The sequence below is a fragment of the Nannobrachium achirus genome (assembly GCF_963921795.1).
Source record: "Nannobrachium achirus genome assembly, chromosome: 4".
NCBI lineage: Eukaryota > Metazoa > Chordata > Actinopteri > Myctophiformes > Myctophidae > Nannobrachium > Nannobrachium achirus.
Window position 1 is genome coordinate 22,517,339 of NC_137813.1, and position 121,896 is coordinate 22,639,234.

Consider the following 121,896-nt stretch of genomic DNA (forward strand, 5'->3'; position numbering starts at 1 on the left):
GGGTAGGTTCGGTACCAAAGGTCTGGCCATCACTTTTGTGTCCGACGAGACCGACGCCAAGACATTGAACGATGTGCAGGACCGGTTTGAGGTCAACGTGGCTGAACTTCCAGAGGAGATCGACATCTCCACCTACAGTAAGTAGACTTTCCCATAAATGTCTGCTGTCTCCAGATTTGTGGTTAAAGTTGAAGAAGTAAACCTTTAATCACCTTAATCCTGGCTTCCCTATTTTGGGCATGTCAATGACTAGAAATGACCCTTTTTTTAACTGTAAATCCGATTTAAATGTTTCACGCAGTCCCTGTTTGTAAGACATGGCAGACATGTTGGCATTGTGATATTTGCATCATGTTGGCACAAATGTGATATTTGTATCAGAGGTTTGAAGTTGCTTCACTGGTTTTGAAGTTGCTTCACATCACAATAATATGGCCCATGTTCTTGGAGTATCCTATGACAGCTAATCGTTAGTGCTACATACTGCGAGTCGCTACATACTGCGAGTCCTAAAAGGCCAGTGGGATTATGTCGGCTCACAATCGCACTCTCCAAATAATGAGAGCTGATGTTATGACTCATTGAGAGAGACTGGCAACCAAGCAATTGTTAGTGCAGTGTAACCGGAGAGGCCCGGGGCAAATCCAGTGTCCTTATGCATATAACCTGCTGGTGAAAAGTCTGAATGCTCAGCTGTTGCTCATCATGGATGCGGTGATCTCTATGAATGCTGGACTCATGTCTTCTATATTCCTCCTTCTCTCTCTTTCCTTTTTAGTTGAGCAGTCCAGATGAGTAGTCGGTCCAGGGAAAAGACTTCTCCTTCTTGTGAATCTCTTGGTGTCTTCTTGTACTTGGAAGGAAAATCCTCTTAACTGTTCAAGGCTCCTGCTTGTCGATTATGTTCACCAAACCTTTTTATTTTAATGTTGTTGGTTTTTTTGTGGGGGGAAGGGGTTGTCGAGTTTTAATTTCTCATTACCGTGACTTATTTTTTTGGTCTGAAATTAAACCTTTTTATAAAATGGCAGTTAACTGTTGTGGTCTGTGATGCTATGCTTTTCTTGATTTTTAATTGTCATAATCTCAATTAGAGCTTTAGAAAATCCAGAGAAACTGTAGTTTTTGGAAAACACTTCCACTGTTTTTTTTAGCCTCTTCACGTGTGCGGTCAAAACATGTTCAGACTAGCTCATTGGCGTAAGATCTTTTTATTTTTATTTATAATTGTTTATCACTGCACAGTTTTGTTTTTATATTTCTGATGATAAAACTTTGAAATAATGACTCCTGTAAAAAGTATATTTTGGCTTACAAGGCAGCTCTGTGGTTGGGACACTCAAATTGTCGAATCCCTCCAGCGAATTGTCGTTAAAAGGACTTCTGATCATGAACCACTTGAACCCTAGCATTCCTATTCTTGGAAGTGGAACATTTGTCTGAAATGGCAGGTCTACCAGCTCATAATGCGTTGTGAGCTTGTAGATCAGATGTTTTCAGCAAAGAATGTGTGGAGTGGGGAAAGCGGACCAAGTTCAAAGCCTACCTTGTTCAACCAACTAATTATTGTTTTACTGATAAAGTGGGTTTGAGTGGTTCAATTGAACTTTTGTCTACTGCCAACTGTGTAATCGCCCAATTCTCAGTTTGTATCTCATAGGACACGATCTGCTTCAGATTTTTAAAATAAAACCAGAAAAAAGTGTCTTCTTTAATTGTATTGTCTGTTTTATGAGGCAGGAAGAGTGGTTCCGAAAGTGGGGTCCGGGGGACAAAATCTGTTTAAACCTATATGCATCGGCTATTGTATTGCAACCCATTGTAAGTTTGTATATACTTTCAAAAAAAAAATAAAGTGCATACTTTTGAAACAGTTTAACACATCTTTTATGGTGGCCCTGACACACAACTTTCTCAAAGGGGGTCCATGGTCAAATAACTTGGGTCTTCAGAGGCACTATACTGCTCAAAAGACCCTGTATGCCATTGGAATAGTAGTTGAATATTTGAAAAAACATGTCTAAGTAAAATCAAATATCCTGAGCACATCAACAGTGTGGTCGCTGTTGTGAATTTTAAAGGTGTGATAGAAATATATTCCCCTTACTGTATGTACTACCGGTAATTACCCAAGACCAATAGTAGGAACAAACCAAATTCTTTTATTCAAAATATCAGCATGATGTCTACTACCTAAAAATCTAATTTAGAACAAGACGACAACCAAACCGGGTGTTTTTTTCATGTAGTTTTGTAAAAAAAAAGAAAAAAAAAAAAGTAAATGAAACACTTGTTATTGGAAATGTGTGTACAATTAAACTTTATATACGGTCACTAACATGACTTCAATATGGCAGTAAAAGCTCACAAAGTGTGGGACCCCGGCCTTGCTCAGTGCTAGTTATACATGTACATGGACTAGATCAGCTTTTTACTCAGTAAATGGAATGACCCTTATACAGCAGATAGAAATCTAAACACAATAACAAGGCATATCTGTACATAGCTGCTCTAATGTCCTGGTACAAAACTACAGACCTACTTAAACATTTTAAACCACAGCATCTACATAGGCAAATAGGAAATGGTGACATTGATAGCTTTTGTCAAAACAATGTTTTTTCTACTTTGACATTCCCAAGCAGCTAAGAGTTTTTTGTTTACTATGAAAACATTGTAGAAATTGTAAAATCAGTGATTTTTCTTTTCTTCATTTAATTTATAATGGCAAAACTTTGAAACAAAATGGCACAAGGACAATTGTTTTAGCTGAAATGTAAATTACTAATACTTAAAAAAAATAGTCTATACAAGAGAGAATCATTTTTGAGAAGACCTTTCTCTCCATTTTGGGATTAGATCATGAATAAAGGCTGTTATAAGGTGCATGCGAAGCCCAGGTCCCAGTAAAGAATCTGTTTGGGCTCTTGAGTCATACAGTAAGGGGTTTACTTTAGGTTACACCAGTTATAGAAAAACAAAGAATTCCTCTCCTTCCAACTGTTCTTCTGGTGCTTATGAGGCTCTATAACGGGCCACTGTTATGTGTCCTTAGGCAGGGGGCCATCAGTGACCCCTACCCATGACCCCGTCTTTAGTAGCATCATAAAGCCCTCCTCAGTCCTTTTTCAAAATGTCGTTGACATCACAGGCACCGAACGGCGTTCAGATACAGATGCCACACAAACATGAAGTGACATGAGTATGCGTTTTGTTTCCTTAAAGTTAGCGTGCTTCAGTTGCTGTTAGATTACAGGCCAGATTGGGCACTGGAATGGTCTCAAAACCCGCTAGGCACAAATTACATGTTTACTTCAGAAGACGCACTTTCTCAAATTTTATTTTTATAACAAACCAAACAGAGGGTGGCTGATTTCGTCTCACTACCCCTCAGAGTCAGGATTGTAATTTGCTCGGAATTAGACCCCGTTGACTCCTCGGCGCCACAATCCACGGCTTGTTCCTCTGGTGCTTGCTAAATGTCTCACTTTTTGGTGGAGGGCGGTAGGCCAGACAGAGGATGAATCCAGCTGTGTAAACGGCCCACGACATTTCACCCACTAATGGATACGATGCCTCCACCTGGACAGGTTCAAATCTGTCCCTTATACTAACCCCCCCACCCCACCCCTCCAAAAATAAAAGAAAGAAAAAAGAAATCGTGGTCATTATCATCCATCATTAGATGTGATTTTCTGGCTACAACTGACCTCTGACGTGACCGGGGAAAGGTCAAGCTCCTAGGTCTGTGGGAGTTAGTCTCTCTGCCCTCCCGTTGTTGACAGCTCTCAGCTGTTTTGCTCCTCCTTTCGGCCCTTCCAGCCATGCCGCGACTGCTCCAAACATAGCAGCAATTCCCCATCCATCTCCCCCTTTCCTGGTTGGCATCTTGTCTGTCTCAACAATAAATACCATGGAATAAATACCATAAAAACATACATGCTTCCGCCACCTTGGTTACATCTGAGAAATCCCCTTCCGGCTTCAGAGCTCACCGTTCCCAGTCTCATCTGTAAAGTTCTTTCCCACAAGTCTGCGTTAGTTGGTCAATGTCCAATGTGCTAGACCTGACAGATTTCAGGCCTACCTCGTGTCTTAACTCTTTCCAATTGCCATCAGAACCAGGTTATGTCCACTAGTCAGACCTATCGCTCGATGACTGCAACATGACACTACATCAGCATTATAGCCAAGAAAAGTAATCCTAGGTGTGAGTGTGTGTATGTGTGTGTCCACTCTCTGGCTCCATCGTTCCTCACAGTGTGGGTTCATTCTCAGAGTTCAGGAGCATGCAGTGCACGACAGCAACATAGCGGGTTGGAACCGTGTTGATCTAAAATAAAAACACCAGCACTGCACTCTGTCAGTGCAAGAAATTAGCAGTTGTCAACACTAAAGTCAGATGCTTCTCTGTGTCCAGAATGTCCAGCAGCATCCGATTCAATATGTTCTGCTTCTTCCTGTTTGCACCTATGAAAAGATCACCAGGAGGGACAGTGATTCATGCTCCTCACTTACTTCTACTCATAGATACACTATTCTATAAGGAGGGAGGGGGTGGGCCTGGGGAAGGGTGGTTAATGTCTTTGGGATCGTGTGGGGGAGTGACGTGGATCAGGGGTTGGGGAGGAGGCGTCTAGTCGATGAACTTGTGTGTGTCACCGTAGAGCCACCGCTGCGGAGGCATGACCGCCTCGTTCAGGTGGCTGCACTCGTCGCTGCACTTGCAGGACTGGATGAACATGACAGACTTCTCAAACCGCTCTCCGTCAGCGCAGCCGAAGGTCACTGTGGCGGTTCGTGTGCGGCGGGGCGAGCAGCAGCGGCCGTCCCTGCACACGCCGCAGTAGTTGGGCCTGTAGAGGCGAGTGCTTCTGCAGCCAGCATAGGACAAGCGGTGGGGCTCGGGCGCCTTGTGGGTTCGGGAGCACTTCCTCCCTTTCTGTGGTGAAAGAAAAGAGAGAGGGTGAAATCACAGGATAATAGAACTCCTAACTGGTTCAGTACCATTAGGAGAAGGCGCGCTCTCTGCTGGAGTCTTGTGGAGAGGTCTGTAGTTTCTTTGGGTGCAGATTCTAGTAGAATTCAGAATGAAGGGAATATCCGCACTCTCTTGAATGATGACTTTTTAAAATTATTTATTTATTTAAGCATGCACAGCAGCAGCAGTCTATTTAGAGAAACGGACGCGTTTCGGCCTACTGGCCTTCCTCAGCGTTTCAAACTATCATGAGTCAGTCAGAACTGACTTATATAGCCAAGCAATAGGTTGTACAGCTGCATCTCATCAAGGGGAATTAATTACCCACATTTCATACATATTCATAGATACAAAGAGTCTATAATAAAACATATTTCAAAAATATACAATGACATATATAGTTTCCACAATCAGTGCAGTCAAATATTTCATTTTACAAAAAACTTTCATTTTACAAAAAACAATTCAATAATAATTCTTCGTTCATTCCCTTAGGAAACTCTGTATTCAGAGCATGGATCCAATAAGCTTCCCTTTGGAGTAATAACTTGTCCCTGTCTCCACCTCTTCTTGGGGAGTTAACAAGTTCAATACCTTGAAATCTCAAAGTGCAAATATCAATGATATTTGCACTTTGAGATTTCAAGGTATTGAACTTGTTAACAAGTTATTACTCCAAAGGGAAGCTTATTGGATCCATGCTCTGAATACAGAGTTTCCTAAGGGAATGAACGAATAATTATTATTGAATTGTTTTTTGTAAAATGAAAGTTTTTTGTAAAATGAAATATTTGACTGCACTGATTGTGGAAACTATATATGTCATTGTATATTTTTGAAATATGTTTTATTATAGACTCTTTGTATCTATGAATATGTATGAAATGTGGGTAATTAATTCCCCTTGATGAGATGCAGCTGTACAACCTATTGCTTGGCTATATAAGTCAGTTCTGACTGACTCATGATAGTTTGAAACGCTGAGGAAGGCCAGTAGGCCGAAACGCGTCCGTTTCTCTAAATAGACTGCTGCTGCTGTGCATGCTTAAATAAATAAATAATTTTAAAAAGTCATCATTCAAGAGAGTGCGGATATTCCCTTCATTCTGAAATCACAGGATGAAATCACCTTTCTAGTGAATGTTTGGTATAGGACCTATGCTAACCTCTTTTCATAAGAAAAGTGATCTATACTATAGGCAACGGAAGCGCAGCGGCAGCACAAACACAAAGGGTGAGAGATTAAAGTAGGACAACACGCCTTTCCAATGAAAGAGACTGAAACAGTATTCTATGGATTCAGGAAGGAAGACTGCAAGCCACCACTCGTCCACAAAACATGGCTTACTAAGAGCTAAGGATGGGACGATATGAACATTTCATATATCATTGATTGTGACAAAAGAAATCGTGATTTACGATATCTTGATAATCAAAATCTATTATCCTGGGGATATGCAGCTCGGCAAATAAAAGGTGAATTGATCCCAGTGCATGAAGGAGGACGATATCACGATAAATTAAATCTCCACAATATGATTATCGTGAGTGTTTATCACGATATTTTCCCATCCCTACTAAGAGCACTGAGTCATGAAAAACACTGTTAATGTGACTCGGTGTAGAGAGAGAGAGAGAGAGAAAAAAAACTAAGTGATGCTCAGAACAACAGATGAGTGCCAACGCCAACGAGGGTTACACTTACAGGTTCTCCACATTAACACCCACAACAGCTCCACGAACACAAACACTGACACCTGATTTATACATAGTTGTGCGCCGGTGTTTCGCATCGGCACTAGCCAATCTACAAGCTCATAATAAGTCGTGCCGCTACGCATTGTGAGCTTGAAGATCGACTATTTCTGGACTGACGCACTGGCGCACGGCTAAGTGTAAATCAGGCTTGGAGCAGGTGCATAACAAGCCATCAACCCATTCCCACATGAAAGGATGATGGGGAGGTGTATGAAATGTGATCATGCAGAGGCAGCAGGGGAGTGAAGAGCACAGCTACAGTACATACACAGTAAAATTCTCAGTGTTAATTCAACTCTGAGAGTGTACAAATGGATAAATGAGCACAAGAGGATTTTACTTTGTGCATAAAGGATCCATGCCACTTCACGACTACATTGTAGGGTAGAGATTCACTAGCCTGGCGGGGCCTGACGTCATACTGCGTTCACTCACTCATTCCTTCCCCAAAGAGTGAGTGAACGCAGTATGACGTCAGGCCCCGCCAGGCTAGAGATTCACATTGAAAAAGAGAAAAGGAAAAATGAGTAGATGAGAACACAGCTTTGCCTTTAAGAATCACCTGATGGAAGGTGTTAAAGTTAACTTTAGGATCTCTGTGGTGTTATTGTGGATTGAACCCCTAATTTTAAATAGCAGCAAACAATAATAATAATAATAGCTTCTGGACAATAATACAGAAACAATGCTATGAGAAACAAAGTATCCGTTGTAAATGGACAATAGCTATCGAATAAACCCCAAAAAGATTAGTCCTTACATCAGATATTAATTAATATCTCATTATAGTACAGTCCAGTCCTGACCTAAACAGGTTAATAATTTAAATGCATTTGTTGCCTTCCTATTTTAACTTAGCCTTTTTCTTTCAACATTGCATACACATACCTATTTTGGGATATACGTGAAAATCATCTAAAATCAAGAAAATAACCAATCTACAAACTTACAACTTGAAAATCTTTGAATGTATAAAATACAAGTGCTTTGTTGGTTCAAAGGTAGACTTTCAAGACACGTGTTGTTGGCGCCCACAATTTGTCCTTCGAGTCTGTCCTTCGGAAGCTCTGTAAATGAGTTGAAAATAAAGCAGACTTCCCCCTCCCAACCCACATTTTGCCAATCCAGTCGTGGAAACAAAATGAGTCAAAGCCTAGTAGCTAACTATTTGCTTAGCGCTCTTCAATCTAAATTGAAAAATATATTTTTTTGCACCATGATACCCTTCCAGTCTAAAGAGCAGATGACAGCTTCCTGTTCTCAACTTTTATGGGGCGGAATTACACACTCTCTTGTAGCATTCGAAAATTGTGGAAGAGATAGTCTGGCTTAAAGACTAGTTCAAAGGGATCAACATGAACTTGGCACCAATTTGCAATGAAGGGAAACCCAGTCTAGAGCAACTGTGCCGACAGGCTGGTGAGAAGTATTTCATCAACACAGCAACAGAACCCTGAATAGACAGAGAGATGAAGAAAGAGCTGCATCTACGTTGGGTCACCAGGGCGGGGCAAGCTAATGAATACCATGATATTAATATCAATGTGACCTCTCTAAGGTGCATTCCCTTCCCTAATGCTATTTGGCACGATGGCTGAACAGCATAGTTGTAGGCCATTATAGATAGTGAGGTGATCTATCGGCCATAAAAACCTCAAGTCATATCAATATGTGTAACACAGACTCAAAACCATGCAGGCCCCTTTGATCAGAGATGCGTCTCTCATGTAGTGTCGCTCAGCGTTCTCACCTGTCTGAATCAGACCGTTATGGTCTGTAGTCCTAAAACCAGAAGGAAGTGACTTAGGCCGCGCTCACACATGTGCGTCACGCATCATCATCTTATCGTCTGAGAATGGCCACTGGGGGCGCCGTACTAATGCATTGTCAATGGAAGGTTGTTTGGTTTTTTGTCGTTGCCGTGTCTCTAGCTCAACCGCAGCCTGTACGCTCTTGAAGAGACACGGCAACGACAAAACACCAAACAACCTTGCATTGAGAATGCATTAGTACGGCGCCATTCTCAGACGATAAGATGATGATGCGTGACGCAGATGTCTGTACGGCGCCTTAGCAATGGGTCCCCATGTCAGACTGATTCCCAATGTTTTTACACCGTGGCTCTGTAGGAGGCTAGCCGTCTATATGAGGGAGGGTCTGTCAGTCTGTGTGTCTGTCTGGATCTAATCTCGTGAACAGCTAGAGATATCGGTGTCAGATTTCCGTGCGATTCTTTTCAATATTATTATTTAAACAATAGTTTTAATCCAAAACTCTTATGCACAATGGCGACCTTTCTCTGTTACCGAAGAGACTTTCCACAGTGTGCAAAAGATTATCTCATTGCAACGCGATGCATCGTGGACTTGTAGATCAGCTATTGTGTCGGCGTGTTTTTTGTTGCTAACTTCCCTCACCCCCCGTCTCCGTTATTTACCTTGACAGGAATGGACATGGAGCTGCAGGGACGGACGTTGCACAGACGGGTCTCCTTCACCAGCTTACACTTGGCGTTGTCATTGGTGACACGGGAGGACACGCCCATCCCACAGCTCCGTGAACACTGTGACCAGGAAGTGGTCTGAACCACGCACTGATCCCCCACCTGTTTCCACGCTGGAGAAAAACAGAGAGATGTAAAGATGAACAGGTGTGTGTGTTTGCGTGTGGTGGGGGGTAACAAGCAAATTCAACCCAAGTAAAAGAAACAGGGGACAGAGGGCCAGATGGAGAGAGAGGGAGTAAAGAGAGGCTGAAAGCGGGCGATGCAAAGTACACTGGCCTCATTCAGCCAACAGGCAACACTGACGCATAGACAGGGTGATTACAGAGAGGGGAAAGCTGGGTGACAGAGGTATGTGCTGTGTGAGAGTGCTGTGTGCTTGTGTGTGTGCGAGCGCGCCTCTGGTGTACAAGGAGGCAGTGGAAAACATACTGCATGCTAATACACACACAAACACACACACACGCACACACACAGATGCAGAGGGGAAAAGTGAAGGTGTCTCACAGTGGGGCCGTTTGTGCGTCAGGGGGGTTCAAAAACCTACAACACAAACATGACGCTTTGCCGTGTGGAGGAAACAGACGTGGCTCTAAGGCGACATGCCGGCGCCGTATCTCACCTGCCAGGTGCTTGTGACCTCGAGGCTTGTCCCACTTCCCGCCCGCCTCCACCAGCTCGTTGCCCAACGTGTCCTTGTCTCTCCTGGGCTTGTACGGGTATGGCTTGGGGTAAGCCTTGGGGTAGTGCTTGGCGTAGGTCTTGGGGTAGGGGTAGGCTGGGTAGGGCATGAAAGGGTAGGGCGGGTAGGCCGGAGGCTGGGGACGACGCTTCACGTCAGGCACCACAGTGGTACCCCTGTGGCAGTCGATGCTGAGACAACACTGGCCCGGGACCTTGACCAGCCGTGGGGCAGGGCAGGAGGGAGAGGCCAGGGGCACGTGGCTGGGGCACAGGGGCACGCAGCCCACCGCCCCGTCGATGCATGTGCACTGGTGCTTGCAGCCGGCACGGAAATCCTCGCCGTTTTGGTATATGCGTCCGCTGTACTCGCAGGAGCGGCCATCTGCCTTTGCTGTGACAAAAAGCAAAAGAAATGCAGGGATGGTTAAAACATGCAGGAATGTCACTAAAACTCACAATTGGCGAATATGTATACAGAGATTTGTGTCTAATGATTCACCAATGGAGAAATTCATGAAATGCAAAATTAGGGAGAGGAAAGATGAAAAGAGATTGAGAGAAAGAGAGAGACACTATCCAGTTTTATGGAGGAGGCCCTATTCTTAGAGCACAGAGGAATTCTGACTTGTTTACAGTGTCGTTCCACTGAAGTCCTCTCAGGGACTCCCCACACAACACCCCAACAAATACCCCCCTTTATATAGCAACACCCCCAAATAAACACGCATATAAAAATACCACTAACTGTGTGTGTATGTGCATGTGTGTACTCGGTGTGCCTCTGTAGTGTGTACACAGTGAACTACTTATATAAATCAGAGAGTTGGCTGGCTTTCAGTCCCAGCCCATGAAGGTGCTCTGTCTTTGAAACTCGGCCCAGGCCTCAGACCTCAAAGACAAACTGCACTGGCTTTGGCTTAGGGGCCCTGAACCCCCAGCCTCCCCACCCCAGAGTCACACATTCCCTCACCCAACCCTGATCTCTGCCCAGAGAAACCATGCCACCTTTCTTCGTCGTTTAGGTTTAAGTTGATTATTTCGGCATTGTTGTATACTAGGGCTGCAACTATCGATTATCTTCTTAGCCATTGTTCTATGGATAACTTTTTCGATTAATCGAATCATCAAGAACCGTGACTTTTAAATGTTTTATATATATGAGCGAATTGTTTAACCACCTGAGAATTCATTCATTCATGCTTCATTGCACAGCGGTGTCATGCGCAAATAGTAAAAGATAGCATATCAACAACCTCACAATGTCTTGTGAGTTTGTAGATGTAGATCTGCTATTTTCGCTAGTGTTCATTATTATTGTTATTATTACTATTTACTTTTAGCTTGAAATGGTATTCCAAATATTGGGAAAGATTATTAATCTATTAATCAATTATTATTATAATCAATTAAAGTATAATTGTTGTAAAACACGAGAAGTGATGCTAAATTACAGCAATGGTCCAAAAATGCTTCCAGTCAGAATTAAAACCATTCATATCAGTGTCAGCAGAGTGAAATCATAGCACAGGGGTCTTCAACGTTTTCAGGCCAAGGACCCCTTTAGAGAGATGAAGCAGGGACCCCCACAACCCATAGATACCATATAGTTTCATCGTTTGACAGCACAATCATCAGTGTATTTTGGATTCATGTCAATTTGTGTTTTCAGATATTTAACCACTTGAACCGTCAATACTTAAAAAACTTGACCTTTCACTCTGTACTTTTTTTTTTACACTCTTTTCCCCCTCCTCACCAAAGCTTTTTGCCAAAAATAGCCGATCTTCGAGCTTCAAGTTGTGAACTTGTAGATTGTCTATTTTTGGTAAAGGTTCTCAGAATATGGACACTAGGGTTCAAGTGGTTAATATAAAAAAGGTTCAAAGATTTGGAGGACCCCCTGTTGAAGACCCCTGTCATAGCAGGTAAGAGGTAACACAATTTAGGGAAGACATTGGGAGAGAGGCCTGCTTGCTTCGTTTACAATTTTCTGAGAAAAGGTCATAACAACTGATAAAAAAAAGCAAACAATACATAAGATGATATATGAGATGAAATATATATATATTTCTTAAAACATACCCCTGCAGATGCCGTGCGTGCGACCAACGTCGTTGCCATAGTTACACTCCAGGCCTTTGTGGTGGTCGCAGGGCCGTCCCTCGTGGCAGTCCTGGTTGAGCTGGCCAGCACACACCTTACAGCAGCCACAAGCGTCAGGGACCGAACTCACACCAGGAGGACAGGACGGGGGCCCCGCCGGACACTCACACACCACGGGGCAGCGGGCAGTCACCTAGAGCAGGGGCAAGAGCGCACGGAGAGGAGGAACGGAGGACTAAATTAGTGGGATGATAGTTTGATGATGCATTCTCTGGAACAAGGGTCTTCAACAGGGCGTCCTCAGAGTTACTACAGGGGGTCCTCCAAATCTTTGTGTAATAGAAACGTTTTATATTATTAACCACTTGAACCTTATTAAACTTTGACCAAAAATAGCAGATCGACTATTTTCGGTAAAGAGGTTTGGTGAAGAGGGGGAAAAGACTAATTACAATGAAAGGTCAAGTTTATTATGAATTGATTCAAGTGGTTAAATATCTGAAAACACAAATTGACATGAATCCAAAATACACTGATGATTGTGCTGTCAAACGATGAAACTATATGGAATCTATGAAAAGGTTCTGGGGGTCCCTGCTTCATCTCTATCAACTAAGGGGTCCTTGGCCTGAAAACGTTGAAGTGTGTGTGTGTGACTGTGTGTGTGTGTGTGTGTGTGTGTGTGTGTGTGTGTGTGTGTGTGTGTGTGTGTGTGTGGGGAGGGGGGGGGGTGTCTCTCCAAGGGGCCATGGCAGCTGTTTGACTTGTGTTTCACAGATCACAGAAATTCCCTAAAGTGTGTGTGGCTTGGATATTCCCTGAATGCCCAGCTCTGTCCAGACTGCCAGTGGGATGGATATCTGGGGCTCTCTGTCGCCTTCCGCTTGGCATTCGCCAGGTCATCAGGGATGAAAGAAATGTTCTGACCAGCCCCCCTTTTGTTTCTCTCATCCCCTCTCCTCCAACATGCATTCACACATCCCTTCCGCCAAAGCTTCGCCAATAACTCAATGCCTCACTAGGTATACTGTCTGTGATCACAAGAGGCTCTCTCAGCCTGCCTGTCCACAGCCGGATCACCCAAAGCGATCCCTTCCCAATCCTGACTCCGCCACTCTCCTAATTCCGGTCAGAGGGAGGAGACGGGAGGGAGGGAGGGGTAGGGATGAGAGAGGGGTTGTCCAAATTGTTTCCGCACAGCAGGGTTCTTCTATTTTCAGTCCAGAATGAATGTGTGTCCATTTTCATCTGTTTGTAGTCCTCTCTCCATGGCACGGCTCCTGGTGTGTCACCACAGAGGATTAAAAAGCCAGTGAGAGCCCGTTCTTCTGCTAGGCAATTATTGCCCAAGAATCCAGGGGAAAGATGGGCACGGCCACCTGCCTGTGTCCACTGAGCTCATTGTGTTGGATGGGTATCAGGTGGGCAGACATGGCAATGCAGTGACACAATACAGTATCAATAACATTCTATTCTTAACATAGGGAAAACCTCACATTAATAAAGAATGTATTATAACACATAGGCCTATAGACAAGATAATATAGGTCTGATTACACAGTAAACAACTAAACGTCCATTTAGATCCTTTTTTACTCCTGAAGTAAATGAACACTAAAGGTTTTACTGTGCAGTGTATAGCCTTGAGTATAATAATAAGCCAAATTATGGAGCAGGAAACAGCTTCTATTATCATGATATTTAGGTGGTACAGTTTGCGATGATGAACACATTCAGGATAGCTTCGGCGTCTGATGATTGTTTCTGTTAATTGGACATATAGGCTACTTTAAATAATACCAGTGCGCACCATTGAATTTGAAACCCCCACGTTAAAACGTGTCTTGTAACTCTTGTTCAATAACACTGACCACAGAACACAGAGAGCCTGAGGGAGATACTTCCACCATCGTAACCTGAGGACTGCCGATCAAATCCATCACAGTGGACAGCCACGGTGACCAGTCAGCACGTGAGTCCCTTATTCCAAATTTCCAATAGTGATCGTGTACTGTAGCCTACCCCACACTCCGCGGTGTGTAGCCTTATAGCCTATTAATAACAGAAAGTAACCTCATACTTACCAAGCTGACGATCGTCATGTGAAAAGCCGCAAGGAATAATAATATCCTCATGTTGTCAGCTGAAAATGTACCGACAAAAAAAGGGGAAAAAATGTGTTTAAAAATAAATAAATAAAAAATAGATAAACAGCTTCCTATATTATTATATTATAATAAGTCCACCACAACAGACACCACCAAAAAAACAACAATGGGTTTTGTCCACCTGGGTAATTCCAATCATCCTTTGGAGTCCTTTATCACCTGTACATTTTCATCGATTAAAGTTTTGAGGCTGGTTTTATATTACCCCCGTGCATTCTGTGATGGCCCCGCCCACACGGAACGCCTCCGTCCAATCGGAACGCAGGCGTGTGGCCAGGGGTGTCGCACCAAATTCTGGGTCCTGGGTACAAGGATTCACTGCGGGCCCCCCATGAATGTTCTTCATAGGGGGAGGGGGTTAACCCAATAAACCCATTTAGACTGCATGGGAACGCATTATTACACATTATTTTGTGCTTTAACTATTGAAAAATAGCAGATATACAAGCTCGGTGCTGCGCTGCGAGCTTGTAGATCTGCTATTTTTGAAAAATTGTGTCTGAATAGTGAATATATCAAATCCTTCTAAGGTTTTTTGAAAAACCTGTTTCTATGTAAGTGGTGCTCAAACCTTTTCATGTGAAGGACCCCCAAAATGATATGTATTTGGCCACGGACCCCCATCTCAAAATATTTAGTTCCATGGACCCCCCAGAAAAAATACATATATTCAAAGATTTGCACAAATTTTAACGACTTTTCAAAAATAGTAGATCTACAAGGCAAGCTCACAGCGCAGCACTCGGTGCCGCGCTGTGAGCTTGTAAATCTGCTATTTTTCCATAGCAAATAAATATGGCCCCTCCACCTTGGGCCCTAGTAGCCTAAGTTAACTCAGTACCACTTGTGACGCCCCTGGGCGGAGGAAACGCCAAAAGAGGCGGGGCTTCGGAGCTCCAAAACGGAGGGGCTGAGTTTTGGGGCGTGGCCAAAGATGAATGCAGTCATTCATAAAAAAAAAAAAACTCAGAATTACTACATTCCAAAGAGGACCTGGCTTTTTGGTGTTTATTTATTTATGTTTGAGCGAAAATAATATTATTGATGCTTTAAAGTCGTTTTCACACGCATACCTCTGTCCGACTGCTGCTTTTGTGAAAAGCAAGATAAATACACTCAGCTGCTCGCCTGTGCTACATTAATACTGGGGGCAGCCATAGAAAACAGTTTGGAATGTCCTCTCCCCCTTCTATTTAAAAAATACCACGAGACAAGAGCGAGACAGATACAGGAGTAATCTATTGGGAGACAGGGAGAGAGACTATAGTGTTTGGAGCCAGCTGAGTTCTAGCATCAAGGCATTGATGGAGTGATGGTGATATTGGAAATGTTTGTAGTAATTCACCTTCACAAATCATCACTCTCCTCTCCTCCCTCCTCACTTTCCATATCCTGTCTCTAGCCCGGTAGCCCCCAAGTCCCCTCTCACCTACTCACACATGGCCAGGTTAGGATGGCTCTGTGTGAGGCCTTCACTCACAACATCTCTCCCTCCTCTCTCTCAATCTCCCTCTCCCCCTCTCAACCCTCTCTCTCTCTCTCTCTCTCTCTCTCTGTCTCTCTGTCTCACACTCTCTCTCTCTCTCTCTCTCTCTCTCTCTCTCTCTCTCTTCTCTCTCTCTCTCTCTCTCTCTCTCTCAATTCAATTCAAAGGGCTTTATTGGCATGTGAAAACATACATTTACATTGCCAAAGCAGAAGTGTACACAATCAATCAATCAATATAATACAATCAAAATAAAATATGTACAATTGAAATTAGGGGTGGAACAGTTTTCATGTATTGAGATAACTCGATGCAGATAGTGCAGGTATATGATGTGTTCCATTTGATATCCTTCTCCTATCACAGCAGTTCACAAATCTTGCTGCTGTGTTTGCACATTGTCTTTTCCTGATTGGTCATGTTTTCAAACTCTCCTTGTGTGGTTATGATCTGTGGGAAGCTTGTGTCTCTGATGTCTTGGTACAGTGAGCAGTCTCTCTCTCTCTCTCTCTCTCTCTCTCTCTCTCTCTCTCTCTCTCTCTCTCTTCCCCATGGAGATCCATACAGACCTGTATTTACAGTCAGAGGTAGTGTGTGTGTGTGTGTGTGCGTGCGTGCGTGCGTGCATGCGTGCGTGCGTGCGTGTGTACAGTGATGGTACAGCAGAGCGGAGGTGAGAGGTGCCTGGCTAATCGTCCTTTCACCCCCGCGGACACGCACACAGGAAACCCAAAATCTACCTGAGCCCATGCAGTGCACACTGACTCGAACCGACCCACACACACCTATGTAAAAAGGGGCTAAATACACACTCCACACACACCTATACACTTCTGAGACACACCATTAAACTGTTCACACAAGTCACGCACGCACACGCAGAGGGGCGCTTGTTCTTATTTGCAGAAGGGAGTTGCAGGGGGGGGGGGTTAAATTGTTGATTTCCCCTGCAGGTTCCCTGGGATGTGTAATTAGGAGGTGGGATGCGTGGAGTGATTTGTGCTAACGAGGAGCATGCTAACCTCCACCAAAATACACACACACACACACACACGTGCACGCACGCACGCACGCACGCACGCACGCACGCACACACACACACACACACACACACACACACACACACACACACACACACACACACACACACACACACACACACACACACACACACACACACACACACACAGCACACACACACACACACAGCACACACACACACGTACATACATATACGACCCCCGTCCCCCCCTCATCCACTCCCAAATCATCCTTGGATGCTGGTGTAATCAATTTGTGGGAATGTGCACACTGCCTGTTTATGATGATACATGGGTACCTACTACCCATGCAACGAGCACACACACACACACACACACACACACACACACACACACACACACACACACACACACACACACACACACACACACACACACACACACACACACACACGCACACACACACACACACAGGGACGTGAAGAGAATGTTAGAGAGGCAGGGGCTGCAATTTCAAAAAGGGCCTTTTGTTGAAAATATTGAAAATAACAGACCTCAAAGCTCGGAGGTCGGCTATTTTCGGTACTTGATACCATACTGAAATAATCAAGTGAATACTGGAGATGTTCAGGAGAGTTTGGACAAGGCAATTCTCTTGAACGCTGCCTTTGGAAAGAGGGCATTTGCATTTCTTTAGTAAAAACTGCATTCATGGTCTGGAGAGGGCACTTTTTACAGACTGATAAAAGGGCAGGGGCTCAATCAAGCCCCCTTTGATGTCTATGCATCACACACACACACACACACACACACACACACACACACACACACACACACACACACACACACACACACACACACACACACACACCAACCATCACAGAGGCCTCCACAGAAAATGATGTATTCGCTGAACCTTCATGCTCTCTCCCACACAATCCATCTCTCTCTGACAGTAAACGGACATGATGTAACTGGCCTGTGTAAACACTCATGCACTCAGTTGTGCACGTACACATACACACATACTGTGCACACAAACACACATTAACACGCATACAGTACACACACACACACACACACACACACACACACACACACACACACACACACACACACACACACACACACACACACACACACACACACACACACATGCAGTCACACTACACTGTGTTGTTTTATTGATACTGAAGTTCCAGTGACTCATCAGAGACTGTGTCCTTTCCACTTTGGTCTCAGCCGATTCCATTCCAGACATAATAAACAAACACAGACTTTCCAATACACAATGCACCGTAGGTATGTAGTGAGTGTAGTGAGCGCACACGCACATGGATACAGTACATGCATTTCCACATGGACGCTGCTGTGTAGCTTACACACACACACACACACACACACACACACACACACACACACACACACACACACACACACACACACACACACACACACACACACACACACACACACACACACACACACACACACACACACACAGAGGCATTCATTGCATGGAGGGACAGTGAGAGCATGACCTCTGTAGTGACCTTCTGAATTGACGCCACACATGACCTCATAACGACTGAGGTGACACAAGTATGTGTGTGTGTGTGTGTGTGTGTGTGTGTGTGTGTGTGTGTGTGTGTGTGTGTGTGTGTGTGTGTGTGTGTGTGTTTTCACTGGAAAACCATCCTCCTGTCACAACCATTAGCAACTTTAACCTTGGCGTCCCTATTTTGAGCATGTCATTTTTGGCAAAAACAATATTCAAAACCTTTTCCAAAAATTGCAGCTCAACAAGCAAATGATTGGTGATTTCGCTACACTTAATTCACACCGTAGCAAAAATTCAAATGTGTCAGCCATTTTGTATAGTTCCAAGTTTAAGTGTAGCCGGTTCATAATAAACTGACAACATTTGTACTTTAGTACAGTGTGGTATAAGTGTAGCGAAATTAAAAAGTAGTGTCTGAGATTTGTACTTAGGTCCAGTTTTGCATGTAGGCTATTCATAATAAATGGCTGGCTGACACATTTGTACTTTAAAGGCTACAGGGTGGATTAAGTGTAGCTAAATTAAAATAATAATTCTCATGAGTGACATTGCGCGCTACTGCGACTTAAGCCGCACAGAACTCCACACTCTGGTGCAGGAGACCAAGGAAGGTGTTAGATGTATGCATGAACCAAAGAAATAGAAGAGAGGACAGGACAGGCCAGGGGAAGAGACTAGACAATTAAGATGGTAGGAGAGGGAAATAGAGACAGATTTGCAATAAGGCATTCTGCTTGAGTTTCCTCGCCATGAGCTCTGAAGAGTAAAACAGGATGAGTCAAGAAGACAAGAGGTGGTTTACTGTAATGGGAGCTTGGTACGTATGTGAGAATGGGTGTGTTAGTACATGCAGGGACTGAGAGAGGAGAGAAAGGCACAGGCCAGGCGTGGTGTGTTTGTTTAAGGGAGATGAGAGACCTCACCCCACCTGGCTGCAACAGAGGTGCACACACCATTGTAAAGGCTGCTCACGCACACACGTACACACGTGCACGCGCGTGTGTGTGTGTGTGTGTGCGCGCGCGTGCGTGTGTGCACAATGGTAATGGCAGAGGGCAGAGGCATAAATGGAATAGAGAGAAAGAGACAGAGAGAGCACAGCCTGTTCCAAAGAGTCCAAAGAGATTAGAGAGGGAGAGAAAGATAGTATAGAGAGAGGAAGAGAGAGACAAATAGATAGAGTAGACATAGAGAGGAAGAGTGAGAAGGCAAATGGGGCAGAGAGGAGAGAGAGAGAGAGAGAGAGAGAGAGAGAGAGAGAGAGAGAGAGAGAATTTAAGTTCCAAAGTTATTTTTAAACCAAGAACAGGAACTGCACTGTTGACTCCTCAAACACTATAGGATACAGATTGGAGAAAGTAGGCCAGGAGAGTACACACACACACACACACACACACACACACACACACACACACACACACACACACACACACGTACATACATATTCGGGCTGCAAACTTCTAGTACATATACGACCCCCGTCCCCCCCTCATCCACTCCCATATCTCTCAAGGGCCCATGCGCACACGTGCACAGGATAGCACATGTGTCAGGGTCCAAATATACTGTATGCCCCCTCTCACTTTGCACTCTGGTACTGATGCTGATACAAAAATGCTATTTTTCCATGCACAGAAATTCACACTCCCACACTCAGGCATGTGCCTGTGTATGTTGCTGCCCCTGCGTGCAAAGCTGCCGTCCAGCTGTATATTTCAAGACCATGCATAACTTGGAGACATTTGATGACACCCCCAAAAACCCTTCATTACAGATGAAACAGTCAGTTGTTCTGTCAGCCAGTTTTAATTCCGGCAACGCTTGTTTTCAAAATAGATATAGTACATACGTTTGTGTTTAGGCTAACTGACTATAATCAAGATATAGTGAACATATGGAACTGAGACGTCGTAAATGCTGCATAATTACAGGCCAGCACTTCGCTCAAACAAGTGAGGAGTCACAACATAAATACAACGTGATTTATATTTCGGAGAAGCTGGCCTGAAAATAGCCAATCTACCAGCTCAAAACGCGCTGTGATGCGATCATGCAACGCACTGTGAGCGTGCAGATCTGCCATTTTCGGCATGTAACTCCCTCACACGATGAAGTAAGAATCGAGCAGTAGATGATAGACCAGCGAGAGTACAAATGAGGAGACAGAGAGGCAGCTGTGAGGATAAGGTTTCAAACTAATTGGAATAAGTACAAGGTCATCTGCGAGTGCATCCACTGCAATCAAACTCTTGGCACTGCCCCACCTGTCCCGCCACCTGGCATACTACCAGACAGCAGGTATCTTATACTCTGTTTTATTATATACTAGTTCCCCAGGCTGTTATTATCACGTAAAGGACAAGCTGGGACAAAATGTTACACACAAAGATGGGAGGGAGTGTCTCTCTCCCCTGTGTGTGCAGAAGAACACAAGCCCTGCCATACATTTTGCTTTGTCTGTCAGGGCCTGGTGTGAAACCCTCATGTCTCATTTGTGACCCGGAGTGTTCCCTAAAGGAGGCCATCGCTGTTCTGGTGGATTCAGGATGCAGGACACAAGTGGGGGAAAGGAGGTGTTGTTATGGGGAGAGAGAGAGAAAGGTGAATACGGTCCAGGTGAATAAGGTGATCCAGCAATACGGATAACGGGTGTATTATGATCTGAGTGGCTATCAGCTGGGTGAAGCTGTAAAAGAACCTCCGCAGAGTACCAGAAAATGCTCCCCCTTTCTGATACGGCAATCCTCACAAGCTGTTATATTATGTGTGACGAGACGCAATACCCGGGGAGACCTGCGTCAGAGAGTGTCATTTCCCCTCACCCTCTACCAGGGGTCAGGTCATTCACTGACGAGACAGGCTTAGTGCCCACCTCAGCCTCTGACTGGTCCAGGTCAAAGGAATCTGGGTCACCTCCTTGTCAACAGTGCTATATCATAACTGATGCTGCCCATCCTACGAGCCACCCAGGGCTATAGGTCACACCCTCCCCTCCGGGTATCTCTCTCTCTCTCTCTCTCTCTCTCCTCACCCCTCCCCTCACCTCAGAGGTGTCACAGAGAGCGGCCTTGTTCCATCCCTCGCCCCCTCGTCCGTTGGGACCCCTCAAAAATCCCAGATATCCCTGCAATTTCCGGTGCAATGTTTATTTGGTGGGAACAGGGGTGGCGGGGGGAGATTCAGGCTGTCTTGAAAAAAAAAGAAAAGAAAAAAAGAGTCTCACTCACAAACAGTTTGGGCTGCATTGGAGGGTAAACATATGCAGGAGGGGGCTGTATGAGGCGAGCACTGACCAGAACTAAGGCGCGTGTGTTCTTGGCCTGACACGCAGATCCCACCTTAGTAGGGACACAGTGCACGGCTCTGTTCAGACCCCAACCGCCACAACCTCATAAACAACTATGCTACCCCCTCTCACCTCCACTCGCCTCAAGGGAGAGTGCCCTCTGCTGGGCTAATACGGACATCAGGAACCCAATTTTATTTGGTATGGAGAGGGAAAAAAGTAGGGGGCCTAATATAGTCCCTTTGGGGAACACAGATTGATGAAGTTAAAATGACTTACTTTGATGTTTGATTGTCCATATTGCTTGTCCGGGTTCTGAGACCATCATTCAGCATTACAAACTCTGGGAATCTGGGAGAATATTCCCCTCATAACAAGATTTGAATCAGAAATGCTGACCAGTACATAGCCACGGACTTGAGAACTGAGGGTCAACAGATCCACGGAGACTCCCTGTCCTCGTCTACCTCGTTATCTCACTTCCTCCTCAAGGGGAGAGGGCCGAGGAGCGGTACAGGCAGCGGTTGGAAGGGGGTGTTTGGGGAGGCGCTGGGTGAGGGTGGTGGGGAGTTTTCGGGCAGCAGGAGGGGCACACAGAGAAGGGAGCCAGACTGACAGATAGGAGGTAGGAAATGGGGGCGTCTGTCTCTCCTGTGGTTGGCTGCTGTGTCTGAATAACCCCCTCTGTGGCCTGCCGGTCGGCCGCCGCTGGACGCAAATAGCTGCTGGTTGCACTTGTTTGTAGACATGGGGTCCTTCTCTCTCTCTGCCATGCCCAGACTCTGCAACCATTCACAGAGAGCGTCATCGCCTCTGTGCCTCTCAGATATTATGGATAATGTATCGGAGATGTTTCCCTTAGGACCAACAGTTCTTCCCCTCCTCCTCCTCCTTTCCTGCTGCTTCTCCTTGACGGCCATTGAGTTTTCCCTGGCATCCTCTGCTGTCTGAAGTGGAGACACCACTCTCACCCATCTCCCTCTGTTTTCATCAATAACCCTTGGCGGAGGGAGAGAGAGCAGTCTTTGTTGCTGTCTGCTCTGTGTTCCGGTTGCTATTAAAGATGACACACTTGTAAGAGCCCCTGCCTTCGATGCCGCATGCCCATGTGAATCAGAGTCTACCTCGTGTTGAGTTTGCTGTGATTTTAAGGCTGATGTGCTGCCACGACGGTGTTCTGAGACTGCATCACTGCGGGCCTGAGGCCGTAGCTGTGTACCACAGAGGCTGCTTGTTGCCAATAGGTCCTCAAAGGTGTGCGTGGAGGCCAAAGCTGTGGATGGGTGCATGCTTGTGGGCAGCACTGCCATGTGCCTGTGGAGCATTGAGCGGAGGCGGCGGTGAGGGGGCAGACTGTCTGAAAGGCCCTTCGGTCCGATGCTGCGGAACAGTGGCGGGGGTCGCAGGGTGATGGAGGTTCGGGACTGTCCGACTGTCCTCCGAGCTTCGTTGTCCATCTTAACACCTTAATTGTTCTGTATGATATTGGTGGAAAGTCCTTCAGCGTTGTCCCAGTCTGGACTCACCATTTAGGGCAATGGTGAGGCCCATTCTGCTGTGGTGGTGCTGGTGAGGACGTGTGAACGACTACCACGAATAGTTCAAAGTCAGCAATGATCTATGGCAGAATAGAAACAAAGTTGATGTTGATTGATGAATGTGGACAACATTTATATTCCATCTAGCATAATATGTCCTTCTTTATCTTCCTCCGGAGACGAAGGTGGAATCATAGAAAAGATAGGAAAATGATCTATCTGTCTGTCTGTCTGTCATCCACCCACACAGAAATATGACAATGTTATCGGCCAACCACCAGCTTACTGTATTTTCCTCTTTAGTGTTGCAAAAGCATAACAATAAGATATATTAACAATAAATTAATTATATAAAACTAGAAGCAGTGCTCTTCCGAGCACAGGTCTCCACCAGGCCACACAAATCGGCCTGTTATAGCGCCACCATGAGGCTGATTTAAAAAATATGGGGCAGAGGTTCTGAATTAGCATCCAGGGAGTGTGTGTGCTCAGTTTGGCAGCGATCGGGCCAACGGCGCCGGAGATTAGCTGGTAACAACCAGGCCACACAAATCGGCCTGTTATAGCGCCACCATGAGGCTGATTTGAAAAATGTGGGGCAGAGGTTCTAGATTGGCATCCAGGGAGTGTGTGTGCTCAGTTTGGCAGCGATCGGGCCAACGGTGACTGAGATTAGCTGCTCACAAACTGCGAGGACGCACGGACGCACGCACGCACGGACGGACGGACGCACGGACGGACGGACGGACGGACAGACGGAGGGGAAAACATACTCTCCCTCAGCCTTCGGCTGGTGGAGACAATAATCTGAAATATACAGGTGGTGTAGAATCAACGAGAAAAGGGAAAACTCACAAAGATGCAGTGTTTTCTGCAGTGCTCCTCTCTGTATCATACCATGGTGGATATGATTCACACTGCTCTCACGCTCACTACACCCTGTTTTCAGCTACTTGAACAATGCCCCTTCACAAACACCTTTCTCACTGGCTGTTCATCTCTGTAGCCTACAGCACTGTTCATGTGTCAGTTCATTGGTGAGCTCCAGATAACCCCCATCTCTCCTCCAATCCAAACAAGCCCCACGCACCCCTCTCTCTCTTTCATCCTGTAGCCCTAGCTGACATGAAAAGTACCCAGTGTTTTAACTCCATCAATTATGGATGAATGGCACTCTAGAACAGTGGTTCTCAACCTGTGGGTCGGGACCCCCAAATTATTTCGGGGGTCGCCAGATGATTAACTTAATGTGCAACATAATTTTCTCACTCAACCGTAAACAAACCAACATAAAGTTTAAGTGTATATAGAATATAGAGGGTATCTGCATTTCTAAAGTGACAGTTTAAGGACTTTTTAATACCTCTAAATGACAAATTAAACATTGGCCAAATTGTCAAATATTAGAAGCAGAAATTGTGTAAATAGCCGATCTACATGCTCACACCGCCTCGTAACGCGAGGTGTTATGAGCATGTAAATCTGCTATTTTCACAATAGAATCGTGTGCCGTGTTACACACAGGGCCGTGCTTACCATACAGGCAAAATAGGCAGCCGCCTGGGGCCCCCTCACAGCCTGGGGGCCTCATGAGATTATTATTATTATTTTATTTTTTAACCAACATGGCCATCAGGGGGCCCCAGTTGAGCTCTCAACTGTGAGACAGAGAACAGTTGAAGTGAGGGTGAGGGTTAACATTAGCTCATTAGAATCTGAAAAGAGCGTGGCTCTCAAAGGTGTGACCAGAGAACAATGGTCCTGATTACCCAAGCGGTTCTTTTGTGTCTGTTCTGTGATGTCACGTACATTACTTTAACTTTAAGAAGGATCGATGCAGGGAATGGATACATTATTTCTAAAGTGTGTGTATATATTTATATTTAAAAAAAGTTTTGAGGGCCCCCATATTTATATATACATATAATATATGTGTATCAATTCCATTTCATTTTGGGGGCCCCAGATAGTTTGAAGTGGGGCCCGGGATGAGATCAATATAAAAGAAGGGTAAAAAGGGCCTTAACATGAAATGTGATGTTTAACTTGAAATACTTTCACAGGGTTTACTGGGGCTTCTTAAAGATGGCACGCATAGTTTGTATACTGTTTATTTATATTTAACATTTTGAGGGGCCCAAATATATCCATTTGGGGCCTATCAATCTCTCAAACAGAAACACCCAGGGGGCTCCATGAGTTATCGTCAAATATAAATAAACAGTAAAAAGGCCCTTAACATAGTCATGTAATGTATGTGTTTAACTTCGAATGGATATGTATAGCCTTAACCCACTGACTGTCCTGTGAGACAAACTTTGTCTTTGAAAACCACTGCAAAACATGCACTTAAAAGTTATTCTTATTCTTATTATAATTAAGTTTTTTTAAAACACTATAAGTAATAACACTGATTCAATTCATAGGTTTAATAGTGTATGAAACTTGAGCTGAAGTGTGTTATTTAACATGAAGCAACCATCCTTAGATGACATTTCTGCCACAGACATGCAGCTAATTACCACCTGAAAGAAGTTGGCCTGTCGCTGCAACAATGGGCTCTGATTATCTGAAAAGAGCTTTAATGTCACAAGTTACTTTAGTCTCCTTAAAAATATAAACAAGATTTATACTGTATATATTTATATTTAACGTTTTGAGGGCCCCCAAATTCATTTGGTGCCCCACCAGCTCTCAAACTCAAGCTCTCAATACCCTCATATATAAATAGTAAAAGGGCCCTTAACAAAAGGCTGTTAACATGGTCATGTAATGTAATGTTTAACTCAGTATTCTTATTCTTATTACTTTACCTGTCCTGTGTAAGTTGCTTCTGGTGAGAGAAGTTGAAGCTCATGCTTTATCTTCTATATGTCAAACATTGTGGCCATCCATAGCTGAGTGGTTAGTGAGCCTGCCAAGGGAACCAGATCCCTGGTTGTCACAGGTACGATTCCAGGCCAGATTAGCAATGTGTTGCAGTGTCCCTGAGTAAAACACCCAACCCCTGTTTTCTCCCTCCTCCTCTTATTATTTTCTCTGGAATTCTTTTGAAAAAGTGCTAGAGTTTATAGGCTATTAAACTTGTGTTATTTAAAAAAAATATATATATATATATATATATATATATATATATATTTTTTTTTTTTTTTTCTTCAAATAATTAAAAGCTAAAATATAGGAAACAAAACATAAGGGAGTATTTATTCGCGACCCCTAGAAATTGGTCCGCGACCCGCATATGGCTCCCGACCCAGGGGCCTCAAACTGGGGTTTGCCTGGGGCCTCCAAATCGCTAAGCACGGCCCTGGTTACACAACATGTAATGCCTCAACTCTTAGTGCTCGTCAGGGTGGGGGGCCCCCAGTTAAAATGTGATTATTGTGGGGGTTGCGGCCTGAAAAGGTTGAGAACCACTGCTCTAGAAAGACTTTTCTCATTTACCCCTGAACCTGAGCATAACTATGAGTACAATTGATTGATTGATTGATTGAAGACTTTATTAGAAGTTTGCATAGGAAAAGGTACAGTTTCATGACGGTACAGTTCACTGGTACAAGGTCTACTAAAAGGAGATCCATGAAAAGACTAAGCTTATTTCCACAGGAAACCATTTAAGTATCTCATATAACATTGAATGACAGACGAATAGAACACAGTACTATGCAGTAGATATGTAAAGAAAAGAAAATGAGAGAACAAAAAAAAGAGTCTAAACAGTAAGTAAGTATAAAGAAGGGGCAGGGGAGGGTAGGGTTGGGCTAGGTTATTTTTTGTTTTTTTTTACCAGTTGCGAACAGCTGCTGCCTGTAAGTGGTTTTTCAGGGCAATCACGATGTCATGTGAGTATTTTATTTTTATGACATTATCTAGGCACTACAGTATTTCCGAACAGCTGACTGACCCTTTCAGACAATTTGATGGATAAACAAATGAAATGATGGGAACATAAATGTAGCCTACCCTCTTCAAAATAACCTGTTCAATCATATAGTAGGCTAGTAAGTAGCCTAATATTAACCAACTTTTCTTGTGGTGCATCTATCATACATAGCATGTCGTTTATCAATAGACCAATATAAAATAAAACAACATAAAATGGACAACATTGAAATAGCCTAGGCTACTAACTTCTAAATGTGGCCACAGTGTGGCGGTAATCACTAAACACAGACGCACAGGCTGCGCGGTCCCTTTGATCTGTAATGCCGAACGGAAGTAACGAAGTGCTTTGGCGGAAGTGTTTTAGATCCCATGGCCCGGAGAAAGTGTTGCCCTGTGATTTGCTTGTTGGTTGTTTGGCAACCGCTAATCCTCTTTACTTAGGCTAATTCTAAACTACTGTAACAAAAAGAAAAAAGTCACAGCTTTTTATTTGCTCCTATTCTTTTTTCTTCAGATGAATTCCGCTAAAATGTACAATAGAGCTGCCTTATGTATAACATATTATTGGCAGATCTACAAGCTCTCAACATGAGCCTGCTTTTTTGACAAACTTGTAAAAGTTTTTATTTTTTACGTATAACATATGTTTTAATATATGTTTTAATGTAGGAGTCGAGTAGTGACCATAGAGTTATGTGACCCACACACATTTGGTCCACTGAAGAGTGTAATTCACAAAGCTAATTAATTAGACCATAATTAGACCGCTTGTTCCTCCGGACAATGGGATTGAAACATACATGTTATTGTGCAGTGAGTGGTCCGGGGGCGGACAGCAACGGCAGCAACACACTGCACGGTAAACGTTTTATTTTATTTTTACGTCTTATGTGTTATGTGTGGTGGGGAAATGTTCTACTTTTGCGTGGACCAACAGTTCTTCCAACGCTCCGTTTTGGTCATTTGTGTTTATAAAACGCCAGGAGGAGACGATAAGGAGATGAAGGGGCAAAGTCACACGGAGGTTATTCTAGGAAAAAGCAGCTTAATTTACCTTTCGCCGTACGAGTGAGTGTGTCCGCGTCGACACTTCTTTTCTTTAGTTGAAAACACGTCATTTCATTTTATCGAGCGACACACCCGCGCGACAAAGTGCGTTTAAATGTTTTAAATGCCTGCCTGCCAACTTTATGTGGTTGTGAAACACCTCTGACGTCATTTATTAAAACACCCAGTACCAGTGGTGGAAAAAGTATTCGCATAGTTAACGTATCAATACTGCAATGTAGAAATACTGTAAGTGAAAGACCGGAATTCAAATTGTACTTCAAAAAGTATGAAAGTATTGGCATCAGTAAAAGTACAACCTGTTTTTTAATAGCCTAGGTATTATTATAACCTGCAAAGTACTAGTAACTAAAAGTACAATATTTGGATCCGAGATGTAGAAGTAAAAGTATTGGATAATACTTATGAGAAGTATGGGGAATACTCCAGTAAAGTAAAAGTACCTCACGCAACATTGCATGCATGCAATGACAGCGTAGGTCGACTCGTCAATAAGCCATATTTTATACTGTAAAATTGTGAGCATGTAGGTCAGGTCTGCTCACTCTGCTGTTTTTTGAGCGCTCCTATACCTGGCTGTGCGTGTGTCTGACTGTCTGTAGCCTTTTTCCTCCGCGTTTTGCCATAGTAAAATGTGTGTACGTAGCATCATGTTTGTCTAGTGATGATGTCATATGTCGTATGTCTGTAGCCTTTTTCCTCAGCGTTTTGCCATAGCAAAACGTGTGCGTGTAGCATACCCTGTACATCCTAGACTCAAATCCTAGTCTGAAGACGTTATGCAAGCACGACCACCGCTCGCTTCACATTGGGTGTGATTGTTTATGGAACAGTTCGCCCATACTGACACTCTGACAGGGACGCCAGGTTGCAAGTGGTTTTGAGCACTGAACCTATTGTTGCTGAAGCTGTCTTTTAAACTTTTCCTACACTAGCTACCAGTGCAATCATGGGAGAAATGTAGCCTAGATCAAGTTATCATGGAGCTCAATTAGATAAATCACCAAAGAGTTCTACATTCACCCATTGTACACCCCATTTTGTACACTAGATTTTACATAAAGGTGATAACCAGGCTTGCCTTACATAACTGTCCCATCCTCAAGTTCAACTTGCCACTACAGAGCCTTTATGGCCTTGTCCCAGTTCAACGACTTTCCAAGGGCTGCACAATTAATTAGAAGTAATCTAAAAGTTCTCATTTATTAATCCTGAGGGAAATTCAGTCATCATATAGCCGCACTGCAGTGAGAATGAAAGACAGATGCAGGGAAGAGTGTAGAGAACAAGCACAGTCAGAGAAGTAGTAGTAGTTCTAGCAACAATAAAAGTAATAAAATGATAAAAGCCAGTATAAAAAAACGGTATCAAGATGGATTGGGCAAGTGTGCAAAGTGTATGGGCTGGCAATAGGTGGGCATGGCGCTGAAGGTGACATTTTCATTCAATCACCAACAAAAGCGTCATATAAATAATTTGAAGACCTAAAGGGGGTGACCTGGCCGTCAAGGATACCAGAAGAGTCGCCGGAAAGAAACTCGCCTGGGCTCATGGTTTATGCCTTTTGATTGATTGATTGATTGATTGATTGATTGATTGATTGAGGTATTTATTAGACGTTTTTGATAGGAAAAGCCAAGGTACAGTTCACTGATACAATGTCAACTAAAAGGAAACTCGGGTAAGGAAAGGCTTATTTGTTATTTTCCATTGAGATCCTTATATACCTCTGCAAACTATGCCTAAATGGTTAAACCTAACCTTATTCCTAACTTTAACCTCAGTAAAATGGTGCCAAAACCTAACCCTATTCCTAATCTTAACCTCAGAAAGATATGCGTAACGTTATTTCTAACCTTATTCTCAGTAAAAATCTGCGAGTTTCTTTCCGGCGACGCTACCAGTAACCGGCCGTCTACACTAGGTTTAGCGGGACACAAATAAATAATGTGACTAAAGGGGGCATATGGTAGTTATGCACAGTATGTACAATCTATTACCAGTAATAGTTAAGGTTATGTGTGCATGTGGTAGGAATACAGTAATTGCACAGATAATTAACTCGACTTAACAGTAGATTAACAGTGGGTTTGACAGTTATATAATCGTGAATCTTGGTTATTCATCTTGGTTATTCATTTTATTGTGTCAGCTGTTGCACTGTAACCCATATCCAGCCATTACACAATAACCAGAACATTGTACAGACTATAAGAGTAACAAAGGGCATTACAAATGTGAAATAATAATGTTCCACCAAAAGTAATCATGATTTAACTTAAGCTGATCTATAATGAGTACAATCTCACAATGCATCACATTGCGACATGCATCACATGTCGCAACATTTTTGCCTATAATGACATACCCAAAATAGGGACTGATAACAACAATATTCAATAACATTTTAATCAAACATGCAACTCTTCTAAAACCCCAACTGAATAATAAAGAACCAATACATTTTGTTCTCCTATCACACCTTCCTCTTCAGATGGCCCACAGGCTGCTTGTCCGTAGGGTTTGGACCTATACGGTGAAAGACGTCCGCTGTCTCCCAGTCCTGTCCTCTGCAAACTCAACGTTGTCTTTCTCCACGTCGCTGCAGTCGGCTGCACCCCGTCTCAACTTCCTGTCTCCCTCGCGCTCGCTACCTCGCTCCCTCCCCCACACCTTCCGTCGTGAGGTCTCCTTCAACATCCAAGACCACGAGGATTTCACAGATAGGGTCATCAACAGTGATCTACCTGTGTTAATTGACTTCCACGCCCAGTGAGTATCTGGGGGGGGGGGGCATCTGAATGAAGGAATGACTGAAAACCAATTGATTTGCTTTGGTAATGAATTAGGGATGCTCTGATATAAAACAAAACAATATATACGCCAACTCACTCGACAATGAAGCACTTTTGTAGTGGGTATTATTGCAATGTCTGACACTGTGTCTGTGACACTTTGAGAAAATAAATGTCACCTTTAATGTGAATTATAATTATTATAATTTTTGCTTGAACAAGGTGAATATGAGGCCAACTGATTGACCAAGGTATGGTGATGATAATTAAGAATAATGGCGTGATGGAATTTCATTATTTTGTCCCGGGAAAATCCTCTCTTTAAATGTATAGTTCTAGAAGGTAATATTACCTTTTGACATGGACTGGGACAGCTGACTGGTTTTCCACTCTACTTGACACCATTGAGGTTACACAAGGGCTCATGACTGACCAGACACTAAGAGTATATAGCTTTTGGATGACCTCTATTGACCCAAAACAAATCCTCAATGCCTGCAGGAGGACCTTGCGGAAAAGTGCAAGTGGAACCATTCACCATTAGCAGTTTCCATTATTTGTAGTTGTTTTTTTATTTTGTCTTAAATTTTGATTTGGAAATCCCATGCTCACTAGTACAAAAAAATGGTTCACAATGCACCCCTGCTGCACCCCTTCCATTGCAAGCCTGTTTTTGGACTTAAATTAGCTTAGTTAGTTATTATATTATTGTGACCGTAGGGAGAAAGTTTACTATGAAACCCGGCAGATCCTGTCCGTCCGAGGCTGGGTAACACCTCAATGTCTATAGCTGACCTGTTGTGAATGTGACATCACATTGTTGACTCAATGACCAAGACAGCCTGTTCTGGCAATCATATATGGAGATCCCTGATCGATTGATTTCATCAATATTAAGCCCATATTTGTCAATGCCCATATATGGACCCTCCATATGGCCAAGACAGAATTAATTTGCAAATCAAGACTGCTGACTATCACCTGAATATCCATATATGAAGATCATGACACTGACCTCATCAAACCCTGCATATCAATGCATGGAGACGACTGGATCATCACCTAGATCTACATATATGGAGCTGACCTCTACATCTGATTCACAGACGATGCCCTGTTAGGCCAACCACACTATTTGAATCCCTTTTATGCCCATCAATATTAAGCCCATATATGGGAATGCCAACACAATAGAATCCCTTTTATGCCCTTCAATATTAAGCCCATATCTGGGATGGACATATTGTGTCTAACCAGTGAGGTTGACACGACACAAGTCACATTTCAAAATGAATTGTCCTTGTCCCTTTTATTCACATATATTGAGATCCCTGTCCCGATGTCATCAATATTAAGCACTTATCTGGGAATACCTATATTTGGCAATATCCATCCATACATGGAGACGACTGGATCATCGCCTAGATCTACATAATATGGAGCTGGTCAATACCTCTACATACTGTATGTCCTCACAAACTCCATATATGGATATAGCTGACCCGTTCTGACATCACAGTGATGACTCGACCAGCTCAGCATAAGCCAGGGTATACATGCCAAAGCACCTATGTGCACGCACCCATGTGCGCCCTAGTGCATATATAGTCTCTTGTGCAGGTGAGACGTCACTTAGCAGCAGATACGTCAGTAGTACATAGTAGTTTGTGACATTGCAAGTGTGTAGCAGCTGCGGAGCACAACCACAGTCATAGACACACACAAATTATTCTGTGACAAGTGACAACCTGTTGGCTATTTCTTCTCTCCAATCAGAAAATGGTTGCTGCATTTGTAGTACTCTGCTTGCTCAACTTTAGTCCTGGTTAAACCAACCAGCATTGTTTTCGAACAGTTGGGCTTCAGTTGCATCACATTACTTGGTATGTGTACCCAGAAATTCAGATGAGCTCAATGTAAGACAACAAAGTGTCTGTGCTGCAGGTAAATAACAATCGAAATGAAAACTCTGTAGAGAATTAATAATTCATTCTTATGTATAATATTATGTGCTGCCAAAATGTTATAGAACTACTTAACTAGTCTGTATGTTTTTTGTAGTGCTCTGAAACACATTGATGAATTGATTGATTGATTGATTGAAGACCATTAGACGTTTGCATAGGAAAGGGTACATGACAGTACAGTTCAAGAAAGCTTTTGGTCTTGTTTCAATTGGGTTCCTTTTTTTAAAACTCATACAACATTAAAGCAAAACTAATGTAGCTGGATGTTATGAGAGATTTAAAGGAAGTAAAACATTGTACAGTACCACTTCATCTTCAATTATCTCAGTGATAGATAGAATTCCTCAGGGAGGCTCCATTTGACTGAGACTGGACTTTCAGGCATGTAGAGAGCAGACATGCTGGCGTTACAAATGACACGCATTATAAAGGTCAGCTGGTATCCAACCTCAAGTTAATTAGCAGCCCTTATGGAGTCAAATCAAGTCTAGCTTATTATCTGTGGATTTAACTGCACTGTATGCGTATCACAGACTTTAATTCAAGGCATTGAAGCCTTGTTTTAAATTTGTTTGTTCATATTCCTAAATTCATTTTGAAGTGAAGGTTTTAGGATGTTGTAAACATAAAACATAATAGTAATTGACTAGCATTTAACACTGAGTTCTCGTTGCTAACTTGGAATAATGTACTATTTGATATTTTGCTAGGTGGTGTGGTCCCTGTAAGATTCTTGGGCCGAGGTTAGAGAAGGCTGTTGCAAAGCAGAAAGGCCGCATCGCCATGGCAAAAGTTGACATAGATGATCACACAGACTTGGCTATCGAATATGGGGTAAGAACTTGTTTACTAATTGTGTGTTACTGTTTGTAGTCCTAAAACCAGATTTTCCTTTTCCCCTCGTATGGTTTTTCCTCATATATGGTTCTTCACTAATGCTCACTATGGGACAGTTCTATTTCTATCTTCACAATTACAATGACATTCAGCAGATGCTCTTTTCTAGTAAGTGGAGAACAATGTAGTGCTTCAAAGAAACTATTATACCAGGTAAACATCAGAATTAGTTCAAAACAAAACAAAACAAAATCATGCTGTCTAAAATAAATAACATTCTTAATATTTGCGGTCAAGCAAAACAAATCTAAGTAACAAAGATCTGATCAAAAGGGGCAGAGCTGGAGTCTGAAGAGGAAAATGGGGAGGGAGTTTGCACAGTTCTGGCTGCATGGGGGAGTTTGTTCCACAGTGTGGGAGCCAGGAGAGAGAAGAGTCTAGGACGTGTGTAGAGTTGGCCAATTAGGGAAGGTTCAAACAGACCTCCTGTATTCACTGATCATGGTGAACAGGATGGGGTGTGGTGGTGGATCTTGTCCTGCAGTTAGGTGAGACTCCTTGGTGAGTCACCGGCTTCGAATGCGGCTTCGAATGCTATGCACTGAATGAGAATTTTTCACGTGTATTCAGACTATTGAATGGTGCAGTAGCTGAGATAGTAGGGAATTTAAGGAGCCCGTTTCTACAACCGCTACATGACATGAGGCGTTGCGGTCCAAATCGTTAAGCAAACAGCTATCGGCGACGGGGTCCCACCCCTTTTATGGTTCCCATGGCGATGCGTCTATACAGCAGAAGTTTTAGGCGCACCGTTGAAAGGGAGCTTCTGGCGTAGTGCAGATGGCTGCGACGGCGGAAGGTTGATCTATCGATCGCTGATCATTTCCGGTAGCCGTCATTTGCTTAAAGTTGCTACTGACCTACCGACGGGCGCCGTAGGTTTTTGTCATCATTCAGTGTGTTGACAAAAGTCGGGGGGATGATGATTTACGATTCTGGCCCCCTGGTTTACAACTTCTAACGGCGCTGAGTCGTCTTATGCGACCTTGAGCCACGTGAGACGCCACCGAGCATTGCTTCCGTCATGGTCAATAACCATACTTTATACGGCGCACCTACTGAGCCCCGTCAGTATCTCGTAATCAATTGTGTGATTAACACGTCCGGTAGCTCAGTATCTCAGCTTGTGCACCATTAACACCTTCTAAGCCACGGGGAGCCCCTTAATGTTAAAACCGTACTATATCGCACATCCCCCCAGGGACTCTCAGCCACGTCGTACATTCCCGGACTTTGTCTTTAAAACCGGAATAAAAGCTTTTGATCCGAAAATCGGCGATCGTCTAACCTTCCCTAGTCACCACTCGTGCACTGATAGCTCATGCAGACCGTGCATGAAGCAGAGGTGACGTCAGCGCCTCTCCTTCTCCAAGGCTACTCCCAGCCATCCGTTTGCTGTCTGCACACTCGAGCTCCTACAGCAGACATGCTTGGGGCTATGCTAGCGAAACTTTTCAGTTCTGTTCTTCAGTCACACATGGACTATTTGCGGGGACATTTACGTGAAAGGATCGCGCACGCGAAACGCACGGGGACATCGACGATCGGCCAAAACCCCCATTCTATCCCAACGGAAATCGAGAAAATCATGGTGAGTTACTGGCCTGGGGAAAAAAGAAAAAGAAAAAACAGCGGCGCTGTTCAAGATGGAGGGGCTGCGGGGTCATGTTTATAAACATAATATTATGTCTCAGATCACAATACAATAATAGAAATTTCACGGCTAATCTACCAACCACCATTCTATTTCGGACCTCAAGGTGTTAAATGGTCTGAATACACGTGACGAATTCCCATTCAGTGCATTGATAGCATTCGAAAGGGGTGGTAAGGGTCTGACATACACCTCTCTATCTCAGAAGGTGGACTGTGGATGTGGATAAGCGGTGGTCATTTCATTCAAAAAAGATTTAAAACGTATTTCTTATTGACTCTGCAAATGAGTAGCACGGCTTGGTTGTGACAAGTTATGCGATAAGTACTGGGAGCTGATGGTAGGTGTTACACTCCACCTTGGCAATCCAGTCTAGCGTACTGCGAAACGGGGATAGACTCCTGCGCTCTGACCGATACTGACAATAAGCCTCTTTGCCCCACTGGAACACATATTATTTAATTCCTGAACAGTTTTGTACATGCAACATTTCTTATCAATTGCAACAATATCAAAGCGCACATCTTTGAGAGTTTCTGAAAAAAGCCAACCTGCCTCTCTCTCCAGGTGTCTGCAGTTCCCACAGTAATCGCCATGCGAGGAGGCGACGTCATCGATCAGTTTGTGGGGCTCAAAGACGATGACCAGCTGGACTCGTTTGTGGGCAAACTCATTGGACAATGAATATTTCAGACCCTCATTTTCAACCCATTTTCTCCCATGTCTGGCCTGCAGCACCAAACCTTGTGAAACAAACAGCCCACCAAAATAAACCAGCCCTGTCATTGTCACAATCCCTGCAGGTGCACAACGCTCTCACCCATCCCTGAACTCACTGCTTTCTGATCTGTACCGTTCCTCTTTCATACTGTCCCTTCTATCTCTCCTTCTCTCTATTTATCTGTAGTCTAGCGATGGGTGTGTGCCTTTGTGGGACTCCATTCCCCTTTTTTGTTAGGGTGCTGCTTTCACCTGGCAACATTTTGATCCCTTCCATTATCTGTAACGTAATGACTCCACACTTGTGAGAGCGGCTGAGTCAGTGAATTACAGTTTGCTATGATAGATTCTTTAGGGTGGACAACAGCACCACTGTACTGTACTTTATCATTATGATGTAATATGAGGGATAAGTATGGAATTGGGGGAAAATGTACAGGAAAGCTGATGTTGGTGAATGAGCTTTGTGATGTTGCAGTTCCTGATTTTGTCCACAAGAGGGTGCTCATTCTCTAGAACAGGCCGCACAGTCATTTTTACACCATTATGCCTAATAATGTGAGAGGAATGTGTCAGTCACAGTCTGTGTATGTGTGTGAGGTGACCGTGTGCGTGTGTGTGCAGCGTGCATGAGCTTCTTAACTACATCTGTCTGTTTCTGGATCCCGACTGTGAAATGTGAGTTAGGTGGGAATCAGAAATATGGTTATTGAGTTTGACATAGATTTTATTCAAAAAATATACTATGTAATATGACCAAGTGAAGTAATAAATAAAGGAGTTAAAAGATGTTCTATACTTAGGAGTGTGGTTTGGTCTGTGGCAAGGAAAGTGCTCTTATATATGTGGGTAAAAATACTTTATCCTAACCACTTTGTTTTGCCTCTAATGACAATGATGCAATGAACCTAGTATTTAAGTATTTTCCCCTATCTGCTATTCTGGTACTGAAGCCGGCAACTGCCCATAGTGGAATGTACAGTAGAAATGGGGCACGGGTGCAATGTTTGTTTAAGGGTGAGCAAGCAAAGCACAGCAAAATTATCTTACTGAAAGATGCAACTAAAAGGAGTAAGCTTTTCGGCTTATTTACACAGGAAACCTTTATGTATCTCATATAAAATTGAATGAAAGACGGATAGAACATAGTACTATGCAGTAGATATCGTCCGGGAAAAAAACGGGTGCAAAAACACACACATATATATATATTAGGGCTGGGATGCGATTAAAAATGTTAATCTAATTACAGGCTCTGTGATTAATTAATCACAATTAATCGCATTTTAATCGCAAATCGATATTTGACCTGAGAAGCATTTTTTTCAAGTAAAACACATTTTGTTGTACGAGTGAATCAACGAGTGAGTTTTTTAAATCTAAATTTGGCATCCACTGGGCCAAGCAAAGTGCTCTGATCGGCTACTTCTCCCGTTGCGTTTGTCGTCTCCTCTTGGTTGGTGCATCGCTATGATCGGTATGCCCGAAACTGAAGGTTCTGTGGTGCAAAAACTAAGTGCGATTAAAATGTGTTAATTTTTTTAATCGCGTTAATTTTCTGTAATTAATTAATCGCAATTAATCAGTTAAAGTCCCAGCCTTAATATATATATATTAATACATATAGAGAGAGATATTTACAATAGAAGGGTCAGAGGGTAAGGCTAGGCTAGGTTTATTTTTACCAGTTACGAGCGGCTGCCGCCTGTGAGTGGTTATTCTGATGTAAATTCTATGTCAAACACTACTGAACACTGGAAATGACTCTCAATCCGTCTGTCATGAGTTTCGCATGTATGCTGTTCTCTGTGTTTGAACATGAACGTTAACTCACCCTTTCACCAACCCTCTCATCAGAGTGGCGGAGTGGAAGGGGGAGGTGAAGCACGCCCACACAGCACCCTCCACTTAACGCCTCCCACCTAATTACCTCCCACCCTTCGTACCCTCAAATCAACTATCTGGCTCACCGTCTCTCCCTCTCTCTCATCTCTGTCCATCTCTCTGTCTGTCTAGCACACCTGAGCAAACATCCCCTGGCCTATAGTGTGTGTCTACCGTACCTCCCTCTCATTTGTCAAAGTCCCTGATAAAAGGAAACCTAGCCTAGCACCCTTCTCTCTGAGAGCCCTCTGGGGCACAGATAACCATCGCACTCTTGACAACTTCACCTGCTTAGGTGAAGGGGTTAAACCACCTGCTTGTTGCACCGCACCGCATGTCCCACCACGTCAGCAGTCCAGATGTTAATTCCAGTCTGTTCTGTCATCGACCTCAGCTTGCCCACTCTGACGTACCACGCTGGCAAGGGTTCAGTTCTAAACATCAAGCCTCCACTAGTCCAGGGCTGCTGTGTAAATTCATCTTTTTGAGTGGCTTGGGAAGCTATAAGCAACACATGACTCATTTGTCCTCACTTATTGTCAGTCACTCCAAGACCTCTGCCCATGCATTTCAGATGTTGTGGTATTCATAAATAACTGTTTGTCTCATTTAGATTTAGTACAGAGACAGCAAAGTGAGGGCAGAGATGGGGACGACGACATTAAACATTGGTTTGCTGAAATCAAACTTGGAGGTGGGGAGGGGGGGTGATTATGTGGTCGACGCCTTTTCCGGTCCGCTACCGGGTCAAGCCCCAGGCATAGATGACACTTTTAACTGTTGAACCGGCTAGTGATCCTTGTGCTGCTGCACCAGCATCACAAAGGCATCCAGTATTTAGTGCTCTGCCCCGGCAATATCCTCATCCTGAATGATAAGAGATGGTGGCTTTCTGTGGCACAGAATACGCGCTACTAGGAATTAGTGGGTAAGCTATTAACCACTAAAGCCTACTTCATTTTACATAGTTGGATGTAGAACATTGCTGTTTCTGAACCGCGGTACTGACAGGAGGGTGTATATTCCAACTGGTGACTGGAGGGTTGTTGATAATACTACTTCTGCTGAGACCACCAGCTCTGTTAAATTGCCCTTGAGCAAGGCACTGAACTGCCAAAATGCTTCAGTGTTCTGACCTCTTCGATGTAATGCTGTTCATAAATGACCATGTGTTGATTGACACAAAAGTGGTTCCTGTTTCCCAATTAGTACACCAAATGGGATTAGGACAGGAGATCAACCACCTGCTGCTGCACACTCTAACCTGCTACTTCTCAGTCATCACTCCCATCATCCATTCTTCTCTCGTGATTTCGACCGGCAGGAGGAAGGTTCCCAGCCCTGCCTGCCTTCCTGGATCACATCATGTTATTACAGAACCCACAGCCGACACCATCATGGCAAAGGGCCTCTTCTAGACTGCTTATTAAGCGCAATGTTAGACATGTTCCATCTACAGTTTCAGCAACCCTGGCTCTGATTAGTTCATCGCCAAATGAAAAATGCCCCCGGGGGCACACACACTCACACACACAGATGCTGGAGAATTGCTCCAGTAGCCAGCCGAGGCAGGGGTCCAACACATTTGGAATAAGCTGGGAATTCCACTGGCATTACATAATCAGGTGTGAGTAAAGGCAGAGGAGGAGTCGGCGCTGCCAGCCAGTGGCTTACATATGTAATCCTGCAGACTTATTGTGTTCTGGATGAAAGACATTCCTTTTAAGGCACATTAGATGCATAGTTCAAATGACTGGAATTACAAAGGAAGTACCGTTGTAATATTTAGACCCTTTCTCCTCCTCTCTTTATTTCCCTTTTTAGCTCTTTCTCTGACACTCTTTCTATTATCTCCTCAGTGAGTGACCGGTGTCTAGACATCAAGCCTGATGACATACTGTAGCTCTAACCCCCTTACTACTCTTTTGTGTGTGTGTTTGTGTGTGTTCATCTCTCCCCCTGTGTGACTCAGAGGTATGAGGCGAATGACGGAATCAGGCAGGGAAAGGTTCATGAGGCAGCGTTGTAACCCTACACCTCTTCCGCCAAAAACAATAGACCACACCTCCATCCTCGCTCCCGCTGTCTCTCTCTCTCACTCCACCACTCTTGTTACCATATAAGGCAAAAAAAGACAGGGGAAGCCAGTGGCTGCTGAACAAACGGGCAGAGAGTGAGAGAGAGCTGAGAGAATTCCTCTGCTGACACTCTCTTTCTCTCTCTCTTTTTCATCCATGACTTGGACTCTATAACTGTTTAATGTTTGCTGTGTGTTTGTTTGAGTGGCCTTGCCTGTGATATGCGTCCAAAATGCCATCGTCCTGTGTGTCTGTGTGAGTGAGCACTTGCATCTGTGCGTGCATGTGTACTTGTATGTTGGTGTCTGTGTGTGTCACGAGGAGACGGAGAGATAGAGAGAGAGTGAGGTTAAGTTTTGAGATGACATCCAGTTCTGGCACAGCCCTAGAGTATTCTGTGTTTATAGTAAATACATAGCTGTATTTATATTTTAAACACACACTGCCCTCAGCCTTGTTAGGTTTCCACTTTGTTCCAGACAAATACTAACCCAGCTTAGACACAGCAGCCACTTTGGATCTCTGTATCATGCCATAATATTTTACCCTGTCTCATGCGTAGTTCAGAATATTATGCTGCGTAGACTTAAAAATCAAAGTCAAATGATGGAATTACATTTATATTTGTGACAGATAGACAAATAACAGACAGACATAGAAAACCATGGGTAGCGGGGCAGTCTCTCACTTTTACTCCACGTTCCTGCTTTTTGTGAGTCAACATACCTTATCAGTCCTTCCTGTGTACTGATTACTAAGGAAAGTAGAGGAGGGAGTGAGGGATGCAAGCAGGGCAGAAGGAAGGGAGAATACGGTGCTCACAAGCTCGGCTATTCTCTCATTATTGCATATCTGGCATTCTGGAGCTGCTGCTAATTATTCAGTGTGGTTGTGGACCTGCCATTTAAGGACGAGGATGTACAAAATAGATTCCAACACAGAAAAACTCTCAATGTTGATTAACTTTAGTGTAAGCATTGATGCTTACAGCTTGCAGGTAGTTCTGAGTCAATTCTTGGCCTGTTAAACCCCATATTCTTCATTGACCGGAGTCCCCCAGGGGTCGATACTAGGCCCCCTCCTGTTTTCCTTCTACACCAAATCTCTACCAAAAATAGCTCACAACACTTTACAATACATTGTAGTAAGTTTATGGATCTGCTATTTTTCCTCAGAATAGGGACACTAGGGCTCATGTGGTTAAATGGAATGGAGTTGCGTAATAAATACTCCTAGCAGGGGGTCTTGGACATTGTTTCTGAATGATGTCGAACAAGAAATGTTGCTGACACACACACACACACACACACACACACACACACACACACACACACACACACACAACATGTTTTACTGATAGTCACTGGGCTCACTCACAGTCGAGTTTGTGTGTGCGTGTGTTTGTGTGTTTATTTCTTTCAGACGATGGCAGAGTTGGACCTATGGAAGAGTAGATCTAATGGAAGCATGGAAAACATGTTTACCATCTGAGCAAACAAATACCTACATATTTGTGCATGATTGCATGTGTGTGCAAATGAGCGCACACACACACACACACACACACACACACACACACACACACGAATTCACAAAGGCAAATTAAAACCGGTGAATGCCTTAACATACCAGCATGTTAACACGGTGTGACTGAATGGGGGCCTTTCTTTCTGAGCAGATGATATAATGACTTTGCACACCCTGAATTACAGACACACCCTGCTGCTATTACAACCGACTGAAAAGGAAAAAAAAGAGAAAGGCAGACTGGGTCATAGTGAGAGAGCGAGGGAAGCTGGGAGGGAGAGAGAAAGTGAGGTCAGGAGTGTCCATATTTGGTAATTCAGAGCGTTTCCCTGTTTTTAATCCATAGTTGCGTTCTTTACCCAGTTCAGTTCTGTTGTTTCCTGTGTCATTGCTATGAGGGGAGTGATGGCACATTGAATAACACTTAAATGTTATCGTTCTCTCCCTCCCTGTCTCTCTTTCTCTATTTTCAATCACTATAAAAAAGAAATCTCCTTTGATCTCTCAGCATCAGGGATACTAACATGGTCATGTTTGACCTTTCAATTGACCTTTTAGATGTTTCCCAGTGAGAGAGTGTGAATTGTATTGATTTTTCCATCCACATGGAATGTCCAGAGCTCTACGTGTATGTCATGCACAGATGCTAAACGTGCAGAAACTAACACAGACACATTCCATTCATACTAACACAGAGTTACCGTAAGTCACACTTCTGACAATGGTTAACATAGAATGTGAGTTTCCTATACGTGAGCAGATGTTAGACATAACAAAATGCGACCTCTTATGGTAAACCTGCAGTAGACGCGACGCCTATTAAGTTGTTTAATTTATTTGCTATTAACCAAAGTTTGCATTTGACCCATTCTAATTATGAGGACCAGTGGCCAGGCACTAAGCAGCAAACGGGAATCAGCTCCTGCTCTAATGCCAATGTCTTGCTCAAGGGCTTTGGCAGGAGTATGTCCCTAACATGCATGTCTTTTGGTGAGACAGGAAAATGTTGCGCCCAGAGGAAACCCACTTGAACATGGGGGAGAACATGCAGACTCCACACAGGAAGAAGTTCGAACCCTGGACCTTCCTGTTGTGAGGCAACAGTTATAACCACTGAGTGGTATTAATTAACATGCACAGTGGGTGCATGTTCAAGGACACTTGAATAAGGAGGAGGGGGAATTGAACCGGAAACTCAAGGCCAACCCCCTGAGCCATTACTACAGTACATTATGTGTTTTAAATGTTGTGTGGGCTTTGGTTTGTTCACATAATCACAAAAACGTCTAAATGTTACTGAACAATGATACTGTCCACGCTATCCTTTATTCTCACAATATTTTTAGCTGGAAGTAAGATAAAGATTGAAGTAATTTTTCAACTTTTTACCGTGGTAGGACTGTAAATCTTCTTTTGGACCTTTTATATAACATTTTCTTTGAGTCTCAGCTGCCGATTTGACTCGTGTAATATTGTAATATTTTGAAAATATGGACTTTTGATATTCATGAGCTGTATATGGCATAAAAATTCAAAGTATTATCAAAAAAGGTTTGGAATAATTCACTGCATGTGCAATGTATCTAGAACATATGAAAGTTTAAAAAAAGATATGAAAGTTCCAAGAAAATTTACTTTTACACAATATATTTTTTTTTAGATTGATCTGTATATATGTGTGTGTTTATTATCGTCTGCTACCTGTTTCCATGCCGGTTGTAGCATGTGTCATCAGTTCCACTGGTCGGATTGGGACCACAATCACCAACACTGAATCTCGGGGGAGAATTTGAGGTAAACAGGTTTAACCGTCTTCTTTGTAGGCTTTGGCAGACCAGAGCTCTCATTCTCGACATCAATCATCTCATCCCTCATCCCTGCTCGTCTTTTTCCACTTCTCCACAGCCAAATCTCCCCGTCCTTCTCTGCTTGGTACCACTCTACACATTTTTGAAGCAAACTTTCAAACTTTACTTGGAATTTGTTTGGTTCTGTTATCATGGTTTCGTGAACCTGGATAGGCCTATACACTCCCTCTCATACATTCTCCACCCAGGCACACAGTGTTGAGAACATTTTCTATTGTCAAAACCTTCCTCAATTTTTTAATTTCTTTACAGGGATGAATGAGTCTACATTTGATGGAGACATGAACAAAACTGTGAAATGAAGCAAGCTGATGGGTTTGAAACTAAGCCAGTGTGTGAGCCAATAACATTAATTATACTGTCACCTGCAGCGGTTCCCACGTTGTGATGTCTTGTCTGGTCATGTCATCTTGGCTTACTCGCTAGACTGAACTGGAACTTTATCCGTTTATTGTACGACCCTCTTCTTCCTCTCTCTCTTTTTTAATTTAAGGATCTTATCTGTGTGATCTAATCCTGTGATGCTCTTAACCACTTGAACCCCAGGCAGTATCCATGTTCTGGGGGGAATTTTGTCAAAAGTAGCCGATCTACAAGCTCACAACGTGTCGCAATTGCGGAATGTTGTGAGATTTTAGATTGGCTGTTTTTGGCGAAGAGATTTGGTGTGAAAAGAGAGCACCATACAGAGAGTTTAATTTATTAAAGTTATACTCATGTCGTTCATGAAGTTCATAGCAATGCAAATCCTGGTACCTCACATTTGTAACAGCTGTAACCTAAACGAAAAAACATAGCATGGATGCACCTGGGATGTATCCTCAGTGATGTAGCCCAAGCTCATCGGGGTTTCGGGTCTCGCAACATCATACCCCTCACCTGGGTGACCCAGCCGGGGTTGATCAAGTCCCGACTTACGTCCCAATAGCTACCCACGATCAGTCCCATTAGGGAAAGACAGGACCATTCACTCCACCACTCCAGAACTACTCTGCCAAGACTAGGAAAGGAAATCTGGCGCTTGGAAGGACTAGGCTCTGTGGATTTACTCCTGTCCGGGCCCCTCCTACATCTCACCATGTCCACTCCTGCTCTCACCAGGTCCAGGACATGTGCGTTGCACCAGACTTCAGCCCCAGACATTTCACTCAGGAGTGGTGGATTCTTGAGCTGCAATGGTACTGCCATAACCATAATAGTATTGAGACTTCATAATAGTACAGTTGAATGTAAAATAGAATTGAATTATTGTCAATAATGTAATACATGCCTAGACATGAGTGTGGACCTTCCTGTCTTATTGTTTTTGTGTTCTCAACTGATCCACTTCCAAAAGTATTTTTATAAGAAATAAAGTATAAACATGAATAGTATAAGTGTAAGAATGACCACATATAGGCCTATTTCTCTTCCTTAAAAAGAAATTGGGCCAAGTGTGGATGGACTCAGGCAGACATAGGCCTATTAAAAAAGGCTGATGTATTCACACCAGTAGTGTAAAAAACATCACGTATTTGTAATGAAAGTGGTAGTAATAATATTTAGCTTGGAACAATCTGTAGATTTGTGGATATTAAGTAAGCATGTAGTGCTATTGATATATGCTAGTAATAACTTATCTAAATGTTCCACAGCTACTCTTTGTTTTCAAAGCAGACAGCGACCTGACTGGTAGCCCCCATGACACATTGGGATAACCTGGATGGATGATGAAGCTTGTCCTGAAAAGGACTGGTGCTTATATGGTCATGAAAATCCTTAGCATGCACATACCTCTGTCATTAAACACAGCTTTATCTCTGCCCCCTGCCCTCCCTCCCTCCTCTCAACTATTTCAAGTTCAGGGTTCTTTTTATTCCCTCCTCCCCATGCCCAGTGGCACTCGCCCCTCCGCTGGAGCCACGCCCCCGGGGTCAAATGTAATTGGCTCAAAGTGCCTGGAACGTCATATCATTGGCCGAGACGGTCCGTGAGGGGCGGGTCCCCTTTAGGACACGGGCCACGCCCCCTCTGGACCGCACCCCGGGCCCGGGGCGGGCTAACGTTACTTCGCCGTAGGACCGTAGGACGGGGTCGCGCGTCAAACAAAAAGCATAAGAAAAGCTGAGCTGCAAGCTCACAACGCGTCGCACCCGCCCCTCACTGTGAGCTTGTAGATCGGCGCGCTACACCGTCGTACGACGGAGCAATACATGAAAAAGGCGTGAATTGACGTGAAGCAGCAGCAGCCCAGGGGGGGTGTCGCAGCAAATTCTGGGCCCTGGGTACAAGAATTCACTGTGGGCCCCCATGAATGTTCTTCATAGGGGGAACTGGGAACGCATTATTTTGAACTTTAACTATTGAAAAATAGCAGATATACAAGCTTTCGAGCTTGTAGATCTGCTATTTTTGAAAAATCGAGAAAATGTGTGCAAGTCTTTGAATATTTCAAATTCCTTTCTATTTTTTTTTTATCTATGTTTCTATGTCAGTGGTGCTCAAACTTTTTCATGTGAAGGACCCCCAAAATTATATGTATTTGGCCACGGACCCCCATCTCAAAATATTTAGTTCCAGGGACCCGCCTGAAGCAAAAGTTGAGTTGCAAATGTTCGCTTAAAAAATAGGCTACTGTCTACATACAAAGATTTGCACACATTTTCACGACACATTTTCAGATCTACAAGCTCGCACTTGTAGATCAGCTATTTTTCAATAGCTAATGGAATAAAATAATTCCAGTCCCCTCCACCAAGTTGGGCCCTAGTAACTCAGTCCCACTTTTCCCCCCATTGTGACGCCCCTGGGAAGAGGAGGAAGAGAGGGAGGGAAAAAGAAAGAAAGAAAAAAGAAGAGGGAGGAGGAGGAGGAAGCTCGCCTCGCCTCGCTGCTGTTTTAGTTTGGTGTGTGACTCTGAGCTCTAAACGAAGCCGCTAGAAAGAGTTGAGCTTGTCGTCTGGAAAAGGAGTTTGTTTGACACGGACTGACTGAGCCGCCCGGTTGTTGTTTAAACCCAGCTTCCAGAAAGCGTCCTGCAGGTAAACTTCCAAACTTTTGTATACATATACAATATACAGTGGTATTATAACAATAAATAATACACGTATTATACATAATCATCTGACCGGTGTGTGTTATTAGCAAGTGTGCTACTGCTGAGAGTGAACCAGGAAGAAAGTTACAACTTCATCACCTCATTGGGTGGGACCACCGGGTAGTGGGTACCCAGATTTAATTAGGTTTTTAGGGTCTTCTTCCTACATTTTATTGTGTTTATTTGTGAGTGACTTGCCATATATTTTGGTGTAGTATAGTATTCTGTTTGAAGAACATGCAGTTGAACGTCATGGTCACCTCAGTGTGTCACTGTTTCTGGTTCATGGTTCAATGTGGCGACAAGAAGCTAAAAGCTACACAGTCAGCCAGGAAGTGAATCGCTTGAATGAGTTGCAGGGAAAAAAAGGCCTTGTGTCTGAAGGACATACATAATGGCATGGAGCATGTGAGCACCGGTGGTTGAACTTTTCAAAAGATGTTTGACTTAAAACAAATATTTAAGTAGACTAAATCGAAGAAAGGAAAAGGTGTCTGTAAGTGAAAACTTGGGAGGCTTTGTGTGTGCAGCCAACACAACCGGCCAGGCGGCCACGGGAGATGGAATACATGTAAACGATGGGCTAGTAGGCAGTGGTGTTGTAAAGTAATTAAGTACAGACCAAGTACTGTACTTGACTAACATTTTAAGGTATTTGTACTTAACTTGGATATTTCCCAATTCCCATACTTTTACTTGTACTCCACTACAAATATTGTACTTTTACTCCAATACAATTTATATGACAACTTTAGTTACTTACTAGTTAGTTTGTAGATTTTGATCAATTGCAAATCACTTTAGCAGCCTTATATAGGTCTACATTTCGGTCGTTTGAAAATAGCAGATCTTCAAGCTCATATTGCAATGCATTGTGAACTTGTAGATGGGCTATTTTAAAAGGATTTTTATATATTGTATACATTGGGAAAACTTGTGAAATGGGACATTCTGCATAATGAGTACTTTCTACTTTTGGTACTTTCAGTATATTTTGATACCAATAATGTACTTGTAACAGAGTATTTCTACATTGCAGTATTGATAGTATACTTTTACATAACTAAAACATTTGAGTACCTTTTCCACCACTGGTAACTGGTAAGCAATAACAAAACGTTAACATTGGTTAGCGTCTCATTACGTTGCGTGTTGAACGCTTATTATAACTCTATGGTTGAACCTTTTATATATACTCTATGGGTTGAACGGACGGGTTGGTTTACGTTACAATGTTAACGTTTACGTTACAATGTGTGTGGTCAGCGGACGCTTGGCAGACAAACAAGGGAAGGGTGGTTTGCAAAGCATGACGTCACTCATTGAATGACCGACTGGCAGGCAGATATCTTCTCGGTATGACTGTTAAAAAACGATGTACGTGATTTTAATAATCGAGACGTTATTCAGTTATTGCCGGATTTGCCACTTATCTTTTTTGGTCATTCATTCAAATTCATTTAAAGATTATGCAGCAGTAGAATGCTTGGTCAATTTATTTTATTCGTTCGTTCGTTTACTCTTCTGACTCCGTTTCTCACATACTTTCACTTGTGTGAACATTATTCCTCAATCCTCAGACATCATTATGTGCGGTCACTGCGGTGCCACCATGAGTCTATTTATGTAAAGAAATCTGTCGTGCTTGTTGTCAGTAGCCTTACATTCTGTGTTTGCTCTGTGGATTTGCAATTGTTTGGGGTCGTGAGATTACAGATCGCGGTTGTGCTGTGGAGAGGGAGACTCGGGGGAATGTGCGCACGCCCTTCTGCTGTAGAACATTGTAATCTCATGGAGTCAGAGAACTTGCAGTAAATTAACTATTAACTATTTCTAAAGGCAGCCAGGGCACTGGAGTGCTCAACTCCACCAACTCTAAATTCATACACTCACAAGGGAGGCATCAAGTCTGTTTTCCGTTGTATAGTGTAGTGTTCAAGACTTCAAACAAACTGGGAAAGTAGCCCTCAGTTTTAATAATCAAAACCATGCACCTCTAGGCTCTATCCAGCTCAAACTATCTGCCAAGCAGCTATTAAATCAACCATTGTGAACTTGTCACATGGAAATTACAACTGGCATAAACATTATTATAATGACTAGGTTAAAAGCAAGCAGTCAACGCTGCAGTTACTGAAATAGAATGATCATTCAGGGTTCTTTTCTTTCAATGTATGCTTATGCTTCAAGTACTGCTTTATGGTCCAAAGAGTTTTTTTTACACATTGGTCCACTGCAGGGTGACACACCCATTCTTAGGGCAGGGTATTGGAATACTGTAGAAATTAGAAAAAGTAAGTCAGCACAGCTTTCTTTTTGCATTTCTGCCTTGTATCAAGGAGACATTTTTGGTGCAGTATGTTAGTTCAAATCAATGCAGACTGACCATGGCATGTGGTAATGCATACTAGCATCAATAAAGAGCACATATAGTGAGATGCAGTCAGGATCTCATATCCTGTTTGTGCAGGGAGCAGCCTGTGACTCAAAGCACTGGCATGGGTCCTCTGCAGGACTATATCTTAGTACTTATTGTCAGTTATTGTTCTTATTCACCCCCTGTGGAGATCGCTGCATTCCATCATTTGTGGCTCAGTGTTGTCCATAAGTTGGTTCCCTCATGGGGGTTTGTGTGGCAAGGGCCTTTCCACTCATCTTCAACTGACACCGTGGGAGTGAACAAGCCTTTGGATATTTAGGAAAGCTGTTTAAGATGAATAGGCATTGCATCTGACAGGGTAGATACATGAAGGCCACTTGCATTGGCTGCGTGATAGTCCAGTAGACTGTATTGTGCAGCTATCCCATGTTATGTCTCAAGTTCTTATTTACACATTTCTGAGCAGTATGTGGCCTTCTAACTGAATGAATATACTGGTTAACCCTTCCATTTAAAGTGTCACTGTCAACATTAAGCTAAGTAGCAGAAGATATTGAGAAGCTCAGAGAGACAAATGTGTATTATCCTGTGTCAAAATTCTCTGTGCACATGCAGTTGCCCATGCAAAGAAAGGAACTGATCATGTAAGTGCCTTTTTGTACATGAAGTGCAAAGAAAGCCACTTGGGTTGATGGTGCCAGTTTTGTTTGAGTAAACAATCCATACATTTACTAGGCTAAGCGATTCCTTGACAGTGGGCGTCAAGAGTGTCATACATGGCCCAGTTATTTCTAACCTCAAGTCAGCTGAGATTCATTCATGTGAGAGAACGCATCCCAGTTAGATCAATTGACCATGGCAGAGATGACGCCACAGTTCACTGTGGTCTAGGCTAGCCCTTCTAGGGTTGCTCATAAGCCATAACTTGGTAATCCATCCCTGCACTGCTCAGTGCAGAGCCTTTCTCTTTACCCCAGACAGGTTAGCGAGGATGTCCCATAATACATCAAAGACAAGCGGCTAAGCATGCACACATTCTTTGTGTTGAGGTTTGAGTCCTATGAATACCGCTGGGCTATCACTCAATTCTTTCACACGCTCATGTTGTAACAGCATAATGTGTTCCTCTTACTTTGAATTTCCTTTCTATTCTTGGTGTAACAAAATGTAATAAAATTGGGTCAGTAGCATTGGTAGAATTAACCAGGCCCTCGGATATTTTTGGTTTTGCCAATGAGCCTGCTGAGGACCTCCATTCCTTTTTCACCTTTTTTAAAATCTGTGTTCATTAGCTCAGCACAAGGTCTCTGCGCCCATGGCCCACCTCTCTTGCTAATATTCACTCTTTTTCTTTCGATTTACTGTCTGTCCTCACTCCCAGCCTCTGTTTGTCCCTAACCCACCCAATCCGTTCCTTCAACCTCCTTTCCTTTGGCTGTGCACACCTGTAGGCCTTAATGGTACTGAACAATACTAGGAAATGGCTGCTTTGTGACGGCACGCAAACACAACTTGTTCTCAACAGTTCACTGGAAAGACTTTAATGGATTAGGCCTTCTGTGATGACTGGCTGTGTGGGGTTAACGTATACTGGGACTGCCCCTTTGCACCATGGTTATAAATGATGAGCTCATGCTTGTTCATAGGTTTATAGGTTAACAGCCTGCCTGCCTATTGCCTAAACTAGTCTTTAAGAAGCAAGCCTGATGATGTCACTTCTCATTTCCGGTGAGGGCCTGCCTTGAACAAAGTAGGACTGGGCAGTGGGCAGTGGTCGACAATCATGAGATTAGAAAGTGTTTGTCTTCTGCTTTTAAGCACTTGTCTTGAACCCGAGTGTCCCTGTGCTAGTCATGACGAATATTCTGCAAAAATAGCAAATCTACAAGCTTAACTCATCACAACTAGGTGTGTTGTGAGCTTCTAGCTCAGACAGCACATTTTAATATTGTGTACAATGTTGATACTGATATTATAGTTTGTAAGAACTTGCCTTAGATCAGTCAATATAGCACTTGCCTTAGATCATGAGTTAGATCCCGGGCACTGTCAACTCAGCATAATGAGTAGCAGTAGCACACACTGCTTGGGTGCGGTAAGTCATGCAGTAAGTATCGTAAGCTGATGGTAGGTATTACCTCAGCAATCAATATCCCAGGGGTCTAGAACATTAAAACGGGGGTAGACTCCCGCATTCTTGGCTGATGCAGCCAATAAGCCTCTTTGAGGCAATAAGCCCTTTCCCACTGGGCGTGATAATGATAAAGATATCATTTCATTTGAAGTGGATGGCAGGGTCCACACCACAACGATAAAGCCGTCATAATTGTTGTGAACGCTGACATATCGTTATCTTTATCGCGCCGGTGGGAATGACACTTTACTTATTGATATTGAGGTATTTGGTAAAAAATATCAAAATCAGATTTTATCCGTTTGTCCGTGTTGCCCAGCCCCAGAACAAGTTCTAGAAAAAGGTTCTTCATGTTGGATCTTTTTTGATGTGCTAGTTTGATTTAGTTGGTAAATGGTATTTCTTTTCTAATATACTGGTGCCATACATTTGCCCATATTTTGTGTAACAGTTCTGCTATTTTTGCCTCTAATATCTTAGTGCAAATGATTTACAATGCAATGTGGCGTATATTGTGATTGAAGCTATGAGACTCAATGAATGATTGGAATTTCATTTCACTCTCTATGCATGTCAAAAATTAGACATTGCTCTGTGTTGGGTGTGTGTGTGACCTACACACCTGCGGTGCGACACACCTGGCTTGAGAATAAGCTGATACTTCTGGGTTATTGCACAACTCATTCAACTCAAACACTTTCGACAGTTTCTCAGTGTGAACTTTGAAACGTGCTGACAGTGTGTGCCTTTTTCTTCCCAACTCAATTTGGTTGCAGGGTGGACAGCTTGATAGAACATACTCTATGGCCCCAACTGTGACTATTGCTTGAACATATTGTATGGTAAATATATTCTTTGATGAAGATGTCAGAGTTGATTGGCTCTGTCACTCAGTTAATTTCTGTCTTCACGCAGGCAATATTTCAAGGGTGTTGCAGACAGACTACAGATGGCAGGTGATATATGACAAGAGTACAAAAGGGCACTAAATGGGGGTGGATGACTGGATGCTAGGGTTACGGAGGTGTAGTTGGTTATGATAAAGCTGCTAGTGAAAGACGGGATTTATTACTAGTTTTCCTGTCTCTTCTTCACAATATGGCTTATGTTTAGAGTCGAGTCACACAGGAAATGATCAAATGTATGTTGCAATTAATTGCATGGTCATGTTTCTATTCATCAGACAAACATTTCACTCATTTTAAATTAACACATTTTGTCAAAATCATTTTGGGTATTACGATATCAGATTATCATCATATCACTGAGTCCATTGAAAGATGATAAAACGATAACCTATCGTCCAGCCCTAACTTTCAGAAATGAATGATGTTAGCTAAACCCTTGCTGCACCAGTAGAGCAGGTCTGAAAAAAGCAAATTGAAAGTAATTGATTGCAGGCCAGAAGAGATCTTTACTCCCTTCTGCATTCTTTCACAGCTGTTATAAGGCTTATGTAACTGTGTTCTAGTGTACCGTTTGAAGGCTTCAGGGTAAAATGGGTGCGTTTTTTTCTGTCTGTGGTCTGATTTTGATACATGTAAAATAAACCAATTGTGTCCTTTGTCGTGATATGTATCGTCTAGATTCGTGCAGTGTCCCATCAGATAGCTGGATTTGAATTCATGCAAATAAGTAATCGATGACCCTGAATAAGAATGCCATCCATCTATACTGTCCAATAACAGAATTATTTTTGTACATTTTGCTGTTACTGCAGGCATCAGACTGTCAGTTCTTGTCAGAGCCTAGCTGGTACTGGTGGATGGCATTGGCCTACTTCCAGCTCGGACTGAAATTGGACACCGCTTGGGCCAGGAATGTGAAAAATAATGGAAAATGACGAGGGTCTGTCATGGTTTGTGGTTTATTTTCCAGCATAGACTTAATTTACTTCTCAGTACGCAGGGCTGCACAGCGTGCGCTCAAGAAGAAAGACGTAAGCCAATCTCTCCTCTTCACAAGAATCCACACAAGTTCCACAAATGGCAAAATAGTTTTCTCACTTTGTCATTTCCTCCTTAACTCCTTGCAGAGGGAAGGAGGAAAAAGGACGGTAGTCTGTACATAATGAACTTAAAAGATTGGATACATCCGCTGTCCCTGTCTGGCACCCAGTATGGTTCATTTAGCAATCAGACATCAAGGTGGGCAGGGGAGGATAGGAGGCAAGGACTTGTTGCGAGGGACTAAGATCCAAAGACGACACAATGCAAAGGAGACAGTGTGTGTTTGTTTGTTGGTGGATCAGACATGAACAATGGAACCCAAACAGATGAGGGTGACAGCAGTGTGAGGCGATGTCCACAGCATGTTGAGGAAAAGAGTGCATGGCGCTCAGCCCAGGGACCAGTAGAGAGCGGGGGGTCCGACCTATGTTCCCCAGGTTCTATGTTCCCCGCTCTATGTTCCCCACCTCACAGCATTAGTTTTAGTGAGGTTAGGGTTAGGGTTAGGGTTAGGTTTAGGTGGTAAGAAAGTGGGGAACATAGAACCTGGGGAACATAGGTATGGTCCCGAGAGCGGTTGCAACTGCATGAAGGAGAGGTTATTGACCATCCGGTTCTATTAATATTCCGTCAATGGGGCATGGCAACTTCAGTGACTTCAACTGACTTCACAGGTTCCCTTTAGCCAGTAGTCTCATGAGCCAGACTATCTCTTGATTTAATCTATGAATGCTTTGAGTCTGTAATTCCAGGCCATAACGAGAAGCTGTTATCTACTCTTTAAGAGTTCAGACCAGACCAGAAGGGTATTCGCCGATTTCGCCCAATCACAACGTGGTGGTTGGCACTTGGGAGCCAGCGTGTCTGTCTTGGGACTATTTTGCCAGTGGTACTGCACATGTGTAACTTTACTGTACACGGTCATGTCATTTGAAGTGGCCCCTCCCACTTTCTCAACGCCGTGAAGACTCATGGCTTTCCCAGTAACGCGGCACATCCCTGTGTGAGGAAAAGTGGGAGAGAGTTGGTGAGCTGGAATGGAATGAGAGGAAGGAAAGGGGGGGGGGGGGGGGAGGATGGATGGATGGTCAGCCTGGTTTTGTAGAACCAGACAAGGCTCCGGCCTAGCCTAGCCTGCTGTGTTCTGGAGTAGGACACAGCCTCGTTTTCCTGTCCTCTCCTCCCATTCCTCTCCACTGCATCACTTCCTGTCTTTGTAGCCACATTCTGGTCTCTGTGATGAGGTCGGTTTCTAAAAGTGGCCTTCCCTTGCTCTCTTCCTTGTGGTTATTTATTTTACCATGCCTCTTCCTCTTTCATACAGTAGCAACCCCCCCCCCCCCCCCCCCTTGCTATTTCGGAGTTGGACCATCTCTGATTCATTTTCATTCAAATTTTCTATGCTAGTTTGGGGCAACTTGCACAAAAACAAACTAAACTAAATCCAGCCATAGTTTTGTGAGGATATGTGAAATTCTTCACATGGCACTTCCTGGCACGTTCTGTGTCCTGACTCCTGAGAGCTCACGCTGTCCCTTGCAACAGACCATTAATTAATCAAAACTTTATGTAGTTTTGCATTCGATTTTCTTCGCAATAGAATGATTTTGTCATTCTGGTTAGAAATCAACCGTCTCCCATTAACGTCTGTTTACTCCAGGGATTAGCTTCAGGCCAACTGTGTCCTTCCTTCCTACGTTGCTGCTTACTCACTTACTGTAATAACTAAACACTCGTTAAGAATGACTAGGCCAGCTAATCCCATTGTGGCTGACTCCCGACAGGAAAGATAGTGTTTTCACAGCTGAAATGTGTTATGAAACGACAGGCCATCAGAGGGCCTCACCTTCGGAGAGAGGTGAGCAGAGATTGGTACAGGCTTGATTGGCGGGGAATGTGGAATGCTGCATTGGTCCTCTCCTCAGTAGAGACAACTAATGGTGCAGGAGAAGGTGGGACATGAGTGAATAAATAATACATGCTCACTCAGCTTTATCACAATGCCACGTAGGATTAGAACCATGTATTTTTGCCTGAACAGGGCAGGCACATTGGGTAGTCCAAAATGTGCTCTGGAAAACTAATGTATTCCTCCCATTCTTAAATAGAACAGTGTGTGTTAAACTAGAATGGACAGATTTTTGTATTTTTAGTCATACTCTCAGGAGAGGGAGCTGTGCAAAGTGTGTCAATGACATATCTGTGTCAAGACATACAGTACGAGTAGGAAAATGACAGAGGTCACATCACCTATGTGAACTACTGTCCTTTCACTTTGCTTTCAATCTGGCCTCTTTCTGTCTGTCCCCTGGTCAGAAAACATTCCACAACCTCTTTCAGTGAAGTCCCAATTTGTTTGCAAGCAGTTAGCTACATGTCATCTTATGAAACTTCCACCAGTTTCTCAAGGTTGTAGTTTATCATCTTGATATTTGTGACACGGCCACCCTGCTGTATAACCTTCATGGCCTCTGTCCCCCAGCATGTGGTCCTTGCCAGACACACATTGCATTTGTATACATTTGTAGAAGTTTGTTTGAGCTGCTGTTTGCATGTTGGCTTGCAACCAACTAACTTGTCTCCCTGCACTTAATATCGTTGGCAAGCCATGGTGCCCTCGGATAAGGAGAATCAGTGCCCGAGTAACGCTTGGTGTGTTTTAGCCTTTTATTCCTCTCACTACGTGTTTGTGCCAAACAAAGCATCATAGTCAGGGACCTTGGGGAGATGAAATGGTAATTATGTGCCATCAGTCTAAAAGAGACAAATAGCGCCCTAGCTAAATCTAAAGTCTAAATCTAAAGTCGACGATGGGAGCCCAACTTGATTTGGCCGATGTGGCAACCCGAAGGTCGCCGAATCAGGCACCCTAGCTAAATCATTAGAGCATGACCTGGGCTACATCTGTGCAAAATCTGGCGCTTTTAGACTGATTAGCACGAAAAAACCCTAAGGCCCCCGACTAACATAGGGTCATACAATCAAAGAGGCGACTCTTGTCCAGCCCTGCATGGAGTCAGTCGACTGACCCCAAGTGCAAGTAAAGAAGTAAAGTCAACTGAATATGGTCTACACAGCCTCCCAGCTAATAGGGTTGGTAAACGAATATTCTAATTTAGAACATTCCACGAATATGAGGAATAATGTATATTCGAATATAAACATTATTAACTAATGTTAATCAATATTTATTTGACAGGGACAATGCAATTTATCAAGTTATACAAACACATTTTCCCCATAGAAAATTACTTAAAAACAGGATACCAGCGGAAGAGAGCATATATATATATATATATATATATATATATATATATAACATTTTTGTGTATGTTTTTATAGCTTGATAAATAGTTTTTGGTAAAGTGTGTGTGTGTCGCACACACACAGATGAGCATTAGTAGTATGCTTTTATTTATGTCAGTAGTTGAATTTAATTTCTGAGGCCTACTAGCTATAATGGGTGTTACGCAAGTTGGTGTTGTGGTGGTCGATGCTTATCTATTTGAATGTCCTAATGACACACGAGTCACGTCTGATCTGACAGCTTGACGGGAACAGTGGGGGACGGGAAGAGGAAATTGAGAGACAGAGAATCCGAGAAAGATGGGAGGGAACACTGAGAGAAGAGAGACATTTGTGGAATTCCTTTGCTCGCACTCTCTCCCCGATGAAGCATGAGTATAGGAGGAATGTGGCCCTGGGAAAGGCTGGATAAACAGAGGAGAACGGGGTGGCGGATGGTGATGGGTCTCTGGAGAGACAGGGGGGTGACTGAGGGGGACAGAGAGGGGACCAGAGGGCTTAGGAGGAGGCTGCTGCAGTAGTATTGGCCTTGGGACCAACTTGAGACAGAGCCCCTGTCCTATAACAGGATGTTGTGGAGGGGTCTCTGATGGAAGTCAGCTGTACTAGAGCACTGTGACAAGAGTGTTGATGGAGCGTTGAGAGAGGTGGGGGGGTCGTGAGAAGAACTGGGACCTCCCCCACACTGTGCCCAGCTCCCAGACCGGGGTTAATGTGGCTGAACGGACAGGCCAGACGTGACCCTGTTGGAGTAGCATTAACCCCCGACAACCGCCCCCTGCCCCCCTTGGCACCGATACCATCTCTGATTCTGACTGTTACTGCATAGCCTTTAGAAACGTGGCCTTCCCTCCTGATCTCTAAACGGTGTATCATTGTTTTGAGTGCAGCATTATAGTGTGGTTGGGTGTTGTCATTTACTGTAGATATTATTGTTACATAATCCTTTCTTAACAACACTTGTCAGTACAGCATTTAAGCAAACCACATGTGAGAAGTGAGATCTATTAATTGTGAGTGAAAGAATGCACGTCAAGACATTGATGGCGCTGCGGAGTATGTTCTCTGTTTTATGTTATGGTAAAGCATGAGAACTTGGCAGCGGCAGCAGTAGCACCCCTCCAACCCCCACTGGGCTTTACAGATTGCATCGAAAAACTATTATGATGGAAGCGTGAAACTCTGCCAGCATGTAAACAAGAGCTTAATTACGGTGATATAGTGAGGGAAAGGGCCGAGTCTGACTTGTAGGGCTGTGATTTTTCTTAGTGTTTGCATGTGTGCACTGTGCAACAGCACCACATGTGCAACCATGTGTGCACTGTGCAACAGCACCACATGTGCAAACGAGACTGAAGTTGCCTGTGCTTTTAGCTTTCCTGAGGGAAGTGAAGGAGTGTTGTGGGAGGCTAATGAGCCGGGCCAGCCATGGTGGGAGCGCTGTGCTACGCCCCCGTTGTGTAGGAATGATTGTAATGATTTGAGTGGGCAGGGGGTTCAGTGAAGGCACAGCAGGTTCAGTTAATTGCCTGCAAGTCACTCTGCTCTCCCCTCTGGCTGGGTGGCTCGAAGTGGGCTTATGCAACATGTTCCTTCATCCGTTTAATACTGGTAAGACTCGTCTAGTCACCTTCTACCCTCTCCCCTGCCCTGTCACAGCCATGTTGTTCATGAGGTGTGAGGCCGTGGCGTACAGAAAACAAACAGCTTGAGCCGTGTCTAGGCTTGTACATGAAGCCGTTCACCACCACCTGGGGCAGCGGCGCACGCAGACAGAGCTGAACGGTATCAAACTGGTTGAACCAACGTTAGCAATCATGACCCCACTGCTGGGGCATGTTCGATGCAAAAGCTCTGCAGACAGCGTTTGATATTGACCATATGGTTCTGTTCTCCCTGGGGGTTTATTATGGGACGTTTTCTGTGTTGTTTTTCTTTTCTGCAGCCTAATCTGCTCAATGAGAGAACCTTTCCACCTCGTCATCTACTGCTGTTACCCTTCTGGAGACAGCGCAGGCCTCCCAGAGTCCACAATCTACCACCCCCCCTTTCAACCTGCTCATTGTCTCCTGCAACCTGACATTAGAGAAGCGCAAAATTTGTTTGAAGTCATTCCAAGCATGTAATCAACACGGTCTCCTCAAACCATGTATTTAAGACAATGCGGTTGGCACACGCCGGCCATTACCACCGATGCGAGTCTTCATCTGCGCTCTAGACTCATTCATAGTTGGTGAGTGAGATCTCACTGGCAAAAAGAGGGGGTGTGAAAAGCGGCCAGTAATTTGATTAGTGCCCACAGTGGTTTGCCAAGCAGGAACGTGGGGTCTGCTGTTTTATGTCGACCTGACCTTAACGTGGACACGCTGCCTTGTACATTCTCCAGAGCTTACATAAGAAGCCCGATCCAATGAACCAGGGCCTTTATCATACAGACTAGATAAGCCACCGCCTTCTTTACCAGATATTACTGATGTCTTACAGAGATGAAATGGAATGTGGAATTTTGATTTTAACCTGTGAGGTAAATGCATCCTTTGGAGTCTTGGCTGAGCGTGTGTCAGGAGGAGCGTGACATATCGGAGCTGTAATGGCTCAGTATCTGTGAATCCGGAGCGCGCTGGTTCGATCCCCGCCTCCTCCTGCCATTGTGTTTACTGTCGGAAGTTTGAGCAAGACGCTGAACCCCTAACTGCTCCCAACAATCAGGGTGGTGTCTTACAGGTTGTCTCCACCATTGTTTTATGAATGTCACGCAAATGCGTAAATGTGATTCACATTCTAGTGTTTATGAGAAAGGTGCTATATGCACCATTTTACCTTCTGTGCAAGGGATAAGGGAAGAGATTGGGGTGTTATTTGGCTGGGTCTTCTGACCTTAAACCCGTAAAAATCATTGACTAACCTGAATATTCTCTCCTTATTCCTTCCCCCTCTGTTTCCCTGTCTTCTACCTGCCTTTTCTACCTCCCTTTTCTGTCTCCCTCTCTTTCTTTAACACAGCAACCATGTCGGACGCAGACAAGTTCCTGTACGTGGACCGCAACATGGTCAACAATCCACTGGCACAAGCCGACTGGGCCACCAAGAAGCTGGTGTGGGTACCGTCGGATCGGCTGGGCTTCGAGGCCGGCTCGGTGAAGGAAGAGCGTGGCGACGAGTGCCTGGTGGAGCTGGCCGACTCCGGTAAGAAGGTGAAGGTGAACAAGGATGACATCCAGAAGATGAACCCACCCAAGTTCAGCAAGGTGGAGGACATGGCCGAGCTCACCTGCCTCAACGAGGCCTCCGTGCTCCACAATCTGAAGGAGAGATACTACTCTGGCCTCATCTACGTGAGTGCACAACGTTCACACTCACACACATTAAGACTGATCTACTGTCACTCGCGCACATATTAAGACTAATCTACTGTGTTATTTCTTGGTTCTGTATTCAGGACATGCAGACCATCCATTAGATTAGAGATGTGAATCTTCAGTGGCCTCGTTATTCAAGTTGATTATAACCTTTTTTCCCCTTTTGTACTATGGTGCACCTACATTTTCGATATTACTAAATGCATATGGCTACTTTAGTTAATACAAGCAGTCAGATGCATAATATTAGAAGATGCTTTAACATGTCATATAATCACTATTCTGGAATTCTGGGTGATCTTTAAACTAACACTTTGTGAGCTGGTTATTGCTTGATGTTTTATTTATTTTTATTCTTATTTGACAATGTTTGCCTATGACGTGTCCAAATTGGGGCCAGACCTACAGACCACAGTATTCCTATTCCCCTTGTACACCTCCCTAAAAGCATATTATTGTGGTGACTTTGTCCCCGGTGATGTTATCTAAGGGCCCTCTCTGTAGTTACGAAAGAGCCATTAGCTCATATCAGAGCCTAGGCCCAGTCGGTCTGTCCTGGAAAGCCTCCAAACTGCATCCCCCCCCTGCCTTCTAATCATCCCATTAAGCGCCGTTGTTTTTGTGACAACCCATTGTGTGCACATTGTCACTGCAAAGCCAGTGTGCAGTGTGTTGACTAAAGGTTTGGTAGGAAGACTAGATTTCTCTTTCCCCCTGTCTCTCTCTCTCTGTTTGGAGTTATGCTGTAAACAGGAAGCTTCAGGGAACAATGTTCTCCTGAGGGAAAGATGCTAAAGAATGTGGGAGTTGTGGGGGTTTTAGAGGACGAGGGGAGTTATGGGTCTTCAGAGCCCAGCTTCATGCCGAGATGGAAGTGAAGTGCATATGGAATGTTAATGGTGCTGTAATTGTTATTGATGCCACATAATTGATGCCGTTTACCTCGGTGTCCTGCCTGGTCTGGGAGTGATTTGCTCACCCCTTTTTTAGACAGCGCCATGACCCCGGTCATGTCAACATTGGTAACCCTCCGCCCTGGAGGGAACCACCAGACCCCTGCTCTGGCTGAGCCCCCTCTGCATTAGTGCCCTGTAGAACAGACCTCTTCTTGGCATGGAGAAAGAAACCGAGAGATCAGTGGCAGGTCAGAGCCAGGGTCCAGAGCTTCGTGGAGGGCAGCACAGGAATGCAGCGGGAGACGAGCAGAACGAAATGCGAAGGGAGGGGTGGGAGAGCTTGAAACAAAGCTGTAGGAGGAGAACAGGACAGACTGCCCACCCTGTAAAGGAAGGATTTGCAGGGGTTTAGGGAAAGGAATGGAGGAGGAATTTGATTTTAACTTACAGTAGGTCTAAAACAGGATGATGGAGAGCCGTGATATCGGTGACAAACCATGTCCATCTGCAGCGTTTCACTCGTCACTCGGTTGCAACATGCAGTGAGGAGGGGTGGCTATTAGGTCATCACTTAGGAGACATAACTCTGCTTTTTAGGAGACATGTTTGGCTGAATTCTCAGGACAGAGAGGCAGGCCAGGCACCAATATGTGAGCAATGAATCAGGATGAGTTTCTCTTCTGTTGTCCAATGTCCATACTGCTCATCATAAATGCAATGTAATTTGTCTCTCACCTACATAATTCTATACTGCAGTAGCAGAACATTTCAGTTAGATGAAACGTCCCTCATTCTGTACTTACTTTAAATACCACTTTCAATCTGCATTAAATGTTGACTAAATGTATCAAATGTGACCGTGAAATTATGGTCAATCCGACCTTCAACAATACCTTCACCTCATAATCTACTCATTCAAAAATAACTGTTCTACCAGAGGCACCAAAGATGACTCGTCAAGTGCAGCGTGATTTTTAAACACACCTATCTGTGTTGCCTGTATTGCAGACATACTCTGGCCTCTTCTGCGTGGTCATCAACCCCTACAAGAACCTGCCCATCTACTCTGAAGAGATCGTAGAGATGTACAAGGGAAAGAAGAGACACGAGATGCCTCCTCACATCTACGCCATCACTGACACATCCTACAGAAGCATGATGCAGGGTTAGTCTGCCCCCTGACGTACCTGCGACACAAATCCCACAAACAGCAGGGGGTCCTATCCTATCGGAGGAGCGACAAAGCCATCGCTCATTGAGATTTACGTTTCGTTTTGAGATCTTCTTGGATGTCTGCCCTGTTATTTCAACACTGAGTCCTGTTATGTGGTTCCCTTTAACTTCATTAACAATGAACCTATTGTAGTCAGAGTAAAACCACAGAGGCAAAAACTAATATGACTCCCCAGAGGTCTATGCTTTGTGCATAGAGATGTTTTTTGGACTCTTTTTGCTTTACAAAAAACACAAAAAATGTGACAGATTTATTTTTCCAATATGGTCTCTTATATACTGGCTGTATAGCTGTAGGGTATTGGGATGTGTTCTCATTTAAAGTGACATATTGTAACGCTTGGGCAGGCAGGTACCTTGTGCATCCTATGTTAACGATGACAGAATCATGCTCACGTTGTCCACTCAACTTGGAAACTGAACAAGGCATGCACACTGACGGCTCCATAAGGCACGCCCATACGAGGCAACAGCGGGCACTGAGCAGTGCAGTAGCCATGCTGTCGACTCAGTGCCAACTGAGTTGCATACCAATCAGTTATAATATATTTAGATTAGAAATTGACCAGTTTTGACGCTGAGTGGACAACCGCTGCATCATTGTTAACATTAGGCACAGAAGGTCAGTTCTATGTACAGTATGTAGTTTCCATCCAATGGGCTTTGGGATTGCAACCAAGACTACAGTACCAATTGTCAGCCTGGGCTGTTCATAAAAAAACACAAATAAACGGCTTACATTTCACTCTCTTCACATGCCAATGGTCAATGCTTGTGTGCAAGTTCAGACCACTTGGTCAACCCACTGTGGAGAACACGGTTCCAGAGGTTTCTTCATTTTATAGTGGGATAATAGGAATTATTACAATGTAGAGTAGAAAGCAATAAAGGGGGGGAAAAGAAAATCAAAACAAAAGCTCCATGTAACATCGTTAAGCAAATACCATGAATTTAATTATACAGAAGGCTCAACAATTGAGGTTGACTTTCATGAATTACAACTTGGGCTTTTATTTTGTCCTTGGCACCAGTGCCGTTTTACTAGTCCTTTTATATACAAGTTCTCTACTGTGTACATTTACAAAGCGTAGCACATTAGAGACACTATCTCAATGTACAGAATTCTCTGGCATTCCGTCGTACTTGCTGTGCCCACTCACTCACGTCCTGTTCTGCCATATTTGGTTCCAGAAAAGCTTTTGGAGTAGCAAAATAGGCGGACGCTAATTAGCTAGCTAGATTAGTGGCAGCAAGCACCATTTCCAGCCACAGAAAGCCGGATATTTATTTCCTGTCTGTTCCCACAGTACTTCCTGTTATACAAACCCAACTGCATGTGCTTTTGAGATAACACATGCACAGAGTACATTTTATATAAAGTTTGCCACTCTTGAATTCAATTGTAACTTCACTACTTGTATTGTAATCGTTCACCATGCCATGCTACTTTGTGACTATTGCATGAAGATTAAATCCTTGTTTATTTTCTTGTTTTTTTCATTGCAGATCGTGAAGACCAGTCCATTCTTTGCACGTGAGTCAAAAGACTACGCACCAATAATTGTAAAATACTCTGCAATAGTTCTAGCCTGATTGTACACCAAAGTTGTTAGACGTTCTCTCTATATCTCTGACAAGCTCAATTCTCTACCTCATAATGGTGTCGCAACATTATTTTTGAATAAATTCTGTTCTCTTCACAAAGTAACGGTCGGTTAATGCCAGCAAGCGACACCATAGTTCGAGTATAAAAATTAGGCATTACACTCTCCCTCTCTTTGGTGCCCTCTCTGTCTCCCTCCCTCCCTCCCTCCTCTCTATCCATCCCAGTGGGGAGTCTGGTGCCGGTAAAACAGAAAACACTAAGAAAGTCATCCAGTATCTGGCTCATGTGGCCTCCTCTCACAAGACCAAGAAAGACCAGGTTAGTCCTGCATCCATCCTCTATTCCATTGTTCCTCGCCTATGTCCTTACATAACCCTGTTTTCTTACAAAAATGTTTTTAGGTTTCAACCTGTCTTCTTCTCTTCCCATCTTCCCCTCCCTCTTTCCATCACCCCCTTTTGTTTCCCTGTTTGTTCACTCTCATGTGAGCCAAAATGTCCTGTTCTTCTCCTAAGTACACTTTGATGTGAAGAAACGCCCTTTTCCTATTCCTCTTTGTGCTGTGACTGTATTGTGTGTGTATGTATGTATATATATGTGAGAATACATCAGTGTGCCACAGGCACTTCAAACATTACATCATGGTCAATCCATCATCGCATTGATATATTCAGACTCACTGTGTCACCGTAGCCGCAGAGACACCAAAGCCTGATTTCTACTTGGTTGTGTGCCAGCGTTGCACACCGAAAATAGCTTATCTGCAAGCTCACAATGTTGTGAATCGGCTATTTTTTGTGCGACGCTAGCATGCATTATAAGTCAGGCTTAAGAGAAATGTTGATGGTCTATAGGCACAGAAACATGGGTTTGCTGTTCGAACGTTATTTTAGACTGAACACTTACCTTGCTGATAAAGATCGACTCGGACAATTTCTCCCTTTATCCTGTCGTTCTGTTACAAAAAGGCCATGTACAAATATGATGTAAATGTTTCCAATGCGTTAGTGAGCAGAGAAATCGCTCTCAAAAGGCTCTTGAAAATCTCCCACCACACTACGTAATATTACGCCTTTTGACATGTTTTGTGGATGTTGGCAGAGATTCTCAAGTACTTTTTTTTTTTTTTTGTGCGATTTCTTCACTTGACAAACATACATTCAGAAGTTTTATGGAAGAGTCTCCAACAAGTTGGTCCCATGAAAACAGCGGCTATCAGAGAGCCGTCATTGGAGCTTTAATGATGCCACATCAGCATACAATGCGTTCATTTTGTTGAGGTTGTATTTCTCTCTTCCATTAACAGAACAGCTCGACCTTCACACATGTGAGTTACCCCCCTCTATCTCTCATCTCTCTTCCATTCTTCCTTTACGTAAATGCTCCCCTTCGCTTATATAATCATCGCCCACCACCATCACCACCACCCCCGGATCCACCTCTTCCTCTACTTGTTCATCTTCTACTCCACCCGCTCCACTCCCTAAAGCCTGATTTATGCTTAGTTGCACGAAGGCTCGCAACTTGTTGAGAGCTTGTAGTTTGGCTATTTTTGGCATGCGACACCAATGTGCAACTAAGTATAAATGACGCGATATCCCCTCTCTTCTCTCCCTCGCTGCACTCTCCTCTTCCCCTGTGCTGCTGGAGCGTGCTCTGCAGTGGGTCACTTGGTACTGGAGGGTCAAGGGTCACTTAATTAATTGCCAATGGGAGGTCTGATTGAATTTATGTGTGTGTGTGTGTGTGTGTGTGTGTGTGTGTGCGCGTGTTAACTTTTTGTGAAAACTTCAGCCAGACAATACAGACAGGTGGGAGCAGGGATTTAACGCAGGGGTCTTCAACGTTTTCAGGCCAAGGACCCCTTAGTTGAGAGATGGATGAAGCAGGGACCCCCACAACCTTTTCATATATTCCATATAGTTTCATTGTTTGACAGCACAATCATCAGTGCATATAAAAAAGGAGAAAAAAAAAGATTTGGAGGACCCCCCGTTGACGACCCTTGATTTAATGGATGGAGTGGGCTTTTTAATCTGCAACCAACCCAGCCGCTAGCAGATACATTTTGGGGGGAGTATGTACAGTATGTATCTGGCTGACCTTTTCAGTTATTGTTGCTGCGTTTGTGTGCTTGTGCGGTCCCAGAAGTGTGCTTGAATGTGTTCCTATTTGCAAACCTCTTCCTCAAGTCTCACTCGAGCCTAAAAGTATGCTTCACTGTTTTTGAAGATCTGAGAACGGACATACTGAGATACTATTCAGCCTATTTGTGTTACAGTGTATTGCCCTGTGTATGGAAGCGTCCTGAAAAATACCTCCCTATGAGGGGTTACATACATATATCAAGAGTTTCTTAAGGAACATTGGCCCTGGATCCACTTATCATTACGCTCAAAAAGGGGACACACTTGCGCAATGTGCCTCAAGGGACCCGCAGCAAAGCCAAGAAGTCCATTGGCCTCTCAGAGTAACATTTTCCCCTCTCTGGTCTTGACATAGAAGGTGATAGCCATGATTTATCTTATTTTCATTCCCCAAGCTCAACATATGGGCTGCGTCCATAAATCAGGAGAGCGGCAGCTGTGGAACGCTTGCTAGCACGTCTCCCTGTTTTTATTGGAGGGATTTAAGTGATCTCCATCCAGTTGAAAAGCCCTTTCGCGTCAATGTTGTTTAACACGGCTGCATCTTTTCTCTATCTCCTGGAGCTGTAGACGGTTATGGTTGTACTTGGCTCCAAGGTGTGGATGTGTGTTGCTACAGTATGTATTGTACATGTGAAGGTGCTGCTGCAGCTGCACATTACTGAAAAAGGTTGTAAGCTGTGCTCCACAAACTCTTCCAGGACGAATAATAAAGGATGGAATGTTTATGATTCTGTCTGTTCGATTCAGATTTTATGAGGTGTGGATATATATAGAGAGAACTTTATTAGATTATTAACGAAAAGGGTGGCCGAGATGGATTTGACCATATGGCTTTTATGTCGGTATGTGCACTCGAGTTGACTGAACTGAATTAATTTGGTGGAAAAAATGACTTGACGTCATCAGCGGGTCCTAGAAGTGTGATAACTTATGCTGAAGTTCTGAGGTGTTTATGCAGAATTTGAGGTTTGTGCCATGTGGTCCATGTGGACGCGTTCAAACAGTCAGAGGCAAATGCATTGACCCCATCCACTCCTATGTAGAACGGGTACACATTATAGTGTATTATTATTTTATGCTTTAACTATTGAAAAATAGCAGATCTACAAGCTCACAGTTCGGCACCGAGTGCCGCGCTGCGAGCTTGTAGATCTGCTATTTTTGAAAAATCGTGAAAATTTGAATTTTGACCTGATTCTATAAGTGTCTTTTGAATCCTTCCAAGGTTTTTTGAAAAACCTATGTTTCTATGTCAGCAATCTGGCTAGCCATCGACAAAGAAAAGGTCCTTTTTCACATAACTGGAGCTCAGTTAGTCTGTTCTTGAGAGACTACTATGTCAGTGGTTCTCAAACCTTTTCATGTGAGCGACTTTTTCAAAAATAGCAGATCTACAAGCTCGCAGCGCGTCACTCAGTGCCGCGCTGTGAGCTTGTATATCTGCTATTTTTCACTGGTTAAAGCATTCAATAATTCTAGGCCTAAATGGGTTAAGAGAATAACCCGGAAGAGGCATTCACGATGTGATCGAAGAGACGTTATGCCTCTGCGGGGTCACAAGCTCAAGGGTTCAATAATACAGGTTCATGGTTCAGCACAGCTGTACTCTCACCCGGTAGAGACACTCACTAACCAATGGGACAGACCTAAACGCAGGAAGAACGTCACTGTGTTGACACTCACGTTAGCTGCTCAAGTGAAAGTCCAAAGGTAAGGGGTTAATGCTCCAATAGGCTGGTGCGTTGCGTATCCTGATGATCATTCGTGTGTGGACGCGCCCTGTGTGGGCTACTGGGATATTCTGCTCTGGGTCAAAGGGTGAAGGGTTAATACTTACTGATGAGTGTCTGGGTGTTTAGTGGGGTAGGGTTGGGCACTAACAAGGCGCTATGTGTGGGTCAAGGCTTGTGTGCATTGTGTGTGGTCATACCTGTATGTGTGTACACTGTATCCCTTGTCTTGCATAGCCAGACGATCCAAGATATGCTCCTACTGTACCAAATTGTAACATCTAAATTCAAGTGTATAGGAAACAACTTGTAGATTAAAACAAAACACATCAGAGACATTAGGGTGGTCTGCATTTTTTGGATTAGTTTTTATATCAGTGGGCATAGGTTTATCTGTAGCAGTTTGCTCTGCTGTTCTAGCTAATATGTACATTGAATTTCGATGTCACCCGACACCGTCAACAGTAGGCGTAGATCTCCGATTGTCTGGCTACGTGAGACTACACGGTATCCCTGCTTATGTTTATTATATTGTCCACTGCTTGCTGTTTCTCCCTTATTATAAAGTTAGGTAAGTATCACACGTATGCCATTAATATATCCTGGTATTTAAACAGAAATCACTTTGTGTAAAGAACATGCAAACCAGTGTCTCCACTGTTTATTTTCTCACAATAGAGTAATGCTGAATTAAATGAAAACCAGATGAAGGTTAAACGTTCTAACAAAGCACAACAATGAGTCACCCAGTTGTGAGTCACAGGGTCCGGCTAGATTTGAACCCTTTGTAGAGAAAAAATGTTTAAAAGAAAAATCCTGTAACCGAACAGTGGTTTTCACTTCTTATTTTTATTTATTTATTTTTACAATGAACGACTCATGGAAAAGGTGGTTTAAGTCTAATCTTATTGCTTTTGCTGGGTTATTCTCTTCCTGTCCATCAGGGTGAGCTAGAGAAGCAGCTGCTGCAAGCCAACCCCATCCTAGAGGCCTTTGGAAACGGCAAGACGGTCAAAAATGACAACTCCTCCCGATTCGTAAGATTTGAAGACACTACTTTGAGTTGCCCTCACTGGAATATTATGTGGCTAATTTTTGCAAAGGTGGCTGAGGTTTCTGTCTTTTTGCCTCTAGGGAAAATTCATCCGTATCAACTTCGATGTGAATGGATACATCGTTGGTGCCAACATTGAAACCTGTATCCTTCACGAAATCAAGTCTTTCTGTTTTCAGGCCGATGTTGCTATTAAGTCTATAACTATGCTGCAGCATTAGAGTTTATAGTAGGAAAATGAAATCCTCTCAAAGTAAAGCAACAATCTAGACGTCATGCTGTCAAGTGTATTAAAAAATAAAGCTCCTTGATGGGCTGACGCACAGACCTGCTGGAGAAATCCCGTGCCATCCGCCAGGCCAAAGACGAGAGGACCTTCCACATCTTCTACTACATGCTGACTGGGGCCGGTGACAAAATGCGCTGTGAGCGAAATTACGTTTGATATTCCAGAGTTACAATGGAGGAGTCTGCATGTTGTAGATCAGTGGTTCTCAAACTTGGGGTTGGGACCCCAAGTGGGGTCCCCAAATTATTTTGTGGGTTCCCCAGATGATTAGCTTAATGTAAAAAAAAAAGTTGCAGTCAACTGTAAACAAACCTACATTCGTGTGTACAGGGTATCTGCACATTTATAAAGTGACAATTTAAGGACTTTCAAGACTGTTTTAATACCAAACTGGCCAAACTGTCAAATATTAAGATAAAGTAAGCAAGAGGCGAACATTGTGAAAATAGCAGATCTACATGCTCACAACGCCTCGCAGCGCGAGGCATTGTGAGCATGTAGATTTGCTATTTTCATCTGTGGAACCGAGTCACATTAAATGTAATACCTACAATTCCAAGTGCTTGTCAGGGTGGGGGACCCCAGTTCATATGTTTATTTTGGGTCACAGCCTAAAAAAAGTTTGAGAACCCGTGTTGTTGATTTTTAATTAACTTTTTGTCTTTCCACCCCCCCCCCTCTATATCTGTCCTCTTCCAGCTGAGCTGTGCCTGGAGAGCTACAACAACTACCGCTTCCTGTCCAACGGCAACCTGACCATCCCTGGGCAGCAGGACAAGGACCTGTTCCAGGAGACCCTGGAGGCCTTTAGGATCATGAGCATCCCAGAGGATGAACAGATTGGTGAGTCCGGAGGAAAACCAAAATGGAATAAAATTAATGATTTTAATGTCCTCTTACTCCTGTGTTTAACCTATGGCAGTGAAGATATCATCTAGGTGTGCAGAACACTTTTTACTTATGTACCTGTCAAGTTAACCTAAGTGTATGCATTGTCACTCATTCAACAAATGTCTTTTGGCGCTTCTTTTAGGTGAACACACGTAATCTTTGTCTAGCAAAGTGTTGAGTGGGAAAGTATGAATTAACTGTTAACACCGCGTTTGTCTCGTCCTGTGCAGGCATGCTGAAGGTGGTGTCAGCTGTCCTGCAGCTGGGCAACATGACCTTCAAGAAGGAGCGTCACACAGACCAGGCCTCCATGCCTGATAACACAGGTATGAGACTAGGGGTGCAACAGTTGAAACTAATATATAATGATTTTTTTAAAATGTGCTTATTGGTGGGGGGAAACACTGAAAAAAAAAAAAGAAAGAAAAAAACATTTTAATCACACTGAGCATTTAGATCGTCTATTGTGCTGTACACCGTTACAACGAACTTCTCTACAACGAACAGTACTAGTTTAATCTTTTGCAACATATGGCAATGCATTTAGATTTACATTCTTTGCTACATTCAAATGTTTTAGATGGAGTGTAAGAAATAAACTGATGCAATTCTGGGAAATGTTCCCATCAAGTCAATGAGGAAAATGTATTCATTAATAAATTCTCAACAACGCATTTCTTAGCAAAATGCAAGCACACGATTCCTGATGAAGCCGGTCGATATGACATACAGTATACACGAGTGTATTCTGCCAAAACTGTGCGAAGTAGTCCGGCAAAGAATAAGGTTGGACAAGTACTATAGTCTGGTTGCTCGGGCAACCACATAAATGTTGTGATTCAATGTCATTTTCTTTTGTAATATTGGATCATGTCAGCACTATATTATGGTTGTAATATAAAATTCTGAGATATGGTTGTAATATGAAATCGGGAGATATCTGATGATTCCGAGACCTACTTTTCAGGAGGGGTTCTATCGCCTCCTCTCCCTCTAAATATTGCCACCCTGCATATCCACTCCGTCTAATTTCCTGCTCCCCTGTTTTCTCCCTCCCTCCCTTTGTCCTTGGTGCCACAGCGGCCCAGAAGGTCTGCCATCTGCTGGGCATGAACGTGACGGACTTCACCCGTGCCATCCTGATGCCCAGGATCAAGGTGGGCAGGGACTACGTGCAGAAGGCCCAGACCCAGGAGCAGGCTGAGTTTGCAGTGGAGGCCCTGGCCAAAGCCACCTATGAGAGGATGTTCCGCTGGCTGGTCATGAGGATCAACAAAGCCCTGGACAAGACCAAGAGACAGGGAGCCTCGTTCATTGGCATCCTTGACATCGCCGGGTTTGAGATCTTTGAGGTAAAGGCAGAGACTCGAGCAGCTATTGTATAGCAGTTGTGAATGTATTAATACTTATGTTATTTATCATGTCATGTTATGGTCTAAATTAATTAATCGGATAAGATAGTCAATTATTTAAAAAAAAATATGCATGATAAATTATTTAAAAAAAAATATGCATGATAAAATAATGTAGTAGAAAATTATAAAGTTTATCACACATCATCCCTTTCCAGACAAACATATGACATTGCTTAATATGTCTACGCAGCAGTAAAAAGAAGGACAAATATGCAGCAGTAAAAAGAAGGAAAAACACACAACGATTCTTTTCATTTTAGAATATCGAACAAAGACAAACATTCACATTTTTACAATGTTATTACAAACCTATTTGATTACTAAATTGTATTTGATAAATATTCTATAAATTGACTATTATTATTTGATTATATGCTTTGTCTCTAGTATACATGTAATATCATAAATACCCGTAATTGCTGGACTATAAGCCGCACCTGAATATAAGCCGCACCAGCTATGTTTAGAACGAAAAACAAATGTGTACGTATACAGGCCGCACTTGACTTTTAAGCCGCAGGTGTCCGTCCTGCTTCCTGCTAGAGCGCCCCTTGTGGCCGTTAGCTGTAAAAATCTATTATAGATAAGCCGCATCGTTGTATCCACGGGTTTCCAACGCCCCATAGTGCATTGCGCAGACGTTGTACCGAGCTTCCAGCACCGCAGCCGAGTGATTTAAAAGCTCACAGCATGTGCGACGCGAGTTTGTTTTTCTGCTGTTAAACCGGAAGTGTGGTCCAAATAATCTCCAGTAAACTCCCGCGGAAAGAGGTGGATAGGCCGCAGGGTTCAAAACATGGGAGTCGCGGCTTATAGTCTGGCAATTCGGGTATATGAGGTAATGTAAACTTTGATCACAGACAGAGTATTTGCTCTCTGTATAACGATTCCTTCTCCCTCCGCTCTGCAGCTGAACTCCTTTGAGCAGCTCTGCATCAACTACACCAATGAGAAGCTGCAGCAGCTGTTCAACCACACCATGTTCATCCTGGAGCAGGAGGAGTACCAGAGAGAAGGCATCGAGTGGAGCTTCATCGACTTTGGCCTGGACCTGCAGCCCTGCATCGACCTCATAGAGAAACCTGTGAGTCTTCATTATGCCTCAAGAGACGGCTCTTATCGCTTAGAAAAAGACAAAACTGCTACAGTTATGGTTAATTAAAAAAGAAAAAAAGAAAACGGCTAGAACCAAGTGCCGCCATTTATTAAAATTATTTAAGCTCTAGAACCAAGTGCCGCCATTTATGAAAATTTAAGTGTAAAGTTAAGTGTAACGATAATTGCCGTTTTGGAGAGGTCTTTCTTAAATGCACCTAACAAAATACACAATAATTAACTCTTTAACTGCCAAAAATGCCTTTTTTAACAATGGCTTCAGTTGCCAAAAACACCTTTTATGCCTTTTTGTATTTTTCTTTGTGGTTATAAAACAATCCAAAATCGGATCGTCATTCCGGGGATACTAAGTAATCTTGAGTAATACTAAGTAATGCTTCCATTCTGGGCCGGTAATCCGGAACTGGAAACACATTTCTTGCCCGGAGCGAGCCTTTTCTCTATACTCTTGTTTCTTACTGTTTGCTTACCTTGTAAACACTGCTGAGGCTAACTCGAGAACCGCAGCTCTTTTTTTTTAAACAAATGTTGAATTGCGTGCACAGCACACGTGTCATGTAAGATCCGTGCACGATGGACACACACGTGCCCATGTTAAAATGTACGAAAACCTTCCCATTTTTCCTGGGGGGAAAAAATGGTGGCAGTAAATGTGGTGATTACAGTTACCTGGGGGGGAAAAAATGGTGGCAGTAAATGTGGTGATTACAGTTTTGCGAAGGTATTTCTCATATACTCCATCGCAAACACACATGCTTCACATTAAAAAATGGCAAAGAATTATAGCACCCACCTGCACATGCAAAGCTTTTATAAACCCCACCCATCCACAATTCATATCTGTAATGTTCTCTTTGTTGTAGTATATGAAGCAGACCTAGTTACAGTCATACTTTCCTCACTACAGGCCAGTCCACCTGGTATTTTGGCTCTGCTCGATGAGGAGTGCTGGTTCCCCAAGGCCACTGATAAGAGCTTTGTGGAGAAGGTGCTGCAAGAGCAGGGATCTCACTCAAAGTTCCACAAACCTAAGAAACTGAAGGACGAGGCCGACTTCTGCATCATGCACTACGCTGGCAAGGTAAAGCAGACAGTCTGGATCTAGCCTTTCACAATTATTACATAATTATCTGAACTAATCGCAACTATTTTTGCATAATCAATAGAATAGTTTCTTAATTTGTACACTGCACAGCTAGTCGTGCACTGTTATACATTTTTGAGATTACGATTATTACTAAAGTGTCTTTATATAAGTCTAGAGCACGGGTTAGGACCCCCGGGTGGGGGGGGTCCTCGAATTCATTTTGGAGGGTCCCCAGATGATTAGCTTAATGTGAAACATTGTTTACTCACTCAACAGTAAACAAACCAACATAAAGTTGGTATATGCACATTTCTAAAGTGACAATTTAAGGACTTCTTAATACCTCTAAAATGAAAATCAAACATCAGCCAAATTGTCAAATATTAGAGGCAGAAATTGTGAAAATAGCAGATCTACATGTTCACAATAAGCATGTAGATCAGCTGTTTTCACAATAGAACCGTGTGTTAAACAAAATGTAATTCCTCAACTCTTAGTGCTCATCAGGGTGGGGGGGGGGGTCCCCAGTTAAAATATGATTATTTTGGTGGTCGCGGCCTGAAAAGGTTGAGAACCACTGGTCTAGAGGTTTGTCTCTACTCTGTCCTCAGGTGGACTATAAGGCTGACGAGTGGCTAATGAAGAACATGGACCCGCTGAACGACAACGTGGCCACCTTGCTCAACCAGTCCACTGACAAGTTTGTCTCTGAGCTATGGAAGGATGGTGAGTTCAGCCAAACGCTTATTCCTTGTGCTGACGGTGGATTTATTGCCTCTGGAATATATTTGTTCATGTCTGGGATTTGTGCATGTGTCAAAGAAGGGCCTTAAGGCTTTGATATACTTTGTTGTGTGCGGTGTCGCACACCTAAAATAGCAGATCTACAACTTCACAATGCATCGCAGCATGTTGTGAGGTTGGAGATGTGTTTCATTTTAATTTTTTGGTGCGTGACACCAAGACACAACTAAGCCTAAATCTGTCTGCATTGTTTGTTCGGTTTCAATTTCTTGTCTACTTTTCTCTTTATCTCATTCATTGTACGGTATCTGCACCTTTTTGTTTTTTACCCGTTGGCCTCCCATTTTGTTTGTTTTCATCATCTGTTCCTCTATATGGCCCCATTTTGTCTCGTCCTTTTTCATCTTACTGGGTCTCAGAAGTACAGAGTTGTCAGAGAGCCTATTTTTATCGTCGTTTTCCTATTCTTCACTCAGACTCAGGTGACCAGGTTTCCTTTTCTCATCATAAAATTCCCGATTCTGTACCTTTTATTCCGCCATCTCCCTGTTTGTATGTCCTTTGTCTGACCTTGATGTGTGTCTCTGAAACTGAATTCATTTGTGAAATCATTGTGAGAAGGTGTTTGTGTCCTTAACTGTCCTTCTCCCCTCCAGCTGTTTGTGTGGTGAAGACTAGTTTTGCTGGTTTATTACCCAACAGCCACTTGTTGCTCTTTGATGGAACCTTTCCCTCTCTCTCCCCTTTTGTGTAATAGTGTGGTTTGGGACCCCTGGTGTTGATCATGGGTACTGCAACGATGGGTATATACTGCATGGGTTTGGTTGTGTCATCACAAAAAAAGAGAATAAAACATGCCCACCACGATTGCCAGCCAAGTTTTCCTTTAACTGTTGCGATTGTTGTTGACACACCACACATAGTTGAAATTTTAATGGCTACAAACTCTGGTAGCTTAACTCACCCACTGCATATGACGAGTTTGACGAGCTCTATTTATGGGTCCACTCTGCTTATGACGAGTATGACGAGTTATCAATTAGCTTTAATAACTATAAAACAAAAAAGTATGATCGCCGATTCGCCATCCATAGCGCTCTATGGAAGGGCCCTATTCACAAAAACCGGATCCAGATCTTCCAAACCGGAAATGGGGGGGCGGGACAATGACGCCTGTATCCTGTCTGCCAAAATCCCATCCGGTATAATGTTATGCAACGGCCACGCTGGACTCGATAGGTTTCGCTTTGGGAAATGGCAGGCTGTTGTGTTTTGTAGCTTACCGTGACTGGATCGTATTGTGAATGGAATCGGTGAACCATCGCGCAATGGATTCGCGCGCGCGCCCACGTTAAAGGTAGGCAAAATCCTGGCGGTGTGGACCATTAGAAGTGTCTTAAAAATAGCGGTGGGTGAGTTTTTAAGATAGTTTATACTTTGTTGCTCAACGAATACGACTTGTGCGGCAAAGTATTACGTTTTACTTTACACACACCCCTCACTGCACTGAATTTCTTTTTGTTTTTGGTGTGACCCTCATTTGCCCTTCCACCACACTTCACGAGCATTTTGTGACCCCTCACTCTCCATCTTTCTCCTCCTCTGCATTCACTCGATGTTCGTTTTGGCGTGTGATGTTTGGTTTCACTGGTTCTGGTCTTCCAGCGTCATTGTCGTCCTCTCTCCTATCCTCCATGTTTGCCTCACCAGGAGGAATTGGAGAGACTCCTCCTTTAGGACATGATGCATTTTAGTTTTGCCTGCTGTAATGCATATACAGTATAGTCACATGATGACTATAAAATGTGTCCTCATACATGCTCTTGTGTTCTGGTTCGTTTTTGCCCTTCAGTGGATCGTATCGTGGGCCTGGATAAGGTGGCCGGCATGTCGGAGTTGCCTGGAGCCTTCAAGACCCGTAAGGGCATGTTCCGTACCGTGGGCCAGCTGTACAAGGAGCAGCTGTCCAAGCTCATGGCCACCCTAAGAAACACCAACCCAAACTTTGTCCGCTGCATTATCCCCAACCATGAGAAGAAGGTACCTGCCAGCCACACAAAGACAGAAACACACGCAGCATACACAGTCACACATAAACCACAGATTACCAGGGAACGTGTCGATACTGCGACATAGCATCTGTTCGACGGTTCATTCTTTCGACACAGGTGAATATTAACCTGGTGAAAAGCTAACCTGCCGACGTGGGTAAATGTTAACCTCTATGCCTAAACCAAACCCTAACCCAAACCCTAACCTCAGTAAACCGTGACGCGGGTGAGTAGCTAACCTGCTGACTCTCATAGGCGAAAGAATGACTCTTTGAAAGAGCGAGATGTCCCCGATTAGCATCTGTGATCTAGGTCAAGGAGGAAGTATGGTTTGCACACACAAACCAAAAATCATGGACAAGGTATAACCATAAATGTGATTTATGATCATTCCATGTACTGTATAACTCCTTACACAAAAAACATGAGTTTTTAATCACTTAAGCATGATGATATTGTGGACAATTAGCTGATCTACAAGTTCACAATGCTCCTCGTTGTGAGCTTGTGTTCGCTATTTCCGGTGACAGAATCACGCATTTTTGAAAAGTGTGCCTATAATGAAAGGCCTGAAATAGGATTCCAGGTTGAAAGAGGTTAATACTGGGGCGCCTGCTGGCCTACTGGTCCAGGCGCATACCACTTAGGCAATGCCACATAGGCATGGATGCCTGGCAGCGTCGCCGGTTCGATTCCTGATCCAGACAACCTTTGCCGCGTGTCCTCATTTAGTGGCAGTATGGAGGGCAGCTGAAAAGATGTGTAAGATTGATTGTAAATGGAACTTATTTTCCCCAGTGTTCAATAATCAAAGACTTTTAATCGAGGATCGCCCCATTCGCTTTCCAAGGTGGAGGGCTAAGGGGATTCGTACATTAGGGGACTTATTTGATAGAAATGGTTTACGACCTTTTCGAGATTTGTGTGACATCTTCAATCTGCCTGGAAATACCCTTTTTTTCTACTTCCAACTGAGAACGTCCATGAGGACCTATGGGGTCCCATGGCAAGCTCCCCTTAGATTGCACCCCTTCCATGAGTTTATCTGTGATGGTAACAGAACAAGAGGTTTGGTTTCCACCCTCTATGGTTTTTTATTAGACTGTAGTTATGGGCCCCTATCTGTTGATACTGTTTGGAGGAATGATGTACCAAATTTGGACCCTGACTTTTGTTGGGACACAGTATGGTCTAACATTAGGCTATCTTCTAGAAATCCAGACCATCAACAAATTCATTTAAATTTTGTTCATCGGACTTATTTAACTCCCCGCAGACTATGTGCTATGAGGATTTTGAATAATCCCAACTGCACTCTCTGCGCCTCAAATAGTATTGGTACCTTCCTTCACATGGTTTGGGAATGCCCAAATGTGTCGTCATTCTGGAATATGGTTGCCTCAAAACTTTCAACTATTTTTAGTATCAATATCATATCTTCTCCTTCTTTATTTTTATTAAATGACGTCTCACAGTTGCAACTAAACAATATACGCAAGCGCATCTTCTTTGCTGGTGTAACGGCGGCGAAGAAGATGGTAGCTACGCGGTGGAAACCTCCTCATACGTTAACGTTTCGCCAGTGGGCCTTAACCTTTCTAGATATAGTATATTTAGAGCAGTCGATAGCAAGGTTACACGGAGCAAAAGAAGGAAACATTAATATGTGGTCGGACATTGCAGATAAGCTTAAGGCTATGATTCAAGAAATCACTATATAGTGGTAACAGCCTAGCACAGGCATGCACTATTGTACATTCCGTGTTGGTCCGGGGAAAGGGGGTGGGTGGGTTTTCTTTTTCTTTTCCTTTTCTTGTTTTACTATTGTTTGTGTTGTTTGTCTGTTAATTGCATTTTTCTTTTGATTATGGAAAATAAAAATATTTGATAACAAAAAAAAAAAACCTTTGCCGCGTGTCGTTCCCCATCTCTCCCCCCCATTTCCTGTCAGTCTAATGTCCTATCCAATAAAGGCAAAAAAGCCCCAAAACAAATCTTTAAAAGTGTTAATACTATGCTCTTGGCTACATTTAACTTGACTACCCATCCCTACCTCTCTCCGTCTCCCAGGCAGGTAAGCTGGACCCCCACCTGGTCCTGGACCAGCTGAGGTGCAATGGTGTTCTAGAGGGCATCCGTATCTGTAGACAAGGTTTCCCCAACCGCATCGTCTTCCAGGAGTTCAGACAGAGGTATTGAATATGTGCACATTTTTAGATTAATGCTAATTTTTTGGTTTGGTGTGGGTGACCTAACCGCTTTCTCACCTGTAGGTACGAGATCCTCACTCCCAACTCCATCCCCAAGGGCTTCATGGATGGAAAACAGGCCTGCGTGCTCATGGTAAAGATCCACAACATCTCGGATCTAAAACATTCTTGAGTGGCCATTGATTAAACTTTGACTCACTTTGACTCTGTTGTTGATCATGGGTGTGCTTCTTACTCTCCTCCCATCAGATCAAAAGCCTGGAGCTGGATCCCAACCTGTACCGGATTGGTCAGAGCAAGGTGTTCTTCAGGGCGGGGGTGTTGGCCCACCTGGAAGAGGAGAGAGACATGAAGATTACTGATGTGATTATCAGCTTCCAGGCCTGGTGCAGAGGCTACGTGGCCCGCAAGTAAGGAGACTGCAAGACTGATCAGGAGACTTCATTGTGCTTCATTTATACTTGCTTGTGTGAAATGGCAAATCTACAAGCTCACAATGCTGTGAGCTTTGAGTTCGTCTTTTTCCCCCCGTGTGCGAGAAAAGGCACACAAACAAGTCTAAATCAGGCATTACTGCTACTTAGATTAATAGTTGGTAGGAGAGTGGGCAGTATCTACTATTATTTGTTGAAAACGTCTCTTTGGGAGAACTAAACTCCTGATACTCCTAGACCAGCCAGGGTACAGGCTTTAACCACTATGCTATCTCTGGGCACTCCGTATTGACGGTCAGCTAAAATTATATCACAGTGAAACAAATGTATCAACACACTTTTTATGATTTCTGAACCATAAAGGCAATTAGTGAACGGGTGGACTATTAAATGATTTGCCTACTGAGGGAAGTCATGGCTTAACTTGTGTTTTATTTTACTTTCATAGGGCCTTTGCCAAGAGGCAGCAGCAGCTCACTGCTATGAAGGTTATCCAGAGGAATTGTGCTGCCTATCTCAAACTCAGGAACTGGCAATGGTGGAGACTCTTCACCAAGGTACACACAACGCTCTTCCTCCGTTTCAACCTCAATTCAAACATACTTTTTGAGAGATGCGCTGCTAGTTGAACACACAGTGGCTACATGAATGCAATGTCCCCGGTTTGATTCCAGCCCATGCATGTCCTTCCCCCTCTCTCTGCCCTCAGATTCCTGTCTCTCTACACTCGTATCTCAATAAAAATACAAAAGCAGATAATGTGTCGACTACATAAATGTTGCTGTTCAATTCCGGTTGGAGATCAGTGTTGCATGAGCCTCCCGTTAACCTCTCCCCTCCCTTTCTCCTCTAGGTGAAGCCGCTCCTCCAGGTCAGCAGACAGGAGGAGGAGATGCAGGCAAAGGATGACGAGCTGGTGAAGGTGAAGGAGAAACACATGTACGCTGAGCAGCAGCTCCAGGAGATGGAGTCCAAACAGCACCAGGTAGGATTCATGACGCCTGTGTTCAATATCTAAACATGACCCACTGCAAGGGAGTTCGAGAGTTTGTACGACCGTCCCAGCTCCTCGTTAATTGCTCGCCCCTCATGTTCCCTCTGGCAGCTGAGCGCCGAGAAGATGGCTCTGCAGGAGCAGCTGCAGGCTGAGACGGAGCTGTGTGCCGAGGCAGAGGAGATGAGAGCCCGTCTGGCTGCCAAGAAACAGGAACTGGAGGAGATCCTCCACGACCTGGAGGCCCGCGTGGAGGAAGAGGAGGAACGGGCCACTCATCTACAGACGGAGAAGAAAAAGATGCAGCAGAACATCACAGTGAGTAGAAGAGATGTTTAATGATCCGCATGGCGTGGTCATGTGGTGCCTGCACAGGTCTCTCTGCGCTACATTGACACAGACGCATGCAAACAGTGCCTTGATGGACTGAAACAGGAGAAGGGGTAGAGTGATTATCATATTGATTACGGTTGCATTTGTTTTTAAACCAAGGTGCAATGAGCGTATAATGATATAAAAAAACTGCAAACAGATCAAACTATGTTCCAACGAGACTGCATTATGTAAAACAGATTAAAACCTGTGGGAGAAGTTAAAATGGCAGTAAGTAGCCTTGGGAATCAATCGTTCCCGAGCCATTTGGCCTTAGTTCTGGAGCGTAACTCCTTGTTTCAGTAGTGTGAGGTGGCTTGAAGTACAAGTACACCCCCTGGACATAACGCTAGTATGTCGCAGGGACTTGCCCCAATCCAACCCTTGATGCCAAGTGCCATCAGGGAGGCCAATTTTAGTTATTGGAATTGCTTGGCCGGGGTCTGAACCCAGACCACCCAATCTCTAACTCTAACAAACTCAAGTCTAAGGCCACCTAGCTGGTGGTTCCACCCAGACTGCGTTGGACAGATTAAACAACGGATGAAACGGTTGAAATGGGCTGTGGGAGAAGTTAAACGGCAGCAAGAAAATACACAAGACAAAGAATTTAACACAGACAGGCGAAAGAAAAATGTCATGACATGGGCACTTATCAGATACCAGAATGTGTTTACATTTAGTACGGGGTGTTACATGACATGTGAAAACAGTTTTTAAGGTGTTCTGTGCCTATAGAGCGACTAGTAGAATGCCTGGAAAGATTACTCAAGTGATATCGCTCGGGTAACGTTACACCCCTCGCTCTAGAGGCACATAGCATGTGAATAAAGTGTTATGTTAATATGATGAGTAAACACTAGAGTACAGTATATGTCGGGTTAGGCTGTTCCATACTTTAGGAGCTATAGCAGAGTCAACCCGAGGTGATGAACCTCCACTCATGTGTCCAACCTTCCTCTTCCTCTGTGTCAATGCAGGACCTGGAGCAGCAGTTGGATGAAGAGGAGGCTGCCAGACAGAGACTCCAGCTCGAAAAGGTCACCCTGGAGGCCAAGATGAAGAAGGTGGAAGAAGATGTTATGGTGCTGGATGACCAGAACAACAAACTCGTCAAGGTCAGAATTACAATTTAATCATTTAGCTTGATCCTCTTATCTAGCAGGAAGTGCAGCTGCTAAGATAATAAAGTGTGGGGTGATGAGTTTTATTTTATTCTCACTTGTTTACCCTGCAACCTGAGATGATGCTTTGAGACGTTTTAACACTACGGTATGTTGTTTGTGAGCACAGGAGAAGAAGCTGATGGAAGAGCGGATCTCTGAGTTCACCACCAACCTGGCTGAGGAAGAAGAGAAGTCCAAGAGTCTGCAGAAACTCAAGACCAAACACGAGGCCATGATCACAGACCTGGAAGGTAGGCTGGAGAGACACAAACACACACAGAACTATCATTCGATCACATTACTCAACCTCCACTGTGGAGGACGAGATGCTTAACTCTAGTGTTCAAGATGTTTTGAAAGGTTTTTATTTGTTTTTCTAACTTTTATACGAGAGAGAACAAACTCGAACTCGCACACCACAATGATGTCTAGCAAATATTCAGGTCATATTTATATAGCAACATTTCTTGGAGAAGAAATTGGTGAAATAAGAGCATTCCGTTTCTACATTGTCTCTCCCACTCTGTTCAGACCGTCTACGGCGTGAGGAGAAAGGGCGTCAGGAGTTGGAGAAGAACCGCCGTAAGCTGGAAGGAGATTCCACCGAGCTCCATGACCAGATTGCTGAGCTGCAGGCCCAGATCGCTGAGCTTCGTGCACAGCTGGCCAAGAAGGAAGAAGAACTCCAGGCAGCTCTGGCCAGGTCTGTGTGTGTGAGCACATGCACATGGCTCCATAAAGAAATAGTACATCCAAACATTTTAATTATTTTCCCTCGTGCCAATGGAAACGCAGATAGTTTATTTGTCCACAGAACACTCCTTGAGTCTGCCAGCAAAATGTTGTACCGTATGTGTTTTCATTGGCATGTCAGTAGATGATGACAGAATAAAAAAAAAATTGGCTCCTTGGGGAGAGTTTCCGGCCTTTAATAGTCAGGGTGAGTGACTGACTCGCCATTGTTGAAAGATCCATGAGTGTTCCTCGTTCTGCTCAAGTAGCTTTATCATAGGTTCTGCTTTCCTGACAAATTCATACACCGACATATGCCTTTCCATTATCTCACAGCCAGCCGATATGCTGATATTTCATATTTTTCTGGGCGAGTTCATTCCATTTAAATGGTCCGTCAAGTAACTGGACAGAATTGCTAAGCTTTTTTAACAGACAAAACCAAGACAGTGCTTTTGGAATTCGATCAGTTTTCCCAATGCCTTCAGTAAAATGTTGATTAGTCAAAATGTCCTGACATATTTAAATACATAAAAAAAAAAAAAAAAAAAAAACGTTTCCCAAATATGGAGATGATCATAGACCACATAAGACTGACACAGTTTGTCCATATAAGGGCATTCCAAGATCTGGCTTAAATATTGATGGACGGAATGGTTGGCACACACGCTCAAATAGGGACGAGGACAGACAACCACACTTGCAATTCCCAATTGCATCTTTCTAGTTTATTATTTAGTTGTAATATAGTTATGACAGATTTATCTGAGGAAAGTGGTTGGATGGAGGCGTCTGCTCATTATTATTATTTTTTTCCATCTTTCCCTTGTTTGTTTTCCACCTTCCCTCAGGATTGAGGAGGAGGCCGCCCAGAAGAACTTGGCCCAGAAGAAGATCCGTGAGATGGAGGCTCAGCTCTCAGAACTGCAGGAGGACCTGGAGCTGGAGAGGCAAGCCCGTACCAAGGCAGAGAAACACCGCAGAGACCTGGGAGAGGAGCTGGAGGCCCTCAAGACAGAGCTGGAAGACACGTTAGACTCCACAGCTGCTCAACAGGAGCTCAGGTACTGGATAGAGGATGGATCCCTTGAGTACTGTACATGTCAAAAGCACATAGAAAAAGTGACATTGTCTCATCTGAAAGTATAAATTAGCATCCTTAAGAGTTTGAGTAGAACTAGTTAAATGAACTTTCCATGTCTTTATCACATCACATCCAACATGAATTATGATCTAAATTGTCCTGGATTATATTACATGGACTATTTTTCTCTAACATGTTCCATGTCAATCAATGGCTTTATTTATCTCTAACATGGTCCATGGCAATCAATGACTTTATTTATATATCACCTTTCATCTTCCATAGAAAAAAGTGCATTATGAAGACAAAAGGTATCATGACAACCAGAATAAAATAAAATGTTCACATTCTAGACAGTCACAGTATTGAAAGGAATACTAAAATAAAAATTAAGTAAAAAAAAAAAAAAAGAAGGAATACAAATGAATCATCACCGATACTTGTTGATGTCCTCAGGACCAAGCGTGAGACGGAGGTGGCTCAGATGAAGAAGACCCTGGACGACGAGGCCAAAACGCATGAGGTTCAGGTGGCCGAGATGAGGCAGAAACACAGCCAGGCCTTCGACGAGCTCAACGAGCAGCTGGAGCAGTCCAAGAGAGTACGCAACCATCTTCACAGACAGTACACGCCTAATGTTGTTTGTCACACGGCTGAATGTCAATGACATTATTTGAATCCCCATGTTTTAAACGTGTACCCAACATTGTCTCCCTGCAGAATAAGGTGTCTGTAGAGAAAGCCAAGCAGGCGCTGGAGTCGGAGAGGAACGAACTGGCCATCGAGCTGCAGACGCTGAACCAGACCAAGGCGGAGTCTGAACACCGCAGGAAGAAGGCTGAGACCCAGCTGCAGGAGCTGCAGGTCAAGCACGTCGAGGGTGAACGCAACCGACAGGAAATGGCCGAGAAGATGGGCAAAATGCAGGTACGACTGAAACTAGAGATGGACCGATTGCAAAATTCTTGGCCGATTCCGATTTCCGGTTTTATTAAATTCTGATCTGCCGATACCGATTTTTCCGATACCGATTTTCTATCTAAGAAAGAACAATAATTATACAATACACCATATATTTTTTGGCTTGAGTACCCTTTCCATGATTTTTTTATCCAAGTACTCCCTTTCCCAGACAACATTTTGCTTATATAACTGCAATTAAAACCACAACTATGGTAGGCTATATGCATAACACCCCTGTTCAACAATATAACATCACAAATAAGAAATGGAGTGAGTTTCAAACAGTGCATCCTGAGCAGATTTATTTTCAACACTGACAATAAGATTCAGTCAGTTTTCATGTCAATAACTAGTAATCAACAACCAATCATCATCAACTGATCAACAAAATTCAAAAACACATCTCAGTTGGCTGGTATTCTACCATGTAATTTCTTCAGTATCCCATGCAGTACCTCTGGGTATCACCAGGGGTACTCGTAGTACCCCAGTTAAACACTGGAATACCGTATTAGCCCGAATATAGTACGACTCTGACTCTAGTCTTTACATCATTTTTGGAAAAAAATATATAAATATTATATATTATATATTAGATTATTTATAAAGAAAAACGTTTTTATTGGAAAATCATCATAGAAAGCTCATGCAGAGATAACATTCTGCTGTATTGTATTGCATTAACCAATTCATACTGAAAATCAGCTCCTCATAATGTGTATCAGAACAGTCCACACAGCATACTGCTGGGGAATAAAAAACACTACATTTCCCATCAAGCTCAGCGGCTCGTTTCGTCATTCAGATGCGACTCTTAACTGTAAACAGGAACCAAAGGCTACCAGGCAGCCACCATTAGCTTCATTGGGCTTCATTTACTGTTTGGATTAAACTTCCACGCTAAAGATCTCATGTGCGGCCGTCATCCACGCCGATGTTCGCGAGGACAACGCACACGCACGCGCCTCGGTAAGTTCAATGCCAAAAGTCATCCGACTTGCCAAACGGAACGTGAAATGAGCCGGGTCCAAATTTCGCTGCGCAGTTTGTAGACAGTGTACGGTAACCACCGTCACAGCGGCCCAAGCGAGCTGTTACGGTGGTTACCGTACACTGTCTACAAACTGCGCAGCGAAATTTGGACGAGGCATGGTCAGCGCGCGTTGAGCCACATGTTGCGTACTGTTTTTGATCGGCGGAAAACCGGAAATTACGTTAGGACCGGCCGGTCACCGATTGAGGCCGATTTTATATAATACCGGCCGATTTTCGATACCGGCCGATACCGATGTCCATCTCTAACTGAAACCTTGATCTGTTTGTGTTTGAAACCTTGATCTGTTTGTGTGTTTGACAGTGTTTAAGTTTTTGGATACACAACATGGCAACCAGTGATTAAGTCGTTGTTTAATCGCGTGTTAAACACGTCACGTTCAAGAGTTGATTTATGTACTCCTGCATTCATGCTGTGTCCCTCTGATAGGCGGAGCTGGACAACGTGACTGCCTTGCTGAGTGACGTGGAAGGAAAGTCCATCAAGGCTAGCAAGGACTGCTCTGCTGTGGAGTCCCAGCTCCAGGATGTCCAGGTACACAACCACACTGTCAAGTCCTGAGTGTGTACAAATGTGATTTGTACAAGTTACAAATGGATAAATGAACACTCTGTGCAAACTAAACTAAACTATAACACACTGCTGTGTCCTGAAAGCTCCAAGCTCACATCACAGGTGTAAAGTCTGTCACAAAAACCATGTGCCATGCTGACGTCTGATGCATATTAACTGATTACTCTGTATCTGAGACCTACACACTTGAAACCTTTGTGATTGATGGAGTTTAAATTAACATATTTAATATGGAGAAATGTTTACAAATGCTCACATAAGCACTGATGGCAATTATTGCTCTTGTTGTAGCACCATCACGTAGCACATTTCACATAGTGTTATTGTTTTCACTCCAACCCCTCCTGTATTTCTCTCCCATAAGGAAAAAATAATATTTCTTTTGTACAAGCTCCTATCATTTGCAATTTTTAGGATAGGGAAGAAGAATAGAGAGATGGAAAGAACAAGGAAAATGGGTCCGACATTCAAATATTCCTGATATAGCACTGTAAAAGTTCTCCTTTGCAACATTCTTTCTTGCTCAGTCACTCGTTTCTTTGTCTCTTTTCCTTTCTCCCCCTGCCATATTCTGTACATCAGGAACTACTCACAGAGGAGACTCGTCAGAAGTTGTCCCTTGGCACTCGTCTCCGTCAGCTGGAAGATGAGCAGAACAACCTGCGAGAGCAGCTGGAGGAGGAAGAGGAGGGCAAGAGGAACGTAGAGAAGCAGCTCATTATGGTTCAGGCTCAGGTAAGAGACCTCCGGGCCCCAAACACAGAGGTGCTCTTTGGAGTTGAGGGGGTTACAGAGATGCACCCAGAGTTTTGGTGACTTGTATGAACCAGACATATTATGAGCGCCAAATGTGTGAGACACTCAAATGTGATGGTGACTCTCGTCCTGGCAGCTCGCCGACTTGAAGAAGAAGGCAGAGCAGGATGCTGGCTGTCTGGAAAACGCAGAGGAGGGCAAGAAGAGAGTTCAGAGGGACCTGGAGTCGGTGAACCAGCGCTTGGAGGAGAAATGCTCTGCCTTTGACAAGCTTGACAAGACCAAGACACGCCTGCAGCAGGAGCTGGACGACCTTCTGGTGGACCAGGACCACCTCCGACAGATCGTCTCCAACCTGGAGAAGAAGCAAAAGAAGTTTGACCAGGTGACAAAACCATAGATTTGTCCCACTTATGTTTTAAAGTAAAAAATAACAAAGGCAATACTAAAAGCATAGTATTTGAATGATTATTATAAAAACATTTCAGTGAAGACAAGACTCGAAAACAATGGATCAAGTTACATGTTGCAGGACAGGGACATTATATCTGTCATTTGCTTATTACTTTAGTTAGAAATAGAGAAATATGTTTGGTGCTAATTTTCCATCCTTTCCAGATGCTGGCAGAGGAGAAGAACATCTCTGCCCGCTATGCGGAGGAACGTGACCGTGCCGAGGCTGAGGCCAGAGAGAAGGAGACCCGCGCTCTGGCACTAACCCGCGAGCTTGAGTCCCTGATGGACATGAAGGACGAGCTGGACCGCAACAACAAGCTACTACGAGCTGAGATGGAGGACCTGGTCTCCTCCAAGGACGACGTCGGCAAGAGTGTAAATAAAGCCCGTTCTTTCATTCTTTCATAGAACCTCAGTTATCGTTGCTGTCAGGCAGAAAGCTCCCATCTTCATATTTTAACTTGTTTTATCGTAAGTTAATGATCGTGTCCATCTGCTACTTTTGCTGTCCTGAAAAGTAGGTTTTGGACATATGAGGTTTCCATCCGACAGATGCTATATTCGCTATATTCTTAGTTAATTCTCCATTTATGCGGACGGATCTTCAAGCTCACAACGTGTCCGATGTGACGTGTATAGCTTGTAGATTGGCTTTTTTCAGCACATGACACAATGCCCAATAATTGCCCAATAATTGTGTGTGCTTATATTTATAATCTGGACCCAAAGGGCAACTTTTGGTTGGGTTCAGATTTGATTTCTGCATTAGTTTGATCAACGTTTGGGGGTTTAAGGCTCAAGGTACGGCATGCAGAGTTGAGGGATGGGCTTAATTTATACAACCTTTAAAAAAATATATATATATATATATTTTTTTTTACTGGAAAAGATTGTGTTAGACAATTTGCCACAGTGACTACTACTGAATTGAAATAAATCGATTCAGAGTAAAGTGATTAAGTATAACCTGGCCTTTTGGGTGGCTAGAATGTTGATGTAGGTTTCAGTCTGCTTTTGATTAAATGCATTCTGTCCCTGTAACGTTCACATCTATCCTCTACAGTCTGTTTAAAAACCCCCATCAGTCCACTCCTGCCTGCCCACCATCAAACTTGAATCCTACTGTACCACTGTCCTCTTATCTCAAATGCTCTGTCATGGCCCATCTTGCAGGTGCATGAGCTGGAGAAGTCGAAGCGTGGCATGGATCAGCAGCTGGAGGAGATGAGGACCCAGCTGGAGGAGTTGGAGGACGAGCTGCAGGCCACAGAGGACGCCAAGCTTCGTCTGGAGGTCAACATGCAGGCCATGAAGGCCCAGTATGAGAGAGACCTGGCCGGACGTGACGAGATGGGAGAGGAGAAGAAGAGGGCCCTGGTCAAACAGGTAGGCTGGTCTGCATACAAGTACAAGAAAAACATTAATATCCTAAATCAATAATATTGCAATATTTGTTTACCATATGCATATCGCTGAAAGATATTGAGATACAACATTTTGGATATCGCAAAGACCACACCAAAGTATTTTTTCCCACTGCTGCTTAAACATATTAGTTCTCAATTTATCCTGATTGATAGTTAAGTTTATCCAGAAATGTCCAATTCAAGTGAATTCAAACAAGCAATTTAGGCTTTGAAATATTTACAATATAGCTTATCACATTACACAATTGCAAAATGGAAAACCCAAATTGGTGGTAATTTGATTCATTGTTTCACCCTTAGCGTATTGGTAACAGAATCAAGTTGATTTACATTTTTACATTGCATTGTGTTGTATTGCATAGCTGATGTTGAGTGTCTGTGCATGTGCAGGTGAGGGAGATGGAAATGGAGTTGGAAGACGAGAGGAAGCAGCGTTCCGTTGCTGTGGCAGCACGCAAGAAGCTGGAGCTGGACCTGAAGGAGCTGGAGGCAGCCATCGACAACGCCAACAAGAGCCGCGACGAGGCCCTCAAGCAACTCAAGAAGCTCCAGGTGTGTGTGTGTGTGTGTGTGTGTGTGTGTGTGTGTGTGTGTGTCTGTGTGGAACAATGGTAAATATATATTCGCCCACAGACCCCCATTCGAAAGGATATGCCAGGGACCCTCATAAGAGAAGATTTGTACTATAGTAGTGATTCTTTTTTATTTATTTCAAGGACCCACACTTTGATATGCATTAGACTACGGATCCTCATTTGATACCAATTGATACCATTTTGATCTCTGGGACCCCCAATCTATGCTGTAGTTAGCCTGGCTACCAGCCTGCTACGTTCAGTGGATTGGTTTTGTCACTCCGCTTCTCAGTCTGGAAAGCCTCCATTTGACTCCGAACGCCACCTGTTACGTAGGCGACGTCGTTGCTGATTGGATATTGTTCCAACGAATCAGAGTAGGGTTAGGGTAGCTTTGTCATCAGCCAGCGCCACTCTATCCGTGCTTTTCTCTCTGATGACAAAAGTATCGCCAGTTCGAGACTTTAGATGCCTCCAATAAACGATTTCAAAGCAGAATACAGCTCTGCTTTTATAGCTGTTTATATACTTTAACTTTAACTTTTTCAATCGCAACATCAATGTTGTTATCCATGACGGCCATTTTCCACTCTGCTCAGCTCATCGGTATGAAGACACACTGGTGTTTTTTTTTTTTTTTTTGAATGTTGATTGTTGATTTTATTTGTCTTCCTCTCCCCACAGGCCCAGATGAAGGACCTTATCAGGGAGCTGGAGGACACCCGCATGTCCAGAGAGGAGATCCTGGCCCAGTCCAAGGAGACGGAGAAGAAGCTGAAGAGCATGGAGGCCGAAATGATCCAAATGCAGGAGGTCAGACCACACGCCTCTGCAGCTGTCTGTTAATTATTACACCCAGACAACACAATGAATACACTATATTATATTACTAACAGAGTGTTCTTGCGTTCTGGTTGACCCTACCTACCATAGCTTTGCTTAGTTCAATGAAAACCACTTCTGCCCACACTGACACTGAGTTGTTCCTGTTTCAGGAGCTTGCATCTGCAGAGCGTGTGAAGAGACAGGCCCAGCAGGAGAGAGACGAGCTCCAGGATGAGATCAACAACCAGGCCAGCAAGAAGTAAGATAATACTTCTCCATGAAACCAATAGAGCACTACGGACACCTGTTTGTTGGGCCCCATCCCAATCTTGGGACAGTCCTAGACCACCATTACCAATTTTTTGTATTGATTATTTAAATAATTGTTTTTGTAAAAGATTCTATTTAATAGCATTTACTGATGAAACAAATATTTGAAAATCACATCCGTCTGAAGTGAGCCGTGCAGGATTCGAGTAGCACGCCAAGTACAGTATGATGATGATGATTGATGTCACAGGGGGTTATATTGTCCAATCAGAAAAGGGACATAGTATTAGTGCGTCTAGCACTGCTCAAAAATGAACAGATCACATCATAAATGCATTAAAATAACTTTAATTAATAATCTGTTATCTGCAGCCATCCCCCTTCATCCCTCCTTTCCTGTGTCTTCCACTCTCAGGCCCCATTTACACTGGCAGCCAAATCCAGCCTGAATCAGATCTGTGTCACATCCAGATTGGAATCTGATTTGTTCCATGTGACCATTTAAACCAATCGGATTCCATTCTGGATGTGGCACTGATCTGATTCAGGCTGGATTTTACTGCCAGTGTAAATGGGGGCCTCACTTCCCTCTATCTCTTGTTTCCCTGTTCCTAACTGCTCTCCTGTCCGTCTCTCAGCGCCCTGATTGCGGAGGAGAAGAGAAGGCTGGAGGCACGTATCGCTCAGCTGGAGGAAGAGTTGGAGGAGGAGCAGTGCAACACTGAGCTGGTCAACGACCGACTGAAGAGGGCCATGCTGCAGGTCTGTACATCAACACAGTATTTGATCAGTCTGTAACTGAATGTTTTAACCACTTACTGAAAGCCTGTATTTTTAAAGAAAATGGCAGATCTGCCAGCTCACAACTTGTCGCAATGGGACTCATTTCAAGCTTGTAGATCAGCTATTTTTGCGCATTTATTTTGTTACAATTTTCACCATAACACGTTTTTCATATGTGTTAATGCACCACAATGTGGCAATTAAACTGTAATGTTAAAATTAAGTCGGTGTAATCTAATTTAATAAAATTAAGTCGATGTAATCTAATTTAATCAAATCATTGAGATACATATTTGTGATTTACGCCCCTACAGTCAGCATTATAAAATGTTCAATTGTCAGAAACCTTTGGGATTCTGAGTTTGCTGAATCAAAAAAGACCAACGAGCCTCTCTGTCCCCCTCAGACGGACCAGATGAACGTGGAGCTGACTGCCGAGCGCAGCACCTCCCAGCGCATTGAGGGAGCTCGTGCTCAGCTGGAGCGTCAGAACAAGGAGTTGAAGATGAAGCTTCATGAGCTGGAAGGAACTGTGAAGTCCAAGTACAAGGCCAGCATCACCGCCCTGGAGGCCAAGATCGCTCAGCTGGAAGAACAGCTGGACATTGAGACCAGGTGAGGACCAGAGTCTGTGTGTGATTGTAGGCTGGTCATAGTGTACATGTGACAGAGAGGGTGGCGTACTTGGAAATCAAGAGGAGATTGTTTGAATTTTATGCAGCAGGGTTTCCTTCATTAATTGCACATGTAGACTATTGCTAGTAACTAGCTACCAGTAAGACGCCTAAGGGCGAAAGCGACCTCGCCCCATGTCCTGGCCATCTGGCAAAAGGGAATTGGTTCCCCTGGCATCACAGGGATTATATATTGGCATTCAGAGATAATTATGGGCTTAATATTGATGACATCAGGGATCTCCATATATAGGCATAGAGGGGATTTTGTTCCCCTGGCATCACAGGGATCTCCATATCTCCATATATGGGCATAAAAGGGATTTGATTCCCCTGGCATCACAGGAATCTCCATATATGGCAATAAAGGGGATTTGGTTCCCATGACATCACAGAGATGTCAGAGTGTGAGAGTCAATCAACAAAATCAATGGCTGGAAGATTGAACAAGGAGGCCACGCTGCTATTAGAATGTCCTGTCCCCCTCCATTTCTTGGACATGCATGTGGTCGCTCAGTACTCATGCGTGTAATGTACGGAGGTAGATCAAAGCCAGTGCTATGTCTTCGGTACCGGTGTGTGTTATCGTCTGCCGGTCCTATCCTCAATCGCTGGCACATGTAAAAAAAAAAAAAAAAAAAAAAGTCCTGTAATAACGGGGTGCCCGCTGGCCTACCAGTCCAGGCACTTACCACATAGGCTCTGATGCCTGACAGCGTGTCGCAGGTTCAAGTCCCAATCCCGATGACCTTGCTGCGTGTCACTCCACATTTCCTATCAATAAAGGCATAAAAGCCCAAAAACAAATCTAGAAAAAAAGAAAAAATCCTGTAATAACTCCAGAATTGCTACAATGGGCCTTTACGTTCTGTATATTTGATTTGAACACTGTTAGTAGGCTTATTGAAGACAATGTCATATTATGAAAGTCCAGTAATGTATATTCCAGCCGTATAAAATGTGCACCTCACAGATGTGCAAGCCTAAATTCATAGATAACACCTAGTATAAACACACATTTGACTGTGTAGCATTAAAACTTCTGGATTAAGTTATGTTTTGGAGTATGAGCCTGACCACTTGCTGTGCTCCTTCCTGATCCAGGGAGAGGCAGCAGGCCTCTAAGCTGGTGAGACGTACAGAGAAGAAACTGAAGGAGGTCATCCTCACCGTGGACGATGAGAGACGCAACACAGAGCAATACAAAGACCAGGTGAGAGGTTCTTTACACACAATGCCATAAAAGCACCATCCATGAGGTCTTCGTAAAGCTGCAAGTTGCTCGATTCCTGCTACCATTACTGTTGGATACAGTTTTTTGGTGTATTGTAAATTAGACATAGACTTTAAAAAAAATACAAATGGACATGAATCCAAAATACACTAATGATTGTGCTGTCAAATAATGAAACTAAATGGAATCTAAGAAGAGGTTGTGGGGGTCCCTGCTTCATCTCTTTCTTTTGGTTGAAGACCCCTGGGCTATTATTCTTATTTTGTAACATTTCCTCATGTTTTCCCATCAGGCCGAGAAGTTGAACTCTCGCATGAAGCAACTGAAGCGTCAGCTGGAGGAGGCGGAGGAGGAGGCGCAGAGGGCCAACGCCAACCGCAGGAAACTGCAGCGCGAGCTGGAGGACGCCACCGAGTCAGCTGACTCTATGAACCGCGAAGTCAATGTTCTCAAGAACAAGCTCAGGTGGGCAGCATGACTTAGACTTTTCCAAGCATCTCGGCTCAATAATCGAGAAACCTTGCTTTTACACTAATCTCATGCTATTGTGGTGCCCCCCTCCTCCCCCCCTCTGAATCCAAACTTAGAAAACTGATCTAGTACAAAACATTTAAAGATTGAGAAGAAACTTAGCTGTTAAAGCATTTTACTGTGATAAGATCTTAGCCTGATTAGATAAAACCTGGGTGAAGTGTTTACATGACCTTTTCCTCTGGGTTGTTTTGTGTATCTTTTCTTTGGTTGGATGTTACTGGAAAATCATTGTCCATTTAATCTTTGAATTGATTCATTTTCCATTCATATTTTACTACCAACTGCATAATTATGTTCTGCAGTGAGTTGCTGTCATAACTAGTAAATCCTCAGTGTGGTGTGTGGCTTGAACTCACTGTTAAAGAGGGGACTGTAACGCTCTTTGTTTTTGGTCGTTGCAGGCGCGGAGACCTGCCCCTTACCATGCGACGCATCGTGAGCCGCGCCGGCATTGAGAGCGACGAGGAAAGCGAGCCCAAGGGTGACACGCCTGAGCCCAAGACTGAATGAAGAACCCCAGCATGCACTTCCTGCTCTTTGAATGCAACATGGATTGACAAGACCCAAATACTGACACCAAACATACACCCACAACCCTACTGTATGCAGAGGACACGCAAGCAAACAATACTGTATGAATAAAGAGGCAGGGAGTCTTCAGTCTAAAGGTTCTCATAACGTCTCTCCCTTAACCCTGACAATCCAAGTACACTCTACCAGATGAAGAAGCCAGTAAACGCATAAATATGCTGACAATCACCCCACTGACATGTACTTATATACACACATACACTATTTTTGGGCCAAATTTTGTTTTTTCCTCATGCTTCATTTGTGCTATGGGAAGAAAAAACAACCATGATATAGATATGAATGATATTTTTTATAAGGAAACATTCCGATGATAATAGTCCTGTTTTAGGATCTATTTTTCTAATTGAAGAAAGAAACGATGAAAGAACTATAAATAAATGAAGAAGGCTTACTGGAAGAGGACCAAAGTAATATCGCAATCTATAGAATTGTATTTTATTCAAGAAGTTTTTTATAATGGTTAATTATGAAAAGTACAACATATGGCTCTTTGCTCGCTCTCTCACCTTAGTTAACATTAAGTGCTGACATGTACCCTTTTAATGTAGTTGTCATATGTCGTATGTCGTTAGTACTGGACACGACTATGCTTGTTGGGCTTAATGATTCGATAGATACACATTTAAAGTGCATTTAACTACATGCATTCACGTGCAGCATCACACAAATTGTGCCCCGTTTGCGCATAACGAAGGTGGTGGATTGTGCTAGATTTTGCACTGACATGTACAATGGTGCCTGAGGCATTGCAATGCTGAGGCATTGTAAACCACGCCAATGGTGACAAAGTTTCACACGACTATGCACACGCTCATATAGTCACGCATCCACTATGCCGACAGGCCTTAAATACAGTTATCTACTGTGCAAGGTTTATTTCCCCTGCTCTGGACACATGCCGATTTTATTTTATTTTTCTGTATGTTTCTTTACTACTATCAATGTTTTTTTTTTATTGATGCGCAGGGTAAAACAGGGTGGTGGGGATGATCAATACTCGCAGCACGCACTGTATTCTCAGGGCACAGCTTGATGGGGTGAAGGAGGTGAAGTTTCTACACACCAAAGGGAGTTCGAAGGGAAGGTGGTGGAGGTGACTACTGGCACATTAGGACATGGGTGACAAGTGCACAGCAAAATCCTGAGTTTAATTTAACTACAAGTGTAAAACTAAATCCTTAAGTATATTCTTACACTTGTGACACAGGATTTTGCTGTCTACCATAGCCTAAATACACTGTATCCTGACAGTAAAGTGACAATGCAAAGAATCTATCATATCGGAAAATGGTAATGTTACAGGAAGAACAGATGAGACAGTGTTAGGTCTTCCCCACCGGCTGTGCTTGAGATCTGCTTTTTGGCTCACACTGCTGGAAAGTGAGAGGACTGTGTTAAGGATAACCAACCGACAACTAAAGGATCTATATGTCTATTCTTTCATGCTTAGAACCAAGAAATGAAGAGAAAAACCTGAAGTTTCTGTCTGCACCTCTGGAAGCGAAAATTGGAGAGATTTGTGAATTTGTTGGTATTATTGCAATAAAGAGGCTTTCTAAACTGCTAAATCTTGTCCACTTGGGGAGTTTGTTGCCATTTTACAGTTAGTTTATCATGGTGGTTGCTATTATGTTTTCATACAGTATCTAGGATGATGTAAAAGGGTGTTTTTTGAATTGGCATAGCATTGCCAGCAGAGGGCAGTCTGGGCTCTGTTTACTACAGGACAAGCAGCAGAGCATAAAGATGTAGCAAGTCTGAACCGGTTCTATCACTTGAATTGGTTGAATAAATGGTAAACAACTAACAAAGATGGACACATTTGGGTGAGAACGGGTTATATCTTCATATGTTTTGGGGTGTGGTATCCTAGCCTCCCTGTGTAGTTACAATCCATAATTATACTATACATTTTCAGGCGAGAACTTTAGTAAAACATTCAAATACAATTAGATTAGAGAACAGGTAGTTAAACATGCAACATTTAAAACACATTTTCTAGTATTGCAATTAATATCCACTTTATATTCGTAAATGGGAGAGGGGAAAAACATGTGGAAATGCTCGATTTTATAATCTAGGCCTATGATTAAACACTAGTTTTAACTTAATTCTTGAGTGCTTGTAAAAGATACATTGCAGCACCTGTTCTTTTCTCTGCAAATTGATAAACTGGCCGAATGACTAGTCTACAAATGTTAAGAAACAAACTCGACATGCAACGACATATGACATGACCAGTCAACCATGTGTAGCCTATATTTAAAGCAGGTTTCCAAGCTAGAAACATATGATAAATCCTTCATTACACTGAATACATGACCGCCTTCATTTAGTTCGTTGAATCAGTTACAACTTTGGAGGACATTGAGGCTTTTGATTGATTGGGGATTTTATTAGAGGTTTGCATAGGAAAAGGTACAGGACATTACAGTTCACTGGTAAGGTCAACTAAAAGGTATTACAGGACAATTAATTGTTTATCCATTGAGTTCCTAACTTCCTATTCCGATAATTCAGGCATTGAGTCAGCGTTTATTTTCAGGGCCACGTTCTCTGATCTTGTAATTGTAAATAATGTAATATTAAAAGTTTACAGCACCTGACCTGACCTGTGCTGTACAATCTTAAATGGATTGGGAATATCGCGATATGCAGCTGGGCGCTTCTCAGTCTGCTTGGAGAGGCGGAGCCAAAAAGAGAAGATCTACAAGTTAACAACGCGTCTCTCACTCATAGTGGTCTCACTGCCAGTCTGCAACTGTGTACGTGAAGATCTGCTCTTTTTGGCGCAGCGATAGTTGTGCTGTCGTTACGTAGTTAAACAGGAACCGGCCGGTTTTGTAGAACACATTCATTACCAGGAGGAGTAGAGCGTAGTAGAGGGACAGATAGTGGTTTACAGCAGGTCAGACTGGGATAGAATAAAATAGAATAGTTTTGTTTTTGTTTTAAGGATTCAGTGAAGGAGGAAACGAACCTGCACAGTTGAGCGATTTTTCTTTCTGTAACTGTAAAATAGCCACATAGTCTGAGTTATTGTTTTTCACCACGAAACATCGGATTTTCCAACTTTCTTTAATCTTCGCATTTGTCTGCCTACAAGAAACCAGCCGGCGGTAAGTCAAAAGGACAGGTGCTGATGCAGAGAATACATGGGTTATGATGATGGTCTTGTGATGATGTTACTTGTTGTTGTTATTATTATTACTTAGTCGCTTTGTCAAGTTGTCAACTCCCCCTAATTTGTCATGCGTTTCTTATTGAGTCCAATCCTGACTGGACCAGTCAGACAGCAAAGTCGGTCATTAGACATATCAAACATATCATTTTCCGAATGTCTGTCTGTCTGTCTGTCTGTCTGTCTGTCTGTCTGAGTGTCTGTCTGAAACAGCGTTTCTCCTCAGTGGCTGGAGCAATTGATCTGAAATCGCATCACCATTAGCATATGAACACACCTAACATAACTGTGAAGCCCGTTTGTCACTTTCTGGCCCTGTTACAGATGTTGTCCAAAAATCATGCAGATCGGTACACAGTATCTCTGTAGCCATTAAACGAAACGGGTATTTCTTACATTGATGCTCCAACATATTATCATGCAAGCACCAGTTAAAGTTACTTTCCATCCCTCATATACTGTGTGCACAGTGCACACCCCATAACCCACACACTGCACATCATTTTGGAGCTCATATCTTTGAACGGGTAAGGACTAGTACTAACTGACTACATGCAATAGCTAATAAGATAACACAATGTAATAACTATAATCAGCCCAGATTACATAACAATGTGTAATTAGATTAAGTCACATTGTCATAGAAGCTTTATTACATTTTTGATTACTTATTTAAATGATGTTGTTGATTTTCAACTCCCATCCCCAAGAGCCCAGTTTGGGACCCCTTTAATTCTCAGTCCAGAACCCTGTTGTCCCCAATCCAGACCTCAGCAGCCACCCAGCCTGATAAATAGATAGATCCTACTGCTACCTATACTGTACATACACACTGAGTGAGCAGACAACTGACCTATGGGCCACATGGCTCAGGACCTGTTGTTTCCCAAGGCTATTTACTTATATGAGGACATACTGTATATGATGCAATATTTTTTCGATGTTTGATGTTGCAGTAATTCTAAACCGATTAGATTTTTTGAATGTTGTAATCCAGGCATTACATTGCTAATTACAAACGAGTAACTGACTACATTTCAAAATAATCTGACACAATCCAGTCAGTCAGTCAATGACACAAACACACACACACGCACGCGCACACACACACACACACACACACACACACACACACACACACACACACACACACACACACACACACACACACACAACACGTGCATGTATTCATTTTGACAACACACACTCACATGAAATGCATTAGAAGCATGTATGTGCAGCAGGATCACAAAGCACTTGTCCTAATATGTGAGATGCTCGTTTGTGATTGTTTAATGGGCAGCTGTATCTCGGCTGGTCACAGGACACGCAGTCAGTCAGCCTGGCCCAATAGTCTTCAGTGCCTGCCTGAACTCCTATCAGTTACAGCCTAGGCAGACCTCCATGCTGCACCTCTCGCTTCAAACGTAGGGACATAACCTGTCCTCTGAGATGATTTTGTGCCAACTCGTTCTAGTCTAATATACTGTCATCACGTCATGAGATAATATTTAATTGACTTTTTGATCTTCTTTCCAGAAGTGTTCTGCAGTAGTCGCTGGAAGGAACGCTGGCAGAGTGAAGACCGACGATACATTTGGCAGAGACTGACTGCAGACTAAAGGGATAGATAAACTTGATTATTCTATTGAAGAACCATGGAACTCTCTCTGGTGAGTCTTATCGCTGGAAGAATTGAAGACATCTGTTCCACAGTGCTAGTGTTAGTTTAAATCTGAGTGTGTAAAAATGGGCACACACTCTCAATTAAACTAACACTCTGGATTTTGCTGGGTGTATGCATACATTTGGGGAAATAAAATAAAATAACATTTTATTGATATTATCATCATTTTCCAAAGCATGTCAAAAAACCTCATCATCTTAAATAGATGAGATTGAATCAGATTCCTGTGGCCCGTTACATCTAGTACAGCTGCACTCTCTCTGCCCTCGGTTCCTGTCCATCTACTCTACTCCCTGTTATCTAAATAAAGCGAAAGAAATGCAGTAACGACAGCAGGAAAAGAAATAAAGGCTAAGATGCACCAAAGGTGGGCAGAACTATGCCAAGCCTCCACTACAGAGGTTGCTTGCATTGGTCTATCGCAGCATTTCCACCTATTCAAGGCACGGGCATGGAATCTTAAGGCAAGTGATAACTGCTGTAGATATGGACATGTGGTAAATCTTGTTATATCACTGAACATTAGTCCCAGAGTAATTAAACAGGGCAAGATGCCATAACACTGTGCATTTAGTCTCAAGCGATAAGGAGTAGGAACATAGGTTATGTAGGACGAAGTGATAAGCAACTGTGCTGCACTCAGAAAGATGCTCCTGTGATCTCCATTGAGCAACCAGCAACTGGGAAAGTTACAAACATGCGGGAAAAACAGGATGTGTTTTGATATCGGCAAGTGGCCTGGGGAAGGTAGGGATGAACAGCCAGTGTTTTGTTTACAAAATAATGACTGCAATCTGTGATGTGTTAATCTGTAGTGGTGGTACCATAAAGTCCAAGAGTTGGAAATGACTTTGCAGGTAAAGCCTAACCGCACACACGTCCGATTATGTTTTAGCTACTTGTGCTGTGGTGTTGGCAGACTGCATGGAATTTCGACTGCCACCTTACAATTGGTGACTAATTCTGGATAGCACTGGAGATGCTTGGCATGTAGGACAAGACTGAGCGAGTGCTTTGCGTTTGCAGGCATCTGTGTATGATGTGCTCAAACCCAGACATCTCTGTCTATAACCTGTTTACAAATGAAATGTATTATCTTCTACTTTATTTATATTTTCACGCCAACATTGCATCAACACACGTTATCATGCCATGCTGTTGTGAAATCGATGTTAAACACCTTCTCTCTCTTCCTACCTCTCTCTCTCTCTGTCTCCATCCCTGCTCAGACCCACCCTGTGGTCAAAGCCTTCATGTGCGGCTCTCTCAGTGGAACCTGCTCCACACTTCTCTTCCAACCACTGGACCTGGTCAAGACACGCCTGCAGACACTGCATGCCGGCGTGCAGCCTGGGTGAGTGTGTGTGCTGTAAACACACCCACATGCACACACATACACTTTCTAATTGTAAACGTCAGGGTGGAGAGCTAGCTTGTGACCTCCCAACAGTGCCTGGTGTTCTATTGTCATCAACGGAGCACTCATCTCGTATCAGACAATGTACAATGTGGGAGAAAATGCAACTTCTCCAATCTCAACTTATTTCCTTTTTGTATCCAATATGCTTATATTGTATTTTACTTTAACCACTTGAGCCTATTTTATCTTTCTATTCGTCGCCTGTCTCGGACCTAACCCTTTCAGTCAAGTCAGTCAGTCAGTGAGCGCACATGGCTTCACATCCACACACAGACAGTGCCAGCGTTTGTTCATTTTGACCACACGCTCACACGAAACGCATTAGACGCACGTGTAGCAGGATCACAAAGCGCTTCTCCTAAGATGTTGAGATGCTAATCTGTCATTGGTTAATGGGTGGCTGTATCTTGCATAGTCACGGGACACCGCTGGCCCTATATTCTGCCATCAGTTTAAGACAGGCCTTGACAATACGGCCCTCACTGAACAAAATTGGGACACCAGGTTGAAAGTGGTTAAAGTGTATTTCTAACTGTTGCCTGTCTCTTCCAGTTCAGCCAGAGTGGGGATGGTGACCATGTTTCTGAGTGTCGTGCGAACCGAGAAACTGCAGGGACTGTGGAAGGGAATATCGCCTGTAAGTGGGCCCTTCTACTATCCGTTGCCACGCACATGCACCCACCCACCCCCCTACCACCCTACCCCCTCCCATATTCCCTATTACTGAAGGTCTCATGATGTATTTCCCTTACTCCTCCTGCAGTCTTTCATGAGGACCATCCCCGGAGTGGGAATCTACTTCAGCACCTACTACTCGGTGAAGCAGTACTTCTTCCAGGAGAGGACCCTGGGGGCCATGGATGCTGTGCTGCTGGGGGCCGGGGCCCGCACTGTTGCAGGGGTCTTTATGCTGCCCGTCACAGTCATCAAGACCCGCTTTGAGGTGAGTTGGGACATGATGGGTAATGATGATGTGATGCAGCCTGAAAACACCTGCTTACAGTACTTAGATGAATAGGGAAAGGCTAAATCTGTTATGCCACCAAACTGTGAACAGGGTTGTTGTTTGAAATCATGCACTATCAATGTATAGAAGCTTGGCAATACAGCTTGGCAAAGGAAAATATCAAACCATATGTATTCTGTGTGTGATGACTTTCATGATGTTTCACTGGGATTGAGGTTTAAAAACCCTGTGTGTTGTTGCATTTCAGAGTGGCAAGTATAACTACGGAAGTGTGACTGGGGCTCTGCGAAGTGTCTATCAGACCGAGGGGCCCATGGCTCTGTTCTCTGGCCTGATGGCTACTCTGGTCAGAGACGCTCCCTTCTCTGGCATCTACCTCATGTTCTATAGCCAGACCAAAGCAGCACTGCCCAAGGGTACGTTTTAACACTGAGGTTTAATTTAGAGCACATTACAAAATCACACAACAGAACAAAATAGGTTTTAACCACTTGAACCCTAGCATCCCTATTTTGGAGCGCTTTGTGAGCTGTTGATCATCTATTTTTTGAAAGATTTTGTGCCAAAGAGGGATTAAGTGGTTAAAGTTAATCATTGAGCTGAAGCAACTCAGTCTGTGTATTGTGTAATTTCAAAACGAAATCTCTTTATATTTGTTTCAGAGATCAGCGTGTCTTCCTATGCCCCGCTGGCAAACTTCAGCTGTGGCGTGGTGGCAGGGGTGTTGGCGTCGCTGATTACCCAGCCTGCCGACGTGGTCAAAACGCACATTCAAGTGAACCCACAGCTGTACAAGAGAATGACAGATGCTGTCCGATTCATCTACATGGTAACTGTCACCTCTTATATCACACACACACACACACACACACACACACACACACACACACACACACACACACACACACACACACACACACACACACACACACACACACACAAACAAAAGAATATATGTATATATATTTACTCACATATAGTATATATATATATATATATATATATATATATATATATATATATATATATATATATATATATATTTTATTTTATTTTTATTTTTTTAATAAGGAAAAAGAGAAGAATCACCTGATATACTCTTGTGGCTAGAATGTTTTAATGAGGCTGACATTTTGGTCAGAATGCCCTTTTGATTAGATAAGATAGTCCTGCTATTGACCCCAGTATGGAAAGTATGGTATCACAGCAGTAACAGCAGTAAAGTGCCATTAACACCCAGCACTATTAACTATGAGGATTAAATATTGTTTTAATAATGCACACCTCAACTATAACGATGTCGGTTGTGAATGATATACAGTATATAGATATAGTTATATTCCTTGGTGTGAAAAACAGGATAGGTACAGGACAGAGCAGACAGATAAGAATAAGATCTAATAAATAGACTTAGGGTCTGACCATAGATAACTTCACTGACTGAATATATGCACTTCTATTGAATATGAATTAATGGACTTCTATTTAAACTATCAACAGTGAATATGAGACTGATATATGTACAATCTCAGCCAGCCTTCAACATTGACGGGTCGAAACATTTTTTCCTGGGAGCAGCATATGTTTTATTTTTTTATTTTTTATTTGCTAACAGCGGAAGTGTTTTGGGAAACTCCAGCAGGGAGACTAGGCGCCGTTGAGTGACTGGTTTGCAATCACGTGTTCACGCGTGGCGTTTTTATCTACTTGCCAAGAGCTGAAATATTTATAACTGGCATTTGGAAACATTTTTAGGCGAGCGCGTCTGCCATTTTCAGCTGGGAAGAAACGCTATGGTGGACACAAAGCCTGAGTGTGTAGATAATATATACAGTCTATCAATAGTAATAAATATATAATATGACATTGAGTATACAGTCTATCAACAATGACTGTATGAGGGAAGTTTGCTATCGTGGCATGGCATATGTGAAGTAAATCATGATGATTCACTGGTATCACTAAAGAGGAGAGGCGTGTCAATCAGTTTGTTTCATTAGTGACACTGTTGGTTGTCACGTTTAACATAGTTTGAATGTAGGTCAGGTTAAATATACCCTGTATAGTATTCTACGTGGTATGTCTGACTGGATGTTCGTCGGTGGAATGAGGACAATGCAGTTAAGGCAAACCAACATTAACCCCTATATACCTATACTAGCTATTTTGAACAAATAAAATAAATAAATGAATGTATTATTCCAAAGAAATTATTGCAATTTTTCCCAAAATAGATGTGGGATTAATCTAATACAGGGGTCTTCAACAGGGGGTCCGGGACCCCTAGGGGGTCCTCAGAGTTACTACAGGGGGTCCTCCAAATCTTTGTTTGATAGAAACCTTTTTTTCTACTTTTTTTATTAACCACATGAACCCTAGCGTCCATATTCGGAGAACTTTAGCGAAAAATAGCAGATCTACAAGCTCACAACGCCTCGCGCTGCGAGGCGTTGTGAGCTTGTAGATCGGCTAGCTTTGGTGTAGAGGGGAAAAAGAGCAGACTAAGTACAGAGTAAAAGGTCAAGTTCATTAGGTAATGATGGCTCATGTGGTTACATTTCTGAAAACACAAATTGACATGAATTCAAAATACACTGATGATTGTGCTGTCAAACGATGAAACTATATCGAATCTATGAACAGGTTGTGGGGGTCCCTGCTTCATCGCTCTCTCAACTAAGGGGCCTTTGGCCTGAAAACGTTGAAGACACCTGATCTAATAATAAAATTGAGAGAGAGAGAGAGGGGGGAAATGGATAGAAATACTTACTAGAGTGAATGAGCTCAGTTTGTATATGTTGTAATATTTTCCAGGAGGTACTTTAATATACAATGTAGACTAGTTAAACCAAGGCATGCTGCTTACATAGTGTGTGGAACCTCTCATTGCAATACATTATGTTTTTTAACACCTATGTCTGTTTCTTTCTCTCTCTCTCTCTCTCCCTCTCTCTCTCTGTCTCTTTTCTCACTCTTTCTCTCTGTGTGTCTCTCTCTCTCAGGAACATGGGTTCCAAGGATTCTTCCGTGGTGCAGTTCCACGTTCTCTGAGGAGAACCATGATGGCAGCCATGGCATGGACGGTGTACGAGCAGATGATGGCCCGTGTTGGACTCCGATCCTGAAGAGGGGGAAGGGGGAGGAGGCATGCTCCGGGCGAATGGAGGAGCGGGAGAAGAGGAGAAAAAGAGTAAAAGAGATAGATGAAAGTCAAGTTACATAATGGAGACAGGGCATGCTGAAACCTACGTGTTTGCTGTTTGCTGAAGTAACATTGCATGACAGACGTCAGCAGAGGACGAGAAATGTTATTTCTCCTCTACTAGAGGTGGAGAGAAGTATTTGGCAGCTCACTGGGGAAAAGAGAGCTCAGAATGACTGACACACTACCAAGTGAAATGTGGGAGCTGGGTGATTGCATGTCTCTCTTCCCTCTGCCCTTGGTTTCCTGTGTTTCTAGAACACTCCTTTCTGAGATATGAAGTGTAGAAACGCCATGCGAAAAAAGGTAGAACTATAATGTCTTATACTACTGTATTAGATAGGAGTGTTCTCTGCCTTCTGTATTGCACTAGAAGTTGATTCATTTTCCTCGTGGCTAATGAACCGCTCCTGTTCACAATGATTAACTGAGATTGAGATTTTCCATATTTTGGAAACACTGCTGAGGATTCCTTTCTGTCAGTTTCTCTGACATTCCGTAGAGTTTGCAATGTACAGTATGATGAGCGTGACAGACTTAAGAAAGATTGCATTGGCACAGTCATTTGTTTATTAGTGCCAGTATATCTGCTAGATCAAGAGTATTAGTTTGCCATTGCACTTTAACCTCTTGTTATCATTCATACATAGTAAAATCCTCAGTGTTTATTTAAGTCTGAGTTAAATTAACACAGGATTTTACTGTGTAATTGTGTCAAAATTATGACCACTGTATTATTTTTAGTATTCTAACAGAATCTGCCCTGCTTGCTGCCTTTTAACCTGTACAGATGATTTGCCTTACAATAGAACTATGATCTTATTTTTTTTATATTTTATATTTGTTGTGATATTGTAATGTTCTTAAATATATTTTAACTTTTGTTTTTTAAAGTAAAATAAATGTACAGTATATTGTATGGAACAAGTCCTTCATTTATTGTTCAAAATGTCTATGCTTGCTTCACACATACCAAACGCAAACCCACACACAGCAGAGTACATTCTTTGTTCACTTATTGTCACTTCACCTTCCTTTACTGTAAATTGTTCACTTGAGGTTAAACATGAAAAGCTTAACTTCAGTGCTGTTATGAAATTTTTCACATGAACCTATGATCCCGTTGTGGGCTGAGTGACCAGGTCACTGTGACAAAGCAGTCTTGACATAGTTTGGCACTGGCCCACAGGCATTAACTCCAGACATTCAATCTATGCCCTAGTTATCTTCACTCATAAAGTCCAGACCACTCATAAAGTCCAGACACACAGGCCACTAAAAGCAGGTAGTCTTCTACATCAGGAGTTTATTCCCTCTGATCGTTTGTAGGATACATTGCTTTTAACTGTATTTTACAGTAGGCCTATTTTGTCTCTGGCAAAATTACTGCTTGCTGTTTGAATGGCATTGAGCTATTTCCAAGAGATACAAAATACGTAACAGTCAATTCATTGGACTGTCAGGCACATATGGCTTATCAGTACTGAGACATCAGATAAGCAAGCAGAGGGGGAGTGGTGACATGACATCAAATAGGAGCTGAGCACACTGTTGAGAAAAGCTCATATCAAGATTAAAGTATGTTCTAGACCTAGTACCTCTTGTCTTGAAATAGATAATTAGCCTAAAAAGACATGCCATACTTACTTTTTTATTACATATAATATGGAAAACCTTGGCCTATATTAACCTAGGCTATTTTTTTCCATCCTAACAATGGGGGTTCATTTAGCAAATTATTCGGTTTGTAGGACTACCTTTCTGTGTAGTATTCTAAATTTAGCACAAAGAAGGCTAGTTGATTCGTTTTGATCAATTTGAACCACACAACATTAATTGTGACATATGCTTAAATGATCCTCCCCTCTGGCATGACATTGATTAATTGATTGAATACTTTATTAGCAGTTCACATAAGAAAATCACAGGATGAACATGTAGCCTACATGTTAATTCATACTTCATAGTCTAATAGAAGAAAGGTTGATACAAGTTATATCAAATTGTGTGTGCTCTCTGAAGTCACAAGAATACCAGAATACAGCCTACATTATTTATGATTATGGTGGTGACACAGTTAGTTACACACACTTTTGTACCTGAAAAATCAACAGTAGGCCTGAAATGGAAATAACATGTTATTTCAGTTGACACATCGCCCAGTTCCCTCCATTAACTTTATTTGTAAGACTCAATGTCCCCCATAATGTCCTCGACCTTATCCCAAATAACCGTTAGGTCAACACCAAGCAGGAACAGCCTACTTAATAGCTAAAGCATGTTCCTCTGTTCTTTCCTTATGTCTTTCAAAGCTCAGGGTGCCACGAGGCCCTCCCATCCCATGGCTTATTGGCACCCAGCTTTACTTATGCAGTTTACAGTTAATTAAATTCTCTTCAACAATTTATTTAAATATATTTCTCGATATAACGCTGTGTCACTGTGTACATATTGTGACCTTAACACAGACCCACTATCTCTGGCAAATAACGTTGCAACACAGGCCACTCTTTAACCGAGAAGTCAGCGTCTCAGCATTGTCTTAATATGGTCTTTCCATCCCTATCTCCCCATTGTCTTAATATGGGATTCCCGTCCGACCTCTGGTTACCTTCATCAATAAAACAAAAAACTGTGAATGTGAGACAACAGTGCCCTCTGCTGACCACATGCCAGAATGACAGGCACTTGCTATTTAAACGTCATTTCCTCCCACCGTGCCTTGGTATAAATGCAACGTCATTTCCTCCCGTCGTTCTTTTCACACCGAGTGCCCAGAAATCCATACGGCGTTGTCTCGTGGTGAGTAAAAAAGTGGACTTTTTACGTGTAAAAGCATTCACATTTCACCCAAAAAAGTCAGATAAGCACAGGAAATTCAACTCGTTATATCATACACGTACATGTTTTAAAGCAACTGTTCAAATTACGCCAATTTACCAATAAAAGTAGAAGCTAATGTAGGTAGCTATCTGATAGCTGCGGACATGCGCCCCGCTCTTAGAAGCGCGCGGCTTAATGTTAATCATAGACGCCTTTCTCGTAGCCAGTGATTTGATTGAATATTTTATTAGACAAATGTAGATCAGCACAAGTACAGTCACAACAAAAGTAGTACAGCACAACTCAATTGCAGTCAAAACACCCGGCCTAAAAGGAACTCACCAAAAAGTTCTGTTGGGGGCCTTTTAGTGTTGTGGCCAAACTTATTGACCCTGAAGTGTTCCTAAATAGCTGTTGGCAAAATGGCAACAATAAAATTACACTAGTTCTCAGAAAATGGGGTTGGGAGACCCCACATTGTTCCCAGCTAAATTATTAGTAGCTGGGGACCAAATGGACTTGACCATCCTGAGGGTACAAAAATGGGGTGAGAGTAATGTTGGTCTGTGGGCCGAATACCTACCAAAATGGAGGTCCTTGAAACCAAGTTTGAGAATCTTTGCAATAAACTACTTTATTGATTTAAGCTTAGTGTCACCTATGGATTTGCTACCGACATGTAGATGGTGATGTTTTCTTGTCCTCTCTTCCAGTTTTCCCATCTAACTCGTAACGCAGGGAAAGCGGTCACGATGTCCGGAGGTCTGGATGTCCTTCAGATGAAGGAGGAGGATGTGCTGAAATTCCTCGCAGCATCCACCCACCTGGGATGTACCAACATGGACTTCCAGATGGAGCAGTACGTCTATAAGAGAAAAACCGATGGTCAGTGTTGTTGGGACTTATTCAATCTGTAGAGTAGCTCACAGAGGCACATTTAAGTACTTGGGGTGAAGTGACATACAAAAATACATATAAAGATTAAAATATTAAATGAAAAGCCCCTCAAAACCATAAAACATCTGGGCTAATTTCCTATAAGGAACACATTCGATGTGTCCTGCTGAAGTGTGCGGCTCACATTGTTCCTCCGTCTCCAGGTGTGTACATCATCAACCTGAGGAAGACCTGGGAGAAGCTGCTGTTGGCCGCCAGGGCCATCGTTGCCATCGAGAACCCAGCTGATGTGTGCGTCATCTCCTCAAGAAACACTGGACAGGTATAAACATTATTTTTAACCACATGGAATAGGGTAAAATGCGATGCAATGTGACTATACGGTTTGTGGTTAAAAGTATCCATTTTACCTGGTGTTCTTTTTTCATTATATTTTTTTACAAGTGAAGACTCAAAGAGATATACAATGGGTAGAATCGTTTTATTAGCTGAATAATGCTCTTAACAATGTTTGTTTATTTATATTGTTTCAATGCACATTATTAAAACCTGCCACTGATGTCGGTGTTTAGGTGTCGGAAGTGTGCTACAGTGATTCGGCCGGGTTTTCTTACGCCACGAGGGCTGATGTCCTGTGACTGGGGTTACTAACAACCTGTGTCACATTAAGGCTTGATTTGTGCTTGGTTGGGTGCTGAGAATACAGTAGCTGAACTAAAAGCTCACATCGCAACATGTTATGAACTTGTAGATCGCTTATTTCCGGTGCATAACACTGGCAGGTGACTAAGTATAAATAGTGTATTGGCCAGTAGTAACTCAAGTTTGAAAATAACGTATTTGCATTGTTTCTGTAACTTCCCCTTGGTCTTTAGAGAGCAGTCCTGAAGTTTGCCTCGGCTACCGGTGCCAGCACCTTCCAAGGTCGTTTCACCCCTGGAACCTTCACCAATCAGATCCAGGCTGCCTTCAGGGAGCCCCGCCTTCTGATCGTGACGGATCCTCGTGTTGACCATCAGCCACTGACTGAGGCCTCCTACGTCAACATCCCCACCATTGCTCTGTGCAACACAGACTCTCCACTCAGATATGTGGATATTGCCATCCCCTGTAACAACAAGGTGAGATGGATTGATTTACAAATCTGTTCTTAAATGTGATGTCATGTGAATGGATAAGAGGTTTTTAGTCGTCTTTTATGGTCAAGGTTTAGTGGCAAGGACAGGACATCTTGCACACAGTTAGAGCCCGGTGCTGTCTCATCAGTGCAGTGCTGGGTGCAGAATGTGTGCTACAGTATACGCAAGGCCTTCTTGTTTCCCCATCTCTCTGGATCTCCTTGGGAAGTGGGTACATAGGCCTTGCGAACAATCTGTTTCTGTTCTATATCTTAATACTTTATGTGTTTGTTTGTGGATTCATTTGAACATGTTTAAGGCCCCATCAATGCTTGTAATGACTGGCAATGGGTTTTGTGCAACATCTCATAACGAATGGTTTGTGTTCCAGGGTCACCACTCTGTGGGTCTCATGTGGTGGATGCTGGCCAGGGAAGTGCTGAGGTTCAGGGGTACCATCTCCAGGGAGCACCCCTGGGAGGTCATGCCTGATCTCTACTTCTACAGGGATCCTGAAGAGGTGAGATTGAAATGACACTGGATTTATAGTCCAGTCTATAATGACCTGTTTATTTGGCCCTGTGTATTACAGATGTTTTTGCATTCCTTGTCACATTTCATAAATATCACCGTTCCTTGCAGATTGAGAAGGAGGAGCAGGCTGCAGCTGAGAAGGCTGTGGGCAAGGAGGAGTTCCAGGGAGAGTGGACCGCCCCAGCTGCTGAGTTCACTCAGCCTGAGGTGACCGACTGGTCTGAGGGCGTGGCTGTTCCATCTGTGCCCATCCAGCAGTTCCCTGCTGGTAAGAACACATTTGATATCTACTGATAGGTTGGAATTTATAACCTGTTACTTGGGTTCAGCCTTTGCTAAACCACAAAGTATCCTGTCTCCTTATAGCGACTAGTGCTGCTGCTGCCGCCGCAGCTCCTGCCAAGCCGGCTGCAGGTGAAGGCTTCTCTGGTGAGTTTTTCAGTTAAACCTTTTAAAGTAGCTGATGTACAAGCTCACAACGACATGTTGTGGGCTTGTATATTGGCATGTTTTTCCGCATGACAGCATTCTACAATGAAGTGTAAAATGGAGCTCAAGTGTCTTAATATATATTTGAATTATTCCGTTATCTTGCAGAGGACTGGAGTGCCCAGCCTGCCACTGAGGACTGGTCTGCTGCCCCCACTGCCCAGGCATCTGACTGGGGCGGAGCCACTGCTGACTGGTCTTAGATCACTTGGATCACTGACCTTGGCGACAACAATAAAACAGCTTTTTACAGACTGACTTGTGACTTGTTTCTGTTGATTTGCTGTGAACCAAAGACCTCAGAAAATTTTGTTTTTCAGCTAAATATCGGTAGCTTTGAACTACCTGGATTATTTACATAAATGTATAGTTTCAGGTCCAGAAAGCTCCCAATTTCATATTGTTTTAGGGACAAGGCTCCCAAATCCCGAAGTGTATTCCAGGGACTCTAGGTTCCTTTAGGGGGGTCTAAATTGACCCTTACAAGTCCAAATGTAAACTGTCAGAGTTGAGGGAAGACCTTGAAATGTAAAGGTTTGAGAACCATGTACCAACTAAACAAGTACAATATCGCCAGTGTAAATCTTGTGTCAAACGTTAACATTTCACTAACCCGTTCCACTGTAGTAGTCTAAATACTTTTCATATTTGGTTCAATATGCCTAAAACCCGCACACAACTACTTTTACTTAAAATGCTATTAAAGTTAAAGCAATTTTTGCCAAATATCATGTGACCTTGACAATGGGACATTAAGTTACTAAACATTTCAATATTGACATGCAAGGTTTGTCTAACAGCTATGATTATACAACCTTAATTTAGATTTTTGAAACTATATGTCCCAGGTTGGGTTTAGGGATTTATTTTTCTTGAAAGGGATAATGACTGGTATAAAATGACGATTTATTTGTGGTAGTTTAGTTTATTTGATCATCACATATTTTCATACAGGTCATACATTCATATAATCATTGTTACAGGTGATCAAAGGGAATAGGCTGAAGCTGAAAGCTTGTGAATGCCTATCCTACTTATTCATGAATTAAGACATTGATTAGTTATAAGAGTGTTCAGATTATTTTTTCATCAAAAAGAAAAGAAAGTGAAAAAGACTAAAAACAAGAATGTATATGGAAATAGACTTGATAAACAGTTCATAATTCTAGAAACATGTTACAAAGTAATAGTAAAAAGAAATAATAAAATTAATAAGTACAAATAAAAAAATTATAATAATGAAACTATGTTTTGCTGTATTTGGCCAGGATATTTAATTTTAGTATTTTTTTAAATTGTAAAATGTTCTTACTGTGTTTGATTTGTATATGGTTCAGTACAGACATTAACCAAAATACTCAAGCGGAACTAGTATTAAGAGTTCCTGGTTTCTTGTACAAAGTTGTCCAGCAGGAGACACTGTTGCTTAGCAACCAGACCCAAAGTGACAACTGAGCTTTTTTGGAATGAACGGCTGTCGGCCGTTACTTAACTTTATTCCAGACTCCGTGTAACGTTTTACTGGCCGAGTGTTTATGCTTGTTAATTTAACTAAATCGAGGTTGACGCTGCTACCATGGTAAGATAAATGAATTAACTTTTGGATAATACACAGGCTATGCTAAATAATGCTTACAACTTCACTACAACTTCAGCTAAACAAAATTCTTTAAAAAATGATTGTCAGATTTTCGTGGTCATGTTTCAGAATTTGTCTAGGATAAAACCAGCTACTGAGGATGCCACGCCAGTAAATAAACCCAAGGGGAAAAAGTCACCTCTTGTAGAAGATTTTCTCACCAAAAGGGACTATCTCGGAGCAATTACATTGTTGGAGGTAATGCCACCCACAGTGAATTGAAGTTATGTGTTTTTGTAAATTCACTGAGGGATTGGAAAATGCTAAGGGGATTTTCTCACTTTAAAACGAGTGATTTAAAATATATTTATAATGCATTCCTATGAATAGTTTCAGCATGATCTAGGTGAGAAAGCAGTGGATGCAAACCTGTGGCTGGGCTACTGTGCTTTCCACCTGTGGGATTACAGAAGAGCTATGGAGGTCTGAAACTGTCAAAAAGCCTATTTCATGCACCATGAAGGTTCTAAATACACATAACATTAGGAGCAATTAAGTGAAATTCATCCTATGCTTTTGCATGAAATAATTACTTCCATAGGTGTACAAAGCCCTGACAATGAAGCCAGAATGCAATTCAGAGGTTTGGGTTTACCTTGCCTGCACCCTGTTCCTACTGGGCCATTACAAGGAAGCTGAGGAGGCAGCACTCAAGGGTACCTCACAGCTCACACCCATCCATCCTGACCTCTCACATTACTCCACACTTACACATTCACTCATGAATAATCCACGTAAACACAATATCTCCTCTTGAGCTCACACATTGACATTACCTTTGTCTTTTTACAGCCCCTAAAAGTCATCTGCAGAACAGACTACTGTTCCACCTGTCGCACAAGGTCAGCCTTAAGGCCCACTCAGTGGGTCAAACGGGTCGCTTCATCACCAAAATGATTACATTAGTCTCTTGGTCATTGAATCAGCTCTTGGTATAAGTGCCAACTATTATTTTAAAACTATTCAGTAGGCCTAAAACATGTGTTTAGCAACGCTCAAATAGCATGTATTACAAAATATACACTAATCAAACTGCTCATGAATATATAATGTGAATACTATCACACTTCTTAGCAAAGTGAACCTGTGTTTTGCAAACCCTCTGAGTAATGTTATCTGGGGTTGGGCTGCATAAGATTTTGTTCATGCTTCACTTGACATTACAATATAAGATAATATGGTAAGACGGAATTCATTTCCCAGTGGATTCCTCGTGACTCGTGTCACGGCAACCACACATTTCTAGTTTACATGTTCAAATCAATCCCGGATTGAGCCTGACAATGTAGAATCCCCAGACTAGAGCACATACATACAGAACAGTAGCATTGTATTAAGGCTCTTTTCCTGGTTCTCAGTTCAATGATGAGAAGAAGCTGATGTCATTCCACCAGAACCTGGAGGATGTGACTGAAGACCAGCTGAGCCTGGCTTCCATACACTACATGCGCTCCCATTACCAGGAGGCCATCGACATCTACCAGCGCATTCTGCTGCAGAACAGGTGAGGCTGTGTGACAAGACATTAAGACAAAAGATCATACAGCCATGGTTGGCTTGTCTAAGATGAATTATTAGTTTATTTTGATTAAAAATGTATGTTTACCACATTTACACTGGTGTTCCTATAAGTGGACTTAACTTACGTGGTTAACAAAATGCCTGATTCTCAGGCGAGATGGAAAATCTGAATTGAACTGTACAGATCTACACATAGTGGCACACTTGTATATCTCAACATTACATTCTTTATTACTTTATTCTTTATTTACTTTATATATATTTCAATGTTTGTATATTCTCTCATACTTTAGATTATATGTTTATTTACTCTAGTATAGCATTATTATACAGTAACAGTATATACTGTTTCCATGTTGTACATGGCTTACATTTGTAAGTACTTGTACATTGTGCATGTTTACGCATCTGTCTAGATCTGCACGTATTTGCTTCCATTTGCAGTAGCACATTGGTATATTGTATGCTGTACTGTATATATAGCTCTGTACACTGTATACAGTGTTTTGGGTTGCTTGCTATTCTCTTTTGTGGATGGTATTATGTCTTTTACTTTTTCATTTCCTTCCCCATGTCACGCTACCACTAATTTTAGTTTACTGCATGGTGTAAAATATTTAACTATAAATAGGAATTTTAACTGTGATATGATGGATACATAAATACAGTCAATGTTATTACACAGGGAAAATTATGTTCAATGTCACATTCATTCCCACATACAGTATGTCCTTGTTTTGAGAGTTGGAATTTGGCATAATACAGACCATGTTGAAAGATTACGTTGAAAAGGATAGTTAGACAACAGAAAGTTAAGTATAGTATAAGTATAATGGATTCTTGTTAATGGAAAATGTGCAGAGTGGTGTTAGCTTGTTCAAAACACCTGAGTTAATTTATGCTGTTTTTGTCTGCTTCAGAGAATACCTGGCCCTGAATGTGTACGTGGCTCTTTGCTACTACAAACTGGACTACTACGATGTCTCCCAGCAGGTGTTGGCGGTCTACCTGCAGAACTTCCCACAGTCTACCATCGCCCTCAACCTCAACGCCTGCAACCACTTCAGGCTCTTCAATGGGAAAGCAGCAGAGGTTACTCTTTATGTATACGTAAACATTCACTTTAGTCACTTTAGTATTATGAGCTATTTGAGATGTTCGATCTGATTATTTTTTAATCCCTCTTAGGCCGAGCTGAAGAACCTGATGAACATATCCTCTTCCTCCTTCGAATTTGCCAAGGAGTTAATCCAACACAACCTGGTAAGACTGAGGCACCATTACTGACTGGTTTGTAGAGTTTAGTCAATTAGCAGCATCTCACTTAATGACAGCTGACTCTCCATACACAAATAGCTTTTGCTGGTTCCACTCTTTGAGTTATTCATCCGTCCATACATAGGTACATATTATCTATGTACACTATGTACATCCAAACCCTGTGAAGACAATGTCTCTGGAATGGTATGAGATTCATGACATTTGGTAAAAAGTCCACTTGGACTCAAAAGATGAACTGATTAAAAGTTGATACAAAAGGTATACTCTAGGTCAATGTGACCTCCCAACTGTTAAAAGGGTTAGTGCCTGGCTGAGTTCCTTAAATACGGAGAACTAGGGTCAACCCATCACAGAGTAGAGTGTATCACTATCATTATTACATAGAGGTAGCTGCTTGTTGTAGCAATGTAACCTCACAAAACTAAAAAATTCTTCACTAAATATTCTATATCGTGAGAGTGGACAGACACGGATATAAATGGCAAAATTTTTGTCAGTGTCATACAACCACCATGCAGTATTTGTAGTCATTATTATTTTGCTTGCAAATGTATTAATTTATTAACATACTGTATGATGTGTCTTTGTAAGAATGATCTGAATGATCGGAATCATATTTAATACTGACTTTGAGAATGTTATCTGCCTAAGACCAGTAGTAGTCGTAGTTTCCAATGTGGAAATGTGACGTCATGATGTTATGATTTATGATGATGCTGATGTCTGGGGTTTTCAGGTTGTGTTTCGCGGTGGGGAGGGAGCTTTGCAAGCGTTTCCTGCTTTGATAGACGTTATACCTGAGGCTCGGCTCAACCTCGTCATCTATCATCTCAGACAAGGTGAGTGTATAATGCTCTCATGCTGCAATACAAGGCTAATCTTGTGTTAGTGGTGTCCTTTTTGCCTATAAGTCAAGTGGGTCAGTGTGTGTGTGTGTGTGTGTGTGTGTGTGTGTGTGTGTGTGTGTGTGTGTGTGTGTGTGTGTGTGTGTGTGTGTGTGTGGACCTTTTGGACTATAATGGAAGACGATTGGGATGAAATGAAACCTAGCTTGCTCCAATTTGTCACACTTCATAGATACTGTATGTCATAGATGACTGAGTGGAGCACATGATTATTAGATTTCTTTAAACGTGTTTGGTGTGCAGGTGATGCTAATAGATTACAGGTAATGTGTCTGCTTTTCTCAGATGAAGTCCAGGAAGCATATAACCTGATCAAAGACTTAGAACTCAGCGTACCACAGGTAGAATCATCATTCCCTTCTCATGTTTGTTACTTCCCCTTCCATGTTCTTCGTGGCTTCCCACAATCCCATGCGTCAGGATTTAAGATGATACTTGTGCTCTCCCCTTCAACTTCCTTCTTCTCCATTAATCCTTATCCAACATACACGTACACAATAATGTTGACATGTGGTGAGCATTTGTGTACTAACACACTCCTCCTCCTCCCCTTCCCTCCATTCTCTCCCTCTCATATTCTCTCACTCTCTCACACACATTCTATCTTCTGCTCTCTTTCTCTCTCTCTCTGGTTCAGGGCAGTGTTAGTTTTAATACAGCTCAGCGCCCAGTAAGTGTGTGGTGTGCGTGTTCCTTTCTATCCCCCCTCTCCATGTCAGTGTCAGTTCAGTTTTAGCAATAAGCTCCATGGACATTTACGTTGTGAAGAACATCTCCTCTTCATACTGTACCTCCGTACTTGAATTCTTTCTGTTCTCTCAGGAATACATTTTGAAGGCGGTGGTGAATGCAGTACTGGGACAAGACACTGCTTCAGTAAGTTGGTGCACTGGTTGAATGTTTTGGATGTTGTGGAGTTTTCTTCCATCCTTGTTGTTGTTCGTGGCCATGGTATGCAAGTTCTCTGCTTGGGAACATCACACCAATTCGCAAAAACCATAACTGGTTGGGGTGCACTGGTACTAGTGACCTGGACAGTGAGTCAACATCACAATGTCCCAGGTTTGATTCCAGCTGGAGACCTTAGCATGTGCTTCCCCCTCTTCCTACTTCAGTATCCTGTCTCTCTACTTTCTTTTCTAAATATAGCAAAAACAGTCTTCACATTGGCTCCCAATAAAATCAAGGATTAATAGGTAGAAGTTCTTGCCAACTGGGAACGGGTGTATAAATCTCTAAATGTCCTGGCTCCATCTTATCTGGCAGATCACGTACACGTGTACACCCCCAACCATCTGAGGTCCTGCTCTGTCCCTGCCAACATCCAACAATGGAACACTAACTGTACCCCACTGGACAGCTACTATCCTGTCAGCTTTGAAATCTCAACTCAAAACTCGACATTTTAAACTGGCACAATTGTACAGCTTTGTTGCTATGTTGTGTTTCAGTTTAATCTTTCACCAAATGTAGTCAATTTTTAACAAAGTAAAACTTACTTAAAAAGAAAATGTTTGTTAAACAACTTTGCTTTCCTTTGTAGAAAAATCACACCTAGTGTGAAGTGAGTGGTGATAGTTAGCTATTTATGAGTTAATTTCATTAAGCATCCCACTAAGCCAGATGTAGGCCGGACAAAACCAGATGTTGGAGCTTAGCTCCTTCCAGGAGCACCGCTCAAAAACATATGCCAAGTTGACTAATGGCACACTGTTCAGTTGAAAAACAAAAAAACTATTTTAGCATATATGGCTTACTTGGCAGAGGTTAAAAAACGCCCATGTGACCAATGCTTTTCAGCTTAATGTGGCTTTATCAGGACCACTGAATATGACAGGTAGCGGACATCATCATTATATAGATCAGCTGTCATTCAACATCGACATACAGATCACAATAGACTAGCTATCAATAACAAAATGTGTGCATGATAGATAACACATAAACCTGATTAGTACAACATATTTATAAAACAGAGAACATTTTACATTGATCATGATATTATATCAGAATATTATCATTATTTCTTGGAAGATTGTTTTCCACTGCACAGATTTGAATGTTTAGTTTTTTAACACATTTTATCAAAAGTAGTTTTGTATAATTTGCTATACAACATTTAATAATGTTCTCTTTAACGTGGCAGGGTGATCATCTCAAAATGGCTCAGCAGCTTTTCCAAGCTGTTGGTTCATCACCCAGTGAATGTGGTGAGTGTGACACCCTCTTTTCTCCTGCCGCACCACCCATCTCATCCTCTACCCAGGGTACATATCTCATAACCATAACCATCCTCATTTAATCCGAAAATAGCAGATGTACAAGCTCACAAAGCATTGCACAGCAATACGTTTGTTACTTGTAGATTGGCTATTTTCAAGCGCAGACCATCGCATCATGGATTACAATAACTATAAAGAATCCATACAGAAGTAGCACTGTCAGTCTGAGTGACTCTCACCTTGTGTGTTTCTTTGTGAAACAGATACCATTCCTGGCAGACAGTGTTTAGCCTCCTACTTCTTTCTGCTTCGCCAGTTTGACGATGTTCTCCTTTACCTCAACTCTATAAAGGTAAAAGGTTTACTGTTAACAGATCTTCTTGTGTCTTATCTGTTTTACAATGTGTCTGTGACTTTTATTGCCTGTCTTTTGAGTGACAGCTTCACGTTTATTGTCACATCACAGCATGTTTACAGGTGTAAAGGAGTGGGCCAAACTATCCAACAATTGCAGTTATAAAATAGATAATCAAAAAAAAAGAAGTTATCAAGTAAAAAAAGAAAAGAAAAGAAAAAGAAAAACTATATCAAATGTTCAATCTAACAATGTGTTCTCATAATATGAGAACATTTAATTATATTATAATTAAATACAAATAAGGCAGTGTCCTTCATTCCCTTGTGCAAATAAGAGACATTCCTTAGCAGCAGATATGTGTGGGAATAAGGAATAAGAATATAGCGATATAACTATTGCTATATGTATACATTCACAGTCATATATACATAGTGATGGCAAGGTGTGTATTCACAGTCTCAGACATACGGTACATAAAGTGATACCAGTACCAGTGTGACCTACTGTACATGGAGAGTCTCATGGTGGCTGTGGAGACTATGTTCAGCATTTGCTATGCTGTTTATATACCAGTAGTATACTTAAGTTGTCATTATGTGTTTATTTATCCTGTGCATTTACGCCAAGAAGTAGCAGCTCATGAACCGGCAGTATCACACCCACAATGCATTACATGAACAGATCAAGCCAGGCCTAAATTCAGATGAAATGTTTGTGTGGAGGCATTATGTGAGAAAAGGTTCATGTTCAGGATTGTATTTTCTGGGGACGATGGGTTTGGAATCCATGCCTCTCCACTTTTGACAGGAGTCACAAAATGTTTACGGCATGGTACCAAAGGGGTCAGCTGTCCATAACAGCGCTTGTCTATATTTCCCCCCACATGTTGCCCAAATATGGAGTTGTTGTATGGAGATCACTGAAGTCATGATCTATAGGACACATATTATGTGTCCCATAGGTCAGGAGCCTATCTCCTTTTTCAATAGAGTGAGGAAGCTTGATGTAAAATTACACCCCCTGGACATGACGCTAGTGCTGTAAGTCACAGGGACTCCAACCAACCCTTGATGCTGAGTGCCGAGCACAGATGCATCGGGTATCATTTTTATAGTCTTTTTAGGTGACGGCCAGGGATTGAACCTCCGACCTCCCAGTCTCAGGGCGGACTCTCTGACCACAAGGCCACTAAGCTGGCCTAGTCGTTAGACTGGCCAACATGTATTGACTGCACATGTCCTCATTAGACTGTCTTTTTATTTATTTATTATTAATCAACAGTAGTCCTGTTTCTCTGACTTTCCTGTCCTCAGAAGTACTTCCCCAATGACGACGTCTTCAATTACAACTATGGTCAAGCAAAAGCTGCCATTGGCAACTACGCAGAGGCTGAGGAGGTACCAGTCATGAACTTATCCCCTCACAGTTAATAGAAGATAGAGATTCTTTATACGAATCCATTCTTATGTGTATCATTTCACTACCTCCTAGGCCTTCCTGCTCATTCAGAATGACTCTATCAAGGGTGACTACGTGTACCAGAGCTGGCTGGTACGCAGCTGTACGTTAGTATTCCTTTATATTGTTGTAATTTAATTAATTTGACCTTTAACCACATTAACCCTTGTGTGCTTGTTCTTTTTGTATTTCTTTTGGAGGGGGGGTCAAACATTCTCAAAACAATTTGAAAATGGGGCAAATAGCATATTTGGTAGATCTGTTATTTACTATTTGTCTCAAAGTACATCTGTTAAAATTGTTTAATAGATTTTAAAGATTGGTAAGGTCATGGGCAAATCTGTCATTCAATGGGTGGCAAGGCACTTTAATTGGTCCTCCTGTCTGTTTATTGTAGGTTTGTTTGTTAGCAATATAAGTTGAGAACAGATAGGCCGATTTTCTTGAAAGTGAGGAATGATCAACTTTTGGGTTGGAAGAACTACCTTGATAAGAAACTATTATTATTATTTTAAACTATTATTATTATTTTGTGTTGTTTATTCTTTTACATGGACAATATGCCTGTTGTTTCAGACATAATGAATGGCAAAGCTCAGCTTGCCTGGGAGCATTATCTGAAGATGGAGACCTCAGCTGAGTCTTTCAGCCTCCTGCAACTTATAGCTAATGACTGTTACAAGGTATAGCATGTTTACATGATGCTTTTATCCAGTGGGATTCACAAGAAGAAATGTAGAATAAGTTTTAATTACTTGATCACCAACTTGACAATGTATAGTTAAAAACCCTGCCTAAAAGGAACATCCGAGGGGCACGGTGGTGCAGTGGTTAGCACTTCGCCTCACAGCCAGAAGGTCCTGGGTTCAATTCCCACCGGGGGAAGCTGTGGGCGCTGGGGGCGTGTTCCTCCACCCGCGTCATCAGCACCCACACCCTAGGTGGGGTTGGCGATAGGGCCTTTCTGTGGTGAGTTTGCATGTTCTCCCCGTGTCTCCTTGTGCATAGGCCCTCACACAAAAACATGCAGTAGTCCTGGTTTCTATACTACCTCCCCCTAGCCAGCCGGGTGCTCCCCAATGTCCCCTGGCGCGGCAGGGGGAGAGCGGAAACCAGGACTACAGGGTAGGTAGTCACCGGGTGAGAAAAATGGGTTGCAAAAATCGTGGGATAAAAAACATTTAAAAAAATAAAAGGAACATCCAAAATAAGTCAGCAATTCCTCACTGACATTCCAGCTGGCCCAGACTCTTTTCCCTCCTGGCCCTTGAGCTGTTGAATGACCTGTGACCTCACCCCATCAATCAAGATTGACTGATGTCTCTCGTCATCTTCTGCAGCAGCCTTATTCACTTTGTTGTCTTGATCAAAGTTATTACTTAGGCATGCTCAGATTGTTGCTGCAGCATATCGTTGTTATTATTAAACTGAACTTGGGCTTTAGTAAGTTACTCTGGGTACGAGCTACAAAATGCCTAAAAAGTGTCATTTGTAAGTGTATTTTTTTGGGGGGGGGTTGAAGATGTGAGCTTAACCACGTAACCATATGAACCCCTACCTATTTTGGGAATGTCTTAATAGGCAAACATGTCCCCCCCTTCCACAGATGGGGCAGTTTTACTATGCAGCAAAAGCTTTTAGCGTTCTGGAAAGACTGGACCCTACACCAGAGTACTGGGAGGGGAAACGAGGGGCCTGTGTGGGAGTCTTTCAACTCATTTTAGCTGGAAGAGAATCAAGGTACAGTACGCCATTCTTCTGTTTACTACAGCAGAGTACCAAACGCACAAACTCCATACACTGCAAATCATAATTAGTTCACCGACAAATAACCAAAAGAACAAATGTCAGAACCAAGGACAATGTTTCTAATGTACTGTTTTAAGAACTGTGTGTGTGTGTGTGTGTGTGTGTGCGTGCGTGCGTGCGTGCGTGCGTGCGTCTGTCTTTCCTCAGTGAGCGCTTGAAAGAAGTGTTGCGTTTGCTGAGGGACACAGGGAGCCCTGAGGTTGAATACCTCAAGAGGATTCTGAAGAAATGGGCAAAGGACAAGAGGGTTTCTTTGTGATTGTATGCCTTTTTTAACTCAAGGACCAGTGCTTAGACTGGATTAACAGAAGCCTGCCTCATCATATTACCTGACTAACGATATAATGTCCACACTTCTTTGTTGTTACTCAACTTTATTATATGGACCAGACGTAACTCTGGCTATTGTTCAGTCATATCCCATATCTGCACACTCTTGAGAGAACAGTATTTCCACCCACAGTATAATACAGAGGTAGCAGGAGAGAGAAAGACAACATTCCCCCTGGGTACTGGTAATTTATACATAACCTATTTGGAGCCCAACCCGCTACCTGTACAGTCACCAACCACAATGCGTTTCAATTAGCTGTACCGCCCATTAGTGATTGGCTGGCTGGTTCTCCAAACATAATTACATATTATAACATACATGTACAAGTCATTACACTTACCATATCAACATGTCCTTGCTCTTGATGAATCACACAATGTCTCTCAGGTAAGTGGGAGATGTTGAGTATCCATTTGGACATGGGTGGTGGCGGGGGAGCCCATAGAAAGTGTATGACAGGGGT

At 42.9% G+C, this 121,896-nt stretch overlaps 7 protein-coding genes across 11 annotated transcripts in view; 6 read left to right on the plus strand and 1 right to left on the minus strand.

Annotated features, from left to right (window-relative positions):
• The window catches only part of LOC308283865 (ATP-dependent RNA helicase DDX39A), an 8,101-nt gene extending 6,391 nt beyond the window's left edge, over positions 1–1,710 (plus strand). Inside the window, exons 9-10 of the mRNA XM_080724371.1 lie at positions 1–137; positions 779–1,710. The exon at positions 1–137 is cut by the window's left edge and continues 11 nt beyond it. Of these exons, the coding sequence (XP_080580497.1) occupies positions 1–137; positions 779–795 (154 nt within the window). The 3' untranslated portion in view covers positions 796–1,710. The remainder of the gene's footprint in view (positions 138–778) is intronic.
• Positions 1,711–4,636: 2,926 nt separating this feature from the next.
• Positions 4,637–14,236, minus strand: LOC308283393 (CCN family member 1; the record flags this gene model as incomplete). The annotated part of the gene is made up of 5 exons (XM_080723822.1): positions 14,114–14,236; positions 12,009–12,222; positions 9,865–10,317; positions 9,177–9,355; positions 4,637–4,942 (listed from the first exon to the last, which is right to left on the minus strand). The coding sequence occupies exons 1-5, from the start codon at positions 14,162–14,164 to the stop codon at positions 4,637–4,639; spliced, it is 1,203 nt and encodes a 400-aa protein (XP_080579948.1). The 5' UTR covers positions 14,165–14,236.
• A 13,504-nt stretch (positions 14,237–27,740) lies between these two features.
• Positions 27,741–36,847, plus strand: txn2 (thioredoxin 2). Its single transcript, XM_080724148.1, has 4 exons — positions 27,741–27,813; positions 30,517–30,794; positions 33,495–33,618; positions 35,903–36,847. Exons 2-4 carry the CDS (start codon positions 30,517–30,519, stop codon positions 36,017–36,019), a joined length of 519 nt encoding a protein of 172 aa, XP_080580274.1. The 5' UTR covers positions 27,741–27,813; the 3' UTR covers positions 36,020–36,847.
• A 9,430-nt stretch (positions 36,848–46,277) lies between these two features.
• On the plus strand, positions 46,278–95,156 carry LOC308283968 (myosin-9-like). Of its 2 annotated transcripts, XM_080724480.1 has the most exons (41): positions 46,278–46,432; positions 59,261–59,592; positions 61,521–61,677; positions 63,252–63,279; positions 63,576–63,669; positions 64,658–64,678; positions 68,176–68,268; positions 68,366–68,429; positions 68,612–68,710; positions 69,274–69,417; positions 69,696–69,791; positions 70,546–70,817; positions 71,791–71,964; positions 72,904–73,077; positions 73,695–73,809; positions 75,680–75,867; positions 77,949–78,070; positions 78,152–78,221; positions 78,338–78,498; positions 78,971–79,079; positions 79,376–79,507; positions 79,628–79,834; positions 80,869–81,006; positions 81,182–81,305; positions 81,586–81,757; positions 82,638–82,850; positions 83,327–83,471; positions 83,591–83,797; positions 85,317–85,421; positions 86,043–86,195; positions 86,353–86,601; positions 86,835–87,047; positions 87,846–88,058; positions 88,490–88,651; positions 89,359–89,487; positions 89,670–89,758; positions 90,408–90,531; positions 90,959–91,167; positions 92,331–92,439; positions 92,753–92,925; positions 93,396–95,156. In XM_080724480.1, the coding sequence occupies exons 2-41, from the start codon at positions 59,266–59,268 to the stop codon at positions 93,502–93,504; spliced, it is 5,883 nt and encodes a 1,960-aa protein (XP_080580606.1). In that variant the 5' UTR covers positions 46,278–46,432; positions 59,261–59,265; the 3' UTR covers positions 93,505–95,156. The 2 variants fall into 2 exon arrangements, with proteins under 2 accessions (XP_080580606.1, XP_080580607.1); XM_080724481.1 differs by lacking the exon at positions 64,658–64,678.
• A 225-nt stretch (positions 95,157–95,381) lies between these two features.
• LOC308283977 (mitochondrial glycine transporter A-like) lies at positions 95,382–104,912 on the plus strand. 4 transcript variants are annotated; one of them, XM_080724492.1, is made up of 8 exons: positions 95,382–95,414; positions 98,309–98,442; positions 99,686–99,810; positions 100,429–100,513; positions 100,640–100,819; positions 101,091–101,259; positions 101,506–101,672; positions 103,846–104,912. In XM_080724492.1, exons 2-8 carry the CDS (start codon positions 98,428–98,430, stop codon positions 103,966–103,968), a joined length of 864 nt encoding a protein of 287 aa, XP_080580618.1. In that variant the 5' UTR covers positions 95,382–95,414; positions 98,309–98,427; the 3' UTR covers positions 103,969–104,912. The 4 variants fall into 4 exon arrangements, with proteins under 4 accessions (XP_080580618.1, XP_080580617.1, XP_080580619.1 ...); XM_080724491.1 differs by lacking the exon at positions 95,382–95,414 and adding an exon at positions 96,458–96,707 and having other exon boundaries at positions 103,846–104,911; XM_080724493.1 differs by lacking the exon at positions 95,382–95,414 and adding an exon at positions 97,942–98,196.
• Positions 104,913–106,792: 1,880 nt separating this feature from the next.
• Positions 106,793–110,164, plus strand: LOC308283976 (small ribosomal subunit protein uS2). The gene is made up of 8 exons (XM_080724490.1): positions 106,793–106,847; positions 107,582–107,753; positions 107,969–108,087; positions 108,641–108,886; positions 109,275–109,403; positions 109,526–109,685; positions 109,784–109,846; positions 110,015–110,164. Exons 2-8 carry the CDS (start codon positions 107,621–107,623, stop codon positions 110,107–110,109), a joined length of 945 nt encoding a protein of 314 aa, XP_080580616.1. The 5' UTR covers positions 106,793–106,847; positions 107,582–107,620; the 3' UTR covers positions 110,110–110,164.
• Positions 110,165–112,095: 1,931 nt separating this feature from the next.
• Positions 112,096–121,358, plus strand: LOC308283979 (intraflagellar transport protein 56-like; the record flags this gene model as incomplete). Its single annotated transcript, XM_080724496.1, has 15 exons — positions 112,096–112,201; positions 112,338–112,390; positions 112,904–113,049; positions 113,987–114,158; positions 114,255–114,329; positions 115,084–115,186; positions 115,538–115,593; positions 116,075–116,128; positions 117,399–117,462; positions 117,738–117,826; positions 119,146–119,229; positions 119,324–119,393; positions 119,867–119,973; positions 120,897–121,030; positions 121,247–121,358. Exons 1-15 carry the CDS (start codon positions 112,105–112,107, stop codon positions 121,356–121,358), a joined length of 1,416 nt encoding a protein of 471 aa, XP_080580622.1. The 5' UTR covers positions 112,096–112,104.
• Positions 121,359–121,896: the final 538 nt, after the last annotated feature.

What these genes read in the sequence shown, in the direction of transcription:
- txn2 (XM_080724148.1), top strand. Translation starts at nt 30,517, where the DNA reads ATGGCCCACAGGCTGCTTGTCCGTAGGGTTTGGACCTATACGGTGAAA. An exon ending in TTAATTGACTTCCACGCCCA is followed by an intron (nt 30,795 to 33,494) that starts GTGAGTATCTGG and finishes ATATTTTGCTAG; the next exon opens with GTGGTGTGGTCCCTGTAAGA. An exon ending in ACTTGGCTATCGAATATGGG is followed by an intron (nt 33,619 to 35,902) that starts GTAAGAACTTGT and finishes CTCTCTCTCCAG; the next exon opens with GTGTCTGCAGTTCCCACAGT.
- LOC308283968 (XM_080724480.1), top strand. Translation starts at nt 59,266, where the DNA reads ATGTCGGACGCAGACAAGTTCCTGTACGTGGACCGCAACATGGTCAAC. An exon ending in GGTGGAGACTCTTCACCAAG is followed by an intron (nt 79,080 to 79,375) that starts GTACACACAACG and finishes TTTCTCCTCTAG; the next exon opens with GTGAAGCCGCTCCTCCAGGT. An exon ending in CATGATCACAGACCTGGAAG is followed by an intron (nt 81,306 to 81,585) that starts GTAGGCTGGAGA and finishes CACTCTGTTCAG; the next exon opens with ACCGTCTACGGCGTGAGGAG.
- LOC308283977 (XM_080724492.1), top strand. An exon ending in TCATCAAGACCCGCTTTGAG is followed by an intron (nt 100,820 to 101,090) that starts GTGAGTTGGGAC and finishes GTTGCATTTCAG; the next exon opens with AGTGGCAAGTATAACTACGG. An exon ending in CTGTCCGATTCATCTACATG is followed by an intron (nt 101,673 to 103,845) that starts GTAACTGTCACC and finishes TCTCTCTCTCAG; the next exon opens with GAACATGGGTTCCAAGGATT.
- LOC308283976 (XM_080724490.1), top strand. Translation starts at nt 107,621, where the DNA reads ATGTCCGGAGGTCTGGATGTCCTTCAGATGAAGGAGGAGGATGTGCTG. An exon ending in CCTCAAGAAACACTGGACAG is followed by an intron (nt 108,088 to 108,640) that starts GTATAAACATTA and finishes CTTGGTCTTTAG; the next exon opens with AGAGCAGTCCTGAAGTTTGC. An exon ending in TGCAGGTGAAGGCTTCTCTG is followed by an intron (nt 109,847 to 110,014) that starts GTGAGTTTTTCA and finishes GTTATCTTGCAG; the next exon opens with AGGACTGGAGTGCCCAGCCT.